This window comes from Mastacembelus armatus, chromosome 13 (genome assembly GCF_900324485.2).
Source record: "Mastacembelus armatus chromosome 13, fMasArm1.2, whole genome shotgun sequence".
Taxonomy (NCBI): Eukaryota; Metazoa; Chordata; class Actinopteri; order Synbranchiformes; family Mastacembelidae; genus Mastacembelus; species Mastacembelus armatus.
Genome location: NC_046645.1, coordinates 10,184,935 through 10,329,113, shown reverse-complemented (window position 1 = coordinate 10,329,113; position 144,179 = coordinate 10,184,935). Strand labels below are relative to the sequence as shown.

Genomic DNA, 144,179 nt, shown 5'->3' with positions numbered 1-144,179 from the left:
TGTATGGCCGACATCAAACACATAAAAAAGTAATGCAAGGCCTAATTTGGTTTGGTATTAGGGTGTGATTGCTGGATTTTATGGTCTTAAAGGTTCTATTATCATTAAGTTCTACAACTTCCTGAACTCAGACTGTGAAAGATGACACAAATAAACATCTATAATCTTATAGCTTATAACAAAGTACTTCCCAGAATGTATTGTGTTTAAGATTTTTTATAGTATTAGTAATTAGTGGGGAAATATTAGACACTTTATCAATACTTTGGTCAATCTTTGTCAAAAATCTAACATACACCTGAGGGCAAACCTGAACACACAGGCCTAGGACTCCCTCTTGTGCAAGAAAATGGGGACTGCTTGCCAGTGTTTTGAACAATAAGTCACACATGTCAGGGTGATGTAATGAACACAATAGGCCAGACAGGACTGACAGCAGCAATGCCACATCATTCTGCAAAAATATAATCACTTTAATAAACTAGCTCACAGAATATGAAACCAGATCCCACTGGCAACACCAAATGAGGCTCCACAGTGCTTCATATCCCAAAATACCATTTTCTGTTTAACAGAAAACAAAAAAACATGAAGTGTTCATTTGTCAAAGGTGAACCAGATCACATCCTGAGACCTGATCAGCGCCTCTTTTTGCACCCCGATTGGAGTATGCAAATCCGATACCTGAAAGTTCAGTATGTCAATGTCAGACGCTCCAAATGTGGCCTCCAGCTTCACCTTCCCATGCATGTGAAACCGAACCTTCTTGTTGGACATGGAGAGAAGGCACCGCAGGAAAGTCTCTCTTAGGACGGACCGTGCATGCTGCTCTGTCTGCAGCTGCTCAGCGTCCGCCTCCGGCGCAGCCGCCGTGGGAATGGAGGTGCGACAGAGCGCGATGAACCGGGGCGAGCTGGGGTCAAAGCCGCGGCTGCTGGGGTCAGGTCCTTTAGGCAGGCGGAGCACAGACACCGGCGTCGCCATGACGAGTCTTTCTTCCAATACTTGAGATAAAAAAAAAACCACCAAAAATTACCTCTAGCTCAGCAACGTCCCTACTTCATAGAAAAGTCACATTTAGACATTAACTTTGGATGTATTCACACAGAATTTATCATGTATTCTGTGCCTATCGTGTAGTTAGGCTTCGTGTATGCTCTAAGTTACAAAACTGCTTGCGCAGCTATAATGACTATTACAGTAAAAGGTGACAACAGCTATTTCCAGTCGGACAGTTTGACCAAAGATGCTCTAATGTTTTATTTAAGCTCCTTCGGTGTAATGTTGCACTTACCAACTCTACCCTGCAGCTTTAGCACTACCACCGGGGTATGACGTTGCTGATTCGTCTTCTTCGTTGGATTTTTTTTAAGCGAAGAGCAAACCACAAGTGTGTGATCGCCACCATGTGGACAGCTAAATATTCTCACCAATAATGCATTGCATGTGTTTTTGGTGTATATATACAGGGTTTAAGCCCCCATCACTCTGGATGTACTGGGATAAGTAGTAGATAATTGATGGATGGATGGAACCCAGTGTCATTATTGATGAATTATTTTGTGTGGAGGAAACATTAGGGTAGAAAAGCAGAGCAGGCTGTTGAGGTGAGCTTAAGTTTGGAAGGTGAGACGTCAGCCTTACAGTGTTATGTTATGGTTACAGTTCTCAGCAAATATAACCTGATGTTTGAAATATACCTTGAAAAAATAATCATACACAACAATTCAAGATTCAAGAATCTTTATTATCATTTCAGATATAGTATTTATAAAATACACAGGCTGAAACAAAATAGTTTCTCATCAGCTTTTGATGAGAGATAATAAATGATAATAAATAATAAAAAATAATAATAGTGATAACAATTGTAACCATCCTATTCATTGAGCAACAGTCTCTCATGGAGAGGGGTTGAATGTGAGTGTGAGAGTGAGGTGCAATCCATTGTGGGTCTCACAGCTGTGTGTGTGTATGAGTGTGTGTGTGAGTGGGGAGAGGGCACAGTCCATTTATGAGTCTATGCAGCGTTGCTGATAAAGCTCCTTCAAAAGCGGGAGAGGAGCACCAACAATTCTTCCAGAGTCTTGACAATCCTGTTGAGCTGTCGTTGGTCCTGAGCCCTGCAGCTGCCAGACCAGGACGTGAAGCTGTGCGTCACCCAGCGAGGGTGGATCAGTCTGTCACTGAAGCTGCTCTCCAGGGCAGACAGGGCGTCCTGCAGGGGATGAGACTCATGGTACAGCATAGATGTTAGTTTAGCCAGGGCCCTTCTGTCCCCCACCTCCCTCATTGAGTCCAGAGGACAGCCCAGGGCAGAGCTGGACTTCTTGATGACCTTGTCTAGCATCTTCCTCTCCCTCTCTGTGATGCTGCTGCTCCAGCAGACCACACCATACAGGATGGCTGATGCCACCACAGAGTCATAGAAGGTCCTCAGGAGTGCCCCCTTCACCCCAAAAGACCGGAGTCTCCTCAGGAGGTAGAACCGGCTCTGGCCCTTCCTGTACAGCGCGTCTGTGTTATGAGTCCAATCCAGTTTGTTGTTCAGGTGAACACCCAGGTACTTATAAGAGTCCACTCTCTCAATGTCCATTCCCTGGATGCTCACTGACGAGGGGAGAGTAGACCGATGTCTGCAGATGTCCACCACCATCTCCTTAGTCTTCCCCGCGTTGATGAGGAGGTGGTTCTGCTGACACCAGTCCACAAAGCACTGTGAAGCAGGAAGATGGCCGCGTCCTCCACTCTGATGCCGAGCTGGTAGGCAAACTGTAGCAGATCCGCTGCTACAGATCGCTGAGCTCACCACGGAGTGGAGGTAGCCCAGGACCAGTCTCTCCAGTGTCTTCATCAGATGGGACATGAGAGCCACCGGCCTGAAGCTGTTGAGGCCTTTAGCGTCCGGTGTCTTGGGCACTGGTACCACACAGGAAGTCTTCCAGAGCTGTAGTACCACCCTCAGCTCAGATTGAAGACATGCTCCTTGACCGCATGCTAACTGCTAACACTTCAATGTCTCTGCTGCACAGTTACGCCCTCACTTTACAGCGTCCTGGTTTGCACCATCTGACATTAACAAACACAGCCAGACCCCCTCCTTTCTTCTTTCCACTGTCAGATAAAAATGATCCTGGAGGTAGCTGGAGGTAGTAGAGCTGAAGATGGTGAGGTTCTCTCTGGGAGTGATGAGGATGGATAGGATCAGGAATGAGGACATCAGAGGGACAGCTCATGTTAGATGTTTTGGAAAAAAAGCCAGGGAAGCCAGATTGAGATGGTTTGGACATGTTCAGAGGAGGGACAGTGAATACATTGGTAAAAGGATGCTGAGGTTAGAGCTGCCAGGAAAGAGGCCTAGAGGAAGAACAAAGAGGAGGTTCTTGGATGTAGTGAAGGAGGACATGAGGATAGTTGGTGTGGAGGATACAGAGGATAGGGCTAAATGGAGGCAGATGATTCGCTGTGGTGATCCCTGAAGGGAGCTGCCGAAAGGAAAAGAAGAAGACTGTCAGATAAAAATGATCCAATGAAACGTCGAGTCAGGGATGTGAGTGGTCAACCACGTCTCCGTATTCCCGCTGGTGACTTATGAGTGCGGCAACATCAATGGGGGTGTTTTGTTGGAAATGGACGTCCCAATCCTCATGATCACGGAGGGAAGGGCAGGTCTGAATCATCTCCTCTTTTCCCAGAGATTTCTCTCAGCGCCTCTGTGTGTCTTTTCTAAGCACGTCCGCCGCGATCACATGCCTGGCTCGAGTGAACCGCAGCGCGATCAGCTGTTCCCTGGTGTAAACAATGGGTCCGACGCACATCGTGGCTGAAATCTTAGTTAACAGTTCAAAGCGGCGTAATTCTTGAGATAACAACAGATTTGTGTAGAACTGAGTTTTAAAAGAATGTATACAAAATATATACAAAAACAAACAAGATAAAAGCCAAAAAAGTTAGAAAAGAATGAAAAGACGCAGGAGCTGTGACAACCAGTAGTAGAGTCTATAAGAATCTATTTATGCATTTTTAAAATTAGCCTAAAAAATAAATGGTACACTGGGGGCCTCCCTGGGGAGGTGTTTTGGGCATGTTCCACCAGAACGACACCCCAGGGAAGACCCAGGACAGGCTGGAGGCACCATGTCACTTGGCCGGCCTGGGAATGCCTTGGTGTCCCGCCAGAAGGGCTGGAGGAAATGTCCAGGGAAAAGGAAGTCTGGGCATCCCTGCTTAGACTACTGCCCCTGTGACCAGGCCCCAAATAAGTGGAAGAAAATGGATGGATGGATGAATGAATGAATGAATGGATGGATGAATGAATGAATGAATGGATGGCTGGATGAATGGATGGATGGATGAATGAATGGATAAATGGATGAATGGATGGAATAAATTGTACCCCAAGTTTAATCTAATACATTTACTCCAGTGAAGATTCCACAGAGGAAGCTGAGCCATCAGGGCTCCTGGTGAGCTCTTTAAATGATACTGCAGTCAGTACAAAATTTCTGGCCCATATCAATAATGGCCTATAATACTGCTGTGACAGGCAATTTATGGAGTATGCAGCTGCCGTAAGTGACCTAATAGGCCATGAAAAAATCCAATTGGCACTAGGTCTGTCACACAAAAACTCTGATTAATGGTCTATAGACTCATGTAGCAGCTTTCTTCCAGCTGCATGATGTTTTTTGGCAAAGAAAGTGATTCTCAGGTTAGATACATGCCAATCTGGATAAAAAGTTATTTTACACAGAAGGTAAAAACAATAAAAGAACAGTTTCTTCTGCTGCAATCTTCTTTGGGTGGTGCTAACATGGTCTACAGGGTGGAGTATGAATGAGGCAAATTAAATGTCGAGATCATCGGTTAGTGAAAATGATGTGGATGTTTGGGGCATTGGGCTAGAGGCTGTATGGTTAGGAGTAAATACCATTCACAGCAAACACCTGACCTGACCTGCATCACAATATGCAGGCCTGGCCCGTCTTCACCACATTCTTTCCAGAAAACTCCCTTGTTATCTCCCTTGGGTGGTGTTTAAATATCCTGTCGCTGAGCAGAGACACCTGCAGTACATTTCACACATTCCTATTGCTGTCTCTTTCCAACTATGTGCTTACAAAGAGGCTGCTTGCTGTCTCATTTTTTTTTTACATGCAATAGTAAACTACTGCAAAACTGGCTTTCTGTGTTGCCTGGATTTACTTGAACAGCACACACCTGATCCACTGTTACAATCCCCCTTTTGGAAATGCTTAAAGTTTCAGCCACATTATGGGTTAAGCACAAAAATCGTGATGTCTTAGTTATAACAGGACCATCACACAGACTTACAGTGAAACCTAATGCTGTTATCATGCATTAAACAATGTCACCTTTTAGTTGACGCTATTAAAGGCGTCAAACCAGTTAGCCATTGCTCCAGGTGTGTGTGCACTTGGGTGGGTTAAATGCAGAGCACAAATTCTGAGTATGGGTCACCATACTTGGCTATATAATTCACTTTCACTTTCACTTTCACTTCAACTCCACTTTATTGGGTTCTTGTAAAGGCTTTGATAAAATTAAGTACTTCTTCACCTCATACCTCCCCACCCCTGTTAAGGGAGGGTTTTCCATCCATCCATCATCTATACTCTGTAATTCCTAAGCAGCATCACAGGGATCTGCGGGAGTCTATCCCAGCTCTCTTTGGGTGAAAATCAGAGGTACAACCTGGACGGGTCACCAGTCCATCACAGGGTCACATAGAGACAAACAACCACACACACTCACACTCACTCCTATGGGCAAATTAGAGTCACCAATCAACCTGACATACATGTTTTTGGACTGTGGGAAGAAACCAGAGTACCTGGAGAAAACCCACGCAAGCACAGGGAGAACATGCAAACTCCACACCCAGGCCTTTCTTGCTGTTAGGCAACGTGCTAACCACACATCCACTGTGCTGCAGAAAGGTTTTCCACTTGAACATGCTGTATATAACTTCTCTCCCAAACCACCTATCTTATCTGTCCAACACATGTACATCACTGTCTTCAAATGAGTACCCTCCATTAACAGGGGTGGGGAGGAATGAGGTGAAAGTGTGTGCTTCTTTTAATAGTGTATCCCAATCAGAAAGGGCAGCCCTATTAGACTGAAGACAGACTGCCATGTGTTCCCAGTCTTGCATCACTATGTAACTGTGTGTAATGTTTCTGTTTTGATTAGATTGTAAAGTGGGCTTAGGGGATTTTCCTTATTTAATCATTTTGCTTTTGATTTGCTAGTTAGAATCACCAGGCATATGGCTATTTTACTCATTCCTTGTCCTTTCTGGTCAGACTGTGTGTGGCCACGATGGCCTGTGACCTCTGACAGAGGTGCAGTATTTTAACTTTGTCACAGTTTAAAGAACACTGTGTTCCGTCTGTAAGGAGTACTTGTGGACATGTGTGACATGGGACATTGTCTTATTCAGCACTTTGGGCTTTATGTACTGTATGTGTGTGGCATTTTGTGCCATAATATAATGACTGACTGACTCTGACTCCAAAACAGATAAGGGAGGAGACCTCTTCCCTGAACTCCCACCTGATTTAATAGGGACAGAGACCTGCTTAGGTTCAAACCATCCATGGATTGTTTTATGTTAAACACATTCCCGTGTCCTCTTCAACCCAGAGGTGAGATTAGAATCACCTCAACCTAGACATTGTGTCTCCAAAGGACCGAGCTCCCTGTCATGGATTTTTAAGGTCATGTAAATGAATTATTCCAATATACAGAAGTGGCATGTTTTATTGTTTCTTCATAAACATATCCGTCATTAGTTGGGAATTCCTTCTACCAGATGAAAGATGAAGAAATAATATTGACTGTTTACTGTTTCCCAGTTAGCTGCTGTTAGGAGCTTGGTGCCCTAAAATGGCATTATTAAGAAGTTTTAATAATCATACACCTGAGCACACATAGATGTTTTGGGCTCACAGGGAGACATTTTTAGCAAAGGAAAATGTTTTTTGCACATACACAAATTTTATTTTAAACAGATTTTATTATCATGTATAGAAAAACAACCAAAAACATCTAATTATTAATAAAGTCCGTGGCTCAGCCTTATTTATTGGGCCTGTCACAAATTACTTCTCTTTGTGCCCGTCACTAGCTCAAGCTTCTCTTCTGAACTTGAGATTTTTTTCATCAACCACTGTAAAAAGTTGTTCTGATATTATCCATCTAGACCTTCACTGCCTCCCACACTGACATTTACATTAAACAAAAATGGAAAAACTGAAAAAAAAAACGTTTTGCCATCTGATAAAGCTTTAAATAGATCTCTAGCTAGGATTGGCACGATGTCCACACAGTGGCTGCTGTAAGTTTCTCAGTGATGATGTTATGAAGGACAGTTGGTGGTTTTGGGAGATATTTGACTTTAACTTTTCTTGTATCAGGTGGCGATTTCTGGAAAGAAGCTTTTCATTCAGCACATGTCGTGGTGCAGTGGTATGTGAAAGGCATTTGGACTGCTTGTCATCTCATCCTTTCCCCGGGTGATTCATGCCTTGCTTATGAAATTGCAGAGATTGCAGTAATGATACATAACAAAGTCCCATTTGAAGTAGTTTAAATTGCTTTGAAAACATAGCACATTGGTCTTAATGTGTGGTGTGGTTTGCACTTATCTCTCAACAAGGAGGTTGGACTCCTGGTCGACCTTGGGGCCTCTCTTTGTGGGAAGAAACTAGAAATAATTCGAAAGATTTTAGGATATATTAGGAAATGCTTGGCCTGGTGATTGCTACTATTTAAAGTGGAAGTACAGTTTGACAGTGAGCTGTTGCCAGATGCCATTTTAGGTAACAATCTGATTGGTGGCAGAACGAGCTGCAGGTGCATCGCCTTAACTCAGACCTAACACACACACACACGCACATGCGCGCACACACACACACACACAGGGCCCTATTTACAGCCCTATATAAATTTAACATTTAGCATTTCAAAAACAAAGAGGAAACATATCCAGCTTCTGTCAGGTTTGGAATAACTCCAAATGCATTGCTTAATCTGTTTAAACAATAACATCCGCAACCAGTTCATGGACCTGTGTGGGCTTTATCCGGCCTTGAGTAAACCCTCAGGGTTCTTGCAGATGCAGTACTTATATCCAAACAAAATTCCCTCACTGAAGACAACTCCTGATAGTTTTATGTGTTAGTTGCACTAGAAGGAGTCTTTAATTTGTCAGCCTTGTAAAACAGTGGGACTCCCTGAGCCCTAAGACATGACACTAAAGCCAGAAACAAAACTGGAAATTGTTGTGTGGAATGATCAAAATGCCTGTGACTTCCAGCAGACAACTCATATTAAAGACCGCAATTGTATGAAACATATCCATATGGTCATCTAACCATGTGTGAAGGAGGAAGTGTTTCTGTTTTTTAGCTTACTGTGTGGTATTGGGATGTTCCAAATAATTTTTATTACATTTCAGAAATCAAATATAAAAACATACATTTTAAATGCAATTTTAATGCATTGCTGAATTTCTCTTAGGGGATGGATAAAGTTTATTTTCCATCTTTCCTTTTCCTACAAAGTATGATTACATGTTGATGTCTCTGCAGCGCCTGCCAGAAAGTCCTGCAGTTCAGTGTGCATCATGTGACTTTTCAGTCTAATTTCTCTCATGGGCATAAAGAACTTAATAAGCAAAAGTTACTGACTCAAAGAAAGAAAACAGGCTCATCCAAGTTGCATAAGAAAGTCACCCCCGAAACCCCCAAACTACCCATCAGTTCTCGCCCTGATTGAATGCACAATCGTGTACAGCATAGAGTGAAAGGAAACTCAGTGTGGAAAAGTAAGACATTGAAACAAGACTCATGTTAAAAGTATACAATGTCACAACAATGCAATGTATCAGAATTAATTCAGTTTTCACAAATCAAAACTAAATTTGCCAGTTATTCGACCGTGGTCTGCGACCCATGAACAAATGCTGAGTCATTGTGGGTCATTTCCCCTCGCAGAAAAAATAACTCCTTTGAAGTTCTTGTGGAGTCAGATTATAGAAACCAGCCGAAATTTTTCTTTTTTAATGCTTTAAAGAGCTGTTCCATTGTGTGGGTGTGAAATAGTTTTTTAATCTTATAAGTGAAGTATCAGGAAATTATGCAACAAATGGAAAAACTCTCCATGTGTTCTCATTTCCCATTTTTTCATTACTCAGTGTTTTGGCACTGTTAAAGGCATGTTGGATGTGTTTGAACACAGCTTGTGGCATGTTTCTTTATGCTTGTGAAAAGATGTACTGGATCTTGGAAAAACCAGACAGGAAGTCATATGGTGCACACCCGAACGTGAGAATTCCTGGCAGGAGCTGCAGTTCAGGCTTGCCATGACCTAGTGCAGGATCTGCAGCAACTGACAGAAAAAGGATAGTACTGTTAGGAGATAACTGGCTACTCCATTTTGAAATTAAACCACTAATGCAACTATCTAGGCTATATTGTGTCTATTACATCTTACTGAAACAAATAAAGCAGCACTTCAATACGTACACAGATTTATTAGTGAGAACATCAAATAATGGTTTGATTATGCCTGTCACACAGTGGGGGACTAGTAATGTGGCATCAGGCCTTTTCTCAGTGGGCCGGCAAACTTTTGGGGAAAATATAATTTAATTTAATGTTTGGGCCAACAATCGACCCATAAAGAAACAGACAGCTCCCCAGTGGTTCTAGGAGAGCCAACTGGTTGTGGACAAGCTGTTTGGTCAGGACACAGGTGTGTGGAGTGGGGCGTGCTTTAGGTCGTAGACTGTGTGGTTGGCATCTGGGAGTAATAGGTCAATAGTCATGCTCCACTGTAACATCATCAGAGCTTACTTTTGATATTTGAATTTTTTTTTCTTGCATTGCTATTTTCAATTGAATAAAGTGTAAAGTTATCAGGATGGCATTGTGTGGGGGGGTTTTCTCTAGTTTCCTCCCACAGTCCAAAGACATATAGCAGGGGCAGACTGAAATGTCATTCCAGACCACTTAGTAAATGTGAAGGATATTGGTACACAAGCAGGTGGATGGATGCTAGGTCAGATGCTATGAAGTCTTTTGGAACCGCAGCGAGAGCGATAGTCAATTCTGTCAATTTAACCTGCTGCTATATTATCACTGGTCAAGTTGACTGTCCATGGCAGGACAAACAACCTGCAGGCCAACAGGATATGTCCTGGGGCTCTCAACAGTGTGTCCGCCACTGAGTTTGCGGTTAGTTTAACTAAATAAAGTGCATAAACTTTTATTTTTATTCATGTTATTAAAGTGTTCATAGCCTTTCCTCAGTGATGTAAAAATGCAGGATTGTGGGTGACTTTCAGGTCTATAGCTGAAGACACTTGTCCGTTCCAGCCTAGACGGAAATTAACAGTGTGTGAGTTTTGCACACACAGAAAGAAGAGCTGAGCTTATGTTTATCATAATATCACAATCAAACTGCTCTCTTTGCTTGATTGACATTTTTGTCAACGTAACATGAGGGGTGGTTTTGACAGTTTGGGGGTGGGCTCATGGATGTTTCTGTCAGTAAATGCTGTTGGTTCTTTTTCATGATTGAGTGTACATTGAATGATTGATTGACAACTCCAGAAGTCCAAGAATTCGAGGAGCAATGATTGTGGGTTTAATAAACTCTATGCTTGATCTATATTATTGTCACGTTAATTATTTATTAGTCAAACAGGATAAAACAGGATTCTTCTAAAGCTGTGTATGATATGGCGATTCTATACCACTTCGAATGTAGATATTTGCTAATGGTTTGGCATTTGATTAGCTAAACTGGATAAGCAGTTGTCGACATATCCATATCATAGAAATGATAAAATATAGCGTGTGTATCAAGTTACTAAACGAAACAATGTGAGCAATACTTACAGAATAATAAAAAAGTTCAACTTTTAAAAGATTTTGACTTTTAGTTGAATGACAGCTGTAGGCCCATTGTTTTTTGTTGAGCAACTGTGAAAACAAAAATCATATCCAGTAATTAGCCTAATCCCTCTTGCAGCTCTCACTGCATCTTAGCAAACCCACGCTTTTGTTACTGTGCCAGGGAAAAGTAAGGGATTCTGACTGCAGGCTGTTTTGGTGCCAAAAACAATAAACTGGAGGAAGCACTAGGGGTTAACTATATCAGATAGATGTGAACTTTGAACAATTGAGGCAAAAAGACATGTTTTAACTTAGAAGTTAAAGTTCTCAAGATGGTCAGACTGTTTTCTAATGGTTGGAACAATTTAAAGTAATACAAATGCCCATAGGTGTGAATTTGACTGTGAGTTTTGCCTAGGTGTGTGATGGACTAGTCATCTGTCCATTGCATACCCCACCAGTCACCCAGAGCACACAACATACCTAATCCAGGTAACTTAACCTTGAGAACAACACCTGAGCTTCTATCCAGAGTTCAAAGTTTTTATGACAGATCCCTTATGAGCAAGTGCTTGGAGACAATGGAGAGGAAAACTCCCTAACAGAAGAAAAAAACCAGTTCAGGTTATATAGCCTCAGTGGATAGAGGAGAGAGAAAAGAACAACAACAAATAGACACTGCAGGTTGGTGGGGCCAGTAACTGCACATTAGCAATATACAGCTCCAGGACCAGGGACACCTGCAGAACATAGAGAGAGGGAGAGAGAGAGAGAGAGAGAGAGAGAGAGAGAGAGAGAAAGACACAAGAAAAGCTTTCCATTTTCCAAACATAGCATCAAACCAGCTCCAAGTACTGGTGTCAATGTAGTCGGAATGTCTTCTCATCTCCTGTTGAGCAAATGTTCAGGTTCAGTCATATTCCTTGTCAGTCCCGTATTATTGATGAACTACTGTGTGATCTGCTGATCTTGCCATAATTTGTAACTCATTCACATGACTGTTAAAATCACAGTGAAGAGAGAGGATGCACTTGTGCATGATTCTCTATTGTTGGGCACCAGATATCGCCTTTGTCACCTTCCTGTATTCACCTGTTTTGACATTTATTGGAGCTCGAAGTGCAGGCCCTGCCCAATCAGCACTTCTCCCCCCTAACCAAGATAAACAATTCAGGTGACAAATTTGACTCTGTGCCTTGTTGATCGTCTTTTGCGGCAGCTGCTTCCTCGTCTGGTTGGGGTGCGTCTGGGTGGGGGTCGTTGTCCGGTGTTGGAATCCTCTTACAGTGCCTGGTGTGGATCCACGAAGTACGTCCCTCTACCTTTACTGCTGTATTCGTAGTCAGCTGCACCTGATGTGGTCTGGTGAATCGTCTTTGCTTCCAGTGTTTCCTCCGGTGGTCCCTATTGAGCACGTGGTCACCTGATTTGAGATCATGAAGTTTGGTATCTGTAGGGCTAGACAGAGCAGCTTTTACCTGTGGACAAAGGGCTGAAACAGAGGCAGAAAGCGTCGCACAGTAGTCTAACATTGCATCTTCATGACTTCCACTCAGTAGAGCTTGTTTGTTTGGCCTAAGTCCTACACTAGGAGGTTTCCCAAGAATGATTTCAAACGGACTTAGTCCATGCACATTTTTTGTTCTTGTGCGCATGTAAAATAGCATGAGTGGAAGTACTTGTCACTGCTGATCTTCTTTGGAATGCCCCATCGTACAACGATGTCTCTGATCGGAGCTTTTGACACTATCGATGCATCCTGTTTGGAAGATGGAAAAACCTCTACCCACTTGCTGAACATGCAGACCATAGTCAAGCAGTATTTCTTATTCTGGCATGTTGGCCAAGCCATATCCCTTTTTGTAATTTTGTGCCAGAGTTCACATTTCTTCCTGATATACTTGCTATTGAGTGCATGGGTGACAAGTCAGCCTGTAGGTTGCGTTCCTGTGAAAGAGAAAGTTGAGTGAGGTGAAACATCTGACCCGTCATGGCCGCAGCTTTTGCAGTGGCATCTGCTGCTGAGTTTCCTGTAGAAATGGGATCCTTTTTGTTAGTATGAGCTTCAGATTTCATGACTGAGATTTGTTTAGGCAACAGGATGACATCTAACAGAGCTGCAACAAGAGCATGATGTACAATGGGTGCTCCAGCTGATGTGAGGAAACCCCTCTGTCTCCACAGGCAACCATAATCATGGACAACATCAAAAGCATAACGTGAGTCAGTGTAAATGTTTACTGTTTTATCTTTGGCCAATTTACAGGTTTCAGTAAGAGCAATTAGTTCAGCAGCCTGTGCAGACAGATGAGAAGGCAATTTTCCACTAGAAATCACACTATGTTTTGTGACAACTGCAAACCGTACTTGATTTTTGCTTAACTCCATCTCTGCATTCAAGATTGGTGTGTCTGCAAGATCAGGTCTGGGAGTACAGATGGTTTCCAACACCTCAGTGCCGTTATGAGCCTCTCCATTATTTTCTGTGGGAAGAAGAGTTGCAGGGTTTAGCACGTTACACCTTTTGACAGTGATATTAGGCATTTCAAGCAAAATAGTGTGATATCACCAGCGCTGTGTTGACAAGTGTGCAGTTTTCTCTGTGTGCAGTATGTGTGCAACGGCATGCGGAACCATTAATGTCAGAATAGCCAACAAAATCACGTGATGCTAGAATGGCTTTCTCTGCTGCAGCGACGGCTCTCAGACAGAGAGGAAGCCCTGTTGCTACTGGATCCAGCTTTCACAAGAAATAGGCAACAGGTCATAGTTTTCTGCTGTGAGGTTGGCATAACACAGAAGTCATGTAACTGTCCTTCTGGTCGACAAACAGAGTGAAAGTTAAGTTAGGATTAGGCAGATCCAGCGTGGGAGCTACGGTGAGTGCTGCCTTTAAATACAGAAAGGCCTTTTCTCCTTCAGGAGTCCACATGATTTTGTCATGTGCAGAGAGTTGTTTACCATGCACCATAGCAGATAGGGGAGCTTCACGCAGCGAATAGTTCGGGATCCACTGCCTGCAAAATGATGTCATGCCAAGAAAACTCATCATTTGTTTTTTTGTAATTGGCTTAGGAACATTTTGAATTGAAGCAATTCTTTTTTGTGACAGTGTCTTTCCTTCTGGGGTAATGATGTGACCCAGATATGTCACCTTTTGTTGTACAAACTGCAGTTTGGAAAGAATTACTTTATAGCCATTTTCTGCAAGATGTTTTAGCAGGTGCACTGTATCTACTTTGCATGCTTCTTCAGATGGACTACAAATCAGCAAATCATCTACATACTGTAGTAATGCTGAGCTGGCAGGTAAATAAAGGCCTTGAAGGTTTCTACTGAGAGTCTGCATGAAAGTAACTCAGACTTTCAGAGTAACCTTGAGGACATCTGGTCCAGATGTAAATCTTTCCTTCAAAAATGAAAAGGCAAACCAGTACTGGCTGTCAATGTGTGTAGGGACAGAAAAGAAAGCATTGGCCAAATCTACCATTGAAAAATGAGTTGAATTTGGTGGTACCAAAGACAAGATGGTTTGAGGATTACTTACTCCTGGCACGCAGGGGTGGATGGCTGCATTCACCGCCTGTAAATCTTGCACAAAGCGCCATTCAGTTGGTTGACCTTGGTCGCTTATTTTTTAACTGGAAAACTGCGAATGCGCACTTGAGAATTCTCACATGGAATTATTATGCCAGTTTTTACCAAAGAATTGAACAAAGGTATTATACAGTACCATCAATGGCTTCCTGTTTTAAAGGGTACTGCTTTTTACAAGGCCTGTACTCTGATTTTGGATGTACTATCAGAGGCTCTGCATTTTTTACAAGGCCTACATCATATTTATGGACTGCCCAGAGAGATTTTGGAATTTGCTCGAGCTCTTGTGATGAACTAGTTTCTGTGATGGTAAAGGCTGCAGCATTAGTGGTGTTCTGGCTAGTAATGAGCTCAACTGTTCGACAAACTTGTACAATTGATGTAAATAGTGTATGATGTACATTGCCCTACTTACTATTCTCTGTCCTAGGTGTCTGATTTTGTAATACTCACCACCCAGTTGTCGTTTCAACAATCGTTCCAGTTCCTGAAATGTTGGTTTGTAGTCCTGCACTATGTTCAGAAAATCCTCTCCCCATTTGTTTGCATTCTTTTTTGGGTGAGTAATTTTGTCCATTGCTTACCTCGTGTCCATGTCTGTCCAGGGACGGAATACAAGTTGGGGACCATTGGCCCCCGCAACTTCTATCATGGGAAGTGTTAATACATGCATACCATCTTTTGTTTTCTCTTCTTCACCAGATGAGTGTCTCTGCCCTTTAGGTCTGGTCTGCATAGTGTGTCCCTTCACACTTTCAGAGTCAGTCTCTGGTGGAGGTGTTTCAGATGTGTTGTTTCCTGGTGCATCATACTCCAGTGGGGGAACACTGGCTGGAGTCTCTTTTCCTGTGTATTATCTTTGGTTGTGATATGGAGGAGGTGGGGGAGTAGAGTCCAGGTCTGGATCCACCTTGCGTAACTCAGACAGAACAGGATACAGAGATTTAGTGTCAGAACAATCTTTTGCTCTATATACTATACAGTGGGTACGGAAAGTATTCAGACCCCTTTAAAAGAAAGATGAATGCAGCCAAGTACAGAGATATCCTGGAAGAAAACCTCTTCCAGAGTGCTCAGGACCTCAGACTGGGCCGAAGGTTCTCCTTTCAACAGGACAATGACCCTAAGCACACAGCTAAAATAACAAAGGAGTGGCTTCGGAACAACTCTGTGACCGTTCTTGACTGGCCCAGCCAGAGCCCTGACCTAGACCCAATTGAGCATCTCTGGAGAGACCTGAAAATGGCTGTCCACCAACGTTCACCATCCAACCTGACAGAACTGGAGAGGATGTGCAAGGAAGAATGGCAGAGGATCCCCAAATCCAGGTGTGAAAAACTTGTTGCATCATTCCCAAGAAGACTGTGGAAAATATTACCTTTATTTCATTACAGCTTAAGGTATAAGCCATTATTACAGTTATAGTTATGAAGCATTTGGCATGTGCAAAACAGCAGCAAGCTTAAGACATGAATATGTTTACCAGTAATTGCAAGGTCTCTCACAATGCAAGAAGTGAACTAGACATAACATCAGATAGGATGTGCCTGTTGCTTTTGTTGTTGTATTCTGTCTTGCAGGACAGGTTGAACTCTGCCTGGAGGCATAGCAACAGTGATACATCAGGTCATCCCACCGTTCTCAACCTATGGGAGAGGAAGACGCCAATTTCCTAAAGATTGCACATTTCACTCTGTAATATTATCACTGGGTCAGGGAAAGATAGGCAGTCAGACTTCGTGAACTGACAGAGAACACTGTTGGTGTTAGGGACAGTCTGACCCAGAGCACTGCAACTGCTTTATTCAGTGTGTTGTAATAAATGGACTATTTGAGACCATATTTATCGCCTCCGCTTTATCAATTAAACGAACACGCGGAACTGAGGGAGAAAATTCCAGTTCCAAAAATTTGGTGACCCCGACGTGATTGATGACGGAGGACTGGTCGGTAAAACAGACAGACGATTGCTTTTGGCACCGGACCCGGGTCGTTCTTAAAGGTAAGCAGACGCCTGTTTTCTTTCAAAAGTCTGCTATTGAACAATCTAAATTGAACGGTTTCGAAGGCAAATCACACGTCTGTCTAAATTTTAAAACACTGAATAAATTAGTAAAAAACTGCGTGAATAAGTAAGTAAAGAGATAAATGAAAAGAATAAAACTAAAAGTATACAAAAGTAAAAGTGAATTGTAAGAAGAAAAGTGATGTTGTGAATTAAAAAAAAAAAAAGACTAAATTATAGAGCTAAGACAATTGGTTGAATTAATAATTCGAGTATAGTGTAGTATCCTCGGCGTGGTTGCCGCCTAATCCGACGGGAGAAGGAAACCACCGGGTTAGAGTCCCTGGCGGGGGATGGGATCCGCCTAAATTCTTAATGTCCTCCGGCGTGGCTGCCATCGACTCCGACGGGAGGAGAAAACCGCTGGGTTAGAGTCCCTGGAGGGATAGGGTCCACCTAAATTCTTAACCAGGACCGTAAGGTTGGAGTCCATTCCTGTAGATGTACAGGATAAAGTCCCGAGGAAGGGTGCCTCTGGGGAGTGTTGGTTCGCCCCTAAAGACCCTAATTGAACACGCAAAAAGCATAGTACCCACGGCTCCATAAGAGCCGGTAAGTGGCGAGTGAAGGTGTTAGTGTCCTGCAATCGGTGTGGAAACTTGACGGTGATAACACAAGCCCTCTGTCTGTTGAAGCAGCACGGAGAAGGGGGTGAAGCAAATTTAAGAATGTATGTGTGTATGTGTTCTAACAGAGTGACGGGACAGAAGGAAAAGTGAGGAGAGCAGCAGAGAAGAAAGGGGGGGGGGTAGATGTTGGCCTTGGCTCAACGTCAACTGAGAGAAAGTAGAGAAGAAAGTGTAACAAAGAGGGGACAGAGCTAAAGGAGTAGGGACAGAGTGTGACTGAGTGATTCATTGTGCTCAGGAGAGGAGGTGCCTCTGACAGGAGGGAGAGAGGCAACGCCACCCACTGTAAGTGCTTTGTTTTAGACTGTAAACAGCAGAACACTGGAGAAGCATGGCATTAAACTGAACTGGGTAGAAGCCTTGCCTGCCGCCCTCATGTCTATGCGCACCTCACCAGGGTCCACATGAGTTGCTGACTGGTTGTCCAATGCTTGCTCCTCCCAGGGAACGTCCGGGCTTCCTGGGTTGGATGTGTGGCAAATTGATAGTGATGAATATATGAAAGCACTAACTAGTGTCTTAAAAAGTCTGTCTGTGAAGGTCAAGTGAGCTGAAGGGGATCAGCCGGCAACTCCTGAATTGACTCCAGCTGTAAAGGTAGGGGACTGGGTACGAGTGAAGGTCCACAAGGGAAAGTGGGCTGAACCCAGGTGGACTGGACCTTTTGAAGTGGTGGAGGCTACTTCCCACTGGGTTTAGGTAAAAAGTAAAGCTGGAGCAAATTGGCACCACCTGACACATTGTGTACCTGCCCCTCCGCCCTCACGGACTTTAAGTGAGGTTAGAACTGATCTGGCAAATATCAGGGAGGGCTCAAAACAAAAAGATAGGCCAAATTGACTCCTGTATTGAACACTGAATCCAGCCCGTCCCAGAACCATGGCCACTAGACCTAGACCATGACATCCTTTCAGGCACCCAGGACTTTGGGGGGCCAAAAAGGGGGGTCGATAAGGAGCCTGTTAAAATAATAAGTGTAGGCCTATAATAATTATAATAATAATAATAAATAATAAATAAATAAATAAATGAGTAGCAGTGAGTAAAAACAAATAGTAACTGAATATAAAAAAAAATAATAATAATAATAATTAATAATAAAATGGGTAATAAGAACGCTAAATTAGAAGAACTAGTCACCAGTGACAAAAAATTGATGCATCAAAAGGATCCTAAAAAATATAGAAAAATTAGAAAATGGAAAAATAAATATGGTTTTTCAGGGAAGTTAAACTGTGAGGACTGTAGAAATTTAGTAAATAACATAAAGAGTAAGACTAAGGGAAATCAGAAGGATCAGAGAAAAGAAGGGCTGTTTGCAGCAGAAGGTATGTTTAAAGTTTAACGTGGTTAAAGAAAGTTAGAGTGGACAGAGAGGGAGAGAAAGAAAGGAAGGAGAAAAGAGACAGAAGCAAATAGAAAAATAGTTAAAAGCCTCTTCACCAACATTGTATTTAGGGCAAACTGTTGAATTTGCAGATGAACAAACAATGTCATGCTGTAGACCACCTTCATCCTAATAATCCACCACCGGCTCAGCTTCCTCCGTACGCCCAGGGAGAAGAGGGTGCTGTTGGTGGAGCAATATTTCCTCCCACAGCTCCTTCTGATCCTGTGCCTCGGCCTCAACCTCCTTATACAGAAGATAGTGAGGGAGTGCTGGCTTATTTTAACAGACTGAAAGAGGTGTTTAACACTCACAGTGGAATATCAGTACCTGAATATCAGTACCTGTCTGAGTCTAGAGCTCTCCCTTGCTGTGAAAGGTCGTGACCTAGGTATCTAACTAACTGTTTTTTTTTTTTTACAACTAGTTTGCTCTTACTCACTCTGTGTCCCTGTTCTGCTAGAAACTTAAGCAGAGCTATGGTGTTTGTTTTGCATTGTTCTTGTGTTTCAGAGCATATCAAAATTTCATTTACATACAAATACGTATTTGACTTCTTGCAGGAGGTGAAAACTTAGCTAAGTTAGCAGACATTACTTGGGAAAAAATGGTAGGAGACTCACGATAACCCTGTGGAATCCACGTCCAAGTCCATCTTTTGCCTGAAAACTCAAATACAAACCAGAATTATCATTGTTTGTCAACTTCAATAGAGAAAAATGCATTTGCCACATCAATGACAGTGAACCACTTTGAGCTGGGCTTGACATCATTCAGCAGGGTGTGTGGGTCTGGTACCAGTGAAGCTCTGTCCTAACAGAGACGAAGAATTATGTTGTGCATGTGACCACTGTTCTCCAACAAAGAGCAAAAGCACAAAAGAAAGTTAGAAAAACAGCTGAAGTGTTTTTCACCACTATGATAATGAAATGGTTTCTGAGGGAGGAGCAGGCTACTATGCATGACTAGACAGCCAAAAAGGTCAGATTTCACCAAAAGTGACATTGTTGGTGCAATGAGTTAAAATAAAATTCCTGTGTGACACAGGAGCTTGTAGGTCAGTTCTTATCCACCAGACAAACTCAGACTGACTACAAAAGGACACATTTTAGTAAAACATGTAGGAGCAGCATGCAGACTACAACCTGAGGAAGAGAAACTGTTCAAATTGTGGGTGAGCCCACACATTTCACTTGCTAAACCTTAAACATCTAAGTGGAAAAGAATGAGTAGAAGTGTTCACTCTAACAACAGAGGAAGAAGATCAATTAAGGAAATTCCCTCATATTTATGGTCTACAAGAGCAGCAGATGTAGGGAAAATCAAAGGAGTAGAACCAGTTAAAATAACACCAAAAGGTACCTTCAGGCCCTTTCAAAGACAATATTCATTAAAACCTGAGGCTGCTGGAGGAATTAAACCAGTACTTGACTCATTACTAAAAGCAGGCAATATCAGAGATACCTAGAGCTTCACTGGTACCAGACCCACACACCCTGCTGAATGACGTCAAGCCCAGCTCAAAGTGGTTCACTGTCATTGATGTGGCAAATGCATTTTTCTCTATTGAAGTTGACAAACAATGATAATTCTGGTTTGCATTTTAGTTTTCAGGCAAAAGATGGACTTGGACGTGGATTCCACAGGGTTATTTGTGAGTCTCCTACCATTTTTTCCCAAGTAATGTCTGCTAACTTAGCTAAGTTTTCACCTCCTGCAAGAAGTCAAATACGTATTTGTATGTAAATGAAATTTTGATATGCTCTGAAACACAAGAACAATGCAAAACAGACACCATAGCTCTGCTTAAGTTTCTAGCAGAACAGGGACACAGAGTGAGTAAGAGCAAACTAGTTGTAAAAAAAAAAAACAGTTAGTTAGATACCTAGGTCACGACCTTTCACAGCAAGGGAGAGCTCTAGACTCAGACAGAAAAGAAGCTATACTTAAAGCACCAAAACCACAAACTAAAAGACAGATGATGTTTTTCTTAGGTACGACAAACTTCTGCAGATCATGGATACCCAACTATTCAGAGTTGTCTAGTCCATTGTTGAAATTGATTTATGACACACCTATGGCAAATCATGATAAAATAAAATGACTGAAATTGCAGAAAATGTTAAAAAAGCCTTTAATGGTCTTAAAAAGACCCTGACCAGCACCTCTATTTTAGGACTGCCTAACTATGAAAAATGTTTTATGCAAACTGTAGATTGTAAAAATGGTCACATGACTTCGGTGTTTACAAAAACAGACCTATTGCTTATTATTCTGCCCAATTGGATCTAATAGTAATGCCCGTGTGTATTGAAGCTGTTATTGCAGCCTCCATGACAGTCCAAGCTTCAGCAAACACCGTGTTGTTCCATCCTCTGACACTAAAGGTTCCACATGCAGTCTCTGTCCTGTTGTTGCAAAACACGATAGCATACATGTCACCAGCTAAACATCTGCCTTGCATGACTACATTGCTTTCACAGCCACATCTCACAATTGAACGATGTACAACCTTTAATCCTGCTACATTAATGCCAATAGCTGAGGATGGTGGGCCACAATTGTATTGTTGAAACTGAGAATAGAGTGTTGCCCAGGGCTGATTTAACTGACACACACAAGAAATTCGCATTATTTGTTGTAGTAGGGCTTAGTCTAATGATATTGGTGGGAATGCTGCTTTGGGAGAAATATGAGCGTGACCAGACCACTGAGACAAGAGGTAAGAGAGCAATGATCACATCATCTGGTAAGCCCATCACATACAAAGATCTTATTTTACAGCTGTTAGATGCTGTGTAGCTGCCTAAGGAGGTTGCTAATTGTAAGTTCGATACAAATGTGAGGACTAGACATGATTTCTTTTTGGTAATTGTAAAGCTGATGAAGTTGCTAAATCAGTAGCACAGAAACCACTGCCTTTACAAGCTACAGTTACAGTTGAACATCCTGATGAGCAGATACTTAAAGACATGTAGAATAGTGAACCTTATGGGTAACAACAACAAAAAAAAAACAAAGAGAAAAGAGAGTAAATTAAATGACAATAACATTTGGAGATGTAAAGATGAAAAGTAGTGTTACCTAAAAGTTTATTTAGATATGCAGCTGTACTGACGCATGCTAATGTGCATACGTCAGCAGGAGGGATGGTAGATTAGTAAAAAAAGTGTTTACAACAAACGGTTTTACAAACTAAATTTTGTCAACGATGTGAAATTTGTGCAAAAATAACCCACAGGGACAGATTGTAACAAGAAATAGTGGAAAGTTTCCACCACCTGAAGATCATTTTCAACACATCTGCATGGATTTTATTGAACTAAATAACTGTGAGGGAAAGAAATACTGTTTAGTGCTCATTGATGCATTAACTAAACAGATTGAAGTGTTTCCAGCAAAGCATCCTGATGCACTAACAGCTGCTAAAACACTGACAACTACTATTATTCCCAGATTTGGAATTCCAGAGAAAATCTATTGTAATAATGGTATTTTCCTATGTTTGGGATAAAGAAATTTTAAAACTGAGCATCATGGTGTAAAAATGGTCTGGAATTTTTACTTTCCCATCATTACCTACCTATACGAAGTGCATGAATAATGTCTGCTAGTTATCGAACTGCAGATCTTTGTAAAAGCAGAAAAGTTAAACTGCAACAATCCATAATCTATCAAGGTTAACGACGAAGATAAGAAAGAGAGACACAGGCACTACCTAAACTGGGCATGTCCGTGCACTGTGGTCTATAGTTTACTCACTGATTCATGTGCCAGGTGCCAGCACGTTGTGCAATGATGCCAGATGTTACTTAATCATCCATCCATCTATCATCCATTCATTATCTGCCTCCGCGTATTCCTGTTGATGGAGCCTATCCCACATTGTTGAATGCTGCTGACTTTATTTTCTTCAGATTTTGCAGTTACACAGATGTAGTGAACTATGATTCAGTGATTTATGCTTATACAAATGTCAGCAGCTCAACAGTGAATGTGCTGGAATGTTCCTTTGTGACGTTTGGTTTTCTTAATTAACCACAGCAGTTTTTCTCTTTTTACCGTCATCTCATTCCCAGTGGATTGCAGATAAATTTAGTTCAGTATTTAGACCATTTGTTTTTTTACAGAACCACAAATGTCAGAAGATTGCTGACAGCTGCAGAACATTGTTTAATGTAAGCTACTTTTAGTGCAACAGGTCAAGAAACTAAATAACTTTCAAATGAGATAAGATAATGCTATGAGTTTAATCATCAATTGCTTGGCTACAGTAGCTGTTGAATAAAACTTTCTTTTAAAGCAGTAGCTCAGTTGTTTGTTCAGCTTCAATTGTCAAATTTAACAGTACATATTGTCATACCCCTCATTTTCAGACTTCAGATTTTTTTTGTATTTTTTGTTGTTTCATTGTCATCACAAACAATAGGTTCTTGGTAGTATTTTTCAGTGTTAGAGGCACAAATGCTGGTGCAGAATTGTAGAGCAGGGGTGCCCAATACGTTGGGCACAGTCGATCGCGAAGGTAGTGTGGGCAGATCGCATGGCATTAAAAAAATAGACGTCAGCCTATCATCCAACCTCACTATAACTTTTGTCACTTGATTGACATACAGGGCAGCCTGTCTGACACACATCTGATCTTTTCTGACACTCGGGTCACCACGCACATTCCGCACCAGCTGCTGCAAATCTCTAGCAAGCTACCAAGTTTTATTTATTTATTCATTGGTTCATACACTTATGCAAGGTACACCAACATACACTACTCACAAAAAGTTAGGGATATTTGACTTTTTCAGAATTTCAGAATGCACCTAAAATGCACTATAACCTTTACAGCTGAACTTAATTTGACCTTCTCTAAACTTTTGAATGCACGTGCAACTGTTCAATGTTTCAGTACTTATTGCATAATATGGTGTTCTCTAACAAGGTGATTAACCACAAAAATCACAACAAGTGTCTGATCCATGACTATCGACCACTAAATGTTCTGGTTCAATGACAGTTCATATTTAAACAGTCCTCTTCATCATGCTGTTCACATTTTGACATCATGAGACCAAGACGACACCTAACAATTGACAAGTTATTGAGACATTGAAATTTTTTGTTGTGGTATCCCCACCACTGTTGTTAGCTTTTGTTTCAATAAATTGTTTGAGATGAAGAAATTACCATTGCATACTTCTACTTAAATGCCCTACTTTCATGATATAATATCACTGTAGTATGAACTTTTTCCATAAATTTCACCTGAAAGTCGAATATCCCTAACTTTTTGTGAGTAGTGTATATTCTACATAGAGAGAATACTCAATATATATTTATAAGTAAATATATGATTTGCATTTTTATGGTAGATCACTTTGACTTGGTCATTTTATAAGTAGCTCGCAAGGTGAAAAGGTGTGGGGTGTTGTAGAGTAATAGCAGGAGTACTTGGCCTGGTAGAGGAGGCCGAGTGAGCCTGCACAAGGCTGTGAGGACAGAGCAAGACAGAGGAAATAGGGTCAGGTTACAAATGTGCTTTATGATACAAAGGTCAGGAAATGGGCATCCACAATAGAAGAAAGGGGAACAATGAAATCAACCTTAAACTGTGACTAAGGACTTATATAACTTTGTAAAGCACTAACTGGCTGTTTAGAAAAGTGCTATATAAATAAAATTATTATTATTATTGTTATTACTATTGTTATTACTATTATTATTAGTATTACTTTTTAGAGGAGTTAGCTGAACAATGAAACATATTTGTTTTAATAAAAATTAAACCAAATCTGAAATATAATAGTAAGACTGAAAATGTTTGGTTAGTATAGTGCTAAGGTTTCAGTTTGCCGTTGGCGTGCCTGTGTGCATGAATCAGCCTTTCGGTTCACTTCCAAGAAATAGGAGCGAAAGTAGCAACTTTCTTCCTCCCATCCCTCCCTTAACCATTTTTTCTTCATGAACATCCAGGGTCATGGCGGAGGTAACCAGCACACCAACATGCCACTTATGATCATTTTATTATGATTGGTAACTGTAATACAGGCAATCAGTGAATTAATTTTGTCACACATCAATGACAATAAAGTAGGAAATGTGTGAACAAGATAAATGAACACAAATCACTTTTACTTGAAGGTCTTAGTGGTTGCATTTGTATCAGAGTGGTTCTCTGGGGTTCATGCTTTTGCTAGCTAGCTAATTGAAAAACCTTTCAATAGATTTTTATATCACAACAAAAACATGCATTGTTTAATAAAGGCTGAGACTGGTCTGACATAAGAAATCTCATTTTTCCTTGTAGGATTTAAGGATGTTAAAGGTAATGAAGGTGGATAGAGAAACAGGAACTAATAAAACTGGGAGATTCATGAGGATAGTTTGATTTGTTCAGAATCAGGATCATTTTAATATTGATACTGATAGTATGTAACATTTAATGATATTGAAAACACACACAAACACCTGGGACAAGACACCCCCATGTGGTTAGGGACAAAATTACTTCAGGAGTATGCTTCCCCACAATACTTTATGTTATGTAGCCTACTTTCTCTATTTTCCTAATGTTGTATATGCAGCTATTGTGGGGCATCCACATATAAAAAATGGAGAGGAATAAGACACATTATTCTATGAAACATAAGGAACAGAGTTGTTAGATTGTGTCAATTAAAGTCTCCAACAGTAAACTCATGACACAACCTCAACTGTGTGTGTGAAACATGAATAAACTGCAAATTCAAGGAAAACCTTTTAACTTAGAACAACCCTATTAATGAAAAGACCAAAAACATTAAGGTTTATTCCCTCTAAAAGAAAAACAAAATTATTAACAGGACAGGATAAGAATTTCCTATTTTATATAATACAAACCTGGCATCAGTTTCTCGAAAGTATGTGCCCTGACCCGAGTCAGAACATCTTACAGTGAGTGAGTATTTTAAGGCTGGAAAGACTGGAATCATGGATGCTCAGGAGGCTTGACAGAAATTATTAATTAAATTGATCCACATATAAGAACCAACCACAACAAAAGTTATCAGACCTTTCATTGAGGAGACTCTCAATAAAAACAAAAGTACAGACACACAAACACAAAATATCATTCAACTAAAAAAATGGAATCTAACTACTGAAAGGTCTGATAACTTTTGCTGTGGTTGGTTCTTATATGTGGATCAATTTAATTAGTCAATCATTTCTGTTCAAAATAAAGGGCTCTTCATTCTTTGTGGTTTTTGCTTTAAAAGAACAAAAATAGTAAACATGGTTGTGTGCTTTGTTTATTGTATACTGTATATAATTTCTTTGTCATCTAAAACCAGTTGATGCATCAATCAGATGTGTCCCACACCACTTAGAATAACAGGAACGGGAATTCCTTATTTTCTTTTAACTATTTTGGCAGGAATGTGGGCAGTTGGCCAACTAAAACGATGTCAATTCAGTTTTAATATTTCAGCACTTTAAATCATCATACAGTCTTGATTCAGTGGTTGACATAACAGCATTTAAATACAGTATAGCTATTTTTTAATATCATGCCTTTTACTAGGATTTTGCATACATCCTCTTATTAAAAGAATAGCTCAGAAAACATCACCACATATAGACTAATACACACATCTTTACATTTTATACAAGACACAGAAAGGTAAAGTCAAACTTCAAGTCAAGGGTAACAGGTGACTCTAAATTGCCCTTAGGTGTGAATGTGAGTGTCTTTGTCTGTCTCTGTGTGTCAGCCCTGTGATAGACTGGTGACCTGCCCAGGGTGTACCCCACCACTCAAGCAGTATCAGCTGGGATTGGCTTCAGCACTCTTCCAGCATATGCAGGATAAGTGGTACAGGAAATGTAGGAATCCACATACATCTATATATGAGGGTTTTACCAAGTTTTTTTCAAGAGTATTGTAGTGTCCTTACGAAAGAGTATTACCAAGAGTATTGTAGTGTCCTTACGAAAAACATGTTTACACCATTTTCAGCTTCCTGTATTACTCATAGGCTGCTGCAGAGCAGGACAGACATACCTTCCCGAATATCGTCCTATCGCCAGTCATACTATTAACTGCAATACTTGATAGGTGTGAAATGTGTATGGCTGTCTTTTAGATTGTGTTTTCTCCTACACACTTCTCAGGAGGCATGGCGAGCCAAACAGGATCATAATTAATTTTACATTAAAGAAACATTTTCATTGTGCTGAGGAATTTACATTCAATTAACTCAGCTCAAAAATAGCCCAAAGTAGAATAGTTGGCAGTGCAACAATAGTCCGGAGTAGGAAATATAGTGATGATGGTAAGTTTGAATGGTGACCGGACTGGAAATGAAGTATGATAAAACGTTGTTGGCAATCATCTATACACATTGTGAATTGTAACACTGCACGGATTTCTGATCATATTAGCATTGTTTTCATTTTTTCAATATCGAAAGTACATTAACTTTTGATTCCACTACATCTGTCCGATAGCTACAGTTACTAGTTATTTTTCTGACTAGTAATCTACAATTTTCACCCCTTGTTGGCATTGAAAACTTCCTATGAAACCTATGATATTTTGTAGAATGTGATTGACTGCTGTAAACGAAAGTATCGAGTTTATAAAGTACTTTGTATAGTTCCAGTCTTAAAGAGCATATAACAAAAACTCATAATTAGTCTGCCTTGAAAATACGATAAATGTTAGTTTTACATGACAAACTGGCAGCGATGATAGAGTGGCAGTTTGAACCATCTTTCCCAAAATTGCACCCATGATATGACGTAGGAAGAACTTGCTGGTAGTGATTGATTGGTGTCAGGTTCTGGGAATTATTTTTTATTTTAGGACCAGTAATTGCACTCACTCTGGTACTCAAGGTTCAAAACAGGCTTTATTTAACTGAACAAGGCAAAATCAGGAAACAAACACTTGGCTAATCAGGGACAGGTCAAGGCAGGGAAAGTCATGGAACATGAATTCGGGACAAAGACACAGACAAGAACAGTGAAACAAGGCTTGAAGCAGTCTGGGTCACACACACTTGGGGAGACGCACCAAACCACACAAACACAAGAACAGTAAGTCAAGGCATGAAGCAGTCTGGGTCACACACACTTGGGGAAACGCACTAGACCACACAGACACATGAACACAAGAAGAGAACAAGGCATGAACAAAAGGGAGCTAGACGGGAACACAAGACATGGGGGAAAAGACCAGAGATACATTCCGTTACACATACAAAAGGAGGCAGATAACTTAACTTAAACCTTGGAGAACAAAAGGCAGTCCATGATCAAAATCCAAAAAGAAGAGGAAACAAAGCAGACTTGAGGCATGGTGAAATCAGGAATTCTAGGCATGGAGCATAAAGGTATAAACAGACAACTAAAACATGGTTGAACAAAGGTATATAAAGGAAAGACCAAACAAGGAACAGGTGAAAACAATAACTAATTAGGTCAAAGTAAAGTGAATAAAACATGAACAAAACTAAATCCTGCATGACCCTTCAACACAAAAGAATGAAACAGGAAGTCAAAAATGTCCAACAGAAAACACAAAATGCAGATCCTGACAATTGGTCACGTTTTACTATTTTTGTCATTTTTCTTTTATACTTAATACTATTACTCATGGGAAACCTCGATCTTTTCCAGCCATTATTAAATTACCTGTTGGACCGGGCCAAACAATATTAGCTATAGTGTATAGTCTGTTCTCCACTCATTCTGCTGAAACCACAGCTCAGTTTCTCTCCTGTGCCCATTGTTTCTTATTCTTGGCTGCCCATGCTCTCAAAATTATATGGTTGTGGTCTGTTGTATATTTGTGAAAAGACATGTTCAAGTTCATTGGTTTCATGGTTCATTGTCTATGATTGTTCAGACATTTAAACATAGTTTTTTAATGTGGAAGTGAAATTTTTCAGAAAAACGGCTCCTACAGCCAATTTCTTTAATAGCTTTTTTCACTAAAATCATAAATACAACAATTTTTCCTATGCTCTGGTGAAATGGGTACTCCCACCTGACATCTGCTCTTTAAATAACTACAACAGTAAAGTTCAACATATACATTAATACAGAAGTAATTTTAATCCAATAACATAATATACAGTATGCTGATATTAACATTCAGACTGCAAATTTTTCTCAATAATAAGCAGTTTTCAGTCACACTGTATATAATCTAGGATCCAAATCCGAGACTATTTGCAAAGAAGAATGGTATAAAATTCCCCAATCCAGATGTGCAAAACTTGTCGCATCATACCCAAAAAGACTTGAGGCCGTAACTGCTACCAAAGACAGACAAAACAAATTAGATGGGGCAACATTTTATCTGTTATACTTCATGTACATATTGTTTTTTGATAAGGTAAATTATCTCCCAGTGTACAAATGGATGATCTACCTAAACAACTGAATAGATGAAACATGGGAAACTCTGTGACCAATAAATGTCCTTGTAATATTTAGCTCATTTAATGCTGCACTGAAGTTATTTTTGGTGGTGTGCTCACAGTGTCCCTCAGTTTCAAATGAGTAATACAATGATTCAGATGAAATTTATTGTTTCACTTTTGCAATATTCTTCTAGACCTTCTCAGCCAATTTGTCACAGTCAGACCCGCATGTTGTTTTGTATGTATTCATTATTTTCATATTCTGTACACCTACATGAATGTGTCACAACATGCCTGGATCTGCTATTTACCCAGCTTCCAGTTTGGGTAATGCTTTTACAGCGTTCTTCTCCGTTTACCTGTACTGTATGTACCAGTACATGCTTGTCTGCACAGAGGAATAATGTGTGACTTTTAAGGAATAAGAGGGTAACCACCCAGGAACTATAAATTCACTTATAGTGTATTTTCTAAGTAGAGGATATTTATTCTAACATTTTTAAGTAACTTTACACTATAAAATGATAATATGCTAAATCAAACATAGGGTACATATTTCATAATTACAGCATGCCAAAGGAAATAAGCAATAAAACTGGAGTATTGATTCTGTCTCATTGGTGCGCTATCGCTAATTGGTCATATCCCTTCTTTGCACCTGCGCACTGAAGAGAAACTGGCGTGGGTCTCCTCGCCAAAAACAAGTGTCTCAATTATGTCTGCAGCTCTCAGATATAAGGTGGAGTTTCATGTGAGTTCGTCCCTTTCTTTTCTTCAGCCTAAGCACTAAGCAGGAAGGTAAGCACTAACAGTAAGGTCCCACCAATGTGCCTTGCAGACCACTGCTGTGGCAAAAAAAACATTAGCTGTTCTGGCTGACTCCCTCTCTGAGCCGGCGGCAGACCCCAAGACCCTCTGATCGCGCAGAGGAGGTTAGCAAAATGGCTAACGACCTGATTGTCTGTGCTCCCTTTGCTGTGGGAACAGGTTGCGGCATCATGTCACCCTCCCTCCTCACTCCTGTACATTCTCATTTTCTTCTTAGTTCATTTTCTCTTCAGCTTCCCATGTTCCCCAGTGCTGCTTTTCTTGTCCTGCTTTTGTTTTTCCACTGGCGAAATCTGCCACCATCTGTCCTTCTGCATTCCTGTCCTGCAAACCAAACAAACCCACCACTTCCTTGTCACCTCTGTTTCCCTCACCAACGTGTTTGTTGAAGGTCACCACTCTCTCACCACTCCGTGACCGTAAACCTGTTTCCATGGCCGTAGACACAAAAGACTTCCTGAATCTTTCAGTCTTGGCTTTAGGGTCAGTTAGTCTGTGGCTGAATGAACTTTCCATTCGCCACAGTTCCTCATGAAGTGGGTGGGCAGAATTGTTCAATATGGAGTTGATTTTGTCCACCATCCTCCTCTCTGCCACAGCCTCCAGACTGTCCAGTTCCAGTCCAATCACAGATTTTGCCTTCCTGATCAACTTATTTAGTCTGTTGGCCTCACCAGCCTTGATGCCACCTCCGCAGCACACAACTGCAAAGAACAGTGCACTCGCTACTACAGACTGATAGAACATCTTCAGTTCTCTGGTTTGCTTGATATTGAGCTTTAGACAGTTGTTGTTACACCAATCAACAAAGCTTTTTATCAAGTGTCTGTATTCCTCATCGTTATTATTATTGATGCATCCAGTGATTGAAGAGTCATCAGAGAACTTTTGGAGGTGACAGGTTCCTGAGTTGTAGCGGAAGTCTGAGGTGTAGAGTGTAAACAGGAATGGTGCCAACATAGTTCCTTGAGGTGCACCGGTGCTGCTCATCGCCACATAAGATATGCAGCCATCTAAGCGAACAAACTGTGGCCGCCCAGTGAGGTAGTCTTTGATCCACTCAACCATGTCTGCGGGAACTTCCATATCCTGCATCTTTGCAGTTAGCAGCTGAATAGTGTTGAAAGCACTTGAAAAGTCAAAAAACATGACTCTCACAGTGTTGCCCTGCCTCTCCAGATGGGAGTATGCTCTGTGCATTAAGAAGATGATGGCATCTTCCACTCCGACGTGTTCTTGATATGCAAACTGCAGGGTGTCCAGAAATTCAGACACTTGAGACCTCAGGTGTCGTAGGACCAGTCTCTCAAACACTTTCATGACATGTGATGTTAGCGCTACTGGTCTGAAGTCACTAAGGGTACTGGGACGGGTTCTTTTTGGTAATGGGACAATACAGGAAGTTTTTCACATTTTCACTTTCACATACCTCTTGGTAGCAGACTGTTGTCTTACTACGGGCTTGTATGTTGATACTAAATATATTAAGTTGTGGTCTGATCCACCAAGTGGGGGGAGCGCTGAAGAGCTGTATGCCTCCTTCATATTGGCATAAAGGAGATCTTATTTTCTCGTGTTGCACAGTCCACATACTGTTTGAAGTTGGTCAGAGTTCCCGAAATACTGACATGGTTAAAATCCCCATTAATTATGTGTCAGTAGGACATTTTGTTTGGAGACCAGTGACAACTGTGTGGATGATGTCACATGCACTCTGTGCTGCAGCTTATGGAGGAATGTAACAAGTCACAACAATGGCGTGTGAAAACTCACGGGGCAGGTAGTATGGCCTCAGTCCAACCACCCACAGCTCAATGTCTGTACAGATACAGTCTTTCACTGTTACATGTCCAGGGTTGCACCATTTGGAGTTAACAAAAACAGCAAGACCACCTCCTCTTTTCTTGCCACTCTGTTTGCCTCTGTCCGCTCGCACTAGTGAGAACCCAGGCAGTTCAAGTGAGTTGTCCGGTATATTTATTCAGCCAGGTCTCGGTGAAGCAAAGTAAGCTACACTCTCTGTACTCTTGCTGGCTGCTAGCTAAAGCTGTAAGTTCATCCACTTTGTTGCAGAGTGATCTCACATTTCCCATAATAATTTTTGGGAGAAATGGTTTAAATCTCCTACGTTTTTCTCAATGCTTCACTCCTGCTCTGCAGCCCCTCCTACTCCCTCCTCCACCCTCCTCAAGTCTTGGGGGATTTCAGGTTTTATACCAAGAAGCAGACTTGTTCCCTTGAGAGCTAACAGTTGCTCTCTTGTATAGATGCCGTTGCCACAGAAACGTATATTTTCTGATGCAGTTTCCATAATATCCATATGTCTCTCCACAGGAATTAGAAAACCCCAACTCATCCGCTTTCATCCGTTATCAGAGAGAAAGCATAGATCTTGATTTGACTTGCAGTAACAGATGATAATTCAGTAAAAAACTTGCAAAAAACAAAAAAACAGAGGAGCTGGTATAACTGGCTTCCACCTAACAGATGCCATTCTAGAATCAATTCACCATAATAATTAATATTACGTAATATTAATATTATATATTAATCACCACATAATATTCAATCACGTAATATTAATCACCACCAATAGGATGGTGGTGTGTAGGATGACTCTGGTGGTGAGGAAGATGAAGAGGACAAGGGCAGAGCAGAGAACCAAGTGGTGGAAGTTGAAAAGGGAAGAGTGTTGTGTGGCTTTCAGGGAGGAGCTGAAACAGGCTCAGGGAGGTCAGGAGGTTCTTCCAGATGCCTGGACAGCTACAGTTAAAGTGATCAGGGAGACAGGTAGGAGGGTACTTTGTGTGTCATCTGGAAAGAGGAAAGCAGATAAGGAGACTTGGTGGTAGAATGAGGAAGTTCAGGAGTGTGTTAAGAGGAAAAGCTTAGCTAAGAAGAAGTGGGACTCAGAGGACAGAAGAGAACAGACAGGAGTACAGGGAGATGCAGCGTAAAGTGAAGGTAGAGGTGGCAAAGGACAAACAAAGGGCGTATGAGGGTTTGTATGATAGGTTGGACTCTAAGGAGGGAGAGGTGGATTTGCACAGTTTGGCGAGGCAGAGAGACAGAGATGGGAAGGATGTGCAGCAGGTTAGGGTGATTAAGGACAGGGATGGAAATGTGTTGACAGGTGCCACAAGTGTGATGGAAAGATGGAAGGAATACTTTGAAGAGTTGATGAATGAGGAAAATGTTAGAGAGCACAGAGTAGAAGAGGTGACTGTTGTGGAGCAGGAAGTAGCAAAGATCAGTAAGGATGAAGTGAGGAAGGCATTGAAGAGGATGAAGAGTGGAAAGGCAGTTGGTCCTGATGACATACCTGTGGAGGTATGGAAGTGTTTAGGAGAGGTGGCAGTAGAGTTTTTGACTGGGCTACTTAACAAGACCTTGGAGAGTGAGAGGATGCCTGAGGAATGGAGGAGAAGTGTACTGGTGCCCATCTTTAATTAAGAACAAGGGAGACGTGCAGAGTTGTGGAAACTACAGAGGAATAAATCTGATGAGACACACAATGAAGTTATGGTAAAGAGTAGTGGAGGCTAGGCTGAGGTCAGAAGTGAGCATTTGTGAGCAGCAGTATGGTTTCATGCCAAAAAAGAGAACCACAGATGCAATATTTGCTTTGAGAATGCTGATGGAGAAGTACAGAGAAGATCAGAAGGAGCTGCATTGTGTCTTTGTAGATTTGGAAAAAGCGTATGACAGGGTGCTGATAACATTAGCTGTTATAATATTAATGTTGTCAAATAAATTAATTAATACATTAATTAGCAAGATTGTCAAAGAACTTCCCAACTGTAGTTTTATTTAAGGCTGTAGCCTTTCCCAGACATGTTGCTGTGGGCATACAGCAGGAGAGATGATGGTATCCCATAAAATTCTTCAACCAATTTCAAATATATTGTATTTGATAAGTTTTCACTAGGGTGTGTGAGGTCAGTTTGGTTTTGCCTTGTATGTTCTTGGCATCATAGCTTTTCTATGATGTTTAATATGTAATATTCCAAAATAGTTGAGTAATACTATAATTCAGTGTTTTTGGCTCATTTTGCCCCGTAGCTGCTGTTTGGGAAACGATGGTGTAGCTCAGGAATTTGTGCAAATCTTAAACATCAGTAAGTCACTGACACATTTTTAAACCTAGATATATTTACTTTGTCATCACAGTTATTATACCTGACATGCTAAAAATGCACAAAAAAATAAATAAATAAAATGAAATTTAAAAAATATACTTTCTCCCATGTGCTTCTTTCCATCAGTGCAAGATAGAAATAACTTGCTTTCTGAAGTTATGATCACATGACAAATGTATGTGCACATTTGCATAGATAGACCTACATTGTTTGGTCAACTGACCCATTGGCTCATCTTACCCCAATCTTCTTACATAGTGTCAAGGGCTTGCTTTAAACTTAAAACATAAAAAAAAAATTAAATCAATATTAAATATATGTCTATAGTTACTTAATATTATCATGTGTTGTGATAATTTAATGGATTACTATGACTTCCCATAGGCTATTGATTAAGGTTGGCCAGCCCATGATCCTCCAGAGCCACTTTGCTGCTTGTTCTCCAACTATCCCTAACCCTACCCACTGCAGATTACCTGGCACAGGGGCACAGGTGTGTCTTCAATACAAAAAAAACACAAAAAAAAAATCTAAAATCAATCTGTCTAATCTAGAGTGCTACACTCCCTGTTTGCAAAATCACTCCGCTGATAGAAGATTGACAGAGCTGCTCCTCACTGTCTCATTATTGTGCAGTTCTGTAGTTGCCAAACGTGTGAGGTGTCATCACTTTCACGTATGACGTTGTGGCATGTTTGTCCTGGGTCAGAGATAAAATCGACTTTCTCACCTTTAAGTTTCATTTTCGGCAATAAGTACTAAGCAGTCCCTAAAAATACTCTAACAGATATGAGTACATTTGTAAAACATCAACTAAACGTTACTCCTGCACGATCTAATCAGTGTCGAGCACACCCCCCCCCCCCCCCCCACTCCTAACAATAACTTATCATTTTAAGTGAAACTGTTATGAAACTCCCACAAGTAGAAGTAGTTCATAAGTATTCTTTTCTTTTCTTTTCTCACTAGGATCTACGAATGGTCCTGTCATTCACCTTCAGGTGTCACTGTGTGATTGGAAGTGGATATGTATGATTGTGAGTGGAAATGTAGGACGGATAATCACATGATCCAAGTTGCAGACATACAAGACATGAAAAATGAGTTAGGAATCTGAACACACCAGTTCTCCCTTAGACGTTCTCCCGTTGAAATAGTGTCACATGGAATAACTCAGTGGCAGGAATAAGTCAGCAAGAACATAAATTGCCATCTGTTGATCTTGACCAAAGGTTACTACAACACCCCTAACTTATTTACAGCAAGTGAGTCAGGCGGCATGTGTGACTTCCCGGGCAGAGTCCCACGTACCTTCCCACGGATTCTAACCGGACAAGGCTCATCATCTTGGGCGCAGGTAACTGGGCCTTCTATTACGTTGTCCAAGTATACAACCAACTTTTTCCTGGCTCATCCACCGATGAATAATTACAAATCACTCCAGTAACTATAATTAAGAGCGCACATCCTCTCCAAACGCCGCATACCAGATAGATGAAAATACACAGCAGATTTAAGAGGACGTCTATAATGATAATAGACCCCGTCTTGGTGAGCGTGTGAGGTAGAGATTTACTAGAGCCCGCATAAAACTATAGAGTCAAACCATGAGGCAAACATCAATAGCTTCCTCCAAACCTCCAAAAAGCGTACGTGATGAAATCCAGAAAGGGGTGGGAAATTAATCAATGTGAAACATTTAACTATCACACATAATGCAATCTGCGTTAAATAAAACCTGAGTTTTTGGATTAAAAAAAAAAACATGTAAATGGTCTTATACTTATATAGCTCTTTTCTACACTGAAGTGCACCCAAAGCCATTCACCCACTCGCGCACACCTTGATACGCCAGTGGAACAGCCACCGGGGGCAACTTGAGGGTTCAGTGTCTTTGCCCACCACCAACCCTCCGGTTTATGATCGACCCGCTCTAGCCCCTGATCCGCGCTACACCCCTCAACCCCCCCCCCCCCCCCCCCCCCGGGGTTGTTCATCTAAATCCTCATAGGGTTCATTCATTCCGCCTTATTGGATGCAACACTTCAGGTTTCTAATCTATTGCTGTTAAGGGTTTTGGTTGATCGTAATTTTTTTGTCACACTTGTGTATGCCTATGAGCACATGTTTATATATATCTTATTTTTAGTCACGTCACGTGGTAGGAGTGGCCAATCGGTAGTATTTAGTCGCATCTCTTTACATCTTTCTGCATCTCCATGCCAAAGTGATGCAACAAACTGTAAGATGTTGCAAAAAGTCTCTCAGCCGTCTGTCGGTAAGGAATACCCATGGCTGTGCACAAAAATTAGTTTGCCTGGTGTGAGGTTGTGGTCTAACTAACCTGACCATATATCTGCTTGTGTTCTTTCAGCCTGGCAGATTTGCATCTTCATTATTTTTTGTGGTAAGTAGTAGTTAATTTTCCTTGATTCAATGAGCTCAGGATGTATGAAGGCTGTTTTTTTTCTTTTTACTGTGTTATCTTAGAGTACAGCTGACTGCTTTCTCTCATATTTGCCTATCTGTTCTCACCCTTGTTGGACTGATGTGGCAGTGCCAATATACACAAAAGAAAAAAGGAGACGGAGCAGAGACAGTGAGTGTGTGTGTGAGTGTGTGTGTGTGTGTGTGTGTGTGTGTGTGACGCCGGTGTTGCTGCAGGAATGTACTTCTGCACTCATTGAAGTTTAGAAGTTTAGGTGGTCTCGCAGTTTTTGAGTTTTTGGGAAAGCATTTCATTAGTGATATTACTTGTGATAACCCGAAATTAATTTTCAAATTCAAATTCAGTCCTGATTGTGACCTGAACCCCAGAATTTTCAGTTTTAGAAGCAAAAGCACCTTGTACAGAAAAATCCAAGTCCGTGGAAAGTCCTGATGTTGCAATATGTTTTTTTGTTTTTCTGTCTTCAATGCGACATTTTCACTTTCACGCAACTGGAGCACAAAGATGCTGACAGCTGCAGCGGTGTTATTAGTGCGCGTGTTTTTAATTTGTTTTCTTCTGTTACTACGGGTTTCATCATCCAAGAAAATGTTACATTGGTTTTTTTTTTTTTTCTTTGTTTTTTTTTTTTTTTCCTGGAGTTTCCCTTTTCAACTCTTAAGGCTCTAAGCGAAGCGCACTCAGGGCGTGACCTGGCGTCACAGAGGTTCACGCGTAGTTTACAGTGCGTGACGTAGATGTCACGTTGATAAGTGACGTGGGCGTAGTGGTGATGCTGGAGTGTGTCCCCGCTCTGCCCCATCACACATAGTTTGAGCGCACTTTTAAGGTGGAAATCGCCACTGACGCAGAATAGCCTGGGGTAGGCTACATATTGTAGCTATACTGCAGCCTCTGTATCATGCTCGGATTGCCGCAAGCTTCTGATGGTTATAAACGTGACCTGGTGTCTTTACATTTTACCCAGTAGACCCAGTGTATCTCGACAGATCTTAATGTTCCTCTCCAAAAGAAAATGTTATCAGATTGATTTTAGATTTGAAGTGATTTTAAAAGACTGGCACAACTCCATCTTAACTTGGAACATTTGTATGTGTTGACAGACTCTGTGATCCGACTTAATGCGGCCCCTCAAAAAGATTGTCATTACCGGTGAGTGTTCCCCTGTTTGACAGTGTGTGTGCGTTTGTTTGTGAGGACATAATGAAAAACATTATGAATCTGTCCTACCACTGCGCAGATGGAATCATTCAAATTGGGTTAATGTTAGGCAAAAAAAATGGGATGGGTAGGGTTAGGGCTGAGTCAATAATGTGGGATGTATTTATGTTCACATAGCCTACCAATAATGTTAAAAAAAAAAACACCTCAGCAACAATTAGACAGCCAGGGTGTTTTTATGTTCTGCCAATAAACTGTTAAATTGTCATAAACTTTGGTAACAATGTACAAAATAAATAAATAATCAGTGACTTCTAGGACTAAGTCTAATAAACTGATGGGGCCGTTTCACCTTAAAATCTGTAGTCGGCATTGCAATAGCATTTGGTATGTTAATGATCCCAGAGGGCCCCATTTGAATCCTTAAGTGAGCCTTTTTTCTGGTGTGTCATCAGTCTAAAGTGTCCTTAGGAGAAAAAAATACAAAATCACATTTACTGGCTGAATGAAAATTACAGGAGCCACCCTTATTGGGTAAGCACAGTAACAATAATAACTTTTCGCAAACAGTTTTATCCTCTGTGGTATGTTCTCACAACCCGCAAGGTGGAAATTTGTGTACGTGTGGTACTGTACTGTACACTGGTCCAGTATGATATGGATACCGTTGTTAATTATTCTAGTTAAGAGAGCTTTGATAACCGTCCATCAGAGGGCAGTACTACAAAGGATATGAGGGTGAAATGTGTGTTAACTTGGCAGGGGATTGTTTTATATTTAAAATTATTGTATTTTTTTACGTATTTACTGTGATGGCCAAACAGTATTAATGTCTGTGAGTGATAAAATCTGGCTTATCTTATCCTTGTCTTGCAGAAAAAACTGTCAGGGGATGCACTATGACATCCGCGAGGCTGTGTGCTGTGAGAATCAGCTTTATACCGGGGCAGGGCTTTCATGTTGTGGAAATCAGGTTTTCAACCCTGAAAATGCCACTTGTTGTAAACTACATCAGGAAAACAGATTTACTGGTAATGACCACAGGTTTTATCTGAATGAGGCGAGCCACCACTGATTGCAACTACACTCAGCCATGAGACTCCTGATAACAATCTGTTTACAGTCACACCAGGAAGGAATGTGATGGATACACAACAAGCACGGAAACCTTAAATATGAAACCACAATACGATGCTTGGTGTGAACAAGGAAACAAATGATCCTCCAACACTGACATATTCTGTTTGTAAAATCATAATATTGTTACACAGCAGCCATAATGAATGAGTCAGTACTCACATAAAAAATGAAAGTATGTAATATGGCACCTAAACTGACACTTGAGGAAACACAGAACAACTCAGTTCACATATAAATCATGATTTAAAAAATGAATGTTGTTGAAGTCAAGTGGGCAATTAACCCCCATGCTATTGAAAATCTGTACAGTGTTGGCTGCAGTACATACAGTCAGTCAGTAGTTGCATGGATACACCGAGCTATAGCTGTGGCAGTCTAATATAACAGGTCTGCAATAAAGCCTTCCTGTATGAAGGTGGTAATGTTTGGTTTTTGTGTTAACACTTTCAGTTTCTTTGTAAGATGTTCTGTGGTTTGTATTGCACCAGCATCTGTGTTTTCACTTGAACTCTGTTTGCAGTTCAACTTACACCTGGTATGAGTGAGATGGTGTCTGCTTGCTGTGGACTGATGGCCTACGACCCACTCAATGAAATATGCTTAAATTCAACTGTGGCAGCCAAGACTGTGCCAAAGGCCCAGATTTGCAGTAAAGGTGAGCAGAGTTGGACTGAAAACATCATATAGATGCAAAGTGTAGATTTACAACAAATCATTACATTTTTTATGGTTTCTTATTGTAATTTATACCATTTCCATTTAAAAATGTTCGTTGTCATTGGGCAGTGTCCATTAGTTCTTAGTGACAGTATAACCAGATAACACAGTGTGTTATTTATAGACAATAGTGACGTATAAACACATATTTTGCTGTTACATTATCCAGTCAATTCCGTTGTGCAGGATAAGTTATTTAGAGAGATAACATGATCTGTCACACAGATGTCTATGATGAAGACAAGCAGCTCTGTTGTGGACCCCTAGATGACAAGAAGATCCTGATGAAGATCACCAGAGATCACCGGTGCTGTGGTCATGACCAGTACAACATGAAGACTCAGTGGTGCTGTGAAGTGAATCAAACCCTACAGATCGAAAACATCCAACCAGACTGCTCTAAAGAGTATTCAGGTACAACTCTACATGCATTTTACATTTTGCTGGATGGCACATAGTGCAGGATTGATCTAATAAAATCCAGTGATAGAACATGTATTCAGATCCTTTACTTAAGTAAAAATGAAAAAAAACTCCACTCCTCCATTCAAATTGATAACCAGCAAATAAAACCACAGAATGTTTTTTTTTTTTGAGTCAGCAAGTTAGATCAATGCAACACAATGCAAATGTGCTTAAAGTATAAAAGGTAAAAGTGCTAATAATGGAGAAAAATGCTGTATCTGAATGTTAATACTATTCTATATTATGTTTTTGTATTAAAATTAATGTATATTTTAAACTTCACAGCTGTAATAGTTTAGGACTGGAAAGATTTGAAGTACTTTTATTAAGTGTGGATACTTCAATCTGCAGCAGTGCATCCTAGGTTTGAAGTTTCCACTGCACAGGAAGGGGATGAAAATTGTATTTAGAAAAGTAACTAGTACCTAAAACTGTCAGATGGATGAAGTGGAGTAAAAACTATAAGTTTAAAGTTGCATGAAGCGCAAATACTTCGGCAAGGTACTAGTACTAGTAATAAAATTTTACAATTTGCATCAGACTCTACAGTATCAGGCCCGTGGCGTATCAGACCGAAACAACAAACACGTTAAATCTCAGCTCTATGACGGTGAATCTCTATCATGATAAAAAAAAATCAACAGGCAGAGACATATCCATGAGGTCACACCATCCGCCTGCTGTCTCAGTCATGCAAAGAGCAGGTTTTGGGTTTTGGTTGCTGTTTTTGTAACTTAAACGAAAAGTCCGGTGATTTTCAATGCTTTTATAAAAACTTTCCATAAATCCCATACAAAAACGAAACCCAAAAAAAGAAATTTGTGAATTCACTGTCTTCTTTTCCTTTCGGCTGCTCCTTTCAGGGGTTGCCACAGCGAATCATCTGCCTCCATTGAACCCTATCCTCTGTATCCTCCTCACCCACACCAACTATCCTCATGTCCTCCTTCACTACATCCAAGAAACATCCTCTTTGGTCTTCCTCTAGGCCTCCTTCCTGGCAGCTCTAACCTCAGCATCCTTTTACCAATGTATTCACTGTCCCTCCTCAGAACATGTCCAAACCATCTCAATCTGGCTTCCCTGGCTTTACCCTTTACCCTTACCTCCAGCTCTGCCTCCTGTCTTTTTCTCAGAGCCACTGTCTCTAAACCAGACAACATTGCTGGTCTCACCACTGTCTTGTCCACCTTTCCTTTCATTCTTGCTGACACTCTTTTGTCACTCATCACACCTGACACTTTCCTCCACCCGTTCCAACCTGCTTGCACACGTCTCTTCACTCCTTTTCCACACTCTCCGTTGCTCTGGACTGTTGACCCTAGGTACTTAAAATTTGTGAACTCACTGTAATGCCTTGAATCATAAAGCTGGTTTAGTGAATGTGCTAAACCAGAGCTAAAGCTAAATCTTTGGGTGCCTACAGTGTAATATATGCTTTTCATGCTGTGTCCTGGTTGTTTGGTTTGTAGATGCCACTTTGTGAGAATTTCTTATTTTGCATTTTTAATTGATAACCAGACATTTTTTTACCACATCTGTCTGGATCTGAGGGCAGCTCACATTTTGGTTCTAATGTTATAGTTCAAAGAAAAATGAAGTTTATGTGTATTAAGGTGTGTGACTGGCTATTAAGGTTGTTGTTTTATGTTTACTTGATCTTTGTTTTTACAGCTTCCTGTCGACCCAAATTGTCTTGTTGTGGTAAAGGTGAGTAGAGCTGAATCAAAAATCATTAAGACAAGCCTTTTACATTTCAGTAAAACAGAGCAGTGTTTTAAGGAATTATCCATAAGACATAACCACACTATACAGCAGTGGTTAAAAATCTGATAAGTTGTGGCAGTAGTTAACTGTAGTAACTTCCTGATCACATGCAGTCCTTTTTGCTGGCCATTGTTTTTTTTTTGTGTGTGTGTGTGTTTCATTCATCCTTGCATGCTTTATGCTGCATTTAGTACACGTTCAGCTTTTCTCTAAGACTTTCTGTAGTTTCTATGGTGCTCTGTTTTTACCTCCAGAATAATTGTGATCATATCCACAGTTGGGTTTGATAAGAACAAGCAGCTGTGCTGTGGCCCTCTAAATGACAAGAAGGTCCTGATGAAGAATTCCCCAGACCACCAGTGCTGTGGTCATGACCAGGTCAACACTTCAACTCACTGCTGTTGTGGAGAGGATGAAACACTTAAGATAAAACCCATTAATTCCACCTGCTGTCAAAACAAGCCAGGTGAGTGCACAAATTTTAGTATGTACTGTATGTATTTGTTGGTCAGGTGTTCTTGTCTGGTCTTTATTCTGTCCACCATCCAGAGAGCAATCAAGGCATATAGGATGTGTCACTGACTAGTTGGGAGAATACCATGCACACACTTTTAACATTCATGCTGTTGGAGTAAGGTGGTATGTGTTATCTACATGCACTCAAAATATTTTGTGTTTTATGTCTACAGGTGTGCAACAAAAGGTAAGAATCAAGAACCTATTATCATTGTATCTCATTTATGCATCTGTTATGAAAGACAACAACTGATCAGCTGAATCACAGCTGCCTAAAATGTGCAATAGCAATGACCTCACACATTCATCTACAGTACGATTCCTTATTCATTTTGCTAGTTTAGAATACAATATCATATACATGGAGTGGATAAAATACAGAAACACCCAACAATATAATCCAATCCACTGCAATGGGTCTGACTTCTACTGTTTCTTGAGGTTGTGCTGGATCATAAAAATGGTTTAAGCAATGATACAGTAATGGATTACCTTTAATTTGTCATTAAAGAATAGGACAGAGCAGTGAAGTAGCGACATTTCAGATGCTTATATTTTTCTGTGTGTTTTTCTTTCTTTTCTTTTTTTTTCAGAAACATGCACCTAACCGGTAAGTCATCCAGCATTTAACCAATAAATTTCAACACTGACAATCATTAAATTATTCTTACAATAACAATGAATTTGATAAACTGTAGGACTGATGCAAAACTTGGTAACCTACCAACCACCATAGTTGTTGTCATCCAGGATTAGTGTTATTTTCTGGTAATACTTTTGGGTTGCTTCCTAACACGCATTTTGTGGTAACTACTGATCTTTTCCTTCTCTGCATTTGATTGTTGTATTTCTGGCTCATTACTGCTATCTACAGTATAGATTAGTGGAATAGAGTTGGGAAATGTGGTGAAACCATTGGCATGAATGTCTACTGTGTTATTAAAATCCACTCAGTAAAACTGCTCAACATAGCTACTACATATCTAAAACTCCACAGGGTATCTTTAACCCAGTTTTTACTTTGGTGCTAAAATAACTTTATGCACTCAATTTCAGACGTGTAGTATCCGTGCCTGTTGTATGGCTGTGTCATGTTGTGTTGTGACATGCTTTTGTATTTATATTTGCTCATCTCAGTGTTTTCCCCACAGTATTGAACATGACTCTGTGAGTTGCAAGAGCAAACAAACAAAGCACCATTGTTGCTGCAATGCAGGTATGACCTCACGTATGACACAGGTGTTATCCGATGGGACTGCCATGTGGGCTTAATCACACTTAATCTATGCTTGACGGATACTTAGCGGAGCCTGAAAGTAGTTGGAGCCAACAAGAAAGAGCTGAGCCTGTTCCATCTAGTGATACAAATCCAAAATAACACCATTACAATTGTATTTGTGTAATTTTTCTCATTCTCTCACAAGCCACATTAAAAACAACAAAAAAAAGACCCTTCAGCATCTTAACCACACATTGCTCCTAACCATGCATCACACAGACTCAACTATTAACATAACTTAGAAGCATTGCATGTAGTTTGCAGACTGAAACACACAACTACCAGACAAAATTATTTAACGCACCCCAAAGTTTCACTGTGGCCCACCCAGAGTTGCTTTTTGAAAAAAGTGTTTGTTTGGCCATAATTATGACATGAGCTAAATAGACTTTAAAGCACTTTGTTGCAGATATTAGCTTATAGCAGAAACATTTTGAGAAACAACAGTGAAGGTATAGACTAATATGCCACAGAATTAGACATTGTTTAAAAAAAACAGTTTAACTACTGGCTGACTAATAACAAATAGTAGTTCATTTATAGTTGGCTATCAGAGTAGTCAGACTGTACTGTACAATATCAGATTTGAGTAGTGCCATGTTGTGTAAACACCTATAGTCACAGAGCTTTAATTTAGATCTTAAGCAGTTTCCCCTTCACCTAATTAACCTGGACATAAGATCTATCACATATCTGGCAGTGTTTTAACTGGGTTAGGTGTTGGACTGCACAGGCACGGGATCAGATACAGTATACAGTTTCCTCCAAAAGTATTGGAACAGTCAGGTCAATTGCTTTATTTTTGCGGTAGGCTGAAAAGATTTGGGGTTGACATCAAAAGATGGATATGAGACAAGAGGTCAACATTTCAGCTTTTATTTCCAGGGATTTACATCAGGATCTGATACACAACTTAAAAGATTGCACCTTTTGTTAGAACCCACCCATTTTGATCAAAAGTATAGAAACATGTGACTGACAAGTTTGTTTTGTTGCCCAGGTGTGTCCTATTACATTGACTACTCAAGCAATAAATAGTGCTCAATGCCTATGCTCAGTTTTAGATTTGGCTTTTGCCTGTGAGGATTGCATATAGTTAGTGGTGTAACCAATATGAAAACCAGAGACTGTCTATGGGTTGAAATTGTGAAGCTGTGAGAAGATGAAGCAATTAATCAGTCATTGCACAAACATTTCCCATAACCAGTACAACCATTTGGTTGTCCTGAAGAAGAAAGAAACCACTGATGCACTAAGTAACAGACTTTGAGCACACAGACCAAGGAAAACAACAGCAGTTGAGAGAAACATTGAGAGCTGTAAAGAAAGATCCTAAAACGACAGGACAGGGCAGCAGTATTCAGCTTTTACAAGTCAGGTGGAGAGGAGAGATCTCTTTTATTACCACACCTTAAAGAAGATGACAGCAAACAGGAGGAAGCAACAGTGTAAGGATTAGTCCAGCAAGTACAAAACGAGTGTGCACATACAAATCTATGAATCTAATTGTCTGTTGAGCATTAATATAATATGTCTCATTGTTGAAAGAAGGTGTGAGCCAAAGTCTCATAAAACAGAGCCAAAACAGCATATTGAACTGGGTGTGTTGTTTTTCTGCTCTATGGAATTTTCTAATGGCAGAGTAAATGAAAACTCTTTTTGTCTCCAAATGTTTCAGAATTTTCTGGTCCCATTGCATTTTCTCAGCTTCATCTCAGAGAACCCATGGACCCACAGGGCAGTTTTTTAGTGGGAAAATGAGCAGGGCAATCCCACAGTGTTAATGTTTTAGACTTCAGGAAATTAGAATCAGTCTCCTTTTCAAGACCAGTCTCCCATTATCAGTGTCTAAATTCCTTTTAGGCACAGATGCTTTGAGTGATCATCACATTCCCACAGTCACTGTGCACCCTGAGTCATCTTTTCCAAACACCATTTAGCCCCACACCACTGTCTGTGTTAACTGCCCTAACTGCTCTTCCCCTTTGTCCTCTCCTACTAAGGCCATTGTGATGCCACGGATAATGACTCCCAAGTAAGTCCCTTTTTCTGTTTCTGAGGCCACAGTTCAACTGGCTTTGATGTTTTCTTTTTTTTTTTTTTTTTTTCCATGCTAGACCATACAATGAGGTTTGTAGTTCATGCCTAAGAAAGTTCAATTTAAATGAGTCCTTTTAATAGGTTTTTTGACCTCTGGTAGAAAAACATTACTAAAAAAAAAACTGCTACTTTGAGAAAGCATCATCGAGAGCTCCGAGCTCCACCCAGTTCTTTTAAAACAGTATGCGAGAGCATTCTGTTTCAAAAGGATAGCAAACCTCCGCTAACGTTACCTTAACGTTAACATAAACTACGGCACAGGCAAAAGAAAAGGATGATATAACAATGCCCTGGTAAGATTTAAACAGCTTGTGCATATAAGTAGCAATTAATTTTTATTTATTTATTTTTATTTTTTATTTTAATGTTTCAAACTGCCTTTTTTTGAAATTTTTGTCAAAAACTCTGCCTATGTATGTTCCAATATATGTATCTTAATGTTTGTATGTCTTTGCTTGTTTGTGTTTGCATTCCTCCACAAGTTACTGTATTTTCTCTAATTCTTGAAGTGCTGTGGAGAGACGCCGGCTGGCTTGGCACAACACAGGGTTGTGTGTTATAATAATACCATGTTCAAGGACGGCTCAGATGGAGAGGAATATACAGAGAACAGAGCTGCTTATGAACCCACAAAAGGGACAGTGTGTTGTTCCGACTTTCATGCGTCTCCTGGGAAGCACTGCTGTGGGACCAAGATCTACTACCCCAATAATGAGATCTGCTGCAATGGCCACAGGTGATGTGCATGTGCATTTGGGCTTATGCTTGTCTGTGAAAGTGCTGACTCACTGATACAGAGGGATAATTGGCTTGGCATGTGACAATGTCTGGTTTGCATTTTGTCTGGTATGTGTCCTGCTTATTGCCCAAGACTATGTGTTTTTCTGCAGTCGAGGAAGAAGAATGGGAAACAGTTAATTTTTATGTCCTCTAGACTGCATGAGACAAAACCAGACAGGAGTGGCGCAGGAAAAATGTCTGAGGCAGGCTACAGCAGCTACTCTGACCCCTCTCTTCTATTCCTGGAAGTCAGCCATGTACTGTAACAAGGAATGTCTACTTCTGTGCAGGGCTGTCTGATCCGTTTCCTTAGATTTTGATATGGCTGAAATATGTTGATCACATGCATATTATGTCTCTTCCAATTTTTTTTCTGCCAATAGACTACAGTATTCTATGGGAATGGCATCTTTGAGTTTTAACATGTTTCAATAATGTAATCAATATTTATACCAATCAAATATCTGCGTAAAAGTCAATCAGAGCCATTGCACAAACATTTCCCATAACCAGTACAACCATTAGGAATGTCCTGAAGAAGAAAGAAACCACTAATGCACTAAGTAACAGACTTCGAGCACACAGACCAAGGAAAACAGCAGCAGTTGAGAGAAACATTGAGAGCTGTAAAGAAAGATCCTAAAACGACAGGACAGGGCAGCAGTATTCAGCTGTTACAAGTCAGGTGGATGTAAACACAGGTTGTTTTAGGCATTTGAACAATGACATATGTTGTTGATTTTCCATTTTTGAGGACAACATCAAGAAAATATATCTTAACCCATTTCTAGGCAGAAACTGAGGAGAGATTTCTTTTATTACTACACCTTAAAGAAGATGACAGCAAACAGGAGGAAGCAACAGTGTAAGGATTAGTCCAGCAAGTACAAAATGAGTGGGCACATACAAATCTATGAATCTAATTGTCTATTGAGCATTAATATAATATGTCTCATTGTTGAAAGAAGGTGTGAGCCAAAGTCTCATAAAACAGAGCCAAAACAGCATATTGAACTGGGTGTGTTGTTTTTCTGCTCTATGGAATTTTCTAATGGCAGAGTAAATGGAAACTCTTTTTTCTACACCCTCATTCTTGCCATCAGACTGTCTCCAAATGTTACAGATTTGTCTGTTCCCATTGCATTTTTGTATTTCTCAGACTCCTTTTATTCTTTTAATCTTTATTTTTTAGTGGGAAAATGAGGAGGGCAATCCCACAGCCTCAGTATTTTAGTTTCCCAAGAAATGTCTACTTCTGTCTGGTCTATTTCCTTAGATTTTAATATGATTGAAATATGTTGAGCACATGCATATTATGTCTCTTCCAATTTTTTTCTGCCAATAGACTACAGTATTCTGCAGGAATCGCATCTTTGAGTTTTAACATGTTTTAATCTGCTATTTTGATTAAAGCTGCATTAATGAGTATTTATACAAATCAAATATCTGTATAATATGATTGCAGTAGATGCTGGTGATTGATCCAGACACTGATCGCTCAGATCAGCAGCAACTTTAGCTTTTTATATTTTGTTTGCCCTGTATAAGTTGGATCTCAGCTGTTTTGATAAATTCTGATTCCATCTGAAGCAACCAGCAACAGAGCTGGAGAATTTGCAAAGACCAAAAGTGATAACTTCAGCTGTTTTGTTTTGTACAAAAAAATCAAAAACACTTAGGTTACTATAAATGTGGAACAAAGAAAAACATCAAAATGTCATATATGAGAAGTTAACTATAATTATATATGTATATATTTATATATATATATATATATATATATATATATATATATATATATATATTGATTTGCTCTTCTCATTTAAGATTAACTGTGTTCTGTGTTCTCTTTCTCCGTCCAGCTATCCCAAAGGAGGAAACATTCAGTGCTGTGGGATTAAAGCCTACAACATTACAGACCCACAAATGAAGTGCTGCTCAGGGGTACTGCACAACCTGACATCCTTAGGCAGCGAGGGAAATGATGCACAGTGCTGTGGATCCATTCTGAGACAATCACAGGTAGGTTTTATTTGGCCATATGCCAATGTCCACAGTTCCTTTATTTCCCATTATTGTCCACATCTGTGTGTCCTGGATTTATTGTTTGTATATTTTGCATGTCATGCACACATACTGTATATCCTAAAAATCCCATATTTGCTATATAACCAGGATGTTTGCTGCTCAAGCGGGGAGAGAGAGTTTCTCTACTCAACCAAACCAGGATTCAGATGCTGTGGCCACTTCTACTACAACATCTCTCTGTGGTCATGCTGTGCAGGAAAACTAAGTCCAGGACAGCATCACAGCAAGGAAATTAAAGGTCAGTTGCTTCTGCTCAGTTGCTTCCTCACAGCATCATTCTAATTTGCTGCATGTTTCTCAGCAATAGTATGTGTGCAATTTTCATTTTTTTTTCTCTTTTTTTCAGAATCCACATTTCTGTCAGTGAGCAATCTGAATGAAGAAGAGCTTTGTGAAGAACGTAAGATATCATTTTATAATTCAGGTGATTTCATGAACTTGTAAACAAATACTGTTTAAATAGATTTCTAAATGAAATATATTTGTTTATGTCCATGTTTAGTGCAAATCAGGACTGTGGAAAGTGTGTCTCTGAACAGCATCGTGTTCAGCAGTGTGCTGAAAATCCAAGGAAAGAACGCCACTGTAATAGCTCTGCCCTCACCCTACGTCATGGAAATTCCTGATCACTGCAGTACTCCTAAACTGGTCCCTGGGAAGATCTATTTCTTTGATGGCATGAATATCCTCACTGATTTCAACCATCACTCTGCTGTCCAGTTGATTCATTTTATTTTTTCCAAGTGTTATAGTCCTTAGGTTACAATTACTCATAAACAGCTGCTTTTAATTACAGTACTATTTTCTGTTCTTCCACCCAGCTAAGTGTCTTCCAACAGCTTCATATCCTCCACAACCACATCACAACCTGTGTCTACTGTGGTTGAAAACTGTGGTTTCCTTTTGCAGCCACAGTTTGGAGGAGTTTACTGAACATTTACAGCTACGTGCACTCGGGGCTGCAGGGCAAAAATGAGCAATATGGATGTATTGGTTAGCAAGAAATAATGACTAACATACAGTTTACAACTCCAAACTGCAATATTCATTTTGGATAAAAATTATTAGTACAGCTCTAATGTTCCAATGCCTCTACTTTTATGGTGCTTTACCAAAAAACTTGAAATCATTTCACAATCAAGTTTTGACCCAGTGACCCTGGAGCTTTGATAGGTAGCACCAGAGCTCCAGGAGACCTGAGCATTGCACACAGGCCAATGTGAATAAAAGCAGGGACAACAATGGCAAGGGGGCTCAGGCCCTGTTACCCTGATTGATAAAATGTGATTCTGCCTATTTCTAAGTTGACAATGTTGACACCAACTTCACAACGTGATTGATCAGCTATATGTAGGTGAGGGAGGAGACAGGCATTGCAGGTTGTAGCTGCCTTTTTTTTTTTTACTATTTAAGTAACTATTTATGACACTTTTCATTTGAATAAATGTGTGCAGCACTATGAATGTCTCCAAAGAGAAGCTGTCTGAAAATGTATGTTGTCATCATTTTTAAACAGTATTGCTTGGCAACTGTTTACCATGGCGCATACTGACATGTTCAGCTGTATGCTGAAGTATAATATTGAAATTGTTTTCCAGAGAAGTTGTGCTCTGATGAATAGGTTAAATGTAGCCACAGTAGCCCTCTTCTTTACCATCATTTTAGCAGGTAGCATGCAATAATATTATTCAGATAAGCTTATCAGCTATCAGTTAATATACAGATATATATATATATATATTTTACTAACATAAATATTATGTTAGTCTTTATTATTTTGATGTTACTTTGATTCTGGGCGGCACAGTGGATTACTCTTTAGCGCTGCAAGAAGGTTCCTGGTTCGAAACCCATCAGGGACCTTTCTGTGTGGAGTTTGCATGTTCTCCCTGTGCTTGTGTGGGTTTTCTCCAGGTACTCTGGTTTCCTCCCACAGTCCAAAAACATGTATGTCAGGTTCATTGGTGACTCTAAATTGTCCATAGCAGCTCCAGCAGATCCCTGTGACCCTGGTTAGGAATAAGTGGGTATAGATGATGGATGGATGTTACTTTGATTCTTGCACTACACTTCGTAACAATTGCAATTGTTTGCACATGGTTGATATAGATTACAATTGCTCAGTGTTTCATCAAAAATATCAGGGATGCAAATATGCTAAAATGACACAGGCCTAACCACCAGAGTTCCCACTGTATGGCCTCACATTGCGATAATAGTTTCTCCATAGCTACTTATTTTTGTTCTATTTAGTTACACTTATGAATGTAATTCTTGTAATGCAATGCACTCGTAATTATAGTGACTATATTGTATGTGTTTGTTTGTTTCTCATTCCTCTAACTATACTTTTGCATATGTGAATGACATAAATGTAAGCTAAAAACCTATGTTTGCCACAAATATTTTATGTAAACACCAAAGGTTATGAGAGTGCATTCTCATATATATTTCAAAAGAGAGCTAGGGCACTATTTTATATAGCATTTTATGTATCTGACAGAACCTATTGTGTCCTTTTTTATAATCTTTTAAATAAATACATAGTCCATTATAATTAAACCTGCTCTGTCTCATCTTTTGAATTTGATTTTTTGCTAAATTTGCCAATTGTAGAGGGTTTTCCCACCTTAACAGTATTTTGCTGTTTATAACATATGGGCCTTTTTGGCTTCAACAGAGGGAACTGGAAGTAAAGAGCAAATTCTTCCATTCACAGAAGTAACTTCACGATCAGCATTGGAATGACTCTTGGCATAAACATGAATTCCAGGGCAAAGATTGTATGAGTGGTTTAACTCCTTAATGCCATTGTTTCTACTTGGAAAGTACAAGCCCCACAGGCTGGAAGGGCCAAGAACAACCTGCATCATTTTTCTACTTTAAGATTTCAGTTACGCATGTTTCCCTGAACAACACAGGTGCCACAGAGACAACAAAGCCAGTATCCAACACACAATAACAGCAATGGCATTACTACTAATGACTGACTCACAGATAACCAGCTTACAGGCAATCTGCAATGGTGACCTGTCTAGCTGAGTTTTTTTAAGTCGCCAACTCTTTTTTCAGCATAAGGGCTTGAGCTTCGGTTCAGAGCCACTGAGCTAACAGAACTCACAAAGCACTATTCTACCTTCTACTTAATCTTGGCTGGTCGGTTTTACTTAGGAGAACATGGTTTATTTAGAATCAGAATCTTTATTATCACTACACACAATATACAACTAAATTATGTGCAATCCTATTTCAGTGCAAAAATAAGGTTTACAGTTAAAACAAATACTAAAATAAATAAAAAACGTGTGTGTGTGTGTGTGTGTGTGTGTATATGTGTGTGTGTGTAAAATTGTTGAAGCTGTCCACATCTACATAAAGTGACACTGGTCATTGTTGAGAGTGATGGTGACGAAGCCTCCTATTGTGCTTGATGTACATATGTGGTTCTTCACTCGTCACTCTAATTTTTCCTGCTAACCCCATCAGTCCCAGTGTACCACCCATTGTTTAATGAGAACTGGGAACTGATTAGTGTATCAGCAGTATCTGTAAACATATCAATAGCTCCAGTTCATTGCAAGAGTTACATAACATAACTTTACAACATCATGCAAGTGAGGGAGGGAAGCATATGGAGGACAAAACTAGTGGCACTTAAAGCCCAGAAAGGATGACTGAAGATCTTTGTGTTAGTGTTCCCCCTTAAGCAGCCGCAGTCGCGCACCGCTTATTAGTTGGAGTCCTATGTGTATAGAGTACACACATTCCCGCTGGGTGCCGGTGTTAAGGCTGAGTGCTGGGGAGAGGTGGGTGACTTCTGACCAATTTCTCCAAACACTTCAATTCAACTCAACTCTTCCGCCAACGCAGCGTTGCCATTCACAGCATTAGGTTTGGTTTTGTGATTGGTAATATTTTCACAGCCATGCCTCGAGTTATTGCTATAGAAGTGGCCCTCAAGGACTTAGTGTAAGGACTTAAAAACACATTTGTTTATCTAGGTTTGGACCAACATGTTTGTTTTGTTATAGCTACCCAGTAAGTAGTAAGTCGATTTTGGCCACATTTTTTTTTTTTTGACACTTGCATATTTCTACTATTTCTTATGTATCACATCTTTGTAGGCATAAACAGAAGACAGCATCCATGTGAGAAACTATATGGGAAGGACATTTTGACCTACAGTAATGCAACATGATCAAAGTACAATGGATCAAAGCAAAAAAAAAGAAAGTGACAGCTACCTTTTGTCCAGCACTTTGTTGCATTCCAGTTATTGAGTTTATTGTTCCACACTAGTACTGTCTTGTTGCATGCTGGAATGTAAGGGAAAAATCATAGAAGGGTGTGCCTGTTAAAATAGACCAAGCCAATACCACATTAAACCCTTTAGTGAAATACCAAAATACCTAACATGCCTATGGACTGGTAACATTAATCCACACCCAAACATCCCACCTGTTTTGTGGTTACTGTTGGAAACTAACACTATGTGGTTTTGTTCAGCTTTGTGCCACAAGATTAAACTTGTGTATAAATGAGATTATTGAAAGCAATAAAAATCAATGTCACAAGGATGATTCATTTAATACAGCTGCTCATTTTCAGTTTCCAGTCTGAAGATTTCTAGATCGGAAAGTATGTGTTTGTTGTTGGAATTTGTGCTTATCCAAAATATGTTGGTGGAGATGCAGTTTAACAAGCCCCACTTGCTGATGCCTAGGGATTGTACTTAAGGATCTTCCAACTACACTGCCACAATTGAAACCTTTTTACCCCAAAGTAACACAGACCCTAAGCTTAAACCTCCTTTGTCTCTCCGTCAGTTAGAGGCTCAAGAAAAGGTGAAGGTACATAGGGCATACTGTAAATTTAGAAACTAGAAATAGAGGCGGAGAAAGAAATTACACTGAAAGACCTGGAGATAGAAGCACTAAGAATTTCTGAAGAGAAGAAGTCTTTGTCACCCAAAACATGGCTTTGGTGCCCAGTTACTTTGAGTCGGAAGAAGACTCCTACTTTAGCGCATTTGCGAAAGTAGCTTTTGCTTTGAATCGAGTCACTGAAAACAGATGACACCGAGATGGACCCATGCTCTAAGCCCTTTATTTTACAGGGAGTTGTGCCTTTGACCTGTGAGCCTGAAGCCTGAAACACAGTTTCAATACTGAGAGATTCTAATGTATCTTATTCGAGAAGGTCTAACCATAAGACATTTTGTTCGTCCGGTGTTATTGTTCAAAAAGTTGGAATGGGTTTTTTGAATGCTCCACTGCTCATAGTTCACCTCCAGGCTCTATTAGTAAATGGCATAGATAGCATACTGGACCAAAATTGAGCTGGGGGTAATGTAGTGCCAGTGCCTGAGGTGCTAGATAGCCAGAATTAGAACACTAACAAGGGATTATCTAGGGGTGAGTCAGCCTAACATTTTTTCATCACGTGTGGTTACGTGTGTTTAGGCGAGGAGGCGTGAACTGGATCTAGCCGATACCTTTATGGCTTTAGATAAGGTTCCTGAAGTCATTAAATTCACACCAAATACTAAAGACCATCCAGAAAACTGTGTTGCTGTCTTAATGTCCGATGTGGGGAGCTGTTGTGATCAGTGATCAGTTTAATAATGTCCAGAAAGAGGACTATTCACTTATCAAATCTTGTTTAGTTGTTATCCATCCTCAGGAAGTGCAGCAAAGGAGAATGGTGCTCTTCTATAGCAATAGAGGTGAGGAGATCATTTTGTCTGCTCCTCTCCTGTGGCGGGTGAACCATTCAAAAAAGTCATGGATTGTGGCTTGCCTGGGTTCCCTGTCTAAAATAAACTCTGGGAATCATTTTTTCTTAACCATTAGATGTGCTTCCACTAGGTTCCCAGAGGCAGACCCCTTTCAACAAATAACACAAAGTACTGGTGAGATTTTTTTATGACGTAGTCTACCTAAGGTCATTCAGATAGATCAAAATAGCAATGTTAAGTCCAAAAATGTTGCTTAGGTTTTCAAACAGAACAATGTGAATAGAACAATACCCTGTGGTACATGCACGTGCTTTCTATTTTGTTGGACCTGTAGTTACCATAATGGGTGAGTCAAGTAAAATGGTATACTGGAATTACTGTATCAGACGTAGTAGCAGCTTAGCTGTGAAAACTAAAACAAAGTAATATACTTTGACATTACTGATTGTCCAGCATTAAATCAATTCTATTTTTGCAACAACCTCCAAAATGCACTGTAAAATATTTGCTGTAATTTCTACACTAAAATTTTACAGTAACTTCTTGTTCTGTCATTTAACAGTTTAACACAGTGGGTCCAAAATAATAACAGTAAGGCAACCACAAGGGACTTTGTCAGGGAAAACTAGAGAGTTGGCTGATATGATGGAGAGAAGAAAGGTGGATATCTTGTGTGTTCAGGAGACCAGGTGGAAAGGTAGTAAGGCCTATAGGTTAGGAGCAGGGTTCAAGCTGTTTTATCATGGTGTGGATGGAAAGGGGAATGGAGTAGGAGTTATCCTGAAGGGGGATTTTGCTAGGAATGTTCTGGAGGTGAAGAGAGTGTCAGATAGGGTGATGAGTCTGAAGCTGGAATTGTTTGTTATTGATTATTGTTTCTTACCGTATTCTTAGTTTTTCAGGTTTCACAGGTTTTCATTCACAGGTTGATTCAGAGTTCACTAAGGCTCATGTGTTTTTCATATTCATATTTGATGTTTATGTTCTTCCTGACCTAGTATAGTCTGACACTAAGGGACAAAGTGTTGTCAAGGATGTTGGTGAGGAATATCTGGTTCCTTAGGACACTAGGTGTGAGGAAAGGACAAGTATAAGAGAGCACGCCCAGGATGGAGGGTTAACCGTCGAATGAGAATATAGAGTTTTAGAATATAGCCTTATTAGGGAATCTTTGTTGAACAATAGGGAAGTACGGACTTAATTATCTGATTATGTGAATGATTATTTGCATTTACTTTGCATATCAGTATAAGTAGCGGCCTCAGCCTAATAGGAGCTGAGCAACTGGGGAAGACTTGATCGATTGTGTTCTATTCTGTTTTGCTCTTTTCTTGCAAGAAATATATTCTGAAAAGACAATCCCTCTGCACTCTCTTTATTGCTCATCCAACGGGTTTTGCCACAACAGTTGGAAGCTCCGCAGACGTGGAGTTTCATACATTAGGTGCATTATCAACAGAAATAGGCTGTCTCTGTTGTAAGGGAAATCCCTGTGGCCCTGAATCCGAAAAAAGAGACTATGTGTTGTCCTCGCTTTGATAAAATCTTTAGTCACACATCTTTCAAATATGCTGGCTGTTTATCCTGAATTGGATTTCATCCAGACATTTGACGTAATAGGCCTTTGATGGAGTTGAGTCAGTTTGGCAGCTCAACTGCCACAGTTGAAGATGACCAACATGTTATGATCTGGCTACATAAGGAGAGATTTTGGCCAAGGATCATCATGGAAGGAGTGAGAACCAGCAACCAAGCAACTGTGGTGGGTGGCAGCAGTACAGGGTTCACTGGAGCTCAACCTAGCATCTGAGGGGATGGTGGTAAACTGGTGACTGGTAGGCATTGGTGGAGATGAGGCAAGTGGCAGTTGAAACAGCTTGAGCAGCGTGATGAGTCTGAAGCTGGAAGTTGAAGGTGTGATGTTGAATGTTGTCAGTGGTTATGCCCCACAGGTAGGATGTCAGTTAGAAGAGAAAGAGAAATTCTGGAGGGAGATGGATGAGATGATTCAGGGTATCCCTAGTGGTGAGAGAGTGGTGATTGGGGCAGACTTCAACGGACATGTTGGTGAGAGAAACAGAGGTGACCAGGAAGTGATGGGTAAGTTTGGTATGCAGGACAGGAATGCAGAAGGATAGATGGTGGTAGAATTCGCAGAAAGGATGGAAATGGCTGTAGTTAACAAATTTTTCCAGAAACAGGAGAAGCATAGGGTGACATATAAGAGTGGAGGCAGGAGCACACAAGTTGATTACATCTTGTGCAGATGTTCCAACCTGAAAGAGATCAGTGACTGCAAAGTAGTGGCTCGGGAGAGTGTAGCCAGACAGCATAGGATGGTGGTGTGTAGGATGACTCTGGTGGTGAGGAAGATGAAGAGGATAAGGGCAGAGCAGAGGACCAAGTCCTTCTGGAAGTTGAGAAAGGAAGAGTGTTGTATGGCTTTTAGGGAGGAGCTGAAACAGGCTCTGGGAGGTCAGGAGGTTCTTCCAGATGACTGGACACCTACAGCTAAAGTGATCAGGGAGACAGGTAGGAGGGTACTTGGTGTGTCATCTGGAAAGAGGAAAGCAGATGAGGAGACTTAGTGGTGGAATGAGGAAGTTCAGGAGTGTGTTAAGAGGAAAAGTTTAACTAAGAAGTAGGACACTGAGAGGACAGAAGAGTACAGAGAGTACAGGAGTACAAGGAGATGCAGCGTAAAGTGAAGATGCAGTAAAGTGAAGGTAGAGGTGGCAAAGGACAAACAAAGGGCGTATGAGGGTTTGTATGATAGGTTGGACTCTAAGGAGGGAGAGGTGGATTTGCACAGTTTGGCGAGGCAGAGAGACAGAGATGGGAAGGATGTGCAGCAGGTTAGGGTGATTAAGGACAGGGATGGAAATGTGTTTACAGGTGCCACAAGTGTGATGGAAAGATGGAAGGAATACTTTGAAGAGTTGATGAATGAGGAAAATGTTAGAGAGCACAGAGTAGAAGAGGTGACTGTTGTGGAGCAGGAAGTAGCAAAGATCAGTAAGGATGAAGAGAGGAAGACGTTGAAGAGGATGAAGAATGGAAAGGCAGTTGGTCCTGATGACATACCTGTGGAGGTATGGAAGTGTTTAGGAGAGGTGGCAGTAGAGTTTTTGACTGGGCTACTTAACAAGACCTTGGAGAGTGAGAGGATGCCTGAGGAATGGAGGAGAAGTGTACTGGTGCCCATCTTTAAGAACAAGGGAGACGTGCAGAGTTGTGGAAACTACAGAGGAATAAAGTTGATGAGTCCCACAATGAAGTTATGGTAAAGAGTAGTGGAGGTTAGGCTGAGGTCAGAAGTGAGCATTTGTGAGCAGCAGTATGGTTTCATGCCAAGAAAGAGAACCACAGATGCAATATTTGCTTTGAGAATGCTGATGGAGAAGTACAGAGAAGATCAGAAGGAGCTGCATTGTGTCTTTGTAGATTTGGAAAAAGCGTATGACAGGGTGCCAAGAGAGGAGCTGTGGTTTTGTATGAGGAAGTCTGGAGTGACAAAGAAGTATGTTCGAGTGGTGTAGGACATGTATGCATGTAAATGAGAGGGACTCAAGTAGAACGGTGAGGTTACAGGGAGTAGAGGTGAAGAAGGTGGAGGATTTTAAGTACCTAGGGTCAACATTCCAGAGCAACAGAGAGTGTGGAAAAGGAGTGAAGAGACGTGTGTAAGCAGGTTGGAACGGGTGGAGGAAAGTGTCAGGTGTGATGAGTGACAAAAGAGTGTCAGCAAGAATGAAAGGAAAGGTGGACAAGACAGTGGTGAGACCAGCAATGTTGTCTGGTTTAGAGACAGTGGCTCTGAGAAAAAGACAGGAGGCAGAGCTGGAGGTAGCAGAGCTGAAGATGTTGAGGTTCTCTCTGGGAGTGACGAGGATGGATAGGATCAGGAATGAGGACATCAGAGGGACAGCTCATGTTAGATGTTTTGGAGAAAAAGCCAGGGAAGCCAGATTGAGATGGTTTGGACATGTTCAGAGGAGGGACAGTGAATACATCGGTAAAAGGATGCTGAGGTTAGAGCTGCCAGGAAGGAGGCCTAGAGGAAGACCAAAGAGGAGGTTCTTTGATGTAGTGAAGGAGGACATGAGGATAGTTGTCGTGTGTGTGTGGAGGACACAGGATAGGGGAAGGGAGCAGCCGAAAGGAACAAAAGAAGGTCCAAAATAAGAACAGTAGGAAACAGTGCACTGCATCATAATGACAGATTTACACATGTGGGACTTCCCATTCAGCCTTCTGTTTAGCATTGCTATGTGACTTATTGTATCATGATGTCATGCTCCTTCACTAATGTGCTGACTTTCCTTCCTCCCAATAATCACAAAAACCCATTTAGTCTCTTTTATTGAATGTCAGCCAAGGGACAGTATATTTAGTGTCCTTTCAATTCAAGTGTAGGTCTCTGTGTTAATTATTCAAGATTCAAGAGCTTTATTGTCATATATATTAGAGTACAATGAAAATCTTACATTGTTTACACCTCTCGAGAATGATAGGGTAGAAAGGGGACAAACATAACTTACATGGCCAATACAAAATATGTAGAAAATATAAAATATACCCTAAGGTTTAGCAAAAATATACATAAAATAGCATAAACTAGTAAGTGATGCTAAAAAAGAAAAGAACCCATATATTAATTAGAAAAACATAAAAGATTGTTGCAGTGCAAGTAGCAATAAAGTGACAATTTTAAAGTGTTTAAAGTGACTAGTTTTTAAAATTGTCCATGATTGTCTGTTAAATGCGTTATGTGTTTATGATGGTCCAGCAGGTAAAGTGCAGGTTGCCACTGAACAGGCTGAATTTAACTGGATGATACAGGTGGCCTGTTTTATCAGTCTAATGTCCTGGGGGTATAAACTGTTCTGGAGTCTGGATGTTCTGGCCATAATGCTCCGGTACCACTTGCCAGAATTAATGAGGGTGAAAAAATTGTGGATGGGATAGGTGATGTCCTTGATGATGTTGCAAGACCATTTGCAGATCATTTTGTTGTATATGTCCCGCAGTGAGGGGAGATCTGTCTCTGTGATTTTCCAGGCCAGCTTTATCACCCTCTGTAAAGCCTTTCTGTCCTGTGTAGTGCTGTTGCCAAACCACACAGCAATGTAGAAAGTTAAACTAAAGTTAAACTATTCTCCACAGTGCTTCTCTAGAAGTTATGGAGTATCTGTGATGACATACTAAATTTCCATAGCCTTCTCAGGAGGTACATTCTTTGATTGTCCTTGCTTACTAGTTTCACTGTTTTCTGTTGTTTTCATTTGACTGTCGTCTCATCTGCAAATTTTATGATGACGTTGTTAGGATGGCTAGCAACACAGTCATGAGTGATAAAAGTGTACAGCATCAGGCTGAGTACACAGCCCTGAGGAGTGCTTGTGTTCATTATGATGGTGCTGGAGGAGTGTTTTCCGAGGCAGACATGTTGAGGTCTACTAGTGAGAAAAGCTCAGTATCCAAGTACACAGTGCAGCAGACAGGCCCAATGTAAAAAAATAATTGTCAGGTCATACTGGTGATGTACTGAAGAAAAAGATGGTAAAGATTTTGTAATGTGGTATATAAAGATAAAACTAAGTATTCAGAATGGGCAAAGCAGCTCAAGATCTCAAAGGGATAATATCGGTTACAGTAACAGACAAAAATGTGAACTTTAACATCTATTATGACATTAATACCCATATTAGAACAGAACATAATTTGTCTCAACTAGGACGTCTCTTCCCCTCAGAGGAAGAGTGGGTGGAAACCACAGGATGAATGCAGAATGCATTGTATGGGTGCCAAGAGAACAGGATAGACAGATGTGACTGCCAAACTGTAGCATTGCTGAAGTGAAAGATGTGAATCATTATGTGTATTAATGCTAAGTAAGAAATAAGCAGATAATTGGTTGCCTTTTGTACTGCACAGACACAGCTCTCACTGAGGAAATGTTACAGATTTACAAATATTCCTTAATAGTTAAGAGTGTACATTACTTTAACAGTTCTTTTTTTTTTTTTTTTTTACACCCTATTTAATTACGTGTTACTGGAGAGAAGGTCATGAATTTGTTTCTCGGAACGTGCTAATTACATCTCAGTGTGACCTTTGAAAACAAAAAAAAGGGAAGGAGGGAAGGCCAACATCCGATACTAGTCCAGTGACATAAATGGTTTAATTCTGGGAAACCAGGCGGAATAAACATACATGTTGGTGGCCAAAACCAGATTGGTGTAAATAAACTCTTTCAATCTATTTTATTTACACAAAATTATTTTTATAGGCAATAAAATATAGAAATACATTTACAAGGAAATAAACAAATATAGGTATTATTTAATTGTTTCTTTATTGATTCTATGCAAGTGTTTGTCTTCCATATGTTGTCATTTCACACCTGTAAGTAATTAGAAGACATAAAAATCGCCACCTATATTTTATTGTGAAGATGACATTCTGCAGGTGGAAGCAGTTTCCAGTTCAGGTCACAGCATGTTGTGGTGCTCCAGTGCTTTCACTGCTAACAGTAAATGCCTTTGTGATGAGGCCAATGGGAACAGAGTTCAAAAATGTTACCAAAAGAATGCAGTCTATGCCAAATCATTGCCAACCTAATTAAAATGCCTTAGAAAATATTCCCATGAGTATAAAACAGAAATCAAATAGCTTTAGTAACTCAACTTTAAAAACAGGGTGGTTCTCTATGTCAAGTGGTGTGTTATTCAAATATTTGCAACCTTTTGTTACATATATCCCTAGATAAGACTAAGAAAATTGTTAACTATGCGTCAGAAGCTCAGTTGAACGCATGTGTTATAGTTGCATTTGTACTCATTTGTTGGCAAGATTTAAAGCCTAGAAATGACACAACCCTAAGGAGACTATGTGGAGAAGTACACTTCAACAAACAGCAAATCACTGGGGGATTTTAAGTCAAGGTTTTCGGCAAACGGATGTGAATGGGTATTGCTGAATATGACGACCGTGTTCAAATTGTTTCCTTGCCTTGTGACCTCACTGTATTTCCTCTTTGGCCTATGATTGTTTTGGTTCATTATATTAATGCTCTCAACCCATTCCCAAGAGCACTGGATTGAACTTCATTATCAGTGATTATGTAATTTTGGTGACACAGTGGTTAGCACTGTTGCCTCACAAAAAGAAGGTTCCTGGTTCTGTGTGAAGTTTGCATGAAGTTTTCTCCTTGTTTGTGTGGGTTTTCTCCAGGTACTCTGGTTTCCTCCCACAGTCCAAAAACATGTATGTCAGGTTGATTGGTGACTCTAAATTGCCCATAGGAATGAGTGTGAGTGTGTGAGGTTGTTTGTCTCTATGTGGCCCTGTGATGGACTGGTGAGCTGTTTTGTTTATGTTCAGATTAACCAAATTCATGACCGGTGATGTAATGTCAAGCAGCTGCTTCTGTGTTGTGCTTGTTTATGAGATCCACTTACAATATCCACTTAAAAATGATCTTATCACCTAAAACAAAGTGATCCATATCAATCCAGTAATGGTGGAAAATACACTCTTACATCATTATTGGAAATTTGGGGCTATGAAAGGGAATCTCCACTCTTCAGCTGCCTGAAATAAAAAACAAAAAGCTATCAAGGTCAGCCAAAAATTGCAATATAGGTTTATGTCAGTAGGTTTATGTCATAGTTTTTAGCACAGTCATCAAAAGAGAATCTGTAGCTCTCATTTTTTAACAACAGATCACAGTCCAAAAACATGTATGTCAGGTTGATTGGTGACTCTAAATTGCCCATAGGAGTAAGTGTGAGTGTGTGAGGTTGTTTGTCTATATGTGGCCCTGTGATGGACTGGTGAGCTGTTTTGTTTATGTTCAGATTAACCAAATTCATGACCGGTGATGTAATGTCAAGCAGCTGCTTCTGTGTTGTGCTTGTTTATGAGATCCACTTACAATATCCACTTAAAAATGATCTTATCACCTAAAACAAAGTGATCCATATCAATCCAGTAATGGTGGAAAATACACTCTTACATCATTATTGGAAATTTGGGGCTATGAAAGGGAATCTCCACTCTTCAGCTGCCTGAAATAAAAAACAAAAAGCTATCAAGGTCAGCCAAAAATTGCAATATAGGTTTATGTCAGTAGGTTTATGTCATAGTTTTTAGCACAGTCATCAAAAGAGAATCTGTAGCTCTCATTTTTTAACAACAGATCACAGTCCAAAAACATGTATGTCAGGTTGATTGGTGACTCTAAATTGCCCATAGGAGTAAGTGTGAGTGTGTGAGGTTGTTTGTCTATATGTGGTGATGGACTGGTGACCTGTCCAGGGTGTACTCCTGCCTTTTGCCCAAAGAAACCTCTAGCAGATACCTGTGAACCTAAATAGGAATAGATAATGGATCGATGGAGTTCTTTCTGTTAAATTCATAGTTTAATTTTTATGTTATGTCGTTGTCCCACTGTGCACTAGGTTTAGTTTTATTGTGCTTTTTAGGTGTAAAATATTTTGATCAGCAATATGCTGATATATTGCTATATATATATAAACTTTGATTCATTGATTATTTGCAAAAATGTGGCCAGGGACACTTTTGGATCGTAATCAGAAATGATCTCATCCTAGTATGTTATGATGACATCATAGTGTGCTAATGTGCTGAAGGAAACCCCACAGTCTGCAACTGATTAAGAAAAAAAAAACAAAACATCAAGTTATAAAGTTCTAGGGAGTAGCCTGTCATAAATAATAAACCAAACTATATACTATCCATACAGTTAGAACTTAAAAAGTTGGTTTCAACAACTTTTACCCTCCATGAATGTAACTGTTTCTGTGTCAGTCTATCTATTGTTTACATCTGGTGTGGGACTGTAAATAAAACAATCTCCTGATGTACTGGAGCCAGGCTATTAACTGAGTTTTAGTTCATTCATCAAAATGTTTCCTGCATGTATCTATTTCTTCTTGTCCCTGGACACACTCTTTCTTTTTTCTGATGAATGATCTAGTACTGAGTCACTGACTTCACCAGCAAATACAAGAACAATGTCTCCCTCTGCTGAGCGACTTTTGCCACACTTATTGTAATAGCTTTGACAAAGGAGCAGTAACAAAGCAGAATACTTTTCTAATTTAAGAAAAACTAGTGACACACGATGTCCAGTTTGTGTGTGATGAGCAAGTCCCCAACACAGTTTAGTTCTATCTTTTGTTAACGATTGTGTTGATTGTTATGTGTGTTATGTATTTGAAAATGTGCTGTTTGTTGTTAGACTCAGAAACTGCTTTAGTTTGTTTTCATTTTTAGTTCACCACAGAGTTGATGTAGACTGTGATATGACTGTTTTGGTGTGAGCACCATCTTTAGGCCAACTTGAACTACTTCAGTTTTTCTTTCAGTCGATGTGGAGAAACCATCAATACACTCAGACGGATCTTTCTAAAGCTCAAGGGAAAAAAATGGACAGTATTTTGACAAAGGAGTTCAATACTTTGTGAGATCCACTGAGGTGCTCTCCTGCTTTAGTGAGCCAACAACCTGTCAAAAGTGACAATGCTGTGGACAAATGTACCTGTAGACCAGTGCATTCACTAGTTCTTGACTGACTTCTTCTTTTCCTTTCGGCTGCTCCCTTCAGGGGTCGTCACAGTGAATCATCTTACTCTGTGTCCTCCTCACCCACACCAACTATCCTCATGTCCTCTTTCACTACATCCAAGAACCTCCTCTTTGGTCTTCCTCTAGGCCTGGCAGCTCTAACCTCAGCATCCTTTTACCAATGTATTCACTGTCCCTCCTCTGAACATGTCCAAACCATCTCAATCTGGCTTCCCTGGCTTTTTCTCCAAAACATCTAACATGAGCTGTCCCTCTGATGTACTCATTCCTGATCCTATCCATCCTCGTCACTCCCAGAGAGAACCTCAACATCTTCAGCTCTGCTACCTCCAGCTCTGCCTCCTGTCTTTTTCTCAGTGCCACAGTCTCTAAACTAGACAACATTGCTGGTCTCACCACTGTCTTGTCCACCTTTCCTTTCATTCTTGCTGACACTCTTTTGTCACAGATCACACCTGACACTTTCCTCCACCCGTTCCAACCTGCTTGCACATGTCTCTTCACTTCTTTTCCACACTCTCTGTTGCTCTGGACTGTTGACCCTAGGTACTTAAAATCCTCCACCTTCTTCACCTCTTCTCCCTGTAACCTCACCGTTCTACTGAGTCCCTCTCATTTACACACATGTACTCTCTTTTACTGCGGCTAAGCTTCATTCCTCTCATTTCCAGAGCAAACCTCCACCTCTCTAGATGTTCCTCCACCTGCTCCCTGCTCTCACTACAGATGACAATGTCATCTGCAAACATCATGGTCCACGGAGATTCCTGTCTAACCTCATCTGTCAGCCTGTCCATCACCACAGCAAACAAAAAGGGGCTCAAAGCCGATCCTTGGTGCAGTCCCACCTCCACCTTGAACTCCTCTGTCACCCCTACAGCACACCTCACCACTGTCTTACAGCTCTCATACATGTCCTGCACCACTCGAACATACGTCTCTGCATTCAAGTACAGAAAATGAATAAAGTGGCAGCTGCGCATGCTTTATGGGCCAGTTGGTGGCCAAAACATTTTTTATTTAAAATAAATATATATATATAAACCTAACACTCAATCAATGCTACTTTAGCACACAGAGTCAAGAGTTGGCAGTCAAACTTTACACGTACTTTTTTTTCTTGCTGGCTGCAAATCGGATATGGTTTATTATAAATTGCAAGCAACATGTTTTGAACAACGCCAATTAGACATTAATTGTCTTCCATACAGCGCCTCTTCTGGAAACGGAGTGGTGCGAATGGTATCATTGCGCGCGTCGTGTATATAGAGCAAAAAGAATCGTGGTTTTAATCGTTGTCAAGACAAAAATGTACGTTCAGTAACGAACCCTGATAATATATAGCAATTAAAATATTTTACCGTGTGCAGTTTTCAGCTTTTGGTAATTGGCTGAATATGGGAAGTAGCTAAAGATGTTCCGGCGGAGGGATACAATTCTCAAACCGAAGCGTAGTAGCACGCCGGCGTGGCTGAATTGAGGTTTCCGGGCAAGTTCAGTGTAAGACTGTGCCTAGACTCCCCGTGAGACTGTGTTCATTAAAGTGCGACAGCGTTGAACTGTTTCATTATAGCAACTGACATCTACCTGGGTTAAATACAGAACCGTATCCCGGGCGTTTATTTCATCTCCACGCAGCTTGAGAGGTCAACGAGGCGATGGTGAGTAGAGACGGGCTAACGTTAACTAGCAGCACTCACACTGGTTAGCTCGGTGACGTTAGCGTCTAACTTGGTTAACTCACTGCACCGCTTCGCCAACACCGAGTCCTCGTTATAGCATCTAGTTTTTCTGCAGTGTTGCAAATCTCCTCTTAGTCGTCTAATGAGCCAGGTTAGACTCAGTACGTTAGCGTTTAGCTCTATGACGCTGACGTTAATGTTTTACTAGCTAGAAAGCTGCACGCTTTCTGACACGCTGACGTCAAGCTAAACTTAAAAACTGTCTGTGACAATTATCCCCAGTGTGTTTTGTTTAATGGTAGTTGATCTAACGTGAAACCATTTTCTTCAAAACCGTTTTCTGTTATGTCTCAGCTGCGCAGCCCGCACACAAGCGAAGGGGGAGGACGGGGGGGCGGGTGAAATGAAATGAAATATCTGTTTATTTGTTAAATTGTTCGTAATTTGCGTTAATGTGCGTTCACCTCCGTGCTTGGACCAAGCTTTGCAGCGTTTCTATCGCTATCTTTGAGTCAAGAGTGGGCGTGGTGGTGGTGTAGGGGCTGCTGTGTAAAAATAGCCCGTCCGGTGTTAACGTGATCTTGACACTCACCTCGTTATTCTTGCCAGGCAGATATCGAAACTCCGCTGTCTTGCTAACTGGCGTTTTGCAATATCTCACAACAAGTTGTTGCGGCATGGGGTCGTACCTCTTGCAGGCACATCAGCAGGGTGTTTTAAATGGAGTGTGACATGCGCAACAAGCGAGAAAAGCAAAAAAAAAAACAATTAGGATTACATAAGAATACAGCTCACCAGTAGGCTCGTTGCATTGGGGTTTATAAAGGTGGTGTTGCAACATTTTGGCTCATGTGTGGTCGCAGCAGCACCACCATGACAGCATCTCCTCCGTTACGTATTGCGCCATAACGTCGAACCGCATTCTGCTCCTGCTGAACGATCCTCTTTGGCACCCCCCCCCCCCCCCCCGCATTGAACCAAACCACGCTTGGTGCAGTAGGCTGTCAGGACCCGCAGTGCACCCTCCAAAATGAAAGCTGACTGTCTAAGAGAAAAAAAGGAAATTGTTGCACTACAAGTGTTCCCTCTCATCTGTCTCCCCTGTGATACCTTTTCCCACTGTGATACCTTTTCCCACTGTGCTGTATAAGAACAGACACATGATCGGGGATAAATATTGTTATTGGCCAAGTAAAGAAACTTGGATCCTTGGGCAATACCTTGTCCTATGACACGCTACCCAAACTGACTCTAACCTGACTGTGATTTTAAAAACATCACCTGCAGTGCTTGCAGATTTTTGTTTGCAGTACAAGAACATTTGACATGATCTATTGTATACTGGTGAGTTTAAAGACAGGGAAGCTACTTCACTGAGCACTTCTCGTAGCAGCCATATAAATCCTTTAATTCTCGACTGTGCTGTGCTCTGATCCAGACACTGCTTGCTTCAGCACCACCAAATTGGCTGGCAGTGGATGGAACGGATACTCTGCAGTCTGTCTTACTCCTTCTTCGTTTTATCCTGCCACTCCCCCCATCCAACACAGTGACTCATGGAAATTGACTCCAAAAACACATGGCATTTCAAGCTATAGCTTTGTTAGCTTTATCCACTTTGGTTTTGAAAAGGCGAGGGGTTGTTAGTAACTCGTTTATCCTTCATTTGAGATGCAGTAGAAAACCAGTGTTCTGTTCATTTGATGCATTAGTACTGAGGCTAGTTCTGTAGTGTTTGTTCTGTGCAGCAGTTCATTTCTTGCTATGCCCGATCAAGCTATCTGAATATGACACACTGACAATATGAAGAACTATACGGTCATAAAGCAGCAAGCAACAGTTACCACCATAATAAATTGATCCTCACATCTGTTCAGTAAAAAAAAGATACACAGACGTGGTTAGTCGCAATGATATTCAGTGTGCTACATTGGCGACCCTGTTCATGTCTCACTAATTATAGCAGCCCTGTGTATTTCGGGCTGTGGAGTATTTATACCCATCCCTCATCACACTTTCTGAGCCATGTTGACTGACTTAGACAGACCTGGTAAGACCTCATGTGGATGACAGAATGGCATCTCAGATGAAGCTAAATAATCTTTTGAATGTATGAGTGCCAAAACTATTCATCTTTTGTTACAAGTAAAAGTGGTAAAAACCTGTGTAAGAGCAGCATAGATGGATGAGCATAATAAAGGACAGTAAGGTTAAACTGTATTTTTGTTTTTTTTTTTTGTTTTTTTAATAGCTTTTCATCTGTAAGCATAGTCTTCAGCTAATTAGGTAATATCTGGGTGTGGTTGTGCAATGATGTTAGTCTGTTTTGAACTCATTTGTTATAGAGTTAATATGCATTACAGATCTGTGCATATAGTGTAGTCACCAACAGATGCTCCACATCAGACCTTTTGGAAGTTTGTATCTATTAAATTATTGTGGTCAAGTTTTGTAAGCCACACCCACTCTTTGAATATCATACTTTAAAAACCAAAGATGGTCCTAATAAAGATGCTGTAAAAGTCCCTGCTTTCCTTCCTTACACAGAACAGCAACTGTGGTCAGATTGACTTCATGTCATGTTGATGTGAGTTTACAATGTGGAAAAATTTAATAATTCATAGGCACTTAGAAAATGATACTGATAGCATTGTCCATGTTGGGAACAACGAATGCAGTTATTTATTTAGAAATCATGACAGAAAACTAAATTAAAAGCAAATTTGAAGACAAGGGCACTAGTTTTACTCTTTTCATCAAGACAATCATTTATGTGTATATCATGTAACAGAGATGCTTTAAGGAATTAAAATAATTTTCCCAACTTTTATCTCTATATTTTTAACCTAGCGTTTTAACAAAACACAATGGTGTTTTTAAATTTGCAGTTGGGATATCTAAGAAGCTGTTGTTCGATTAGTTTTATGTAGCCCGTATTAATCAATGAGGGAAAAAAAAAAAGCTTTTTTAATCCTCATCCAGTATGTTTTGCATACGGCTATTGATGTTGGGGTGTATTCCAGCATTCCTAGGTCACTGTCTTTCAGCAAAGGTAGCAGAAGCACTGCAGTATGTAATTACATATGTTTGGTGTGGTTTTATTGTTTATAATAAAATAAATTGGGTTGACTATTGCAGTAGATTCACTGGGATCACCATCGCTGTTATTACGTCAGTAGTCAAAATGAGAATTGTGTCATCCTTGGAATTGGGAGATGTCTATTATATTATGTCTGTCCTGTTATCATGTCTAATAAACTGATACTCTGTGGATAATTAAAATGTTTCCATTTGTACTGCTGTACAGAAATAATATTATATATTCTATGATCAAATAAAGATTATTAGTCATTAACAGAGCTGCCTGATTTATCAATGTATTATTCTTTGATTAACAGGCTGACCAGCTGACTGAGGAGCAGATTGCTGGTGAGTACATATTTTAACTATTCTTGGTTTGTTTTTAGATTAGCAGCTCCTTAATTCATTGTCAAACCTAAGAAATTAACAGCGTCTGAGAGATTAAACGAACCAGGGGCAATCGGGATATAAGCTGGGAGTTCAGGTCTGGTCCTGCTTATGTCACTATCCTACTAACTAGTTAATTACATTCACATGGATTCCTTTAGTGTTAGTCAGACCCTGATGATGTGGGTGCATTGAAAATCAGCAGGCTTTTTGAGTCAACAGTCTCGGGAAGAAAGCTCACATGAAGAGCTCACAGTTAAAGATGTTTTTTCTTTTCAGACTGTGAAAAAGTGAAGTGTCTTTTTGACTTCAGTGCTCATGGCATGCTTACAGTGTTATTTCTGTAAATGCACAGAATTCAAGGAGGCGTTCTCGCTGTTTGATAAGGATGGTGACGGTACAATCACTACCAAGGAGCTTGGGACTGTGATGCGATCTCTGGGACAGAACCCCACTGAGGCTGAGCTGCAGGACATGATAAATGAGGTGGATGCTGATGGTGAGGAGAAAAAGCACAAGCACACAAGGTTTATACACACAAGGTAGAACTTTGAATTACTATAATTAAGAGTGATACTCATCTCAAGATTTTCCTTTAGTTGAAAAAAGGATTTCCTGGGAAGGTTGACCATTATACGTACTTGGTATGACATTTTTAGCTTCCTCATAATTAGTGACAATTTTAAATGTGGCCATTGGTGTCTACAAGATTATTCCCTGGTGGTACCTGTGTGGTAGGCCAAAATCTTAATGGGCAATCTCATTGAATGTATCTAGCTAAATGTAAAACTCTATGAAACCAGATGTCTAAAATTTACCACCACTATATGTAGAATTTGAGATTTCCCCAATTCTGGGCCCTGTACAATCTGTGCTTACATACATAGTTTGAGTAATGAAATTGTAGTGTGCTCTTGGACTGGTAGGCTCACTTTTTTAGGCAAAGTAACAAAATTTCTCAAATCTTTCTGTTCCTATGACTAGGTAATGGTACAATTGACTTTCCTGAGTTCCTGACCATGATGGCCAGGAAGATGAAAGATACGGACAGTGAGGAGGAGATCCGAGAAGCCTTCAGAGTCTTTGACAAGGTACGTTAGAATTGACAAGTCAGAATATGAATTAGCACCTGTGTGCTTTCCACAGATCAGTTTGTATGTCTGCTGTATGCAACTAAAAAAACATGTTCACACCTGTTTATGTAATAAATTATTGAATGTTCAAAGGCTGAACAATTTGACTTTGATGGCATTGATCTTTCACAGAACATAAATTTCTTACTGGGGTCTTTATAAAGGTTTTCCTTTGGGGTTTCTGTACTAGCCAGGCAATAGTGTCGTACCATGCTAACATCAAAATATTTAGCTGCGAGTAAGGGCAGACAGAAGAAGCACACTGGTATTGTACTCACATCTCGCATATTAAAAATTGTAACTATCAAAACTATAGTTCCTCTCTTGCTTTCTGCAGGATGGTAATGGTTACATTAGTGCAGCAGAGCTACGGCACGTCATGACCAACTTGGGGGAGAAGCTGACCGATGAGGAGGTGGATGAAATGATCCGTGAGGCTGACATTGATGGGGATGGGCAGGTCAACTATGAAGGTGAGATATTTGTTTTTTAAGTTGCGACCACCACCACAGTGATCCGTGTAAGTTTACAGTTTAGGAAATGCATGGTGACAAACTAGCAACAACTATCGGAGTGTTTTGTTTTTTTTTTCCCCCCCCTTTGCTGTTCTGTTTGCCGTTTCGACGATCCACTCAAGTTGTGCACTGTTATTCCCTAATCTTTGTCAAAATTTCTTCTTACAGAGTTTGTCCAAATGATGACTGCCAAGTGAGGAGAACACTGAATTTTCTCTCAATGTTGCTTGTCCTCTTAAGATCACTGTCTTTAAGAACCAAAAAAAGGAACAATTATCAGATGATAAACTTCCCCCCAAAATCACTTACCTGTAGAATTTTGCAATTTGTGCTTCAGTACATCCAACTACTTCGAAGGTATCTGTTTAGCATACACCAACAGAATAATCCCTAGAGAAGTTAATGGACCAAGCTTTAAGAGGGCCGAAGCCCCAGTACTCCAGACCAAGATTCTGCTGAGTCACCCAGCTCCTGATTAATTTAGAGGGAACGAGCAACAATGAAAAGGCAGAACCCATGCCACAGTTTGTATAGACACGTTGGCTATTTAATTCTTTCCAAATCTTCAACAAAGACAATTGACTCTTGCAGCAGTGGTGATTCTCTAAATACTGAAATACTCTTTCTGCATGCACCCTTTTCTGTGGCGGTCTCTTGTCACAACAAGGAGGCTCTGATCCTATCAGAGGTAGTGGTCAGATTGTGTACACACTGGAGGTATATACATAAATATATAGCTATATATCTGTAAAATTTGTGTCACTATTGATTACTGCAAGAGCAAGTAGTTGCAATATAGGGTGTTCATTGGTGCTCGGTTTCAGATGAGCATTCTTATACCTTGAAGAGTTTGGACAAGAGTGAGAAACTGAAAACGCAGGAGGTCTTTTCTCCATGTGGGATGTTATATTGTCTTGTTTTGAGTCGTGGGCTTCACATTTCCTGCAGCACTGGTTGGAGACAATAGGTTGTATTGCTTCAGGATGACATTTGTGAAAATACTTGAGGACTGCAGTTAATACATTTGTTCTGCAAACAAATATTCTGATGATACAGTATTGATGTAATGCTTTATAAATGTGTTCTGAAATATTAATGTATTGATGACAAACTTTGGTCACAAAATATATCCATATATATTAGTGTATCGTAAAGTTTGCATTGCCTATTGTTGTAGTAAATGACCTGTGACATGTTTTCTCTTTGGTTTTGAAATGTGCCATAATACTCTGATAAACGCCTCAACCTTCTTGCAAGACTTGTAGTTCATTAGAATATAATAAAGCTACTTAATATAATAACATATAAAAAAATACATGCAGTTGAACATATTTGCACTTTGGTGTAAACCATGTGGATATTAAAAAGGTTTTGAAGAAACCAAATGTCACTGTTGCTGCTGCTATAACAACTCATATGTTTCACACTTTCTTCATCCTTGTTGGTGTCTGATCTTCAGTTTGTAGTCCAGTGATTCAAACTTCAACCTGTTTGCTGTTTTACTGAACACAATACATATACTGTATATTCACAAATATACTGCTCGTGGTGGGGGTGATGCGTTTCAATTGGGCTAGTAGAATGGGACTTTCAGATGGGGATGAAATGGGATTGTAGCAAAGAATCCAGCATTAGATGAGAGAATGCTTTCAGTGTTAGGTTTTTGAACAGTTGGCTAAATTTAAAAAGCAGGTTAGCTGAGGTATCTTAGGATTCCTCAAAGCACGATGCTAAAATACTGCTCTCTGAGGTGTTTAACTTGATTACCTTAGATTGAGTTGTTTTGAAAGTAAATGGTAAATGAACTGTTAACTTCTGAAGGTATCTAAAATGTAAAGATGTGATATATTTTCCATAAACCAATAAATTGATTAAGCTTTACTTCATTTCCATGTCATCTTTAATATGAATCTCTTTTATGTATCCCATTCCTATCGTTGCTATCACACTGGTGACTGAAAAATAAATCGGACTGATATTCACACTTTAAATACCACTCGTAAATATTGCATGATATCCTTTCCCAACCAAAGTCTCTGTGCCAAAAAGAAGCAGAGATCCTTAGCTTGGGTCAAGGCGCATTGCCCTATCCCTCCACAGAAGAAGCTATCCCAGGCACAGCTATATTTAGTGGCTCATGAGATTGTTACAGGAGCCTGTGCTAATCCAGGTCAGTGGGGGTCATGACTTCTTACCCCAACACTATATGCAGACAAGGCTCGCTCGCCTTCTTGCTGATGGACATGAAGAGCCAATGGGATGAGTTTTTATCTGGAGCAGGTAGATGTGATTGGATGTGTGGTTAAGTAGGTAAGGTGAATTAGTAAACAGGTGCACACTCAGCAGGATGGCTATGGGCGATTATCCCTCTGTGTAATGGCAGACCAGGGAGGCTAACTGATGTGGCTGGAAAGTGATTTGCTGCCTTTACCACCTGTTGACTTATTTCAGTAAAAGTCAACTATCTGCAGTGGTAGGAAATAGTTAAGTACATTTACTCAGCCACTGCAGCCTACTTTACAATAGTGCACAGTTTTGCTGTAATGTACCTATTTGGCCATATTTGAATTATCTGCTACTTTGCTATACAGCTTGTTGCTTATATGTATGTGCCCTAAAACAGTGACATTTGATCATTTGTTTTGCATGTAACCATTATAATCTGAAAATGTATCTGTCAAGTAACTGTCAAAATTATAAATATACAGTACTTTCTTGCAGGTAAACCAGTGGCAGAATGATATTTGGTTGCTCTAGTCAGCTACATCATAATGGCACTTACAGTATATGATTAAATGTATAGTTATATTCCACCAGTGTCTCTAATCAAACACCTTTTATGTATCACAGGGATAAAAGTCAGGTTGAAGACAGGTGCTGTACAGACAGTGGCCCATAAAGCTTCCATAAAACATTAACTGAGCAGTTTACCCTAGCTTGAACACTAGGTGGCATAGTTGCATGAAATTGTAACTCAGCCTGCAGTGTCTCATGTGGGACAAGTGCAGCACATTAAGTACAGTTCAGGAGATAGAAACAGAAAGAAGATAAGATGAAAGCAGCCGAATGAACAAATAATTTAGTGACTTTCTCTCTAACAGTGATTTAATGCAGCTTGCTTTAAACCAACATGTTCTCAAAATGCAGAAAGAAGACGCTATAGGTGTGTGTTTGTGTTTGTGAGAGGGAGAGGGAGAGAGAGAGAGAGTGTGAGTGTGTGTGTGTGTGTGTGTGTGTGTGTGTGTGTGTGTGTGTGTGTGTGTGTGTGAATCAATTGCATGGTAAGTCATTCATGTGTTTACTTGGTTACACCACACCCACTATTCCATAATTGTGTACACTGCAGTGTAACCTAATCACTCCTTTGCTTGAAATCCACAGAGTATTCCTTTTCATTCTCATTATACCCTGTCGAGGAGGGGGATGTGGAGTGTTATGTAAACTGCATCCTGCAATGCTGCCTCCTGAATAATGTCACTTTTAGGAATCATATGTTTGTACAGTTCATTCGTTGTATACTCACAGTCCTTCCCCTTCCTGAAACATGTACTATATACAACAGAATCTCACTACATGTCTTCGTCTGATATCTCCTTACCCTGAAACTATTCACTCTCACATTATTCTTGCCACCCTCACTCACTTTGCATGTGACCAAACCAGCACAATAAACACAATTTGCCTTTCCCTGCACACTGTGTTTGTGTGTTTTCTTTCTTGTCTACCATTGCTCTGCTTTCTGGCTTTCTGACTTTCTGGCTCTGCATTTGGAAAAGCTGTTCTGCACCATTTTTCTGTGACAAAGGGCAATAGGCTGTGCAGTGTCAGTGAAGTGGTCGAAGCTGTTAACCACCAGCTTGTGCTGCAAATGATAGAGAGTATAGTGTTAGTTAGTAGTGAGGATAATTCTTCTTTCAGTAGCTCAGTGCTGGTTTTGCTCATATCTCCAGCTTGATGTTAGGTAACATGCCTCATACTAAATCAACAAAGCATTGCTGTTAAAACAATGCCCTCTGCAACGATGACCCACCCTTTTTGTCTTGTAACATCATAAATCATAGGAAGTGTATGTGGACCTGCCACCTCTTGTCACAGGTTCACAGGTATTCAGCTATTGAAGCAGAGAGTGATTTATTGAAATATTCTAAGAGCTTCTACTGTGACATAAGGAATATGCTGATTAATGCTCTGTTAACCAAGGAGGAGTGCACTAACTGGTTAATAAATATCCTCTGTGTGACAATTTGTTACTCAGGTTTGCAGCTTTTTACTGATTATGCTGTGTTTGATATATATGTGCAACACAGAGATACACTTTATTTACTCAAATTTAGTAAATAAAGATCATTTTTTTGTATTTTCATCATTAATGAACAGTTGAATTGAATTGCCTTAACCCTCGACCACCAGGACAACCTCCCTGATGAAAGATGAGAGTAAAAAATAACAAATTACGAGAAAATCTTCCAAATTTGACTTTCTTTAATGAAACACATTTTTGTATTAAAGCCAAGCATTCTGGCAGGAAATTAGTGGATCTTGGCTGTTAAAAGTACTGTGGATGAGAATGATGAGGAGAATGTGCAACAGCTGAGCAGGTGGGTGGACCAGGTGACCAGGAATGGCAGGAAAGGCTGAGGTTACACTGCACAGCAAGAGGGAGCAGCAGGACTGAGAAGAAAATAAGCAAGGAACTATGACATCTGTATGGCATGCACTTCCCATAGAGTTTAGAAAATCAACATCTGTGTCTACTTCCCCATCGGTCTCCATACCTAATAACAGCTAGAGGTTGAGTAATGGCAACTGGACTTCTAGTTTTTCGGTCGAAATGTTTCACCATTCATCAGTCTGAGAATCGTCACAGTCATATCTAATAACGTATTTACTTTTATTTTATCTGGATCTTTTCCATGTCTTGTTTTTTATTCCTTCGTTATTTTTTGTGAAGAATTTTCTAATTTGTTGTCAGTAGTCCTGCAATCCATCCATCCATCCATTATCCCCACTTGTTCCTATTTAGGGTTACCTAACCTGGACAGGTCACCAGTCCATCGAGTTTTGAAACAACAACAACAACAATAATAATAATTTACTACTAATAATTATTATAATTTTTGCATCCCACTGAAATAATAAAATAAAAAACATTATATAATGACAACCACTGCTTAGAAAATAATAGTGGTATTTATGATGATGTGGCTCTGGAAAGCCATGAGCTTGGATCAATAAATGGTTGGTTCTTAGGACTTTACTACTCAGCATACAGTATATCAGTGAAGTGGTTTCAGATGGGAGATTCCCCCTGGACCTTTTCTATTTACAGACCACAATAGTGTTATGTTTTTTCCTTGACTGTATCAAGCTACGTGTGTGTTGAGGCTGACTATTGAAACCAAAATGGAAGCAGAAACCTGAACAGTGCCCCTGCCAAGCACCTAAATGTCAGTTACTGGGAAAATAAATCGAAAGAGACTAGGAGGAGAAGTGCAAACAGCTTGTTTTCAACACTACTAGAAAGAGGAACTATATAAAAATAGTCTGCTTTCATCCTGTCTTTAAGAACAAGGCGGGGCCTCATGATATTTTCACTTTAGGGCGAGCACTGTCTTTTTCACTTTGTGGGTCATTATCAGATTCCCTTCTACATCTGTATAAGAGCTCAGCAGAGGTACTTTGAATTTTTCTGTTTATAATCTCTGATGTTATTTATCTTTTTACAATTGAATCTTACAATTCATAGATTGCTATGGCTTCAATATGCTTCACAGTACTTCAGATCACACCGTGTGTGGTCTGACCACTTCTAAAGCTGAAAGTCTTTATACTCTAAGTAGTCCAAATGGGCCCACTTAAAGTCGGCAATCATAACCATCATCCCTTTCTAACGATTAGGTGTCTTTTGTGTGTCTGTGCAGTTTTGATATGATGAATTTTTCAAATGGGGATGCAGGGAAACAGTGGACACTTCCAGAAGGTGTTGTGTTAGGAACACTTGCCTGCTTTCATACAAGCCTTTATATGAAAAGGGCTGTGTTGCAAAAACACAGGTCATCTGGTGTTGGAAAATAGAGGATTATTTACAATAAACAGAAGTGATAATTGTGTTAGAGTACTTTTGTGTAGCACTGTTTTGTGTGTGATTTTAAAATTGCCTTTTTTGTTGTAAAATCCCAAAAATAAATGTTGCACTTGGTCCAAAACTTGTCTTGACCAGGTCAGAAAAACAGTGGATTGTATATTTTATGGACAGAAAGCAACATAGGATATAATATGTTCCCAGGTATGTGATTGGAAAGTGGTCTTGTCGTGAAGATTTATGATGGCATGGCCTGATAACCCCCTCTTTCGGGCCACATGACAGGCAATCTAGACAGGGTGTGTCCCTAGAAAGGTTCCCTTTTCTTGGCACTTTCCATTGAGTATTTTGGTAACTGTCACTTGGTATGTAGGATCTGTAGCCCAAGACAACATCCATAGCTCTGTTTAGACAGAGAAGCTGCTGAAAAAACAATTTTTATTGGCAAAGAAAACATCTTCACATTCCATTGAACAAGTTAAGCCAATGCAAGCCTGGCTTATTATTTTTCCATTGCAGGTGTCAGTTTGTTTGACAAAAGTGTCAGATAATTGTCAGTACTCCATATATTGAAATTAGGTGGTATATTGTATAAAAAAAGTGAGTAATTGTTGAGATGAAGAAAGACTATCTTACTTTGAAATTATTTCTGTATAAATTAGTCTTGGTTATTCATGTGCATTTTGCTAAATAAAATTCTATGTGGATTTAATGTCTTAAATGTTTAACATGAATATTTCATTATTCATATCGAACAAAAGTCTCAGTGGAGCAGTAGTTTTAAGATTTTCTGCTGTTTTGCCTGTTTTAAAATTATACAAACCTACGTGTACAAACCTGTTTGTATATGTTGCTTTATTTTTCACTGCTGCTGCACAACAGAGTTCATGTTTTCTTTCCTCTGTTCCATTTGTCTTCTCCTATTTGGTTACTTTTAATCTTTCCACGTATTTTCTATAGATGGCAATCATAGACAATGGGAAAGCAGTGAGTTCATTGTACACATATACTTGTTTTTGTTGTGTAAGAGAGACCTTTATATCTTGAATCTAACAAGCTCTGAACTTCAATCTTTAGTGAAAGCAGGTGTGTTGAAGAGGTAAACCAGCTGCTGCTTAATCAGAGTCATCAAGCTGTAGGCACAATTAAGTGAACATTGATTTCTTAATTTGCTTATTTTCGGGAGGGGGGATATATAAGGTCACAGCTATAATTGTGTGATGAAATGAGCCCACAGTTATTTTGCAATCTGAGTGTGTGTGTGTGTGTGTTTGTGTGTGTATTGACATATAGATTGCCATATAGATTGTATGTGTGTGCGTGTTTGTGCGCGCGCTCCCCCATCAGCAGCACCAGTCAGCGTTGGCTCATTGAACACTGTTTACCATTACCCATGTGGTCTTCACTGGTCTCTTAAGAGTAAAAACTAATGAAAAGGAGGAAATGAAATCCTCGAATGAATAGCCTCATGCCTTCCACAACTTCATGACATACACAGCTAAAATATCTGCTGGATAATTACAGAATGTAGTTATTTCCATGACTTAGAAGCTTGATACTTATCAATCAGTGAAAACAGATCGGACTAATTACTGAGGAAATGTTGGACAAATAAAGCAATCACACTGAATAAAAGGAGAAAAATATGCAAAGACATGGAAGCCTTTTTTTTTTTTTGTTCTCCTTTTTCTCCCTCCAACAACACACATGCTGCTTTCCTTTCCCTCAGCATGTTTTTCTATGTTGAGCTGGACCTAAAACAGTGTGTACAGTGTTGGCCGCTTTTTAAAATATGATAACGCACATATATACAACATTATGCACAACATACATACATCAAATATGACCTTTTCTTCACCAGATCCAAGTCAGAAAACAGTGGGAGTATTTTTTTTTCTCATCTACCCACAGTTACGTTTCTGTACTTCATATTCAGCTCTCTGTCACCGGTAACGTTCTGCTTTCAATTAGGAACAAAAGGGTCAGGCAGAAAACAACCAAGACCAAAATTCTCTGGGCTCCAAATGTTTCGAAACTTCGGTCAAGACAGCGTGAGGTTAAAATCCCATACCTATCTAGTGAGTTATGAGTTACAATAAATGCATATGATACAATTTTTACTGATACTGGCTCTGGTCCTGAAAATTTCCCATTTACGTAAGTTGGTGGTTTGTCACAAAAATCAAGTGATATTCAGTGTCCATGTCCACACCTGCCAACAAATACTGATGCTTTTGCAGGAAAAAGCCAAAGGTTGACATGCAATGTTTCATTCCATTTATAGTGGTGGATAGAAGCCCACTCTTGGATTCAGTTGGAGAAGGAAATGATGCTTACCAGACCACAGACGTCCATTTTACGGTGAGACAACTTCTATTGATCTTCTATCAACACTCAAATGTGCTTGAAAGTCGCTGTACCATGGTTAGTTACTGTACTGTAGCCATGATAATGACTTCAGAAAAGAAAAACGCAGGTCAGTAAAACACTCATCTGGACTTTCCATGTGTCTTCAAGCACAACGTCCCGACAGATAGAAGTGTGTTCAGTATCATGTAAAATGTCTTTATGTTTCATTCCAGTAAAAGAATCCCATGTTAAAACGTGTAAGTGGTTAATATATTAATAGAATATATTTTAGAGCTTAATGTTAAGCTGTCAAAGTAAAAGATATTTCTTCTTTGTGCTTTTTATTCTGCCATCAGGAGCAAACCAGTTAGAATACAAAGTTCATTCATATCCCTGCTCCATTCATCCATCCATGCTATTGTCCATCAAGCCATTATCTATCAATCCACTGATCATTCATACATTCATCCATTCATCCATCTACTATCATCCGTCAGCTCATGATCCATCACTCCACTAATCAATCACCCAGTCATCCATCTCTCTACTATTATCTTTCAATTTATCCATCCAGCAGATAGGCCACCCATTCAGCCATTTGCCTTTCCATCCTTAATCCATAATCCATCAATCCATCCATCCTTTAGTAATCCATGTATTCATCCATTCATATATTACTACCAATAATTTATCCATCCATCTGATTTTTATTATAATCCATCTGTGCAACAATCTGTCAGTCTAAACATTCATCCACCCCCATTATCCACTCGTCCATCAGTCTGTTCATCCAGCCATCCATGCATCCATCCCATCAGCATCTCTCATCTTTCATATCTTTATAGCTATCATCCATCATTCATTTATCATCTTTCCAGCCTTTTATCCTTTCTTTATTTACTGACTATGGCTTTATTAAAGATGCAACTATTACAAATATCTTATGCATCAGAAATTGTGTAACTTCACTAAGTGTTTCCTGCTTTGGGGAAAGTGTGCATGTGCTGCATTTCATTTGAGCATCTATGGCTGCTGTTTATTTAAAGGTGCCAGCCTGGTTTGTTTTATGGGCAGTGCAACTGTAAACACCTTGCATGGCATCTACATCTTAAGGTGCCCATGGTAGTTAAAAGTGAAGTAGCTTTATTTGTCAGGGAGGGAGATAGGCCTGGAGGGGCGAAGTCAAACTAACAAGATAATTAAAAATAAATATCTGCATGTTTTCCTTTAACAATATCACAGTAACCGGTGCTAGTGAACTACCACCCACTACCAACTGTGTTACTGTGCAACAACACACTAAAATACTAAAATACTAAAACACTTTGAGATCCATTATTCCATGCATGTCACCTATTCAGAAATGAATGGCAAGGGGTTGAACATGGCGCTATCATGTTATCATTATGACGCCAGTTACAGAAACAACAGGAAACAAGTGAGCAGAATTACAGAGATAAAATGTTATTTTAACTACTATGCAGCAGTTTCACTGTTATTTTGTTGGATCTGATGATCTAATTGGCGTCACAGCTAGTTTGACAGCAGCAGCTCCTCAGGAACTGTATCAATGTTACATCCTGTGTCTGGGGTAAATAGTGATTTGTTCTCTATGTCTGCATGTGTTATTGTACTGTATAACCAACATACAATATATCTTCAGCATATTTACTGAAAACTTGATATTTATACTGTGTTGTTAGTTACTGTGGTTTTAATTATAATTGTAATATAAGAAATTAGGTAATATAAACCTTTTTTATTGTTCATGCATTCATGCTAAATAATTTTATAGCTAATCAACTGGATAATGTTTGTATTTGCATGTTTTCTACAAAGAGCACGGTGCTTTACTGTTTTGACTTTGATTGATGTTTGTAGCCCATTTTTAAAAGAATTAGCATGAACAGGCAGTATCATGTTAACTTGATTTTTTTTAAAAATCAAAGAAATGGCACCCTTGATTTATCCATCTATCCATCATCTACCACCTATACTAGTACATTCAGCGTCACAGGGGGCTGCAGCCAATCCCAGCTGACACTGCACGAGAGGCTGGGTACATCCTGGACAGATCACCAGTCCATTACAGGGTTGACAGAGAGAGACAGGCAAACACTCACATTCACATACAGTCACCAATTAGCCTAACCCCAAACTGCACGTCTTTGGACTGTGAGAGGAAACCAAAATAATTGGAAAAATTCCATGCAGACATGAGAACCACATGCAAACTCCGCAACGAAAGGTCCAAGTTTTGAACAGGATTTGAACCCAGAAAACCTTAGTGTGAGGCTAACACTACTGTGGTGCCATCGGTACATGACACCCTAGAACACATGCACATGCATTGTCACTTATCTTATCTAATTAGCGCTCAGCTCATGATACACTGAAAGTTAGCACATCTGGCACCAGGAAGAATATTAAAGTGAGAAAAATACTAACTGTGTGAAGGGGCACATTTCTACTGGTGAAACAAAACTAACAGCAGAACTCAGGCTCGGTCCGTAGGCACACACACACAAACACACACGCACACACACACACACACATAGTCCAGAGAGGTCAAATCAGGAACATTAAATGAAATTATCTGTATGTATATGTAACAAATATGGAGAATATAAATAGAAACCTTCAAAGCAACAGTAGAACGTAACTGCAACAGCTTTTCAGAGTGAATATGATCCATTAAAACAAACTTTAACAGTATCTGTTAGTGGTATCGAAGACATCACACTAGGTGGACAAACAAATGATGTCACCCTCATTGCAGGACAAACCCTTAGGTAGTATGACAAAGGACAAGGAGAACAACAAATTAATAAGTTTACTTGAGCATTTAGTGTCCAATCTATAAAATATGATGCATTAGTATAAATAATAATTCAAAATACAGATTACATGCATCTGAAAAGAGTCCATCTGCATGAAGAATACTTCATCTTGTGTACTTTGTAGTATGTTTTTGTTTATATGTTGCTGTACACTTATTTAGCTCTGATTGCAAATATAAGAGTTTTACATGTAAAGGGCTACATTTATACTGCACCTGTATGTTTACAATAATGATCCGTATATATATGACTCTAAATTGCCCGTAGGAGTGAGTGTGAGTGTGTGAGGTTGTTTGCCTTTGTGTGTCTCTATGTGGCCCTGTGAAGGACTGGTGACCTGTCCAGGGTGTACCCCTGTCTTTCACCCGAGAGAGAGCTGGGATAGGCTCCAGCAGATCCCTGTGACCCTGGCTTTCAGGAACAAGCGGGTACAGAAGATGGATGGATGGATGGATCCGTATATATATCTTTCACCAGTGTGTCTCTGCTGGTGTACCTGCCATGTTGCACAAGCATTAGCTGTGCTTTCTGAACAGCTTTTCTTTGGTTCCACTTTCGTCACACTCTCTTCAAGTTGTTCAAATATTTGACAGTATATCCAGTATTCTTGATCCTGAGGGCTAAATCAAAGCATGCAGTCTCTTCCAGGGTGCACACAGAAGAGACATGGAAGAGGCTTTGCCTCTCTCTGCACTCAAAAGGATGCACAAACTATGCTTCAGAAAATGAAATGACAAAATAAGCAAAGACAAAGGGGGGTGGGGGGGGGGGATTGCTTCTGCCAAAGTGCACTGGCTCTCTCTTTCTCAGATGAGCTGTACCCAAGGCTGCCTGAAATGTAAACTAGCTGAGATTAAAGTTATTCAAAACACCTTTTTTTATAAATCAAGAGGAGACACTGCCAAACAAAATACTTACACAAAAGACCAACTGGATTACATTTTTTTCTGAGCTCACATGGGGAACAAGCCAATACTGAGCAAACAAGACTGTGTCACTATATCAAGGCGTCATGGAACTAAGAATTTTCAATTTATTAGTGTCTATGTTTCATCTTTTATTTCAATATCACTACAGCAATAAAAACACTTTAAAGTTATGTATAAATTTCACACTTGGAAAAAAAAACCGCACTGATTGTGGATAAAGATCTGCTTCTTAAACCAACAAAGAAAAGGGGCAAAATACTCCACAGATAATTAATTCGGATTATTTGAACATTTCTCGCTCCTTTCTACTGCAAATTATCTGTGAGCGTCTTTTCGGAGCAGCAGTTCAGGGGGGTGGGACTATACGTTGTCCCCGATCGAGACTGGGAGGCGCAGAGACAGAAAGTCAGCAGAGGAGCAGCGCACTTTAATCATTCCGGCTCTCTGCGCTCCTGTTCGCCGCGTGTGACTGCGAGGTCAGCCGCACTCTTCAAGTCCGACTTTTGGCGCAGGAAACCTTTAAAACTTGACAAACCAAGTGTCTGAAGAAAGAGGAAGAAGATCAAGCAGAAGAAGTGGCGATCTTTGAAATAGTTTAAGTCGCTCAAGTGCTGCTTCTTCCCCCCCCACGCCGTCAGTGAAAGGTGAGTCAGTCACTCAGACTAACACTATGAGAAAAGCATTGCTTAGTTTCACCATGTAACGACTCAGTGTGACAAGAAGCAGACAATAGAGGCGTGAAAACCTAAACATGATGGCACCCTGCTGGAATGAGATCTTTATGTTTGGAAAGGTTATCAGTCTGAGGACTAAGCTGCCCTTCTGACTTTTTTTTTTTTTTTTTCCTTTCACAGGAGGATTTCAGAGTGTCCGCAAAGAAGAGAGTCAGACCCAGGGCTACTAACCATGTTTTAAGTCAGTGCAGCATTATGGGTCTTACCATCCATCTCTGCCTTCTTGATGGAATCAAGAGGTTCAGACTGACTTATGCTACCAGGGAATTATTAATTCCACACTGAACAGGCAGGTTTCTTCTTTAGTAAGTTAAACATGAACAAAAGCATGGTCTCAAATGAATCATGTCCCAATACCACCTGCAATGACACTCTCATCGTGCACGGAGATGGAAAGCCAGTGACGAGCATCATCATGTTTTTGGCTGGTGTGGTGGGGAACCTCCTGGCTCTGTTCATCCTCGGAGTGCACCAGAAGGAGCATCGGTCCAGGTCGTCTGTCTTCTGCATCCTGGTGACCGGCCTGGCGCTCACTGACCTGCTGGGTACCTGCCTCCTCAGCCCCCCTGTGTTCATCTGCTACGCCCGCAACATGTCCCTAATAAGTATGGGTGGCAAGAGCCTGTGCAACCTCTTCGGATTCGCAATGAGTTTTTTCGGCCTGGCGGCCACGCTCATCCTGTGTGCCATGGCTGTGGAACGCTGCCTAGCCATCAGCCACCCTTACTTTTACTCTGTACACATTCGCCGCACCTTTGCCAAATTGACTCTTTTCTTTATTTACCTCTTTTCTTTGGTTTTCTGCCTCCTGCCATACGGTGGTTATGGCAAATTTAGACAGTACTGCCCTGGGACATGGTGCTTCATTGATATGGATGCGACAGGAGATGACCAGGCCAAACTGGTGCTGGCCTTCTCTCTGTCCTACTCCTCCCTCACGGCACTGCTGATCTTTGCAGTGTTTGTGTGCAATGGTTCGGTGATTGTCAGCCTGTGCAAGATGCACCGGAGCCAGATATTGCGCCGCGGCTCGGTTGGGTCGACGGGCAGGAGGAGGAGGTTGAGCTTGGCCTGGTTCGGACAGGGGGAAGAGGAAATGGACCATCTGGTGCTGCTGGCCCTCATCACTGTCATCTTTGTGGTCTGCTCTCTTCCACTAACTGTAAGTTCACACTTGTATGTATTTGTATATGACAGAAACTGACCCCCCCCTTTTTTTTTAAGTTTTTACTCCCTTTCGTTATTCATCTCACCTTCACAGCACACTGTTCTCAGCTTTTTTCATGTTTTAGCACTGAATCATATGTTAGCAAATTATGAATTTATCCATTTTTGGCTGGAAAAGGAGCAAACTGCTGACACCCTGATGTGTCATCTGTCCAGCTTAACCAAACCTTCTCAGTGAAACTAAAATAAGTTAAAGAAAGTCTTTATTAAGTGAATCTGGAAGAGAAGAGGGGATTTGATTTGAAAGTGATGTGATGTGATAGTGATTGCTATTGACGGTCCTTGTCAATAGAGGGTAGACTTTCCTGCATGTAAGTGGACTTGTTTTAATATCAGAGGATTTCCCGATCTCCAACATTACAAAGATGAACTCGTTCTCTTCATTCTGTTATCAGTATGTACATAGAAAGCTCAGCCAGCATTTCGGCCGTTAGTGTTTTTGTTGCTGTGGTATGTGCTTGTGTGCACTGTTGGAGTCTCCCTAACGGCTGTGCTTTGCTCTGCCGACTCCACAAGTACAAGGTGTGCCTGACAGTGCAGCCTTCACCACACAAGGCATGCTGTCAGTGTATGCGTGTGTGTGTTTGTATTATGCATTTGTCTACTTAGCTCCATATCTGTCCCTGTTTGAGAGGAGTGTGCCAAACCTGACAACCCTGGAGGACTGGTCCGGCCCAGCCTTACCCAGAGGGCAAAGCTCTTCTGGCAGGAGTCCATGGTTAACCAGAGTCCTGCCCGTGGCCCTAAACAGTAGCCAGAGGTACAGAGGAAAGTTAAGTTTAAGAAATAAAAATCAGTTTAAGGATGTGATTAATGTGAGTTAGATTGTAAAGACATGCCTTCTTTTTCTATATTTATGTTAGCCTTTTAACAGCGGTGGTGTGATGATCAAGTAGTTTACTGGAAGCTGTAAAAAGTGTTTGTTCATGCCCTCACTCCTCATCAACTACTCACTGTCTGCATCTGGATGGTTTGTGGTAACACTGGGCCTGAAGGTTTGACTAAACTAGGGTGCATGCAGTGATATTTGCCCAGAGTTGTTTCTGAGAGTGCCCCAGGAAATGAACACTGATGACGATATATGCATGTCAACTCTGAGTAAGATTTGAGGTAGTTAAAACCTCCAACTTAACCAGATGCATATATGTTTTGTTCATAAAACACTAGATCCTTCCTGTTTCCATTTCAGAATGAATTTAGAACATTTGCAGGTTCACCCACGTTACCAGTGTTAGAAAGCATGTCTCATTTTAAAACTGCAAACCTGCTCCTCTAAAATAAGTTTTTGTTCTTTAAATAGATTTGAATACCTGACAACCCTAATTTTAGTTTTAGATTCATTATTAAACCATCTCTTCCAAACAGGCTAGAGTTACAGGTCTAACCTGTAGCATGCCATTCTGAATAATTAAAGACTCTTTAATGAATGGAAGTAATTAATGATTTATGTGTCATCTCAGAAAGTGTGTGTGTGTGTGTGTGTGTCTGTGTCTGTCTTGTTTGGGCATGTGAATGTACATCCTTGTGGCTGCAGCTCAGACGGTGGTGCTGAAGCATGGCTCTCAGCAGGCTTGAGATACTGTCATGATAAACAGTAGTGAACAGTACCTGAAGCATAGCCGGTGTGGGAGATAAGGGCTAAGGTGTTCTACATTAACAATAATGTGATGGGCATATTTATCTGATACTGCTGTCAGTAGTGACGCAGTTTTGACACTTGCATGCACCCTCCTTTGCATTTACAAGTGGCATTCAGTTGATATTTCTGCATATGTAGTGATGTACCAACGATAACCCCAAGCAAGTGTTTCCGGTTAATTTCAGTTTACTCAAAGCACTTTCATGTAACTGAAAACACTTTGGAGAACAATGCTTTCAAGCTCCAAAGAATGGTTTCTGACTACAGTTTGCCCTCATCAGCACAGACTGCTGGCTGGTAGATGTGGCTGAAATAAAAAACAGGTGCTGGAAAACCAATACTTCCTTTTTTTTGATGTAGGTTTGGCAGAGGAGATGAAAAGTTATTAACTGCCTAACAGCCATAAATAATTTTTATGCAGTTTGTATTTACGGATCAAGTTGCAAAATTTGGTGTTTGCTAAGAGGCTTCTGGACAAAAACAGATGAGGCAGAATTTGCTCTGTGCATTTCTGGGGTGTGACAGTTTCTTCAGTCCAGCAAGTTTGTTCCACTTTCAGGAGGTGAGGGTTCACATGTCGCTGTGGTGCTTTCAGGGAAGTGGTAAAAGTTGATCAGATGTGTGGGAATTTCTCAGAAAAACTATTTTTTCTGAGGTGCTGAGGGGGTGTGTGGACTGACCTCATATTAAAGTGTGATCCATTGCCTGTGAATGTCCTAAATTACACCAGCTTTCCAGGCCTGTCACACACCAATCCTTGAATGTTATATTTCACCTCCCAGTGATTTTAAACCAACTGTGCATTTACACAAGACAACGGAAAAAGATAAGGTGCCATTAGGCAAAACAGATTGATGTGCTGGGTGGTATCACTGCAGCTGTTCTGTGAAAGAAGGTTTGATTTGTTTGTTGGAGCTTGAAACATGAGGTTGATGCTTTGCTTTAGGTTGGACTGTTGACACATCATTTGAACTTTAGTGTCCCATGAAATGCAAGGTTATTGCTTGTTAAACGCTTTAAAATACAGCTACAAAAATCCATCTCTGTCTGCAGGACAGGATTTAAAACTCTCTCTCTCTCTCTCTCTCGCAGTAAAATCATACACAGAGTCGAGCTACATTGTGTAAGGTTTCCCTGTCAAATGTATAATAGAAATTAAATTAACATACATTAAATCAAGAACATAACACAATTTCAATTGATAGCATGGAAACAGCAAGTCGATTAAAATACAGTTAACTGACTGCACTTCTGCTAATTGATTTATTTTCTCAGATAATCCTCAGTAGATGCCCTAATAGGACTCATGTGAGTATTTACAGTCAGTTTTTCACGTGTCTTGACTGATGCCTTCCCTTTGAAAGAGAAATCAGTTGTCGTCTTAAGTTTTTAAATAATCACAGCTGTCTCCTGCTCGTCACATTTACTAATATTACCCTCTCCCTGCTGTTTCCGTGGGGACAACCGAAGCTTCCTGGCAGCCAAATGTTGCTGGTCAATACCTGAATCAATAAAGTGCTGCTCACGTATCCCAAACTGTTCACAAAACTGCAAGTGATTTTTGCTTTAAGGTCCTCCCTTATCAAATTAATCAGGAGTTCAGAGTGGATGAGAACGTTTTGGGTTCCAGGCTAGACAACTTTAATGCAGAACAGCACAGTGGGATAGAATCAGTGAAGGTTCGACTTAATGATAAAAGGTTTCCATTAGTGTTGTTATTGTGTCACACACTTGTGTGCATGAAGTACTTTCAGTTTTTGACCGAATACACATCATGTGCATCTTAAATACCAGATCACTGTGCTGAATTCATTCCCTTCCTCATTTCCTCATACAATACTTTCTAACGAAAACACATTCTGCATGTCTTGACAAAGGTGTATAATGAATTTCCGCTGTGGGTCAGAGAAATAGCCCCAAACCCACAGCACGACCATATGCTGCATTGCCATGGAAATCTTTGTTTGCGTGCACAAACAGTAATAAAACAAAGGCTTGCTCTCAAAGATACAGCTTCATAGTACTGCTTGTGCTCAAAACTCCACAGGGTACCTTTATAAATTAATGAAAGCGGTTTTTAGTGTCAAAGTCAGATTTTAACATTGATTGAATATGTATACTTTCTATTTATATTATATTTGAAAACAAAATGTACTGTTTTTTGATTTAATAACAGGAGGTCTCAAAACAGATCATGGTTGCCACTCTGTTAAGTGCATAATGGAATTTGGACACTGACAGATTATACTGTAAAAAAAAAAAAAAAACCTGAACGCTTCACAAGAGCACAGTATGTTCTGTGATTTGGAGGAAGTAAGATGAAAGTACCACATCATGGCAAATAGCGCTGAGTAAACTGGGCAAGAAGGATGACTGCCAGAAAAAGATAAAACAGCAAGTAGCTATAACACATATAATATCCTGGCATATCATGCCTCGGCACAGAACCTCATAAATCTCGGTTGTCGCAGTCATTCACCTCTTCATGAATATAAAAACCTATCAAGGACTGAGGAAACAGGTAATGGAGCCTGTGATCCTGCTTTAAAATATTAAGACAAATGTCACACTTTATATCCCAATAGGACTTTAATCTTAAGCATGCAATTAAATCAACATTGGAATATTTCCAGAATAGCTGTTAAAGGTTCAGTGTGTGATATTTTGAGCTATTCTTTAGCAAAAATGGAATATAGTATTCATAAATATTTTGCCATTAGTGCATAATCACTAGAAAAAAAACACAACCATTGCATTTTCATAATCTTATGAGTCTTTTAAATTTACATAAGGAGCGGGTCTCCTTTCTCGGAGGCAGCCAGGTTGTGCCACCATATTTCTACAGTAGCCCAGAATGGACAAACCAAACACTGGTTATAGACAGGGATTCATGTTTTGTACCTGGAAACATGGATGAAGTGTCAGACATGTCAAAGATATGCATGGCAGAGGTGGTCTCTCACCCAGACTCTACAGAGTATTTTAAAAAAAAAGGCAAGGGAGGGGGCAGGGACAATGGCTGACATCTATGGTGGGGTAGTATACTATGACGGCTGCATGTATATCAGGCGTCATATGAATCCATACAGTTAGAGATGGGAACACACATGCTCTCAGATAGAGTCAAAATAAGAGCCAGCTTTATCTCCCAAACTGTTATTGTTATTGAGCTGCCCCAGGTGCTGCTGGGAAATAAATCTCATTGTGAGCTTTGTCTGGGTTTCTGTAAGGAAAGATGATGCTTTGCAATCAGCAGATGGCTTTGTGGACTGAACAATGAGGATTTGATTTCTTGGTGGATGGATGCTTACCCCTGCATTTACATGCACACATTTACTCTTATTACAGGAGAAACAAGACTACAGACTTGATTTTCTTGCCCTTCATTACCTGCAGATTTGTCTTGTTTTATTTCCACACATTTTACTCATCTTGAGGCACACAGGAGAACATGAGCAGCAAATCATAATACAAGATTGGTACAGCATTTTGAACCCTGTAATGTGTCACTGAAGTGCGCAGATGCTGTAGAACATGGCCCTAGGCTTTAGTCAGAGGACAATAAGGTGAGCAGCTGCTGAAGAGATTTTTCAATGGCTGAGGCACAGAAGGAAGAGAACAGGGAAAAGACAAATATGTGCAGTGGAACATATACAGAAAACAGCTGATTGTTTTAGATCTGTTTTAGTTATCCAAATGAAAACATTGTTAGTGAGCCAATGGCCAAGTATAATTTAGTTTGCATTTTTGTTGGAACTCAAATAGATGACACTCCAAACTTACTTTAATACTAGTACTACAGATTTGGATGTAAACCTGTATCAACAGATTTTTCTTTGGCCACTTTAGCTGTAAATACTGACATATCATCCCTTTTGAAGTTGATTTTTGTTAGAAAAACAATTGTTCTTTTAGACATCCAGCAGATATGGAACATTATCATTTATTTGGAGCTGTGCTTGTGTCCACCTGGCGATCACTTCAATATTCACCCTCTTTCAGCTCTGTTTTTGCTCACTACCAACCCCTGAAGGGAATATCTGGCTCTGCTCGCTATTTCTAGATTAATAATTTGTGCTTTAAAAGTCACATCACTCATCTCACTGATTATGATTGTATTAGCCTCATAATGAAAAGGTATTATCAAATTTAAGTTATTTAATATTTGTTAGTTTCAGTCTTTTAGTCAACAAAACCAAAGGCATTTTAGAGATGCCTCAATTGAAGTTTTCTTGTCTTTTATAATTTCTGATCTTTGTGTGACCTGCTGATTGTAATGCAATCACAGGGGGGCAAATGCAACCACAAAGGGGGCACAATCCAGTGTCTTCATGTGCCGGTCCCAAGTCCGGGTAAATGCAGAGGGTTGTGTCAGGAAGGGCATCCGACCTAAAATTTAAGCCAACTCAAACATGCGAATCACAAATATGACTTCCTTACCGGATCGGTTGCTGCCTGGGTTAACAACGACCGCCACTGGTGCTGTTGACTTACAGGGTGCCAGTGGAAATTGGATTACTGTTGGTCGAAGAAGGAGAGGAGGAAGGCGTGTTCGTAGGCAAAGAGAGAAGAGGAATGGCAGGAGAGAAGAAAGGTGGATATCTTGTGTGTTCAGGAGACCAGGTGGAAAGGTAGCAAGGCCTATAGATTAGGAGCAGGGTTCAAGCTGTTTTATCATGGTGTGGATGGAAAGAGGAATGAAGTAGGAGTTATCCTGAAGGAGGATTTTCTGTTCTGGAGGTAAAGAGAGTGTCAGGTTGATGATTCTGAAGCTGGAAGTTAAAGGTATGATGTTTAATGTTGTCAGTGGTTAGCCCCACCGGTAGGATGTGAGATAGAAGAGAAGGAGAAATTCTGGAGGGAGATGGATGAGGTGATTCAGGGTATCCCTAGTGGTGAGAGAGTGGTGATTGGGGCAGACTTCAACGGACATGTTGGTGAGGGAAACGGAGGTGACGAGGAAGAGTGTTGTGTGGCTTTCAGGGAGGAGCTGAAACAGGCTCTGGGAGGTCAGGAGGTTCTTCCAGATGACTGGACACCTACAGCTAAAGTGATCAGGGAGATGGCTAGGAGGGTACTTAGTGTGTCATCTGGAAAGAGGAAAGCAGATGAGGAGACTTAGTGGTGGAATGAGGAAGTTCAGGAGTGTGTTAAGAGGAAAAGCTTAGCTAAGAAGAAGTGGGACACTGAGAGGACAGAAGAGAACAGACAGGAGTACAGGGAGATGCAGCGTAAAGTGAAGGTAGAGGTGGCAAAGGACAAACAAAGGGTGTATGAGGATTTGTATGATAGGTTGGACTCTAAGGAGGGAGAGGTGGATTTGTACAGGTTGGTGAGGTGCAGCAGGTTAGGGTGATTAAGGACAGGGATGGAAATGTGTTGACAGGTGCCACAAGTGTGATGGAAAGATGGAAGGAATACTTTGAAGAGTTGATGAATGAGGAAAATGTTAGAGAGCACAGAGTAGAAGAGGTGACTGTTGTGGAGCAGGAAGTAGCAAAGATCAGTAAGGATGAAGAGAGGAAGACGTTGAAGAGGATGAAGAGTGGAAAGGCAGTTGGTCCTGATGACATACCTGTGGAGGTATGGAAGTGCTTAGGAGAGGTGGCAGTAGAGTTTTTGGGCTACTTAACAAGACCTTGGAGAGTGAGAGGATGCCTGAGGAATGGAGGAGAAGTGTACTGGTGCCCATCTTTAAGAACAAGAGAGATGTGCAGAGTTGTGGAAACTACAGAGGAATAAAGCTGATGAGTCACACAATGAAGTTATGGTAAAGAGTAGTGGAGGCTAGGCTGAGGTCAGAAGTGAGCATTTGTGAGCAGCAGTATGGTTTCATGCCAAGAAAGAGAACCACAGATGCAATATTTGCTTTGAGAATGCTGATGGAGAAGTACAGAGAAGGCCAGAAGGAGCTGCATTGTGTCTTTGTAGATTAGGATAAAGCGTATGTTCGAGTGGTGCAGGACATGTATGAGAGCTGTAAGACAGTGGTGAGATGTGCTGTAGGGGTGACAGAGGAGTTCAAGGTGGAGGTGGGACTGCACCAAGGATCGGCTTTGAGCCCCTTCTTGTTTGCTGTGGTGATGGACAGGCTGACAGATGAGGTTAGACAGGAATCTTCATGGACCATGATGTTTGCAGATGACATTGTCATCTGTAGTGAGAGCAGGGAGCAGGTGGAGGAAAATCTAGAGAGGTGGAGGTTTGCTCTGGAAACGAGAGGAATGAAGGTTAGCCACAGTAAAAGAGAGTACATGTGTGTAAATGAGAGGGACTCAAGTAGAACGGTGAGGTTACAGGGAGTAGAGGTGAAGAAGATGGAGGATTTTAAGTACCTAGGGTCAACAGTCCAGAGCAACGGAGAGTGTGGAAAAGAAGTGAAGAGATGTGTGCAAGCAGGTTGGAACGGGTGGAGGAAAGTGTCAGGTGTGATCTGTGACAAAAGAGTGTCAGCAAGAATGAAAGGAAAGGTGGACAAGACAGTGGTGAGACCAGCAATGTTGTCTGGTTTAGAGACAGTGGCTCTGAGAAAAAGACAGGAGGCAGAGCTGGAGGTAGCAGAGCTGAAGATGTTGAGGTTCTCTCTGGGAGTGACGAGGATGGATAGGATCAGGAATGAGGACATCAGAGGGACAGCTCATGTTAGATGTTTTGGAGAAAAAGCCAGGGAAGCCAGATTGAGATGGTTTGGACATGTTCAGAGGAGGGACAGTGAATACATCGGTAAAAGGATGCTGAGGTTAGAGCTGCCAGGAAGGAGGCCTAGAGGAAGAACAAAGAGGAGGTTCTTGGATGTAGTGAAGGAGGACATGAGGACAGTTGGTGTGGGTGAGGAGGATACAGAGGATAGGGTTAAATGGAGGCAGATGATTCGCTGTGGCGACCCCTGAAGGGAGCAGCCGAAAGGAAAAGAAGTGTGACCTGCTGATTGTGATTTTCTTTATTTGAACTCTTAATTGACAGCATAGACAATCAAAAAATATGTACTTGCATTATTACTAATAACAAAACATAAATAATAATAATAAATAATACTAAAATGGATTACTAAACGTCAACGTTACTGACATCACGTTTGCGTGGCTGTGAAAGATGACAGAGGCTGAACATTACTTAAAGTAAGTGCTTCTTACAGTAATACAACAGGTGGAACCACCACATCAACTTTTGAACAAGAGATATTTTTGGCAGCAGAAGATTTTGTTTCATGTATGATGAGCTACCGTTTGTGATTCCATACTGAAGGCTGTTGTTCATTTTATTAACTGATGACTAATGTTACAGCGTTGTTAACTCATTGTATCAGTATGCTTTCGCATCGATCCATTCTTATTGTGTCATCTGAATAGTCTGTACTCTTCCAGTCAAATAGCTTACGACTGAGTCTTTTTGAATCTATATATTGAAAACATCAGTGTTATTTATGATAGTTGGATTCTGTTGTTCCTTTATGTAGTGCCCATTGCAGATCAGTTGTGTGTATCAAAATACTTAGCATGTAGTCTTTAATAAACACATGATAAAAAATTGTTAACACAATGTGCCAGCCCTTGAAACAGACTCACGTAATTCTTGAAAATATCTGTGAAGAAACGCCCAGTGAGTTTGCAACATGTGCCGTCATCAGCAGATTTTATTGTTATTCAGCTTTTGCAGGCATTTCCCAGTTTGAAGGTTTTCAGGCGTCATCTTCGGAATAGGATTGAAAGTTTAAAAAAAGAGGTTTAATTGTTTGATATTACTGAATTACCTGTGATGCATATTAATGCTGCACATTGGCACACAAATACAGTAAATTATTTTTTTGTGTCTTGTTAAAACTTAGGGTGTGCTAGATAGTTTTATGAAGATTAAAGCATAGGGACGTAAGTACACCTGCACAAATCATTAGAACATTCCAGATAGTATAATATATTACAGTATCTATTATATTATATATAATTTATATAATACATATATATATATAATATATTATCTTTCTTTCTACGTGTTTTTCAAAATTAGAGACATCCTTAGGTGTCAGTTTGTTCTATATTTAATGACGTGTTTTTCAATGGATTTTATCTCAAAGATCCATTTCAGGATGGAGTGAAAGAGAATTAGCGTTAACGTAACACATTTTCCTTATAGAATCGACTTTTCTGATAGTCTCATATCTCACATCAAATGACATCTGAATGTAAGATATTACAGATACATTTAGTGAATAATAAAAACATACCTAGCTTGCTTTTTCAGGATATGAAGCACCATTTACCCAGAATACATCTGGCTTTTTAATCAATATCTGGCTCCAGTTTCATTTGTTTAGTTACTCATGGTCTTAGTGAACAGTGGCTGTCAGCAGCTGTTGTTTAGGAGCAGCTATTAATGCATCTATTTTAAAATATATATATATTTTTTAATGATAGACCCACTTAAATCATTTAAGATTATTTTAACCCTACTTTACTTTGTACTGCTCTACACACTCACTCTATTTTCATATTTGCAGTTGTCTTAACATGACAAGTGGCAGATCTGCTTGAACAGATGTGCAGTACAGTACCTTCAACTGTGTAAAGTTAATAGATAAGATTTCACATTGCTATCACTGTGTCTTGTCTGGTTTTTAACATTGCAGTGATCACCAGACTCACTGCAGTATTGCAGGGGTGCTGTGTGGTTGATGATTGCTGTCAATAGCTTAGTGGATTTTTGTGTGACTCCCCAGTGAAACTAAATGAGGATCTTAATTGTTTTTGCAACTTTATTATGTCTTTTATTGTTGTGTTTCTCTTATTTTTCATAATTATTTTATGTGTACATTTATATAAGAACTCATCCCAGATGAGCTACTCTTCTTTTTCTTCTTTTTATATCATGTGGTTTTGGCTCTTCTTCCTTTTCCCTCTAGTACTGGGTTAGGAAATGGCAAAATGTGTATCCTGCTCATCTGCACTGGTATTGAGTTTTGAACAACAGAGGTTTCATAAAATATTTTCACTCTTTGTGGCCAAAGCCCTCCTGTAGCCTGGTTTTAATATTCACAGTAGTTGCACAACATAGAAAATATCAGCATATCTTTCTCTTGACGCCCTTTATCGTATGTACAAACACATTATTTAGTGCTCTTCATATTTATCTTATTGGTCTTATGCCATGTGTATCCACACGTATTTGTCTATCCATCAGCGCCTTCTTTGTTCACGCTACATTGCGTGAACTGTGCTCCACGCCCAAGTGTAGAGTTTCCCAACATTAGGGCTGGGACCCCTTGTGAGGTCACTTGATATGCTGGGGATCAGTACATTGATATTTGGGATGCATTTTGAGCTTCATTCATGCTTATTTAAAAGGCAGCTATAGAAGTATACCCCAGTAAAATACACATGGCAACTTTTGGATAAAGTGATGCACCTTGAGAATAAATTAATATTAGATTAAACAGATACAGTATGTAGTTTTATTTTGCAGAATTCTGCAATTTGTAAATGGGTGATAGTTTAATAAGAAATTTAAATCCAACATCAAAAGCCTCTTATCATACCTTGATCCTTTAGAATCCAGTAATCAATCCTCATTACATTTACCATTCAACATTTTACAAACACTCACGATCAGTCTTTGGCTGAATACAGACACAAGCTGCAGACAGCACATTACATAGAGACCAGACAAACTGTTACCATTTTAGCCATTATGGAGTTAATGTCAATTAGGCACTGCTCCGATCTGCTACTGCTCATGTCTCTCATTTCCCAGTGACAGTGTCAGATAACAATGAGAAGCCTGCTGCCTAATACAAAATGATGAGAGATAAAGAGTGTGATGACTTGATAACTTGTCAACAAACCTGGATATTTTTGCCAGCAAGGAACTGGATTCAAAATTGAGCCAGCTATCCAAACCCATCGTTTGTGTTAATGGAACAAATACAGCTTACGGGAAATATAGGTGGAGAGAGAACAATGGGATTCTTGTGTTCACAGTCCTCCTCGTCAGTCATCTTAGTAGATATATGACCTTATAAAACCTGGCTGGTATGGACTGATGAAATATAACACCTTCACATCAAACAAACCATAAGTGAAGCAGAATGTGTTGTTGTGCTGGAGGACATGTAAAAAGGAAACCGCAGACATCGAGGTGAAAGAAGGCCTGATATGCACAGTCTTTGCAACCAAGAAAGATTTGAACCGTTAAGATGAAGATATTTTGTTCATCTCAATCAGAATAATAAGAGAAAAAGTAGAAAAATAATAACTGTATGGAGTATGAATAATAACAGTATGAATCACAACATTTGACTTAAAAAACATATTTGTTCACTAGCGTTCACTAGTTTTTTTTTTTGACTTTTCCAAAATGTTGCTCTGCTGCGAATGAAACAAGTTCTGCCTTTCAAAGAGTGCCTGAGCCAGACTAAGCAGACAACAGGGACTAAACAAATTCAACATGATAATTGCAACCAGCCAGCCAGTGTAGATCCTGTGGTTTTGAATATTTGGGACCAGTGAACCCTAGCTGATGTTTACTAGTGCATAGAGCCTGGAAATATGCGGTGGGAATAAGTTACCCCACAGTCAGATATATTCCCTCTGTGTCCTAAAAATAATATCAGTAACATTGTTGTGTCACATATGGAACAATAGCTTGATGTTTGCTTTTGTATAATGACGCTGACAAACGGTTGGTCCCCAGATCAGTCATTATAAGTGAATTTACATTTTTAGATCGGTCCAGCGATGTTATGGAATTGGCTACTTGATATGAAATAAAGCAGAATGAGTACAAAGATGTGTGAAATGATCTACCGTAAACACATGACAATCAATACTCGAATGCCCGCCAAAAAAACAAAATGTATCCCAAAAGGGCAACGCTGCTAGTTTCAAAGAGCCAGGAAATGGAGAAAAAATACTTTCCATCAGGGTGAACTTTAACCTTGTGGCCTTTTTTCTCATTCTTCTGCTATTTGGTGCACAATTGCATATATAATAGATAGAATACAAGTTATATCAACACACACACAAACATATCTATAATGCCAATTATCAATCATTTAGAAATCTTCAGACAAATCCAACCACATAGAAAAAAAAACCAAACTGAGCAACTTTCTCAGAATGATTGAAAATCAAAATAAACATGTAAGCTTAGCTGCATGTTTACTTGCCACACTGGAAATTCTTTGTGGTCATCTCAGCAGCCAAAAAGGAAACAAGTTTGTTGAACACTACATATACAAATTAGCACAGTGAAAGTTACTTGTATGCTTAATCCAAGTACAATTATGAAGCAGGAGATATTACCAAAAAGTTGGCATTTTTGCAGCTCATATGCGAGCCAGGTGGATGAGGGTGCAGCTTGTCTTGTCTTGTGTTTAACCAAAAACAAATTGTGGTTTTGCTTTCATATTAATCCTCATGTTTGATAAAGCATGTCAATTCATGTTTTTTTTTTAAAAAAGCCAAAACAAAACAAAACGTTCTGCAGACCGCGTATGATTTATTTGGCTGGTTGTCAGAGTCAGTCTGGGAAAGTCATAAAAGTGTCGGTCGGTTGTGCGTGTCAAGACCTGCAAATCTTTTGTCTATTGTACTGTAGGAGTATTCAGTTACATTTGTTTGCAACAAAAATGACCTGGAATATAAAAAATAGAACCCAGCAGGAAATTCACAGCACAATGGTATTGTGCCAACAATAATAATGTCAATAACATAATGTCTTTAAATGCAGTCTAGTTTATCATTTGAAGTATTAGGCAAGTGTGATAAAATGACACAGCTAAGTAGCTTTGGTCGACGTACATCTTACAGTTTAAAAGCAACAGATTTTTGACATTGCAAAGGCAGCGAGCTGCTGGACAGTGCAGTGCCATATCAACCACAGTGTGAGTCCCAGGTTTTAGATTTAGAGGAATAGAAAGCTAAATTAGGACTTTATTTACAGCCCCCACTCACTTGACCAACCAACAATGTTATCACAGACGTTATCGCACCCCCAGAACTCAGTACTTTGCTGTTGTAACTGATAGGGATGATGGATAACCCATTAAAAATAGGACCCAGAATTCAAAGTAAGAGAATTATTTCATGTGGACTTTGTTCATTGCCAGTCAAAATAGAAGATACAATGTGGCTCAGCTGTTGAAATGAAATGATTAAGCGTGCACAAGTCTGGGAATTAGAAAAGCTGAATGTGGCTGAGGTCCAGATGGCCCAGTCTGTGACAGGATATGTATTACAACCTAATTTAAACTGGTCAGAAATGGCTCCAATAGTAAATGTAAAAACAAACACAAATATATATTTTAAGTAAACAACACATGTCAATTCAAGCTGTCAGTTTGAAATCAGCACGGCATCTTTTTTTTTTTCTTTTTCTTTTTAACAATATGATAATGGACGTGACAGTCTTCTTGTACTTAATGTCTGTCAAGAGATAATCTGCCCCTGATCTTAAAGTGCAGACATGGTGTCATCAAGAATTCACCACCTGACATCAGCATCGAATAAGCACACTATAGGCAAAGGGCTTTCTGCAGCTTTATCTCTCTTGAAGAGGAACTGTGGTCAATGGCTGTCCAGCTGCTGTGTGTTCTAACACCAACAAGCTTTGGCAACAAAATAATCTCGTTATACAGTATATTGACAAATACAATATCAGTCAACTCTCTCTTTCGCTTTGCCATATTTGAAAACGGGGTTTTCACCCTGTAACAGTTGTTTCCATTTCCTCTTTGGTGTTGCTAGTGTGTATGGTTTTTCTTTTGTCAGCAGTTTCTTTTTCAGTTGTCAAGTAGAAGGCAACTCCTTACATGATAACGGTTTAATCAGCAGAGCTTAATGTGGCATTTTAAATTTGCCCTGCATCTTTTTATTTACTCATGAGAAAAAGGTTGATAAGAAAAAAGGCTATGCCCTACATTTAATATAGGCAGTTATTTTTATTTCTCAGGCTGATGAAGATTCATGGCACTTGTGATTTATAACAGAAGGCAGTTTGTGTGCATGTAAAATGTTTTTTTTTTTCTCCTGTCTTGCACTGTGATCACTTTTCTTGCTGGATAGTGGACAGAATTGAGTGTCTGCTAAAAGGTCTAATGGATCCAGGTAACACACTGCATCCCCAGACATTTAAAGAGGAAAGTCACTAATGGATTTCGAGACAGTGTAATTCCCACGGGAAAACTTGTCTAAAGACAAACGCAGTCAAACATGCACCAATGCACTGCAACCTTTCCAGCACACACCTACAAATATTTCCTTTCTATATTTCTCTGTAAATCTCTGAAAAAGATGAAACAGAAACCACCATCTCACTAACTTCTTAACTGCAGATTGTGGTGGAGTGTAATTTCCCGGAGGTGTAGAAATACTCTGCTAACCTTTACTTTATGCCTGGTCTGTATGACTCACCACCAGCCTTCCCTTAGTTCTTTCAAGGACTAAATCTGGGTCAAAGGACAGTGTGGATCCTGGATCCTGGTACAGTGCACGTTATCAGACAGCTCACTGTGTCCTGGTGTCATGCGGGAACAAAATACTAGATGTACTTACGGTATGTATATTGAGTTTTGTATTTGTGTTGAACTTTCTTCGAACTGCACTTTCAGGCTGAGTTACATGAAATGAACAGTGGAAAGAGCCATTCACTGTAAAGACAGGGCTAAGGTACAGGGGCAAGAGTTAGTCAGCTTTGGTGTGAGGTCAAAAAGAAACGAGAAAGGAACATGGCATAAATGTACATCACTTCACTGATATAACTAAGGTTATGGTGCTTTATAACACTGACCTTGTGAGCACCTATAACATCCCTGATAGAGGCCTAACATCTCTACCTGTCCTTAGTACTATGATTTAAAGAAATATTATAATGTTATAGAAAAATATTTTCAAAACTTCAAAAAGTTGAATTTGCATCTTTCCCTTACAAAAAAGTGTACTTAATTTTCTTAAGTAAAGCTCAGGCATACTTCCTACGTATACTTTATGTAGCAAGTGTACTAGTATCAATGTGCCAGTACACTTAAAAGTGTACTACAAGACTTTTCTTGGGACTAAATTGGCCAACTTTTTAGTTTAGAAAAGTATGCTTTTAAGTATACTTTAGGTCTTAAGAATAGTACATTTTGAGTGCAAATACTATCAGTTATTATTAGTGTACTGATTAGTATTACCAGTGTTCTTTTAACATGCATGCAGCTATTTTCAACAGAAAATGGCAGGAAGACAAAGTTAGCAACCAGCTGGTGAAATCAGCAGAGCATTAAGGTGCAGGAAGGTCAAATATTACCCTCACTAGTTGTTGGAAAGAAAAACAGAAGTAAATGAAGAGTGAACATTTACCTACCCTGATCCAACGGGTATAAGCATGACTGCAAACAAGAGCTAATATAAATCATGTCTGCTGGAGATGTAAATTAACAACTGATGACTCTATCATATTAAAAGACTGTATTCCAGTGTTGTGTTTACATTTGACTTTTATTGCCTTCAAGGGGCCAAAAAAAAAGCAGTTACAGCAGTTTTACAAACACAGACAAAATTGATATTGATCTCCTTATCTTTCTCTCAGAAGGAAAGCAATTAAGCATATTTCACACAAGGTTTAACAACTCCTCTAAAGGTTTGTGGAGCGCTGCAGCAATTCTGTGCTTCTCTCCTTCCTCACTGCTGTAAACAGTCCCCCTTTGAAAGGCCTGTAATCTCTCTCATCCCCCTGTAATGATCCTGCAGTGAAACAGGATCAGGAAGAAAGAGTTGGACAGAGTCCTCCAGGACCACGAGATGGAGAATAATGGGTCATAGAGTGTAGACATCCATTACGTGGTCTGTTTCCTGAAAGATGCAGCAGTCATCAGCCCCAAATAGCATCTTATGTGTCTCTGCCAGGATGTACCCATTTACACCAGGCCTACTGGGTCCAGGTACATGAAGAGTCTCAGTCAGCAGAATATCAGAGTACTAATTAAAATCATTTCGATGTGAAAATGTTAGTTGGATGGTCAGTTAGCTCATCTATAAATAATGTTCCTATAACTATTGCAATCATTGACTACTGTAGCCTTTTTGATGAGTGAAGTCTTCACTTAGGGTTAAATATCTTTGTCTTTGACACAGTTTTTCTACATATGAGCTGTGGTGCAGTTTGTGGAGCAGTGGCTGTTGGTACATGGATGTGTAAAACTATGTGTATAAGTATGTATGTATTTATACAGTTAATATATGTGTTAGTATATTTGCTTTGGCTGGATGTATATGTCTATATCAGCATGCTTACCTTCAGAACTCTTCTACACCAGCATGCTTACTTCATCTCCAAAATAATCCCCCTGGTCCTTGCCAGCTAAATACCGTTTGTGGCCTGATCTTTAACCACAGGCTTATACATTAATATGCTCCTGTTTAAGGAGAGCACAATGTGTCATCGGTTTTGGCCCCACAGCCTGTGGTGCTTGGAGTAGACAGCTAGTGATTTGTTCTCTCCCTGTGAGGCTTGTGGTCTGCTGAGAGGACCATAAGAGGCAGGGTGGCATGAAGGAACACAAGCAAGTTTGAGGGTGGCGAGACAACAAGGCCTAGGATGATGGCAGAGCGTATAAGGAATGTTTGAAATGTTTCTGGCAACAGTGCGTGATAAATAAAGTGTACGATCACTGCATGTTGAGCACAAGAGACATGTTGTGTTTGTTATTCTTTTTAAGGCCAGTAAGGCCTGATCCATTTTAACTTCAAATATTAATTCAAATAACTTGCTGCCAGTGTATGGCAGTCAGCCAAGACAGTTAATGGTATTGTGATTCTTGCCATAAAAGAACTTAAGGTCTCAAAAAGACTATTTCACTGTTATTTTTAAGGTTTTGAAACATGTATTGAATCCACTGCCTCCTGTGTGGACTGTCTCTTAAGCAGTTTGCACCATCGCTTACTAATTTCAAACTTACCAAGAATTGTGCACTACATGGAGATTAATGCATTGGTTAATTGCACCACACAAAGAAGATGTTATGTAGAGATGCCTTGTTACTAAATATTTAAACCCAATAACTGGCAGGTTTTTTTTCACTATTGCATAGCTATATGCACCTGAACTAACTGACTGAGCTAATGTTAGCTGGTTAATACTGCACAACGCATGGTAGCAAATGTGTAAATGAGGACATGTGAAAATCACAAGATGCTTAAAAATTACTATTAGATTTACGGTTAGATGGTGTGACCCAGTCCTAGAGATATTAATAACTTGAGCATTAGACATGTTTAGATTAATGCTAGTTGTTACGCCACAAAACAGTAGAATCAGATCAAATTGTGCAATGTTTAGTTGGTTTCTTGCAATTGTTGAAATCAAAAAGAAACATGATGACCTGTGAACTGAAGCTGAGGCCACAGTATGTCTAATGTGTGCATGTCAGTTATGGCTGTGTGTGTGTGTGTATGTGTCTATATAAGTATTATTCTAAACCATAAATACTTTAGCACTGACCTTTACATATTAAGCCTTGGAAATTAATGATAAAGCAACAGCAATTTCGGCAACATCAGTTGTGCAATTCAAGAAAGTTTATGTAACCTCAGATGACACGAATAACTTCCTAAAAAGTTATGAACATCTGGTTGTTGTTTTGTTCCATTTTTCATGGTAATGACCCGACAATTATACTGTTTCAGGGTTTTGAATATTATTACGTCCCTGAGCTCTTCAAGAAAGATCACAAAATAATTGCTGTTCCTTTTTGGTTTGCGTATAGCCAATGTCCTCTCCCTGTCTCTGTCTTTCTCATGGGTGTATTTGTAGGTCAATATAAGAGCAACCACATCCGTGCAAGTGTAGCCAGTTAATGTGCTTGGGGAGGACATAGTCAGTCCTGCACCTGGTCCCTCTAGTAGTCTGGTTTGGCCTGGTTCTGGACTTGCTCCCCTTGGCCCCCTTCACTCTGTCTCTAGTTTATTAGTTTTGAGTCCAGGCCATAGCAACAAGGAAACATTTACACCAATGCAACAACAACACTCCATCAGCACAAGCCATTAATTAGGCTACTGTTTGTTGGATATTTCAAAGAGGAAATGGAGAATTGTTGATAGAGAAGAGAAGAGAGGTGACAAAGAAGCTTCCTGAGCCGGCCGCTGCTTCTCTCTGCCCAGGATGAATAAGCAGCCAGCTGCCACACAAGTTGCCGACAACTCCATCATGATCTGCTGTTACAGAGGCTTGAATCTGCTTCAGTTAGACTCCATCCAGCAGTTTAATCTTGGGATAACAAGATACCAGAACTCAGTGACCAGATTAGCTATAAATATTAGCAATAAATGTAGGTAATGTCGTGATTAACCAACTGGAATGTAATCAGGTTATAATATGAAAAGCAGCAAATTGTGAAGATGTGCTGGCTATAAAAATACTCAAAGACAAGACATGGATTTTACACTTTCAGATGAGCTTAGTTTGTGAGGTTCTCATAAGCCTTCGTGCTTATCAAATCTGATCCAGATAAGTAAAAGTAGAAACACTGCAGAGGCATAATATGTTTGCGATATGACTGATCAACAGATCAGCTGCTTTTCATTCAGGTTATTGATAGAAGACCAGATGTGCTCTACAACGATGCTAGATGGAACATCAGACTTTGCTGTTTTGTATTTTCTTGGCTTTATATTTGTGACATAGAACTATTAAAGCTTTTGCTAAATCTCACATTTCTCTCTATTCAGATTGCAGGCTTTATCAACGCCATTCACCCATTTTGTGGTGACACAGAGAACCTAACAGCCTTCCGCTTCTACGCCCTCAACCCTATTGTGGATCCCTGGGTCTTCATCATCTGCCGCAAATCTGTGTTTCGCCACCTTTGCTCTCTGCTGAGCTGCCGCTTCAGCAAAGGAGCCATGAAGACGACAGCACACTGTGCTCTGTCTTTACCCCTTGACAATCACATACAGCGTAATCCCCCGGACGTGACAGTTACACAGACCAACATGTACCCCAATTTGCCTCTGTGACCCAACAGACGCGCTCGGCAGGCTGGGAGATTTTCGTGTCTGAAAAACACTGATGCAAATTTGTCAAATGAAGGTTTCAAATTTTCATACAGGATTCCTGCACTCACCATTTAAAGGCACAAAGACCTTGACAAAGACGTATCTGACACAATGGAAATCTTTTGTGTGTGGCCATTCGAGCTTTTCTATGAACTAACTTGGAAAAAATTATTGCACTAGCGTGTTCAACTTCCACTGCCAGATGGAAAATGTTTCAAAGTTTCAGGGAGATGTGCCACGAAACAAACAGCACTGTAACATAGCACTAAGGAACACATCAAATCATATCATAACTATGAACGGCATACTGTAAAGTCAGAATATTTGCACTCAGGCAAAGCTACATGGGTAAACAATGCATGAATGCATACTGGTCTCTTTTTTTCTCTGTCAAACTGTCTTTTTTAAGAAATAGCCAGGCAACTCTTGAGTGATGGATTGTCCACATCTACTGTATCTATAAATGCAGGTCAACACGAGGATGACCTGAGGGCAAAAACACCAGTGTTATCATTATTCTGCCGCAGTGCAGCAGCTGATAATTTCACAAAAGTACAGTATAGTTGCCCCTGAGATTTTACATTAGCATAGTTCAATCACTTGAGACCACGGATAACTGTACCAAATGTCAGCTCTGGCTGTTTTGGTTTTGCATCATACTGGTCCTATCAGGAATTACTTGTCTGAATCATAGTGTTAGTGGGTCTCACCATATTATCCATGTGTCTTCACTAAGAGACATTGACTTTTTAGAACCTGTACAGTTACATCTGTAGCACAGGTAGCACTACTAGTACTACAAAGTTACAAAATAAAAAGAACACGTGTATGGATGGAGGGATAAATTAGAATCTATTTTCAGTCATTGTGGTCTGTCCAAAATGGAACAACTCGTAAAAAAAGGATGAGTTCAAACCGATAAAATCTAAAGGTAAACTAGCCTCTTTGGAAGTTTAATCGTCTTTCAATAAACCACTAATTCAGCTCATTTTAAATGTAAGATTGTTCTGCACCATGTCTAAATAGTTTAGTTAATCAGGTTTGACAGACCACTTTAGTCTTGATCTAGGTCTAATTCCTGCTCCTGTCTAGCCGTTCTACTGCATGAACATTGGGTTCCACCTCTAAGCTACTTGTAATGATTGTCTGTGAATGTTCTTTTAAGAGCCTCTTGCTTTTGAAAAACTCTGCTGCTGCTAATTGCACTGTGAGAAGTGGTCTTTTGTTATTGTGACTTTTAATGCTGTAACTGCAATGTAGCGTATTTATGCCTTTTCACTATTCTGATGTTGGGTAGCCTTAGAATTGCATTGCTTTAGTTTATGCAGTGGACTGCAGAGATAACTGGTTAACAGACATGGTGATTTCAGTCATTTTATTTTATTGTGTTGCACATTCACCTTTTTGCTTCAGTCTTTGATGCTCAGTCATGCACAACCCAGTGTAAGTCAGTTACATTAACACATGCTCTTTTTGCTCTTTGAGTACATAGTTTTACATACAAAATAAATTAAATACATTGCTGTAATAGTATTAAGTCTGTGATACACATTTTATTCATGTGAATAAAGTATTAATAGAATAAAAATTCTCACATTTTATGTTTCATAAATATAACTGTTTTTAATGAGACTGGAGGTTTTTAAAACAGTCCTATGAAGCCATTAGTCAAGTCACATGACAACCAAATTATGTTCCACTATTAGGTTTCATGTAGATGTAAAAGTTAAAGAATGAAAAGTGTAATTGAAGGTTGGTTTAGACTCAAACTTTTAAATAACATTTTAGATAAAGGATACAGTAGATGTTTTGAACAGCTGGAGTCCTGCCATATCTTGTTTTTGTCAGTCATGAGTTGACAAAACCTGACGAAAACAGACCGATTTTCATTTTATGTGATGTCAGACTTTTTTTTTTTTTAGAGGTTCTTTAAAAGTGGAAAGGTCTTGTCATGTCTAATAGTCACAGACATGATTCAGACTGATACAAAGCTAGCGTGAATACTGAGAGATAAATATTTGCATTTGGAACTGCATGGTGTGTGGGAAATAAAGATGGCTCCTTCAAATAAAAATGATGTGGAGCATTACCAATATTTAAATCAAGAGATGACAGTTTTCTATACAAACTGATATTTCTGGGTAATATTGGTTTGCCAGATTTAGAGGAAAATATTTAAACATTGACCTCAAACTTAATGCTGTGGCAGCAGGGCTGTGGCTGGTGCTGCAGCACCACTCTGTGGCCAACAGGTTTTAATTTCCACAATTGGATGTGCATTTCTAAGGTTCTCCTCAGGCAATTGCTTTTCAGTAAAAGTATAAAGTGGCAGAATGGATTACGTGAATGGGCTGTAACTTACTGCAAACTTTCTTCCCAGACTTGGGTTGCTCAACACATCACCCAGAGGGTTTGAGGCAAGAATTCACATACAAGAGTGATTAATATATGGCTCACTGGTTTGTTTCATCAGTTGCTTAGAGTGATTCAGTAATTGCCCCAACACTGCAGCAGGGGTTAACTTTGTAAGACATACCACATGTTTGAAAGAACTACCTCAGAAATTAAGCGTGAAATTTTCAAGATTTGATCTTGGTTTGTTTTTTTACATAGTGGAGGAGAAAATTTCACTTCTCCAGTTTTTATTTTACTTTATACCAATGTGCAAAAAGTGAAGGTGTCTGAATCCTTGTGAAGTCTTGTGTTTGCACCTGACTAGAACTACAGAGGCTTAAAGACACACCATCCTGACAAGTGATGTCATACATTTATTCTTTTGTTTCCAGTGACCTCAGCACATCACAACTTTAAAAAGGAAAAAAAAAAAAAAAAAAAAATTAAACATTTGTGAGAAGAAAAATCCCAGCACCACAACTGCCAGACATTTCACTATGGAGACGCTCTAAGAGCTGCTTCCTGCCTGCAGTCTGATGACGACAGCTTCATGGGGCTGCAGTTCTAGCATGTACAAAGATGTCAGCCCAATACGGTCCATTCCAGTGCTGGTTATAAATACTCCGGTCTCAGGCAGGTCCTGGATCCATGCAGGGTCCAGAGCATGGAACTCAGGCCCGACATTGAGTAGAACGAGGAACTTGACGCAGGCCCAGGAGCGGAGGAAGGCCAGGATTGGGTGAGGTGGAGGCGAGGAAAGAGTGGAGTTGGAAGAGGTGTTGAAGGGGAGGAAGGTGAAATTGCCATACAGAAGAGCTTCTTCTCTTGCTCTGGTGTGACGGAGGACATTGAAGAGTGCTACAGTCGAATTGATCTCATTGTCCTGAGAAAGGGATGGTAGTAACAAGCATCAAAAGGGAAATAATGCTTGAACTGACTCACTTGACTCAGGCATTTCTAGGGGGAGACTTGGTTACTTACCAAGTGATTGAGTGATTGATTCTTCACTCCATGTAATGTGCTGCTTTTCTGAGACATTTATAGCAGAAAAGTTTTATTTTGTAACATTAACATGTTAAATTAATGATTAATAGACTCAGTCTGAAGTGAGGGCTTTACCTGTGTTTGGATGATCTCTTCATCATACTGGATTGCAGGTGTTCCTGGCAGAGTCATCAACAACATGAGAAGTAATTTCTTCAAGTCATGAGATGCTTTACCACCAATCTGCAGAAAGACACTGCAGTTACGTCGATCGATAAAACATGTTTTGAGTAATTTAAAGCAAAGGGCTATGGATCAGTGCTTTTGTCTATTTCCAGTCATGTATTTATCAGGTAGGTCTGAGTCTTACTGTCCAACTTGGCCATATAGGTTGTTCTTGTGCTTGCAACTGTGTCCTTATAGCAACAGCCACTTCAAGGGCTGACAGGAACTGAGATGAAGATGGTAGAATTGACCTCATGACTACATCCACCAGTGTAACATTGATCTGGCTGAAGGTGTTTAAAAGCGGTAGGATGTCTCTCGTTTGTTTTAACACCACAATCCTGCAGAGTCAAATAAGCACAGTTTATTTCATAATGGTGGTGTGGGGGGGGGGGTGTCACATTTGCATGTGTTGCTGTACCTTTCTCCCTCCTGATCACTGAATTCCTCCAAGATATGTCTCCACTCCAGAAGAGTCTGAAATGTAAACATTTTATTGGAAAGTGAATAAAACAAATACATACAGGAAAATGTTAAACATGAAGAAGTAGTCACCTGTTCTGAAAAGAATGCATCTGTATCACAGATTGCAAAACCTGCCACACCCTGATGCAACCAGAACCTGAGTGCATGCTGTGGAAAAAGTCATGTTTTAAAAATAAACCCAAATATCACTGACAAGTTAGCATGTTTTCAGCATGAAAAGATGGTAGTTTACTTGTACTGTGGCTGGGTTACTTGCTACATCACGTGGTCCCAACAGACTCAGTTCACAGAGGTCCAACACCATTTTGAGACCTGAAGGACCAGTAAGGACTTCAGTAATCACCAATAACAGGACAATTCCAGCTGTACAGCCTGCTTGAAATAAAAACACCTCACCTGTTTTGTTGCTTTCTGTGAGCAGGTGTTGGATCTGAGACAACATCCCAAATCTTCCAGTCAAATTGTGGTTTACCAGGGTCATGTCTTCATGAAACAGTCCCTCCAGGATTACAACCCCTATACCCAGGGACCTGAGGTAGGGAAGCTGCTCATGCAGGCCTTGAAACAGATCATGAGTAACATTTCTCAGTGTCATTTTCCTTCAGCTTCATCCTCCTCACTTGTCTTAAAAAGTGTTGATGAGACTGTTGGTAAATAGTATTTAATACTTTTGGTATCATTTCCAAGCAGCAGTCTAGTCCAAGGGTACTTATCTATACTATACAAACTGTTCCTGTACCTCTGAGTTTAATTTCCCTGCATGGGCTCAAAGAGGTTGTTGCTCTGATGTGGCAGCCCACATCATCATTCCTGTTGTCTGTACACAGTCAAGTGTGGCATGAGACATCAGTTTTCTGCCCTGAGCAAGAGAGTCATGTGCAAGTCTTTCATTTGAGGTATGACAAACTTTGGCCTCAGGATTTTCCACAGTAACTGCAGATTGCCTATTGTGGATTTGTCAAAGGCTGTTTAAATTTCCACTGTAGTTACATTGCACGTTGTCACACCATGTGACTAGAGCTCAGATTATTGAACAGTCACTGGCTTCTCACAGGAAACTGACCTCACCAGGCCAATAAAATGGACCCCTCCAACAGCAGCAAACTCCCTGTGTGTCCACTAGTCTGTTCATTTGTCTGGAAATATACGCTAATAAAGCTGATCTGTATGAATATATGACACTGGTTGTTCTGGAGACACTGGCATTAAGAGGCAAAAACAGTTGTAACCTTCTTCAACGTGCATACACATTTTTGCAAGTAATGCAAAAATGTTACCTAAAGTGTCAGTAAATCTGAAAACGTTCTCACCGCTAATGCGTCTTGATCCTTGGGCCTGCGCCTCCGTGAGCAGGGCGGGCTGCAGCCTGTAGAACAGCGACCTCTGCCACCATTTGAGCGGCGTAACGACCGGCCGGGGGCTCCTCACTATGATGGCGATGGCGGTGGCGAGTATGGCCAGCAAGGCCAGAAAGAACACCAATAACAGGTAACAACGCACCCTCCGCCACCAGGGACCCCCTGCCGTTGCCTCCAGCTCCTCCTTTGTCATCGGTTTCCGGTGCAGAAACGGTTCCGCTCCTGGTTCTGGGACGAGTAGCGGTGCAGTCTCTGAGGAGCCCACACTGCCCGGCTGCCCGAGGGCTGGCACAGTGCCGTACCCAGGGTCTCCTGCGTCCACAGGCATCCCGCCCGGCTGCAGGTACATGACACACACACACACACACGTTAACGAGTTGCATTTCAGTTTGCATACGCTCACAGCTGTAGCTGGGCTGAAGTTTTGTTTTGTTTATTTGTTTCCATACCGTGCCACCTGTCTCCTCAGCCACCACTTTCTCAGGTTGCTCCATAGTTGCAGCAGGACAGATGGTAAAACAGCTTTTTCTGTACTAACTGAGCGCACACGCACTCAGGACGCAGCACCCACAGCACCTGGATCCAACTTTCCCGCTGCTCCCTGTTTTACGCAGGTGCTTCGCGGAATTAAATCAAGCCAGCTCTGGCACCTGATTGGCCAATCCTAGTGACCCCACCCCCACCCACACTTCATACAGGGATTTAAGAAGGTCACTTAATTAAGTTTTAGAGAAAGCAGTGGGACCCACTAATATGAGGCCCAAGCTGTAAAAAAAAAACTATCTGTTACAAGTAGCTAAAACTTTATTTTAAAATCAAAGTACAAAAGTATTAGCTGCCATACCAAATAGACTACCAAAAGTAAATAAATACTTTATTTAAATACTTTTCACATTGATGCACTACTGGGCTCGTCACTCTAGTGTTGCAGCTGGTAAAGGTGGATATATTCTTAACTACCTATATGTGCCAGTATGTAGAAGTTCATATATAACTACCATTATATACTTAAATTTGAAGTTCTTTGCATAGTGCTGGGTGATTTAGGAATTTTCCACAGGGGATCAGTGAAGTTTTATTATAGTATAGTTTAGTTTAGTTAGTTTTATTTGTGATTCTGAAAAGTAGCTAGATTTACTGTAATGGATACAAAATACAGTTGCCTGTGAAATGTAGTGAAGTCAAAGTATGAAGTAGGAGAAAATGTAAATACTCAAAGCTATATACTCAAGCATGTACTTGAGTGTTGTATGTAGTTTGACTCAGACAGACATACTGCACGGGACGAACACTGGTTATGTGGCATATCCAAGATGTTTTCTTGCAGTTTTGGTAAGTAGAAATCCATTTGCTGTAAGTCAGGGGTCTCCAAATCCAGTTCTGGAGGTCCACAGTCCTGCTTTTTTTCCAACTATACCTGTCCTTGCAGTTCCTGATTGGCTGAACACACCTGATCCAGGTAATCAGCCGAGGGTAGGGCAGGGATAGTTGGAAAACAAGCAGGACAGTTGACCTTGAGGACTGGAGTTGGAGACCCCTGTTGTAGGCAGTGTACTTGGCTAAAGCCTGTATGGAATGGACTGGATGAGAGGCAGATACTATTAAGAGGTTTATCACAGTGATCATAATAGTCTTTTCACACACACGCACTTTAAGTCTCAAACTTAAGAGACCCACCTGCAAGCATGTGATTATCCAAATCCATACACAAATAACTAACAAATGAGCTAAAGCCAAATGAACCAGTTAATTTATTCCTATGCCACTGTGCAAAAACAGGATAGGATGTGATAGACAAATAAGTACATGCATCTCCAATGTGGCAGGATTATGAGTCTTATGCTGAATGCTAAATTTATTTCATAAATATATTTTGCTTTCATGTCTGCCATGATGATTGTGTATATATATATATATATATATATACATACATATATTAATTGTAATATATATAATACAATCATCATGGCAGATGTACATGAAAGCAAAATATATTTATATATATGAAGTCATATATAGAGCTGCGTTATATAAATACTATGCTGTACATGCTCTTTTAGCAATGACACTCCTGTTAAATAGATAATGACTTTGTTGCCTATGCAGTTATTGTTTAGGTCTCCTTTGGTGGCTACTGAGTCTCAAACAGCTGTTAGTGAGTGCTTAGTAAGCAACATGTGGACTGGCAAAGTCACCACAGAAAGACTGAAGTCAATTTCAAACCCAAGCCCATCCTGCTACTAACCACTCATCTAAACACCGTCCATTCACAGCCATTACTCACATTTTCTGTCTGAGGTTTTCGCCTTCCACTAGGGTCCTCTTCTGCCTCTTTAACTTTGTCCACAAATGTTCCCAGCTGAGTGAGCAGTGCTGTCCTGAGTTGGAAATTTGAGTGATCTGGCTTGTTAGGAGTGGGGAGGTGAGAAGGACACTGTCCAATAAAAGCTCTGCTCCGTCAGTTAATACAGAGGTGCTGAGCCTCACAACACTCTTGCAAGACATACTGAAGAACACATCCCTGGCCTCCTATGGAGCAGATTGGATTTTAGATAAGCAGATGAAAGATTGTAAACAGCAACTATTTTGATACTTGATTAATTGTTTGAGTAATTTAGCTTCTGCCTCCCTAAAGTTTGAGATATTTTTCTTCTTTTTATGGTCTGATAACTGACCATCAGGTAAAGTGGTTGGACAAAATGTTAAGACATTTTGAGTTTTGAAAAATTGTGATGGGCATTCTTCAGTGTTGTGGGATTTTATAAACAAAACTCTAAATTTAGAAATTGATCAACAAATTGTGAATCAAATAGTTGGACCCTTAAATCTCTGCAAATTTCATAAGTGGCTCTGGATGTCAAGCTTACGATATTGTAAAAGACCAAAAACACTGGTCACAGCATAAATGAAAGTGCTCACCAGATGGATGCAGATAGAGGCTTACAGCTCTATGGATCTGTTCGCTATTAAAAACAAAATCCTGCAGGAGAAGAATGTTTAAATCACATGGGGATGTCACATCACACTTCCCCTCCAAAATACCATAGGGTGTACATTTAATAATGTGTGTTAACTCCTGGAAACATCTCATCCTCTTCCAACAATAAGACCCCCTCATCTCTTTCTTTAGTCCTTCCCTCATTCTTCATCCTTTGGTGTCTCTCCTCCTCTCTCTCTAGCTTTGCTTTCCTATGGCACACATCTGTGTTCTTGCTATAACAAGTCATTGCCAGTCATTTCACCTTTGTGCACTGACATCGTTGTGCAAACTAATTATTTACTGAGAGATTGTACTTTCCATCATGAGACTCTGATACATGCCCAGTACAAAACTATTTTTGTGTGTAATTTTTTTTCCCCCTTTCGAATAATGCATGTTGGCTCATTAGGTTTTCACATGCACAGTTAGAGTCTATTATAAAAGTCAGTAATGTTCGGTGGATAGATCCTCTCGGGAACTGGATGGTGAAATATCATCAGATGCTCAGTCACTAACAAATAGTTTTGGAAGGTAAAGTCCCAGTATGACAAAAAACACAGTAGAACAGGTTTTAAAATGTAATTTTAGTGTACCAGAAAGCAAATGCTCTAAAAGTATTATTACACAAAGAGTCATCATTAATTTAGTGCAAGCTTTCTTATTCAAGCTGGTCTCCTTGGAGCTGGTGATGAGTCTGTTTCCATGGTAACAGTTTTAGTTTGAGTCCTCTGATCCTTCTATGTCCTGAAACAACACAAGACAAGAGCAATTGTGAAGTTATTGGCAGAGTTACTGTGTTTCTGTTTTCTTTTTTGTGTCTGTCCTACCATTGGCTCCTGAGCTCTGGGGGTCATAGCATGTTTCTGATAAGCAGAGATGATACAGTCTCGCCTGGAAAGAAACAGTGGTAGCACAGTACATTAAGGAGTTCTGCACTGACTCTCCAAAACTGTAAATTCTAAACATAGCTGTATATTTTAGGCCTCATTGCTCGGACTGACTTGCTTGTGATGCCTCCTCCTGGTGGAAGTCCTGGCATCTCCTCTGCAGTCAGGAATTTGATCACATAAAGAAGGTCAGGATCCTCATTTTTGGACCTCATCATCTGAATAACTTCTATAAAGCAAGAAAATCAAAACAGTATGGCTACATTAGCGAGATAGCCTTAGCCTGAAGTGAAGTGTCTTTGTGATGGTTGTTTAAAGTGACCGCAACATATCACCTTCCACTTTCATATCGATCTGTTGCTCCAGCGTGGCCTCCTGCTGCAGCGCCTCTTGTGACACTTGAGGAGCGCCAGGGAAGCAGACGATGATGATACTAATGTTGTCCAAGCTGCCCTGCAGAGGGAGGCAGAGCACAGAATTAGCAGACAAATATGTTTAACTCTTCCGCTTTACACATTGAGGTGTTTCTGTTGTTCTGCTTAATCTCACTGATATAACTGGGATGGAGAAAACAATAGAAACAAATTCAATGACACAGTTCAGCAGAAAAACTACAGCCCTTAAAATGATTAACACCTCTCTGAAACAGTTTGAGCAAAAACATAATTATCACATTCATAAAGGAGGATTTATATTATAGGATAGGTGTATTTGTTTTAACTAGGTGCACCTAATAAACTATACTAATATAAGCCTGACAAGGGCTCTTCTGCATTCATAATAACTAGTTTTACTGTATTTCGACCCTGTTCTAGTCATACTCTTAATTAAATAAACAATTTAATTCGTCTTCCACCACTTAAAATAGACCTGTTGATGACAGAGGTCATTAGTTAAACAGAATTTGGTTTCCTATAATCTCACACTTTTATTATTTATATTGATATTCCTGAATAATACATCAGTCTGGAGCTTTGGGAAGAGCTACAATAAATAGATAAATTATCTTATTGCAGATATACTGTTACCAACAAACAAAATATAGTACAGTATCAGTGGATCAGCTCGTTTTTTTTTTAAGCTTTCATTTACAGTACTTTTCTGCAGTGTTATTGCTATCACCCTGTTGGTTATAATATCAGAAATGTGATGGGTAAAGGTCTGTCTTGGAACATGCAGTCTTTCAGCGGGTACAGTAAGTCCTTTTAAATGAAATAAATAGCATCTCATCCCAACTAGGATAAAGCCTCTGAGCTGGTGTGTGTTGAGCTTTCGTCAACACACTCACATTCACTCTTAATCTGGAGCATGTGTACCTTTTCTTCCCTCCATGCCTTAATACAGCTATTTATAGACCAGACTAAGGTCTGTGTTCAGATGAGCAGTTACTAACAAGCATTAAAGAGCCCTGCAGGAGAAATATACGTAATTGTACAACAACGTCAGCAGTTCCTCCTCACAGAGACTCTGCCTATATGTCCACTTCCTATTGTAAAGCTTCCCATTCATAAAGTCATCTTCAGTGAGGCTGTGTGTGTTCTGTTGCAAAGGTCAATGAACTGAGTTTAGAGAAATGAGTTGAGAAATCTGAGTTTTTGTTTGGAAGAAATGTGTCTCTAGGTATCAGAATGTTTCTGTAAAAACAGTTTTGTTTTATCTTCGCTTATTTATGTAGTAAATTTATTGTTTCACTGTTGTGGCCTGAATTCTCACCTTATATAGGCAGAGGTCAATGACTTGGGTGCATATTTCTCTCAGGTCATTGCACACCTGCAGACGGCTGCGCACAAAGGCACACAGTTCCTCATTACTGATGGCGTCCCACACACCATCACATGCTAGAATTAGGAACTCATCTTCAGGCATCCTCTCTAGCTCGTACACCTCAGGTTCTGGTGACACTAGCTGCTCTGTTTGTGGCCTCCAGTCCACCTCCTTGAAATCAAAGTCCCCCAGCGCTCTGGAAACAGCCAGTGAGCCATTGACTCTCTGCAGGGTCACTGAGCCACCAGCGTTCTGGATACGCTCCTTTTCTCTGGGGTTGAATGGCTTGTGGTCCTCTGTGTAGAAGATCACCTGGCCGTTACGGCAGAGCAGGGTGCGGGAGTCCCCGCAGTTGATAAAATAAATGTACCGTGGTGACATTAAGACTGCTGCTGCAGTGGAGCCACTTCTGTCCCAGCTGCCCTGGCGGGCCAGTTTGTGCATATGGCGATCAATGTCCAGGAAGCCCTCACGGATCCCCTCTTTCACCTGTTCAGGGTCCTCATCTTCTTTAACCCCACCTGTGGAACATAAACACAAAATGTAATTATAGTTGTTAGTTTTCTTTTTTATTTTAGTTTACCCATTTCAGTCTATTCACAGTTGTAGTGAAATATAAAACTTGGTGTCTGATATTAGCAGCCAAAATTTGTTCCAGACCTGTTCGACCTCTGAACCATATTTATGTTTCAATCTTACATGAAATTACATTATACTCCTTTGGCATTTGCTTTGGTCCGAAGTGACTTGCAGTAAGTGCATTTAAACTCTAGGAACAACAGCTAGATGTTACAAAAATGGAAGTGTATGTAAAACAAATGAACGTGCATTCAGTGTGACAGTGTCTTTAATGGTTTTTAATAATTATATTCATCTTTATAGTCACTAATTGTTTTGTACCTGTTGCCAGGATGTGATCCAGCAGGTTTCTGGAGCAGTACTCTGCCACTGTGGTGCCTGCATGTCCATCAAACACAGCAAAGTACCCCCACTCTGTCAGCTCTCCATGCAGATGGGGCATGCATGTATGGGCATCCTCCATTTGAGCCCTCCAGCCTTGCATGCTCGCTACAGCATAGTTCACTCCTGACTGGGAGCCCCCCTCTGACACATGCTTCTCCAGGATTGGGTGGTCCAGGTATGGGCTCAGCATAGAATCGTCCTCATTCAAACTGCCCTCTTGACTAGACCCTGGTTCCCTGGATCCCCCTTTAAAGAAGAATGTGACCATCTTCTCTGTCTCTTTGGCCAGCTGCCGGAGGAAGGAGGGTACCTCTACATTGCTTGCTCGTCTGGCCGTCCTCATCACCCCGCGGAGCCTGTGCTCGAGCTTCCTACTTGAACTGGCAGCAGCCCGTCTCCTTCTGGCACCCCTCCTCCGGCCCTGTGTTTTCCTCAGTAGGTCCAGTGCAGCAGTTGGACTGTCTCACTCCCAGCAAATAAACCAAAGGTGAATTTAGATAAGAATGATGCCGTTATATCTGAGATTGAGTTTGTTTCAAATGGTTAAAAATGGTCAGGCCCATTTTTTTCATCACTTAGTGAAAGAATCCTTCTTTTGTCCCTTTTGACAGTAAGGCTCTAAAGTGTTTTCTCTCTCTGTCTCTCTGTTTCTGTGCCTCCCTCCTTCCCTCCTATACCCACCCCGTATCAGCTCGGTGTTTCTATTGGCTTATCTGTTTCTGTTGATTTATCCCCCACATGCTGCCTCTCTCCTTGTCCCTCTTTCCCTCCCTCTGTCTGTGTGACAGTGCTGGATTATCACCTGGCCTGGAAGCCAGCTCAGATCATCCATGCACACGTGCACGGATTATGAGTGTGGGATTTTACGCAAGAGAAAGATCCCCATTCATACAGGTCTAAATGGATATAGACACAGGGAATTTAGGCTATATACAAGGCATTTTCATTAAAACGTATTTGTGGGATTTGTCATTCAGTGATTTTGCTTACTGGTCTTACTGGGAGAAAAGCATTAGGCTGAACATTAAGCTGAATCATGATAACTGGACTCCTTGTTGTTGGGTCAAGACATTTCACCACGCATCAGAGTGGCTTCAGTCTGAGGGAAGTTGGTTAGAGGTCACAAAATTTTTCCTCCAGGTTGGTTTCACTTCACACCTAACCTGAATAGACCCATTGTGTGGGATAATAGAAGGTGAGCAGAGATGAGGGTCTAATAGTAAACTCTTGTGACGCCTCTTATACACAAACTCTTTATCCACAAACTTACTTGGACGGATGAAATGGCAGCAGCCATCCAGCTTTCGTCCATCCTTGTTCCCTTGTCTTTTGTCTTGATGGGGTTGCTACCTTATTGAAGTTGTTTGTCTCTACTGCATTGCTGTGATCTGTGAAGGCTTGAACGTCTTGGGTCTTGATCTTCACCCAGGTGTCATCTACAAACCCTAACCACTAGGTCAGTACCATGCCTGGGAAAGAGTTGAGAGCTTTCTTTTCCACTTCTTCCATACACAGATTGGGAAAATGGGTAACACAGGCGAGCCCATGGCACAGTCGTGTTTTGTTTGTAAAATTCACCTCTGATTGGTCTGAATTGGGATTGCTCCTCTTCCTGCTTTCTCCTAACAGATGTTAGAGCATCAGTGGTGGGGATGCTAGTGAAAAGAGATGTGACACCAAAGGACACAATTTTTAAATCTGTATCCAGTTTTAGATCTCTGACCTTAGAGACAAAGTTCTGGATGAGGTGGTATGTGTTTCCACTGATTGACTGAACACCTGATCAGCAGTGGGTACGGCAGAGATATTTGGAAAACAAGCAAGGCAGTAGCCCTTGAGAAACAATGCCCCCCACCCCCACCCCCGCTGTAGAGAAGGACGTATCTTCTATATAGTATTAAAATGAGTAAGACTTGATGGTTCAAAATCCAATCTTCACCTCAGAAATGTCACTTGACAAAACAGTAGCTCCTCAAGGTTCATTTAATTGCGTTTAAATATATCACATGAGCTTCATTAGCTGGTAAAGTTTGCCCAGGTTGACTGGATGTGCGATTGTTTTAACTGCAGTTTTCAAGGCCAAGAACTGACAAGTTGTAAGTTTACGATTCATATCTAGTAAATTCCATCTGCTTAGAAACATCATGTGATATGAAAATTCATAACAACTCCTATTTATCTTGCAGTGAGGTTGCTGCATGAGAATTTAGTATTCATTTCTGTTGTTGTCTTGTCTTGACGGCCAGTCCAACTTATGTGAGATCTAGTCTTTCAGTACATCAGAATGATTCGTTTGTGTTTCAGGGTTATTTGCTTTTGTTATTTTCCAGGCAAACTAAGTTACTTTATATAGCAACTTTAAAGATAAAAACACTTAAAGGCAATATATAAGTAACACAATGCAATGTCTAAAATACACATATAAATAAGACGTTAAGATAATAACATAACTAGAAGTTAAAACTAGCTAAAATGAAATAAATGTGTGTTATGTGTTAGCACGTCTTCTCCAGGCAACCCCTACGTGTTTGCTGATTCTCGTTGTCCCAACATGCCAGTGGTTTGTCTTAATCTTATTAACTGCTGTGTATTTGGAGCTCCTGGCCTGGTTTATATGTAGAGACCTCTGAGGTTTAAGGACTATATGTGTTGTGCTTTGATCTTATCCAGCTGTACGTAGGAATAAATCTTGTATCAGCAATTGTTGTTCTGTGCTGACAGATTAAGCATGTTTGTTTACCTTTATTTATCCAGTTCACAATTTGCTCATCAACAACTCTAGGCTAGAGTTCAAGTAACTGTAGTAGAGTTTATTATGGAGCTACACTTTGATACAGTATATGTGATGGAAACAGAGGCTCATATCTCTTCTATTATTGATTTTTAAATTTTATTTATTTACAGGTTCTCCATTATTTAAGTTACACAACAACAATGATTTAAAGTTAGCATATTATCCAGCACTGGTCATACTGCAGTATTTCACAGCACAGCCCATTGTCAACTTGTATTGGCTCCAAGCCCCCCCCCCCGCTGACCCTGAAGGATAAACAGTGGATGGATGGAGGAACATTATATTCTTTTTTTCTTCTTTCAAGAAAGACATACTTGTCCTTTCCATGTGTTATTTCTTTTTAGTGTGTTCAATTGATTGTATGTGTTCAGTTTTAGTGCTTGAATTATGTTAACTGAAGCACAGCAAAGAGAACATACACATTTTCTTGTATCTTCTTCATTTGTTTTCCACTAATCATGGAAACATTTTGTACCATCATCACAGCTCCACACTGCTGCATTTCACTGTTGCGCTGGCCATGGCTTCCCATCATAAAAAAGCTTTTAGTGGAGTCTACCCTTAATTTATATTATCGTGTGGTGAGTTTATTAGTTGTAATTTGACAACATACTAAAAAATGTGAAAAATACAAATATATGTATAGTGGAAAGAAATAATAAGGAATAAGCAGTAATATTGCTGATATGAAATTAGAAAATGATGTATATCTAAAATGCATTTGATTGGGGGCTCAGCTTGTGGTGCCCATCCTGAAATGCATCCTTCGTTATGTTTTATACAGTGTATGCTCGTTATACATTATTAATGACTTACTACTCCTTCTCTTACAGCCTGCACCCACGAGATCCTGTGATGAAATAACATAATGCAGGACCGAGGGAGGGAGGAATAGATGACATAGATTAGCTATGAGTGGGAGATGGCAACAGGCTCAGACACAGGGACACGCTCATTGCTGTCTCCCTTTGCTGTAGCACCGACCACTGCAGCCGTAACAGTGCAAAGAGGAGATGAAGAGAGGGGGGAGTAGAGGGGAGGATGGTGGAGTGAGGCAGGGCGGGGCAGCTCACTGATAGAGCAAGAGGGAGGAGGCTGCTCAACAGACAACCAAGAAACAGAGGGAGGAGGAGAGTGTGTATCCTCGGGACGTGAGTAGAGGAGCCGGGGGGGGGCTTCCAGACTGGATGGGCCCAGCAATGCCTTGATGGAGTATGGGCCAGGTTTTAGGATTCTCCCACTGCCGTGAGTTTGCTTTTGTTCAGCTGTTCCCCTCTATGATTACTGTGCGGGAGGTCTGCATTTGTTCATCTAACTATGCTACGTCATATATATTCCAGCTCAGCATCTTTTCTTGCTAACTGCTGTGAGCATCGTGTGTGTTAGCTCAGCCCCCTCTTCCCCTTCCTGCTACTCTCCATTTCTCCCTCTTGCTCCTACCTTTAATAAACACATGGCTGAATGGATGGATGATGTGCAGAAGCAGACCTGTTTTGCTGTTGTTGTGTCTCACTGATGTTTGTTCTGATGTTTGTGTATCAGAAGCCTTTGCAGGCAGGCATGACAGGAATGCAGGTTATTTCTCTTTAAAGCTTCTGTTGTGCTTTTGTATTTGTTTGTGTGTTTGTTTTATCTTTTTTTTTTTTTTTTGGTCACAGTATCACTTGATAGTCCAGGTTACATGTAAATTAAAGAGGTTTATTATATTTTTGCATGTGTTCATGCATGTGCAGAAGAGAATGTGCTTCATTCATTGCCCTATCAGAGATGATTTATTAGCCAATGTAATGCTGGCTATCTAATGTAGTGAAGGCCTTTACAGCTGCCAATTTAGCTCTGTAAGGAAATGAGTCTATATTCACTGACCTGCAGAATAACAGTCACATTCCTTTGATCTGTAATTGATATACACAGAATATATATTAAGTTTAGTGGCATGCAATGCTATTTTCCTCAGTCACATAATGCAGAGTTATATCTTTTAAAAAACGAGGTACTACAGAGCTTGTTGGGGCGTTTAGTTTATGTATCATTTCACATTAGTACACCTACACTGAATGTTTTGGGAGGCATCCTGTTAAGGTCAGCGTGAGATGGGCCTATGCCATGTCAAAGAGGCAATAACTAATTTATATTTCTGACAGTCATTTGCCACAGCATGTTTACTGGTGAATGTATGTACATTTCTGACTTCTGACTTGTGTTTTCAGAGGAATATGGCTCCGTGGCATCCACTCCAGACTCAACACCTCCATGTACTGATGGTATGAAACAGACAATGCTCTATCTATCCACTGAGAAATACTGGCACACAGTACTTGATCAGGGAATTCACCCCAACAACCCTGTCACAGATTAGAATAGAAGTGCTTTTATTGTTAAATTTTGGAAGGCAAGGTCCTTATGAAGTGATCAAAAATGATATCAGCTTTAGATGTCATCTCTCAAACATCAAATGACATACCTGGGTGCTTTCATCTGACATATGTGTGTATTAAAAGCGAAATCACACTCCATGCACAACACCTAAAAATAGAGCTAAGACTGTTAGCATCGGTCTCTTTCATTGATTGAACTGTTAAATGTTGGAAATCCCAGTGTCTGTTGTTTGTCTCCATCTCTCTTTCTTTCTTTCTTTCTTTCTTTCTTGTGTCTGTGTTCACTGGGGCGACCACTTGTCTTGTTTTTGTTGCCCTTCAGGTGGAAATGAGGAGTCAGAGATGTACGAGCTTCAGACAGCCAGGGATTGGTCCGATGATGAGGAGGGGGGAGACGGAGATGACGATGAGGGACTGGCCTCATCCCCGTCCATCTGGGGCACACCACGTCAGAACTCCTTCGAGCTGACTTTCTCTTACATCGCCATCGCAGAGGCCGAGGCGGTGGGAGCCTCACGACATCTCCGTGATAGACGCAGGGGAGCTCCCAGAGGAAGTCGCACTCCTTTAATTCACACAGACACCCTGGAAACACTGTTGGACTCCCCTGATGTAGACTGGGACCCTCAAGCCTTCCTTAATCAAGAGGAGGAGGAAGTGTCAGAAAGGAGCGAACAGGAGAGGGTGGAGGTGAGGATGGCAAGTGCTGTGGTACGAAGTGAAGAGGAGCCACATAGACAAACTGAGACTATAACAGTCCAGCCCTCTCCCCAAACCCTGGACCCAGAAACTCAGAGGAGAGAAGCAGGACTCCAAAGAGAGGAGACTCAGACCAGTCTGACCCAGACTATGCAGCCTAGCTCTCCATCCCCATCTTCCCAGCAGCAGAATCCCATGCAGACACTTCAGGGTGAGAAATAGGAGGACTGTGTTATTTTTATTCTGTGTGGTGTGACATACTGGGAATCTCAAAGTGTCCGGGAATACTCATGAATAGACAATGTGTTCGACTGACACATAATTTCATGTATACTCTGAAGTTCAGTAGTTACCAACAATATGACCACTTAAGTGGATGAATGCACCTCTCAGGGCACTTTTTTTGCCAAATATCTCCAGTTTAAACTGGAAACAACAGACTATATAGTTGCAACACTGTGCAGTGTTCAAGAGCCCTGAGAGGTTCATCATGGAGTTTGTAAGTTTGTATCCAGTTTGCTGAGACATACATTATATGTGTCACCCATGCAGAAATTTTGACTGTCTGTTCAGGGGGGGAATTTTATGATTTTTCTGTGTGGAAATGTACTAAATATTTCTGTGTCCGATCATCCTAGTCTTTATATTTCAGAAATTTGGAAAACAGCCTGGGCTCACACTGGACAAAATTAGTAGAAATCACACGTATTAAATATGATTTTTTTTTGTAAATGTTTACAAGGATGAAATTAGACTCCCGTGCTTTATCCACAGGGATACATTAGGATCTTAGATGTGACAAATTCATACCCACCCACCTTTTTCTTCAGTCCACACTTATTCATTCAGATGTCAGATAAATAGTTGACTAATACTATGTGTTCTGGCAGCTGTAGTTTTATAGTATTTTCAAATTACTATTGGGAGAATAATGAATGAGACCAGTCTTTTTATTATTTGTCTTTTCAGGGTGACAGAATTGATCTGGACCATTTATTATACACAAAATTAGGAATATAATATTTCAAATATGAGTTAAAAAGATCTTCAGTCATGTGGTTTTTGACATTGGATTCAGCATCTTTTGTCCGTAATTTTAGCTCAAGCTGAGTATAACAAATCAGCAGACATGTGAAAATGAGAGTGACATCATCTTTCTTTTCCTGGCAGCAGCAGCTTCACCGACCCCTGAGCCAGAGCCTCCCGTTGCCAGGGAAACCATTTCAGTCAAGCTGCTCACATCTGTGCGACCCAGAGGTCCAGCGTCCGCTTTTCCAGGTGCCATTGGTCTAAACTCTCAGGAACAGCTGGTCAGCGATCACTGGTTTTCAGCACTCAACCTATCAGAGGACCTGACAGTATGCACCTACATAGCAGGTACAAAATAAATACACAATCACATCTGTATCTTTAGATTTTCTCATTCTTCTGCCCTCTGTCCTCCTGTCTCCTACCCACCTCTCTGTCTTTGTCTTCTTGCTCAGCAAGATATTTCCTCTCAGCTCAATAATCAATACTTTAAATAAAATAAATATCAGATTTCGCTTTCAGCATGAACCTTCAAGAGCAGGCAGACAAAGATACACAACTAGCTGTTCACTGTCTCCATAGTTACGCTCTCTCGGGATTTTAGGAATGATTGGCTAATTGTGGGGAGAGCATTCCTCACAGCGGCTGACTTTTTTGGATTCACACACCAACAATCACCACTGATGTCAGAGTGTATTACTGTATTACACACATAGACACGCTTGTGTGCAGGTCTTTTATATGAAGGTTTGTTTGGGACTGAGTGAGACAGAAGGACTGACAAAGAGAGAGAGAGCGAGAGATAACATCTTGTCTTCCAGCTGGATGGCACTTTAAGTGGCCTGTCATTCAAAGTGCAGTTCAGTCTTATTTTAGTTGATGTTGGGGGGGAAGGAAAACCTCAGAGTGTTGATGAATGTGTGGTCGGGCTGATGACAGAGTTTAGGGTGTCCTGAATAAAGCGCACACATCCATCTAGTGGAGTATCATATTATTTCTGGTTTTATTATTGTTGTAGGGGCTGCATACCAGCTAAATATTTTCTGCAAATGCATATGATTGTTGGAAAAGTGTCTTTAGACATTATTTAACATTTTAAAATAAAAATTGAAATGAGGTGTTTTGTGCAACAACATATGAGGTATCAAAAACATGTCTAGCTGTGCCATGTGTCTGTTTCAAAACTCTACTAATATCTTTATATATTGGTAAACAATATAAGAAATATAATATATATGTGGTTTGATTATTGGTATATTACTTGATTGACAGGCATACAGACTTCCTCTTTTAAACACTTTAATATCATTTTAAAGAGGATCTATATCTGTTTGCTAGAAATGGTGAATTCCCTGCTATAAAATCACATTAATTGGTGCACATATTTTAATAACTCATTTTTTTGTCAGGAGTGGTAGCACCAAAGGGGTTTGGCGACATGGCAGAAAATAAATCCTAGTTCTCATGTTTCAGGTGATGGATGATGCACAAAAATAACAAGAAGAAAAAGCTACATAACTTTAGATACTTCCATAAATTAATTTAGCTTTAACATGATTTTTTGAGAGTATTGTGTGATGGTTGTGAATCATCTCTTTATTTATGAAGCCCTTGGAGTCTTGAAGAGGGGTAGGCGGTGCTGTGAACAAGATTATTTTGGGCTGCCAGGCCTTTGGACTGCTGAGCGAGCAGTGGGTGGCCAAAAACAGCTCAGAGGGGCGAGGGGAGCAGAGCAGGACAGAGAGAGGGACTGAGGAGGTGAGGGGGAAACACTGGAGCGGCAATGAAAATGGCCAGTAAAGGTGAGACCTTAGTTTTAAAGTGAAAAGATGATCATTTGAGACAGCAGAGTACACCCACCTAGACAGTGTTTAGGTATTTGCATACTGTCCTAAGCTGAGTTGTGTTTGCCTTCAGTAAGACAAGAGAAGGCTGAGAAAAGCTGCAAATGGTGTGAAGTGGTGAAAACCACTTCTAGGCTTTAGCAGGAGACAGTTTTATCCTGTGACTTGTAGTTGTGTAGTGATGAGAAGGCCAGGCTGTCAGGGGACTAAAGGTGGGAACGGAGCAGATTTCACGCTTCACTTTGATCGTTTTACAAGCAGAGTCTCTGGAGACAGCAGCTTGTGTCGGCTAGAAGTGTGTTTGGCTTTTAAACTGATGAGCTGCTCAGATGTAGCTCAGTAGTCCCCTTATCGGTAGCTTTTATTTAAATTAGCACCTGCTATTCAAATGATTACAGACTGTCCTGTTGTGGTTGTTGTAGTAGCCACCAGGGTTCTTACATTTTTAGTGCTTCTCCTCTTTAGGCTATAAAGCTGACACAGGCAGAGTAGTGGCACTATGAGATCTCCTGGACACACATATTTGAGCCAGCTTGGGTCAAATGAAATGGATGCTGATGAGCAAATGATATTGTATCACACAGTGTTTACAGAAAGCATGAATGAATCATATGAATCATGTGATTTATGTTCTCGTTGGTTAGTTATGGATTATGGATTCCTTCATGTAATCACTCCCTTATGGCTATTTTTCATCACGTGTAACTCTGTAGTGAGAAGAGTATGTGGGTTACTGTGGCATAGAGATCAGGGTGCCAGGTTGTTCTGTTGCTATATCCCAGCAGCTGATGTGTGGTGGATGTCTTTGATTATTAATTGCCTCCTGATTAGAGGCAATTACTACTCACTAATCGAGGAGTCTTTATTATTGATTACATCTGCACATGAAGTCAACTTGACCGACAGTATGTTAATGTTAGTACAGCAGAACAAGTTGGGCCAAGTTATAGATGGCAATAGAAAGAAACAGAATCTTACTCCTATGAGTGCCTGAAAGCTGTAATGTTTATTGCATTCAACAGTATCAAAGTGTCAGAAAAATAATTGCACAGGGCAGATATTTGGACTGTTAACAAAATGCAGATTGATACCACTCTTATATATGAAGCTACCGTACCACAAGTGGCTGGTGTGAAAGCTTAGTGTAATGACTGAAGAGGAAACAGCTATCCTGGCACTGTCAAAAAAAATCCAAAAGCCACCTACCAGCACATGTATTACTATTATTATTACTAGCTTTTGTACAGATTAAACAATCAGGCGTTAAATGAGAATTAACGGTACTGATAGCTGGTTTTGGACAGAGCCAAGCTAACTGCTTTTTGTGGCTGTATATTTACTGTACAAATAAGACAGTGGTATTATTTTTCTCTTCTATCTGTCAGAGAAGCAGCCAAATAGGAACAGTTCTTTAAAACACTGAGCCATTCCTTTAAATTTACAATATTACAATATTAAGATTTACAATATGCTCGAAAATGTGACACTAGTGAAAATTTAGTAAATGTCTGATTTCTCACATATATTCCACGGTGCTGTTTCATACCTGCTCCAAGCCAGTGTGTTTAGAAAATCCTGATTGAGTGCACAATACAGTAAATGCAGGCTGTGGGTAGTTCTGCAGTTAAGTACAGTGCTCATGGATTTAAATATAGTAGTGTCTTCCATGTGTACTTTGTATATCATTAACATTGTCCTCAGATGAGATGCATTATAGCATTGGGTTCTTACTATTTTTTTAATTTTTTTTATTGTCACCTACTGTGTCTCTCCATGTGCTTGGTAACCCTGCCCCAGTATGACAGCAGCACAAACACAACACGTAGCACAGGTGTGTTCCAGGGGCATCATGGGTATTAATCGTGTACAGCGATGTTTAAAAATAAACCATTGCTGTCAGTGCACTTTGTTCAAAGAGGCTTCCCTTTATTCTACTGCTGAGGCTTAGTGTTTCACTGAATGACAAACACAAAGGCAATGCCTGTCTAACTCATACCACACCATACAACAAAAACACAACACTGCTTCACACACACAGTAGGTGTGCGCTGTAGTTTGAGCGATTAGTGCACTTTTTATAATGCACCCTCATCTTTTATAAAGGTTTTACAATATGTTGAGAGAAAAATCGTCTAATTTGGAAGAGTTTAAGTTAGATTAGGGACTAAGAGGTGTCCACTCTGGTGAGGCATGACACCATAGATGCCTCAGTCTCCACGGCAGCTGTTGCTCGGTGACAGAGAGGGTGACCAACAGGGTGTGGAGAAGGAGCTGCTGACGGCCTGACGTCTGTCAGCAGGTGCTGTGAAAAGCTGCATTCAAATTCTGCTCGGCCGTTTGACTCCCTCCTTCATCTGAGGGCTAAATTTAGCCTGGGCTGGAGCCTGACGTGTCTACGCTGTGGCTGCTTTGTGTGTTCTCATGCTGAAGGCTGGTAATCCCGCCCTGAATCTCCCCACACCAGTTCTCTTGACTTCCTTCCCCTGCCCACTCAGTTACTGTCGCTTCCTGCCATTCTTCCTCTCAATACTGCCCCTACCAGCCTGTGGTCAGCCAAAGGCTGACGAGGCTGGAGGCTGATGTTGCTGCAACTATTCTGCTCAAATCAGGGAGGGGGGCAGTAATTCACAATGTGGTCAGGTGTGTACAACTAGAAAATCTAAAATTGATCAACCAGCTTGTTTTTGATTGATAACAGTATTTAAGTGATTTCCATCTCTAACCTGGTTCCTTAGAATTGCTGCAAATTTCTAAATCCGTTTATTAGTAAAACTCTTTTTTTCCTCCCTGGTTTTTGTTCCCTGTATGTTGTTTTTTGTCTTCTTCACTGTCTTTACCTATATATCACCTCTCCTTATTAGACTTTTCACCTTCTTTTCTTGCCCTTTGTTTTCCGTCACCCGCTCTTCCTCCTCTTTCTTCTCTCAGTGATGGACCTGATCTACTGGAAGGACATGGAGCGAACAGGCATGGTGTTAACAGGGCTGGTGGTGGGTCTGCTGTCCCTGTTCCAGCTCAGCATCATCACTGTGGTCTCCACGGTCTCCTTGGCTGTCGTTTGCTTCACCATATCAGTGCGCATATATTACCAACTCCTCTACATCCTCAGCTGGGGCGATGGAGAGCATCCCTTCAAGTAAGATACTGTGCCTTTATTTTGTGAAGGAAATGGGACATTTCTCTTTCCAGCTGAGTGAGTGTAAGATGGGTAGGAAAGAAATGATAAAACACATTATGTTGCTGCATTTTATAATTCAACATTTGATATTGATATCTAATAATAAAATATGTAGCTATATTTATGGATATTAATTTTGGGGATCTTCTGGCAGCATAGGTAGGGTTATTTTGAGATTCAGGCAGTTAGATTGTTAAAAGTAATAAGCATGACTAAGGGAAGAATACAAAATAAATACTACACAGAGAGGCAAATAAACAAACATTTTTGCTTATTGTCGCTTCAGGTCATACTTGGACCTGGACATCAGTTTCAGTGGAGAGCAGGCTGACCTCTACATGCAGAAAGCCATAGTCATGGCTTTGTCTGCTGTTGACACGCTGAAGAGGCTGTTTTTTGTTGGAAACGTTTTTGATTCCCTCAAGGTGAGCTAAGCTAGAAAATTAAGTTAGCCTTCCTGGATTTGTGAGCGTGTGCAGACTGTTCAGTCTCAGATTTACTCTCTTAATGACGTGTCCTCAGAAATTTGCTTTCCTCCAATTAACCCAAGCATCAGTCCTTCTCTGCATTCTTTCATTTTGCTCCACTGTCTGTCATTTTCCTCCATCCAACATCCAAGCTGCCTCCACTGTAAATGTCAGCACTGGCTCATCATCAGCGCTCTCATTACATTAGCCCAGAGCAGAAGATTGTGCTCTCAAGTAAGAGCTATATTGTTGCTGGCAACAGTCAGTTCCAATAGCATATTTTTGGCAATGAAGCAGAAAACAAAAAGACCTTTAGGAAAAGAAAACATCCTTCCACATTATTTTGAATTGGTAGAAACATCATAAAATGAGGCAGTTTGTTTTGCTGTTTTCATTTGTTTATCCGTCCTCTGGGGATCCTCCTCTGTCTAAGAGCCAAAATATAATGTCAATACTCATCAATTGTACATAAATCCGCCAGTATCACATGTCATTATCTGATCTCACAGTCGGTGTGTATGTATATGCATACTATGTTTTTTCATTTTGCATTGACAGCATAGGTTTTTTGTATTGTTAGACAGTGCTTGACAGACTTTAGGTTGTTGTTTCTGTGAAATCTCATTCATAAGTTATTATATTACTTATGACAACACAACAGAACTTGAGAAGTATCAGATTTGGACAGTATGATTGTACACAGGCATTTCCCATTTTTCGAATTGGAATTTGCCCATATGCTTGTTAAAATGTATTTATTTTACAATGAAAATGTTAAAAAAAAGAACTTTGAAGAATTCTCAAATGGCCAAAATAACCTGCAAAATCAAGAAATACACTGGTGTTAAGTGCTGAATCAGGACAGGTACTACTGATGCAGTTTTTATTACATATTACTGCCAACCACCACTGTTACAGGATAGTAAGTAAGTGCCATTGGTGGTGTAGGAAAAGATACAAAATATTGTAATATTGGATAATTCAAAATAGAGCATTTGTGCCAGGATCAGTTAAAATGTTAATTTAAATAATTGCACCTCATCAAAAAAATAGTAGTTACCCTAAATATAATTGTTTCAGTACTTAACAGGATGTTTAACACATTTACTGTAAATATTGAGGCAGTGTGAGCGGACCAAGCCCCTAAATCCTAGGACCTCCCAGTCTCAACCCTGACCTGGCCGGTATGTGACATGACACACAGGCCATACACAGAGACCCCCGGGATAAGCTGGAGTCTTTTTCCATCCGAGACAGGGGTGTCTCATAACAGGGCACCACTGGATCACATACACAGACCCTGGGACGCTGAGAGATATAAGGGGAGACACTCAAACCCATATTGGGAGATGTGAATTTGAAGCTTTTCTTCCTTTCCTTTCATCATGCAAAACAAAATATGTCAGTGTGGATCATTTTATTCAGCCCTGTGTTAGATATACCCAATATAACACAGTGATGGAAATTAGCAGTACTAGTATTAGCAGCATGATTTACCACTTTTTGAAAGAGTTAACAGATGGAGTAGTGCTGTAGGGGTTTCTTCACATCTGCACGGATCACTGGTAGTTAAAACAAGTTTCTCCAGCTGTTTCTGTTTTTCTGTCTTAGTTCCTTCTTCTGATGTACCTTGTGACGTACGTGGGGGACCTGTGCAACGGCCTTACTCTGCTCATCATTAGTAAGAAGCAGAAATCACTGCTGGAAATACACAATATCTATATTAACATGTATATCACACTGTGCTGCTCTCGTGTTAACTACTTTTGTCTTTTCTTTTCTCCAGGTGTGATCGCTCTCTTTTCTCTGCCACTTTTCTACAGACAGCATCAGGTAGTAACCCTTAAAAATCTGTCTTTGTATTGTTACATTAAGTGGAACTTCATAATCATGTCCACAGACATTTATTCTTTGCCATTTTTGTTATATCACAGGAGAAGCTGGATGGTTTTGTTGCAAAAATTCAGGGCCATATCGACAACATCAAGGACATGTGAGTATGGCACCATCTACTGGTAGAATAATGCCATCAACACAGCTTCACTAGTGGTTTCTATTGAGGCTGTTAATATTGAAATTCATACTAAGGGTGTGTTCTGATATCTGTAGATGTTTTTGTGAGAAATCAAGGGAGGAGTAAAACAATTAATATGGAAAGGAAAAGGAGTTATGTGTGCTGGACAAATTGCAGGTGTGCGTGTTGATTCAGGGGTCTGGAACCAGGTCAAAGTGTAACATGATATTATGCTGAATGATTTTTTCTAAGTGCTTAGGGAAGGAACATAGTTCTTTATCCTCACCACTCTCGTTGAAGGATGAATAACTGTGCCGTGTTGAGGTATAATAATATTCAGCCTAATTCCAAAACCCATTTTATAGGTTCATCACCCAAGAGCTATAAGAATATTGTTCTCTAGGAGACAGCGATGAATTGTGTGATACACTTAACTCTTAATGAATCAGGATATGTGTATCAGGTGCTTACTGTATATGCCTGGACCAGGATTTGAAGGACTGTGATATGATATCGGGGTGTTTGGGTACTGTTGACCTGCAGAAGCACTTACCTCTCTTTAATTTCTCTCACACAGCCTTCAGAGACTTGTCCATGGCGGTGGTCCCCCTCCTGACCCAACTCCCGGTGGAGCCAAACCCAAAGCCCAGTAAACACTGATGAACAAGAACTTAAAGAAAAGCTCCCAGAGTTACAGACTGTCACTCAGATGTCTTACCCAGCAGTCTGTGCTCAGAGCTCCAGAGAACAGAGCTCCAGAGACTGGGGGATGGGAAGAGATGTTACTTAAATGGATGAAAATGGGGATTACACATGGTACTGAATACTCTAACTGTATCTAAGTCATGGGGTTTTAGGATGGGGTTGGTGAGAAATAAATCAAGGTACAGTATATGAATCCTGGATGAGCCAGTGGCTGCTGATGTTAGAGGTGGAACACTCATTCATTTTTAATATGTAAAAAGGACTAAAGAAGTGTCTTAGGAGGAGCTGTAGTTCAAATGAGGTAATAAGACCAGAAATGGGAAGTTCTTACACTGACAGCTACACACCTAAAAAAAGGAAGTCTTTTTGTGGTGGTTTACGTTAAAGGAAAAAAACAGGGGTCATCATTAATCATGGCAGCATCAAACTGAGAAATAAGGACATATGTGTCAGCACATGTATTTTTCTGAATGCATATTCTTCGTCATGACTGTTTATGTATGTATGTAAGTCTGAGTGCGTTTGTGTGCGTGTAATTCCTGACATACAGCTCACTGAAATGTTGCCTACAAGCAATTAAAATCACATTTCTTCTTTATTTTCCAAAATGTTCTGCTTCATTTACACATGCGTTCATTTTCATTCACACTATCATTCAGGCTATTTGCCCTCCTGGTCATGTTGTCTTATGTTTTTTTTTTTTTTTTTTATTGCTTCCATACACATTGAGTGCTGCTTTCTCTATTCACAGATGTAAATGGAAAGCTGACACATTATATTTAGAGAGATGATGAATCCTGTACTTGAGATGCGTCATAAGTGGAGTGAAATTACATGTCAGGAAGCTCCTCACTGACTGAGAAGCAAAGGTGTCATAGCTGCTAAGTAATTTTATTATTGTGTTTCAGATAGATGTCTTTTCTGAGCTCATAATGTGTTTATCTCCAGCTTTGGAGGAAACTTCAAGGAATGCAGGAGTGAAATACAGCAGGTGCCTTTCCAACTACAGGTTATAGTGCATGATGTTGCAGCTGCTGAAAACTGCTTAAAGCAAACTTGTCCCATAACAAACCACTTCTCATATATACCTGACCATTGCCTTCCTGAGAATGGTGTTTTTGAACATGCCCAGTACTAGTGTGATGATAAATGTGTATCATGACAAAGCATCTTATGCAGAATTGTAAGTAGATCAATTTTAGGAATAATAAAATTATTCAGGATAGTCTAGTCCACATTTCTTTTTACCAGTATCTAACACCAAAATGTATCTGCTCCTATGCCTTACTGTTGCTTAGTTTTTATTTAACAGGCAAGATCCATGACATAATGTGCTGTGTAGCACTTTATGCTATTGCACACACACACACACACACACACACACACACTGGGCTCCTGTAGTAGTTTTCTGTGCTGATAGAAATGCTTGTCTTGGGATTCTTCAGAGGCTGGACTTCCACAAAATGAGAGCAAATGGCACTGAAATGGTTTATTGCCTGATATATAAATATAATGGTCTTGTCACATTATATTTAAGCAAAACGGCTGCTGATCCAATCAAATTTACAGATTTTCTGATGCTTGGCTTTTTTATATTTGCTGTGTAAATGAAGGATAAATCCAAACAGGAAAGTATCAGAATACATACATTATAATAATACACTGATTATTTTGTATTCTTGAAAATAACTTTTAATGTTGGAAAAATAAACACCATGAAAAGCTAAAACCAATATAGTGTGAGATTTTTTAGATAACAATAAGACTCAAACCTTCAAAACTAAGAATTTTATTTTTAACATATTATAGACTAAAATGAAAATCACACATTAAGGACCTCATCATATTATTACCATGGTCCACACATTAAAACAACTTGAGTGAATTTTATAACGGGTCATTTCTGAGCAGTGAATGAAATAATAATATCCAGCAACATTGTGTGTTGTGGCTCTTTACCACAAGAGGGAACCAAAAGTTAAGCCATTACTTCAAATCTTCCAGGTGAAATTATGTCTGACTGCTTTGAACTGAGAAACAAGGTCTCTTCAGTCACTACACAAGGAAAGTTAGTTTTCAGTGCTTCCAATACATCAATTCATTGAGCTGTTTTGATCCTACACTGTGAATTCTCCAGTAGCTCCACAGTTTGTGGCCCTCCGGCTGCTCCTTATAGGTTCAGCCTGCTACAAATTACAGTGGGTCAGGAGGTCTGAGTGCGGCTGAAATTTCAGTACTTAGTGTGTCATGTTCAAAACGGACATCAAAGTTGTCTCCTCACTGCTGAGGACAAGTCTGGACTAGTCTGCACATGGGCAAATACAGCTTTACATGTACTCTTACATAGAAATGACAGGGTGACTGTGTTTTAGTGAAAATTACAAGTCATTTTCTAGGTGTTTCTTTTTTTTTTTTAAAGAATACAATAATATGTTTTTTTAAAAGAATACACATTTTTGACACAGACCTCACAACTCAACCAGTGGGAAAGTCCAGAGCCTTGGACTTGGACCTTGGACTTAAGTCACACATATGTGCCCTGAGACTTGACTTGAGACTCAACGTGGAGATTTGAGACTTGTGAACAATCCTCATTTTCCTTTTTCTTTTTTTAGTGGATAAACACTAAGGAAATTCGTGATGAGCTGAATGTCATTTCCAGCTGGGTCACAGACATAATGCATGGAGCAGACAGGCCTATGTTATATTAAATAAAGCTTACTTTGAAATTAGTTAGAAATTTCATTTCATCTCCTACATGAGGTCCCATCTCATTTTATGGTCCAGCACCCAGACTCGACGTGATTATGGTAAAAACGTCACGTACAGCGTACCAATGGCCAGCGGCTGCTCAGTCCGCACGTACCGAGCGTGCACAGGTCTATTGAGCGCTGGGTGAAGTGGGTGGGATTAGTCAAATCAATCTGACTCGATATAACACCCTAGGCCCGCCCTCCAGTTGTAAACTGCAGAGTCTCGGGTCGCGGTCGGAGAATGGGTGACCTGCTATACTGGATTTGACAGTGCACGGGACAAAAGGAGCGGTTTTACGCACGAGTTCCGCTTGCGATCACAAACGTTTGGTAAACCTGCAGCAGAGAAACCAGAAAGCCCGGTCTGATGGTCGGTACTTCACCTGCCCGTCGAGGAGACAGCGGTGAAGTGCGGGCTGATTGAATGTCACCTACGGTCAGCATGGATTGCGGACGGACCATGGCCCCTCCGGTGCCCCCGCATAAACCCAAACCCGCAAGGCCAGGGCAGGCGCAGGAGCGGCTGCTAAAGTGCGTCCTGCTCGGAGACGGAGCGGTGGGCAAAACCAGCCTGGTGGTCAGCTACACAACGAACGGCTACCCAACGAAATACGTCCCTACTGCATTTGATGACTTCTCAGGTAGGATAAGCCAAAAATATTGCACTTTTTATATTATCGATTCTGTCCACAGCTGCGCAGATAGTCCAAGATATTGATTTTATGACCTTGTATTGAAGAAGAAATCATGTCTTCTCCCACAGCATCAGAAACGTCCAACGATCATACAGGATCGTTTGAGTTGTGGATACGTGTATTGAGATTTGAATAAAACTTAGAATAAAACTGGGGTAAAGTTTGCTGACTGAAACAGTTTCCACCTGCCTGATGACCTCACTCATTTTCACTGAACTCTTCTTCAACTTTGCATTGTATGAGAACATCCGCCCATTCTTCCATTTCCTCCTATTATTCCACTGTCATGATAGATGTGTTTGTGTTTCTTATTATCTGTCTTCCAACAGTGCTAATGTCTATGACTTATCTACACTGATGTAGCCAGGTTTCCATTTGGCACCGTTACTCTTTCCAAGGCTGCCTCACTAGTCCCAGCAGGTTTTGTTTATTGGAAAATAAAAGGAGAGAACAAACTGTCAAACTGGGTTATTTGTTCTAAAGTGGTTCTGGCGTTAAAAAAAAAAAAAAACACTTGTTGGCTTGTTGATCACCTTTATTGCTTCATGATGACATGTTCCCTCATTAATTTTTCTTTAGAAACATTGTAAACTTTACTCTGAGATGCATTGACCACATATATCAGCTTTTAATGTGTCTGCAACATGCAAGAGTGAGATAGATACATGGGAGAATCTGTGCAAATAGATTTTTTTCCAGTTTATTCAGAAATTTAAAAAAAAAAAACCAACACCTGACATTATATTCTGCAAAGTCATTTGTTAACGTAAGCATTTTTTTAATATTAATCTTAGTTAATTCTCTGACAATCCACTGATGAGCAATAAAACGGACGACTTGGCTAACACAAATCCCATGAAACACTCAGTGAGAACGCCGCCCTCAGATCAGAGCTGGCTCAACCCTCCCATACAGAACACACAGAGCCTGTCTGGTTCAGGTTTTGGATTGCACAACTCTGCCTATTGTTGTCAGCCTTGACCCATGAGCCCTCTCCTCTATACTGGTATAGGCACATCTGTTGCAGTGGCTCAGAGGCAGAGATTGTCTTTCGCCCTGGCCTGACAGAGAGTGATTGTGCAGTTGGGGCCCTTAATGGTGATGTCATTTCTCTGTGCCTGGACCCAGAGCATGGTCTTGAAAGATGACTTATTAGCACTTATGCAATGCCACAGGTGGCAGAGACGCAAAGGACGCTGGGATAGGGGATGATAAGAGCAGGTTTTTGTCCATAAAATCAAAGGTGTATCATATGTCAAGGATTAAGAAATTATTACACAGTGGCAGCACTCTCTCATTTGCCTTTCTTTCTCTCCTCCTGCTCTTCTTCTTGCTTTTGTTAAAGCGCCATGGGTGTCATGATGCCTGTCTAACTACATGAATAGTGCCTGCGATCTCTTTGATCAGGTGGTATGACTGGCCATACACTGCAGGCGTATTGCAAATGTTTCCATGCGCCCGTTGCTCTGCATTGTGCTCGCTCTCCTGAAAAGAATAAATGGCCCTATAATGAAACTTGCTGTAAGATGACTCATCCACTTTTCCAATCTGGAAGTGAGGCCTTTTGGAAGAGTCACAGAGTAAAAACAGTCTGCTCTGTTTCTACCCCCCTATTAGGCAACCTTAGGATGGCCTCCGTGAAAACACCACTGAGAACAAAGCTCAGAGTGGTCCGAGCGCCAGTAAAGTGTTATTGTCAACAGTAACCGGCAGAGTGGGTGGGCGAGACAGTGCAGGCTTTCTGTGAGCTAGGAAAGCAGCGCAGGGGGTCTTTGTGTTTTCAACTGGTGGACTTTTGTTTATTCCAGAGTGTACTCTGCTGTGTGTGTGTGTGTGTGTGTGTGTGTGTGTGTGTGTGTGTGTGTGTGTGTGTGTGTGTGTGTGTGTGTGTGTGTGTGTGTGTTAACTACTGAACTGTCAGGTAGGGGTTTTATGTGCAGGCTTAAAGTTGCGTTGACAGCTGTAACTTATTTTCTCTCTCTCTCTGTTTCTGTGTCCACAGCTGTGGTTCAGGTGGATGGAAACCCAGTTAGACTACAGTTATGTGACACTGCAGGGCAGGTGAGTTTTGTTCACACGCTCCCACACACGTTGCATTACCATTTGGTTCCTCTACCGGGATCACAGTGTAATGCAACACAGGCAAAGGTTGCTGCACATAGATGTCACATTTTATGAATGGCAGGGTTAGTCTGTCAGTTGATTGGGTCACCAATCCAGATGGAAATATGTCAAGATATCCATGAAAAGTACTTACATTTATAATTTGATGGCTATCAAACATTTGCCTGTTCCTCCAGCCTCTGACATATGAGGTTTTGTGTTTTTCCTCTCTTTCATACATGTGGGGGTTTCGCCCTGCTAAACAGGCTACAGTACAATAGAACTTTGGGCTCTGCTGTCAGTCTTCATTTCTTTTACACAGGTCCATCTTACATATGGTGGTGCAGTTTAGGCTAGACTGGACGTGATGCACAAAAAAGTGGAAAAGCAGAAAAGATTTCTGTCTGTCTGTCTCCGGAGATAATGACTGGGTGGTAAAAGAAGCTTGCCAGGCAAAAATTGACTCATTATTAGCCTGGTACAGCAATCTTGAAAAGAACAAGTTGTGAAAGAGTGTTTTTAATTCTCTGGGGCATGGGTGGTTGTTTCATAATCCATCTCAATAGAACCCTGCCCTGGGAGCAGCATATTTGACATTCACAATCACTCCGAGGGCACTGGCAGTTCTACACAGAATCAAAGACAACTTGGCTGTAAAGGGGAATGAGGCATTTGAACAAGCCCCATAATACATGTAAAAGCTCACAGCGTGTTGCGAGCTGCACGCAGTGTTAAAACTGCATACACACATAGGCATACTGACATGCACACAGACAAGCTTGGACAAATACAGGCAGATAAAAGTTGGCTAACACATACTGTACTGATGCAATTTCATAAGAGGGGAGCTGGTGCCAGAAACACTCTGGGGTGTGCCAAAAAAGAGAGATGACAGAGAGAGAGGTTGAGAATAAATGAGAGTGAGAGAGCTGAGACAGAAAGGCAGAGAACATCCTGAGAAAGATGATAACAGCTGCTGCCGAAGCCGATAAACAAAGTAGCTCCTTACGCAGAAATGTTGATAAGTCTCTATATTCTGCAGATGGACCTTTATCATCAAATCGCAAAAACAAGGGCAAAGCTTGTGTGAGAAACTTAGAGCACAACTGTCCGCTGCATTTGTTGAGCTTCGAACACACCACATGTTAACAATTTAAATTACTGATTGTTTCTGCAGATTTCTTTTGCGTCTTAAAAGCAAAAGATGCCGGGAAAGATCATTATTTAGGCAAAGGGGGATTAAGATTAAATTGTGTGCTGGAAAGGGCTTGGTTAAGAGAATGAAGGAGAGGTTTGTGTCAAGTTTGTGTCAACATTAATTTGTGTACTAAGGGATGTGGGAGGCTCCTGTTACTCAAAGCTTTGTGGCTCCCAAGAGTTAATTTAAGAGATTTACTGTAGATGATATAAATAAGTGGGTAGGACTCATGTACTGTGTATTAGTGTAATATAAACATTGTTTAGGCAGTTTGTTATTGAATCGTTGTTCCTTTTCCTGTGTTGTTAGTGCCTGAGTGTGCTGACCAGTGACGTGATTACTGAAAGTGCATTTGTGTGTGGTCCGTGGATATGAAGTGAAGTTTGTTTCATTACAAAGACACTGAGTGACACCAAATGGCAAATCCTAAGACCAGTTTGATATAAATGATGGATACCTTCACATTTCTCACTATCTGTCTCTGTCTCCATCAGGATGAGTTTGACAAACTCCGGCACTTCTGCTACAGTCGGACAGACGCCTTACTGCTGTGCTTCAGCGTGGTCAGCCCTGCATCTTTTCAAAACGTGTGGGAGAAGTGGGTCCCCGAAATCCGCCGCCGCTGCCCGCTCACTCCCGTCCTCCTTGTAGGCACGCAATGCGACCTGCGGCAGGACGTCAAGGTTTTGATCGAGCTGGCGAGGCGGAGGGAGAGGCCGGTGCCAGAAGAAGATGCCAGAGCGCTAGCAGAAAAAATTGGGGCAGTGACGTATGTCGAGTGCTCGGCACTGACGCAAAAGAATCTGAAGGAGGTGTTTGATGCAGCCATCTCTGTGGGGCTGCGGCAATGTGACAGGAGAGCACGGCGGGAGAGGAAGGTTCGCAGCACAGCAGATAAGATGAAGATGCTCTCCAAGTCCTGGTGGAAGAAGTATGTGTGTGTCCAGTAGTAAGTGAGGAGACAATCTTTGTGACATAAAACTGGAAATGAGGACTTGTTTGCAGGGACTGATCTGGATGTAAGGACTTCTATTTTTACATTCACCTGGATGACTCCAGATGCACTGGCCAGAATGACTTTAATCCAGCAGAGCACAGTGTGTTTGCCTGAGCAGTGAGTGGTTCTGGGTTTTGGATGATTTCAGTTTGACCATTAAAGATCCTTTGTTAATGCCCTAAAAGACAGGGAGCATAAGGCTGTAACCACTGTCTGCTCCTCAGAGCCAGTCTGAACATTTAAATACGACTGTAACCATCATTCAACCAAAAGTGATGCACGCATGAACTGTACATTATATTGGACTTGTCCAAAGGAAATGTGAGCTAGCTTGGATGAGAGGCATTGAATCTGTGATGCTATGTTCAGCCTAGGTGTCTGATTTGACAAAGTATATTATTTGATGTGTTTTACACTGTAATTCAGCCCCCAATACTTCTGTTAGATCCTCAAACCACCAAAGATGCAATAGTTCTACTAGAGAAAATCAAAGCTAATCCTGCACCTTTGTTTCCCAAATCAGAAGCATTTCATTTACAACTTGTTAAGAGTTAGATGAAATTGAATTATCTGAACTCATTCTCTCTTATATTATAATCAGATGTAAATGAGTATAAATTTGATAGCATTCTTGAGGATGTGCACAGCTGGCTTATGTTGTATTATGAACCGTCACTGTGTTAGTTTGGCTATTCACTTTTAGGGATTTCTCTACACCAGCTTGTGTATGTGCCACATCTGATTCAGCTGTCATGTTGTTTGTCAGCCACATAGAGGTCTGTAAGCTCTGAAACAATACACACCAAGCAATCTATACTGGATTACTTATCTACTGTAGGTTTCTGTTGTTTGCATTTGATCAGCTTGACCTAAAATGTAAAGCCAGCTTGTTAGTTTTCAGAACTTTCTATTACTGTTACAAGGTCTTAGTAATAAGTTGGGTGCTGCCACTGTACATTGCACTTAACACACACAGTCCAAACACATCACTAAGGTCTTGCCATGCAACGGCCTTTGGACCAGTGCCCTGGAAACTTAAGAATTAGATATAGAACAAGTAAATGCGTCACTGGTGCTTGAGAGAAGTTTCCTCAGTGTCTTTGAGACAGATGTGGCTGATCTGCATGTTCCCTGCACTACACCACTGGTTTGAATGATCACAGGGTTTTGTCTTGTCATTTCAGTCAGGGCCTTAAACAGATTATTATCCGTCTTTATCTGTCAGTATAATGGAGCTTTCTCCTCTTTTGAAATTACACAGTAAATGAGGCGAAATCACTAAGGCTGATTCTATGTTTGCTTCTTATTTTTCAGAAGCCCGTCATTCAGCTGTGTCTATTTATCTGTTCCTTAACGGCCAATAACTGATCAACAGCAATACAGAACAGTTCTATGAAAAATTGCATGTCATTGTGTATTACCTTGTAATCATTTATGATGTTTGTAATGTCATCGGGATAAATCTGTGTACGTGTATAAGTGACTCAGTCACTGGCTGTGCTGTCCAGCTCTAAACGGTACTTAACAGGATGTTTCACTTGGTGTCTTGATTCTTGTATGAGAGCAGTTTGTTGAGCTGTATAAGAGGAACAAAATAAAATGTGAAATATTTAACCTGTTTTCACTGTTGAATCTTCCGGTGGAGATCTTGTCTGTCGCTCTGCAGAGGACATAGATATATTATTTGAGTATGAAACAGTGTTTTGGCAGATCCCATATAGTTTGTATGTGCTTCAGTGAGATAAAAAGAGACAATGGCCTTGTCTGAATAAAAATATCTGCAACAAAAATGTAGGTTAAGGGTAGGGTACTTCCAAATGTGTTTTACAGCCTTAGATAAACTGAACATGCCTAACGTGGAAAAAATACATTGCCCTTTGTGTATATAAATGCACTATTAGCAGACTGAAGGTGATGTTTTATTCAAAGGCTTGAACACTTATATAAATAAAACAAATGACTGTTCAAAATTATTTACCAGTTAGTTTAGTTTGACGTCTGTTATCTGAATGTCTAAGAATGATTATAGCCTATATAGTTCACATATATGTTCCTGTTTTACAGTATGATATTACACGGTTAATGATGGACATTAACTGTGCACTAATCAGCATCAGTTATTGCAAAAAGTTAGTGATCTGAGCAGTGACTTACATAGTCCCCTACAAACAGAATCTACTACATAATAAATAGTGAATACATTTAATACCTTTTAGCCAGTCTCAACTAAAACAGATTTTTTTAAAGAGTTAAAGAGTTAAGTGTGACTTCAAAGATTTTGCCTCTGAGGTTTAGTCAGAATCAAGACTTCTAACTATGCAGGCTCAGATGATTATAATTGACTGAAATAGGCTTCTCCCTCTATTCATAGCGACATGTCTACACCACAGTGCACAACAATGGGCACAGAAAGCCAGTTAGCTGGGTATCTTCTACTTGTTTAGAAAAGCTAATGATAGGGTAGACTGCTAAAAGAGAGTTTGTGTCGTCTGGCAGACTGCAGATGAGTATGTTGTCCAGCCTCATTTGGTGAAACTAAAGTAAGAGTGGTGCCAAGTGGTCTAATTATGATAGTCAGGATGGCTCCCCTTTCCACCAGTATTTTAGCAGGAAACACAATTGCTGTGTCTTACCAAGGCAGCCATCTTGGGACCCATCCTGTGATTTAGCATTGTGGCTTGTGTGGTTTACTGTAATGTCTACCTGTCTGCTAGAAATACAGGTTATTGTGCCTGTGGTAGGGATCAGGAGCTGTCAGTCATGAAACTCAGACAGGGTATGTATTGGGTATGAGGTCTACACATGCCTCAGATTACACACTGAGTGTTTGACTGTGTATCTAAGTGTCTTGCCACTGATTTAGACTACTCTGCTTAATCCAAATAACAAAACTGTCCCTGAGGTCGAAAGTGAACAAATACTCCGCATTATATTGTGCCTGGGGAGTCATTGTTTCACACGGACCGTCATCACTGTCGCACAACGCATTTCCGTATCAAAAGTTGGCGCTATGGTAGAGCGCGAAACCGTAAAAGGCAGAAAACGTCCAAAGTTTGGGATCATTTCAAACTTAAAAAACATGACAACACGGTGCAGTGTGTATATTGTAAAGTAGAACTAGCGAACCACAACAGCACTTCGTTAATGCTTCAACATCTGAACAGAAAACATCCAGTTGTGAACCAGACCAGATCACCCAGCAGAGCCGACACAAGGTAACGCCATTTCAAGCTAACCTGTTGTTTCTGTCATGTATTAATGTTTAACAATGCAAAAGTCTATTTTATCCGATTACTCGACTAATCCTTGAAATTTTCGGTAGAATACTCGACTCCAAAAATGATCGATAGCTGCAGCCCTACACCAAACCATTAAAAACTGTGTAACTGCCCAAATATTTTTATTCGGTGTTAATGTAGCTAGATGGAGACTTTGGAGCCTTTTCCTGTTCAGACGTTCATAGAGGCAAAAAAATAAAAATCAGATGGCTTGTGTGGAACATGCTGGGTTCAGTCCAATAGGGCTGTGCAATTTCTTTCTAAGTGGAGCTGGACCTCTGTCAGTTCAAAAGTTTAAAGAGGTAAACTACAGCTGCTGATGTGATCAAGGCCATATGCTGCATTGTAGAAATACTGAAGTCCTAAGTCCAAGTGACTCAATCACAACTTTCTCCACCTAGGAACATTTTTGATTCACTAACAACCAATGCTGTAAAGATTTGAGTATTTTTTAAAAAAAATCTATACTATTTGTTTTGCCTCCTAAGAGTTTGTGTCTTTCATATCTATTCATTCAATATGGATCTTATCTTAGTTTAGCTTAGCATAAAGACACAGAACTGTGGGAAACATTTAGGTTGGGTCTGTCTGGCACACAACCCTCCATAAAACCACAAATTTTCATATTTACTCAAATGAGAGTGGCATCATTGACAACAAAGCAAATAAGTGTATTTCTTAAAATGTGAAATGACCCTGAAATAAAGATGCCATGTATATGGCAGTAGACTGTAAACTTTTAATGTAGTCAAACCCTCAGAAGACTAGAAATGTTATGAAATGCTCTTGGTAGCGCCAAGCCTGGCTGGAAACCATTCTAGATATCCCTTTTTAATTACTGTCGAGCTCAATAATGCATCCTTCATCTGTTAACACTTAGGTGGTTGTTAAACTTTCAGCCCTGTAAGACCCACTTTCTTACACAACTTCTAAGAATCCTTAGGTAACAACTGAACTCTGACTCCACATAAAAGAGCAGCTCTGTAATCAGTTTTGATGTCTTAAAGTTGGGGAAGGATTTCTCTGGCACCCCTTGGATAATTGCCAGCATAATGACTGGAGCTGAACCCACAGGGTGGGATTACGGAGGAGCATTAACCATGTCGATCAGGTCTGTGGGGTGGGAAGGGATCCAGCCAGCAGACTGTGGTCCATTTTGTGAATTGTCTTTAGGATTAAGTGTTGCCCAAGCACTTGTAATGTGATGCAATATGTCTGGGGCCCTGCTTAACAGACACCCACACATAGGTTTAACGAGAGTACAGTTCATAAGTCTTGACAGAACCCCTTTTTTAAGTTGTTGTGATTTCCTTTTATGTTCAGAGGACTGTAAGTATTCAGTGCTGGGTCTCCATGTGACTATGAAACATAGGTTTACTGAGAGGTGTTATCAGAATCATCAAGTTTTTAATATTTTGTCATTATCATAGTAATGCAGTGCTTGTTGTTGGCACTAGCTGATTCAGTATACTTTAAATACTGGCAATTTGACAAATAGTACAATTCCTGCGTACTGCTGAACAGATTATGGGTACTGTAATCCTATAAATTAGGCCATGGCCATCACCCAACAAAAAACAGGACAAAGAATA

The 144,179-nt window shown here is 40.3% G+C and overlaps 8 protein-coding genes across 10 annotated transcripts in view; 5 read left to right on the top strand and 3 right to left on the bottom strand.

Annotated features, from left to right (window-relative positions):
* The window catches only part of gemin7 (gem (nuclear organelle) associated protein 7), a 3,911-nt gene extending 2,569 nt beyond the window's left edge, over positions 1-1,342 (bottom strand). The window contains exons 1-2 of the mRNA XM_026333352.1: positions 1,295-1,342; positions 1-1,004 (exon numbers count right to left, since the gene is read on the bottom strand). The exon at positions 1-1,004 is cut by the window's left edge and continues 2,569 nt beyond it. Of these exons, the coding sequence (XP_026189137.1) occupies positions 598-984 (387 nt within the window). The 5' untranslated portion in view covers positions 985-1,004; positions 1,295-1,342 and the 3' untranslated portion in view covers positions 1-597. The remainder of the gene's footprint in view (positions 1,005-1,294) is intronic.
* A 34,672-nt stretch (positions 1,343-36,014) lies between these two features.
* LOC113135431 (usherin) lies at positions 36,015-50,983 on the top strand. Its single transcript, XM_026315479.1, has 18 exons — positions 36,015-36,025; positions 36,126-36,254; positions 36,351-36,383; positions 37,529-37,577; positions 38,463-38,617; positions 39,247-39,381; positions 39,669-39,857; positions 41,583-41,618; positions 41,953-42,141; positions 42,365-42,378; positions 42,785-42,801; positions 43,343-43,407; positions 45,474-45,505; positions 46,080-46,306; positions 48,213-48,372; positions 48,526-48,676; positions 48,785-48,838; positions 48,941-50,983. Exons 2-18 carry the CDS (start codon positions 36,224-36,226, stop codon positions 49,195-49,197), a joined length of 1,794 nt encoding a protein of 597 aa, XP_026171264.1. The 5' UTR covers positions 36,015-36,025; positions 36,126-36,223; the 3' UTR covers positions 49,198-50,983.
* A 14,263-nt stretch (positions 50,984-65,246) lies between these two features.
* calm3a (calmodulin 3a (phosphorylase kinase, delta)) lies at positions 65,247-72,469 on the top strand. The gene is made up of 6 exons (XM_026327431.2): positions 65,247-65,451; positions 68,871-68,901; positions 69,296-69,439; positions 69,925-70,031; positions 70,411-70,546; positions 70,757-72,469. Exons 1-6 carry the CDS (start codon positions 65,449-65,451, stop codon positions 70,783-70,785), a joined length of 450 nt encoding a protein of 149 aa, XP_026183216.1. The 5' UTR covers positions 65,247-65,448; the 3' UTR covers positions 70,786-72,469.
* A 3,713-nt stretch (positions 72,470-76,182) lies between these two features.
* Positions 76,183-105,307, top strand: ptgir (prostaglandin I2 receptor). Of its 3 annotated transcripts, none has more exons than XM_026317850.1 (4): positions 76,183-76,262; positions 78,955-79,031; positions 83,643-84,684; positions 104,088-105,307. In XM_026317850.1, the coding sequence occupies exons 3-4, from the start codon at positions 83,839-83,841 to the stop codon at positions 104,373-104,375; spliced, it is 1,134 nt and encodes a 377-aa protein (XP_026173635.1). In that variant the 5' UTR covers positions 76,183-76,262; positions 78,955-79,031; positions 83,643-83,838; the 3' UTR covers positions 104,376-105,307. The 3 variants fall into 3 exon arrangements, with proteins under 3 accessions (XP_026173635.1, XP_026173644.1, XP_026173653.1); XM_026317859.1 differs by lacking the exon at positions 76,183-76,262 and adding an exon at positions 78,485-78,748; XM_026317868.1 differs by lacking the exons at positions 76,183-76,262; positions 78,955-79,031 and adding an exon at positions 82,169-83,432.
* Positions 105,308-107,316: 2,009 nt separating this feature from the next.
* Positions 107,317-110,447, bottom strand: LOC113125296 (4F2 cell-surface antigen heavy chain). Its single transcript, XM_026298667.1, has 10 exons — positions 110,311-110,447; positions 109,814-110,198; positions 108,900-109,061; positions 108,736-108,815; positions 108,573-108,650; positions 108,439-108,494; positions 108,163-108,358; positions 107,928-108,035; positions 107,790-107,837; positions 107,317-107,691 (listed from the first exon to the last, which is right to left on the bottom strand). Exons 1-10 carry the CDS (start codon positions 110,353-110,355, stop codon positions 107,317-107,319), a joined length of 1,533 nt encoding a protein of 510 aa, XP_026154452.1. The 5' UTR covers positions 110,356-110,447.
* A 3,108-nt stretch (positions 110,448-113,555) lies between these two features.
* On the bottom strand, positions 113,556-116,798 carry ppm1na (protein phosphatase, Mg2+/Mn2+ dependent, 1Na (putative)). The gene is made up of 6 exons (XM_026298668.1): positions 116,393-116,798; positions 115,442-116,013; positions 114,064-114,181; positions 113,843-113,957; positions 113,669-113,732; positions 113,556-113,585 (listed from the first exon to the last, which is right to left on the bottom strand). The coding sequence occupies exons 1-6, from the start codon at positions 116,796-116,798 to the stop codon at positions 113,556-113,558; spliced, it is 1,305 nt and encodes a 434-aa protein (XP_026154453.1).
* Positions 116,799-125,024: 8,226 nt separating this feature from the next.
* rtn2a (reticulon 2a) lies at positions 125,025-132,171 on the top strand. The gene is made up of 7 exons (XM_026298669.1): positions 125,025-125,157; positions 128,128-128,335; positions 128,664-128,802; positions 130,456-130,525; positions 130,631-130,677; positions 130,779-130,837; positions 131,436-132,171. Exons 1-7 carry the CDS (start codon positions 125,139-125,141, stop codon positions 131,509-131,511), a joined length of 618 nt encoding a protein of 205 aa, XP_026154454.1. The 5' UTR covers positions 125,025-125,138; the 3' UTR covers positions 131,512-132,171.
* A 2,340-nt stretch (positions 132,172-134,511) lies between these two features.
* rhoub (ras homolog family member Ub) lies at positions 134,512-140,923 on the top strand. The gene is made up of 3 exons (XM_026331157.2): positions 134,512-134,957; positions 137,014-137,072; positions 138,807-140,923. The coding sequence occupies exons 1-3, from the start codon at positions 134,741-134,743 to the stop codon at positions 139,260-139,262; spliced, it is 732 nt and encodes a 243-aa protein (XP_026186942.1). The 5' UTR covers positions 134,512-134,740; the 3' UTR covers positions 139,263-140,923.
* Positions 140,924-144,179: the final 3,256 nt, after the last annotated feature.

Coding starts and splice junctions, on each gene's coding strand:
- LOC113125296 (XM_026298667.1), bottom strand. CDS start 110,355: ATGGAGCAACCTGAGAAAGTGGTGGCTGAGGAGACAGGTGGCACG. Junction 108,359..108,438: donor AGTGATCAGGAGGGAGAAAG/GTACAGCAACAC, acceptor TTGACTCTGCAG/GATTGTGGTGTTAAAACAAA. Junction 107,838..107,927: donor AAGAGATCATCCAAACACAG/GTAAAGCCCTCA, acceptor TAAATGTCTCAG/AAAAGCAGCACATTACATGG.
- calm3a (XM_026327431.2), top strand. Junction 68,902..69,295: donor GACTGAGGAGCAGATTGCTG/GTGAGTACATAT, acceptor GTAAATGCACAG/AATTCAAGGAGGCGTTCTCG. Junction 70,547..70,756: donor TGGGCAGGTCAACTATGAAG/GTGAGATATTTG, acceptor TTCTTCTTACAG/AGTTTGTCCAAATGATGACT.
- rtn2a (XM_026298669.1), top strand. Junction 128,336..128,663: donor GATGGAGAGCATCCCTTCAA/GTAAGATACTGT, acceptor TTGTCGCTTCAG/GTCATACTTGGACCTGGACA. Junction 130,526..130,630: donor CCTTACTCTGCTCATCATTA/GTAAGAAGCAGA, acceptor TCTTTTCTCCAG/GTGTGATCGCTCTCTTTTCT.
- ptgir (XM_026317850.1), top strand. CDS start 83,839: ATGAACAAAAGCATGGTCTCAAATGAATCATGTCCCAATACCACCTGC. Junction 84,685..104,087: donor TCTGCTCTCTTCCACTAACT/GTAAGTTCACAC, acceptor CTCTCTATTCAG/ATTGCAGGCTTTATCAACGC.
- rhoub (XM_026331157.2), top strand. CDS start 134,741: ATGTCACCTACGGTCAGCATGGATTGCGGACGGACCATGGCCCCTCCG. Junction 134,958..137,013: donor TGCATTTGATGACTTCTCAG/GTAGGATAAGCC, acceptor CTGTGTCCACAG/CTGTGGTTCAGGTGGATGGA. Junction 137,073..138,806: donor TATGTGACACTGCAGGGCAG/GTGAGTTTTGTT, acceptor TGTCTCCATCAG/GATGAGTTTGACAAACTCCG.
- LOC113135431 (XM_026315479.1), top strand. CDS start 36,224: ATGTTGCAAAAAGTCTCTCAGCCGTCTGTCG. Junction 45,506..46,079: donor CCACGGATAATGACTCCCAA/GTAAGTCCCTTT, acceptor TAATTCTTGAAG/TGCTGTGGAGAGACGCCGGC. Junction 48,839..48,940: donor AGAAGAGCTTTGTGAAGAAC/GTAAGATATCAT, acceptor GTCCATGTTTAG/TGCAAATCAGGACTGTGGAA.
- ppm1na (XM_026298668.1), bottom strand. CDS start 116,798: ATGAGGACGGCCAGACGAGCAAGCAATGTAGAGGTACCCTCCTTCCTC. Junction 113,958..114,063: donor GATCGATATGAAAGTGGAAG/GTGATATGTTGC, acceptor CTTGCTTTATAG/AAGTTATTCAGATGATGAGG. Junction 113,586..113,668: donor CCAGAGCTCAGGAGCCAATG/GTAGGACAGACA, acceptor GTGTTGTTTCAG/GACATAGAAGGATCAGAGGA.